This window comes from Rhinolophus ferrumequinum, chromosome 20 (assembly GCF_004115265.2).
Source record: "Rhinolophus ferrumequinum isolate MPI-CBG mRhiFer1 chromosome 20, mRhiFer1_v1.p, whole genome shotgun sequence".
In the NCBI taxonomy this organism is placed as follows: domain Eukaryota; kingdom Metazoa; phylum Chordata; class Mammalia; order Chiroptera; family Rhinolophidae; genus Rhinolophus; species Rhinolophus ferrumequinum.
This window is the reverse complement of record NC_046303.1, coordinates 17,373,526-17,495,229: the sequence shown is the minus strand read 5'-3', so window position 1 is coordinate 17,495,229 and position 121,704 is coordinate 17,373,526. Positions and strand designations below refer to the sequence as shown.

The 121,704-nt window shown below is 39.5% G+C and overlaps 2 protein-coding genes across 4 annotated transcripts; both read left to right on the top strand.

Moving 5' to 3' along the window:
• Nucleotides 1-43,402: 43,402 nt before the first annotated feature.
• On the top strand, nucleotides 43,403-101,775 carry KLHL7 (kelch like family member 7). Of its 2 annotated transcripts, none has more exons than XM_033088462.1 (11): nucleotides 43,403-43,719; nucleotides 67,566-67,668; nucleotides 68,592-68,685; nucleotides 68,966-69,090; nucleotides 72,749-72,924; nucleotides 75,228-75,402; nucleotides 79,101-79,243; nucleotides 94,279-94,519; nucleotides 95,583-95,784; nucleotides 99,241-99,338; nucleotides 100,345-101,775. In XM_033088462.1, exons 1-11 carry the CDS (start codon nucleotides 43,600-43,602, stop codon nucleotides 100,626-100,628), a joined length of 1,761 nt encoding a protein of 586 aa, XP_032944353.1. In that variant the 5' UTR covers nucleotides 43,403-43,599; the 3' UTR covers nucleotides 100,629-101,775. The 2 variants fall into 2 exon arrangements, with proteins under 2 accessions (XP_032944353.1, XP_032944354.1); XM_033088463.1 differs by lacking the exon at nucleotides 43,403-43,719 and adding an exon at nucleotides 43,837-44,375.
• Nucleotides 101,776-107,551: 5,776 nt separating this feature from the next.
• On the top strand, nucleotides 107,552-121,427 carry NUP42 (nucleoporin 42). 2 transcript variants are annotated; one of them, XM_033087995.1, is made up of 7 exons: nucleotides 107,552-107,618; nucleotides 110,316-110,547; nucleotides 111,882-111,982; nucleotides 116,505-116,581; nucleotides 117,339-117,425; nucleotides 119,734-119,818; nucleotides 120,454-121,426. In XM_033087995.1, exons 3-7 carry the CDS (start codon nucleotides 111,901-111,903, stop codon nucleotides 121,023-121,025), a joined length of 903 nt encoding a protein of 300 aa, XP_032943886.1. In that variant the 5' UTR covers nucleotides 107,552-107,618; nucleotides 110,316-110,547; nucleotides 111,882-111,900; the 3' UTR covers nucleotides 121,026-121,426. The 2 variants fall into 2 exon arrangements, with proteins under 2 accessions (XP_032943886.1, XP_032943885.1); XM_033087994.1 differs by having other exon boundaries at nucleotides 107,558-107,748; nucleotides 120,454-121,427.
• The last annotated feature ends 277 nt before the right edge of the window (nucleotides 121,428-121,704 follow it).

Below are 121,704 nucleotides of genomic sequence, written 5' to 3'. Positions count from 1 at the left end.
ATGTCATCAAAAGCTTGGGCTCTGTCCCTCTTTCTACTCTGCCATCTACAGAACTGGCTTATTACTGAGGCTGGTTCCCTTCTCAGGACAGTAAGATGGCTGCCAGCAGCCAGTTACAGTTCATTATTCATCTATAACAGGAGAGAGTCCTCCAACCAAGGAATGTGAATCCTTGCCTTTTGTCCCCTTGGGCCAATTTTCTACACTTGCCCATCCCCCAAACAGAGCAGTGACATTGATTGTTCTAAACCAGTGGTTCTCAAAGTACAGTCCTGAGATCAGCAGCTTAAGCTTCTGAGAACCAGGAAATCCGTTAGAAAAGCAAATTCTCGGTCCTCACTCAGCTCTAATGAATCAGAAATGCTAGGGGTAGGAGTGGGTCCAGCAGTCTGAATGTTAACAAGACTTCCATGTATTTTAAGTTTGAGGGCCTCTGCTTTAGACTAAACAGAGTCCCAACTTAGAGATGGGGAAAAGGTTTCACCCCGACCAGATCCGGGTTATGTTAGGTGAGAGGAAGAGAAAGTTATGCCTCTTGAGATATTAACAGCATCCACATCCTGGATTTTTCAAGAACAGTACTGGTTTCAAATATTTCCTTCCATGGGGTTTGCAACACATGGTCATCACTGAGATTACTATCTCGGAAGCTCTCTTGAAATCCTCTTGTGAATGTGCTGTCTTGGAAAGACAGTGAGACTTTATCAGGACTCAAAAGATCTAAATTCCAACTCTATTCTGTCACTGATTAACTCTCCATCCTTGAGAAATTCACTTAGACTCTCTGAATCCCAGCTTTCCTTTCTGTAAGGGTGTTGGGAACAGAGTCTTTAAATCCCTGAAAATGAAAACAATTGTAGTCAGCATTTATCGAGCACTCACTAGGGGTCATGTACTGCCAAGATTTTTATTTAGTGCAGTATCATTTAATACCTAGAATAGCCCCTATGGAGTACGTAACTTGTCCAAACTTAGTAAGCTGCTGAGTGAAGAATCTGGGATTCAGGTCTACCTGACCCCAAAGTCTATTTGCTAAGCCGTCACTACCTCCGTACTGGCCCACTCTCTCTCACCCCCATCAAACTAACTCTTTGTGATGCTGTAATTTATTTGGTTTCCTATGGTTTAGCTCATTATTCTTTTTAGGAAAGACACAGTTTGATATAATGAAAAGAATGCGGACTTTGAATTCAAGCAATCATTTGAATCTTGGCTTCACCACTCTCCTGATCTATGACTGGGAAAGTTCCTTAGCTTCTCTGAAATTTTAATTTTTGATCAGTAAAATAACATTTGGCACGGCATTTGTAAGGATTAAAGGAGATCAAAGCACCTAGGACCGTGCCTGGACTATAATAGGCACTCAAATGTTCATTTCCTCCCTTGCCGATCGCCTCATGGGAAATTTTATTTGCTGAAGGAGGGAGAAAAGTTTTAGAATATTGATTGATTGATTGATTTCCCCAAATATTTCCATTCATGAGTGGCCTTATTAAGTAGTACTAGGAATGAAAAGATTCTACCTGCAACTGTTTGGCTAAAATTTTTCTAGACGTAAGAATCCAGACAGAGAACCTTGTCTAGGAGAAGAACAACCCTAGACTTTCTGTCATTCCCTCCACCCCCCAACTCCCCCATCCAGCCAATCCCAACAATCTCTTCCCAGAGATTTTTCAAGTGAGCCATGCAGGTCAACATTTGAATTTGGAGACCATTTCCAAATTTCAGAAGCAGTCCTCTTAACCTGTGTTAATTTCAAAATAAAACAGTCCCTATGGGGTAAAGGTTCCACTCTTTCCTTAGGGCCCCCTACAATGGAAGGGAATAGCACCCACAGACAGAGGTTCTGAGAACAAAGGCCATGGCTCCCAAGGAAAGAATGCTTCTTTTGAAAGAGCAAGATGAAGAAGGGAAGAATTTTATCCTTTGAGCTCAGAAGGTTGTGTGTTACAAATATTTCATGATTCCTTCTCATGGGATTTAAAGGATTGTTTAGGACAAATTGTTTTTAATCATCACATCGTTTTTAGTGGTGAAAAGTAATAGAATTAAGAAACACAACCCTTTCAAATACTTGAAAAATAAGAAGCTCCTATATTTGCTTTAAATTTTAATATTATAGTTGGTTTGGGGCTGTTTAATTTTGTCATCTTGAAGAATAACAGAAACTTTTGAAGTAAATTTACAATGGCTTCTGAAGTTATTTAATGCTTATATTTTCTTGCCACATTATTCAAGCAGAGTGGACATTTATGGCCGTGTTTTCCAAGGCCATGACCAATACCCTTTATAGTCATATTTTGAAACAAGTGCTTGACATCAGATAATTCATTCAGAGAATAACTCTCTAAAATGTCCTTTATTATAGCCAGGAAGCAGTAATAGATCATGAAAATGAATGTATGTTATTATCCCTCTGGTTGATAAAATGATAAAAGCTTGTTTTATGGTCTCTCTGTATCTATTAAAGCCTATGGCCATCTATCTTGTGTCTTCATGAGCAGAGGAGAATATATAGTTAGGAAAATATCCAAAAATGTCATTATTGGTAGATATTCTTAATAATTCAACTCTGTAATTGTGCCAGTTTCCCTATAAAATATTTATACATAATACATATTGATTTTACATATACATATATACGTATATATAACAGTACGTCTAATGTTATAATATAGATTAATGTTTTTAATTACTAGCCACTAGAGTTGGGTTAATAAGCAAGGATCTTGAGACTCTGTGGGGTGAAAGCCAGGCACCACTATTTTGTGAAATATCCCCAGGTGATAACAGTGGTGTGCAAGCCGACTTGAGAACCATTCACCCAAAAGGTTCTACCAACCACATGTGAACATCAACAGATATATTTTCTTAACCTCACTGGAAACACCTACTACTATTAATAACGTCTCAGTACAGACAAGTGCAAGGGCTTTGCTACTTGCTCTTTGCCTGCTCCCTCTCCCCATTATCCCTCTTTAATTTCCCCTGAGCAGAATATCCAAGACAGTAATTTGTTAGAGAGAGAGAGAGAGAGAGAGAGAGAGAGAGAGAGAGAGGCTGTATTTAGTAAACTCTGTTTTTTTTCCAAATGACATTTCCTTCAGACTCAAAAAATGAAACTGAACAAAACAGAACTTACAGAACAAAAATGGAGTGCCTCAGGGTGGCCGGTTGGCTCAGTTGGTTAGAGCGCGGTGCTCTTAACAAAAAGGTTGCGGGTTCAATCCCCACATGGGTCACTGTGAGCTGTGCCCTCCACAACTAGATTGAAACAACTACTTGACTTGGAGCTGATGGGTCCTGGAAAAACACACTTAAATAAATAAAAGTTAAAAGAAAAAAAAGTGGAGTGCCTCAATCTCCTTCTGCTCTCCTTCCTTCTTCTACATCATCATCGAAACCTCAGGGCTTCCCAGAGCACCATTTGAAAACCCCTCAATCAGACACGAGAGGACTTGGTTGTCTCACATAGCAGCTGCTTGTTTCCAATGTGAGAGGAAGGGCCCAGAACGAACTGTCGCACCGTCTAACAAGCAACTCCAGGTAATCCTGGATCGGCCTCTGCTTGCCCATAGCCATGCTATGAAACACCAGTAACTGTGGGTATTTAGACTGTTCTCCAATTCCTGGGATGAATAGTTCTAAGCAAGGCCTTCACTAATGGATCGTGGAATGAAGCAAACCATACCATGTGCTCCCCTCTCGGTTGTCCCCTTGCCTCCAAGTCAGGTCTCAGGGGATACCCCAAGGGACCAGAAAAGGAACTGCTAGTCATGAAAGGGCAAAATATGGCCTGAAAGGGGTATGTGGAATAAGGGAGGGCAGTTTTGCCTACTTTGCTTTGATGATTTGAGGAAGTGGTTGTGGGCAGGCGGCCTATGAGTCTTGGTCTTTGTTAAAAAACAAAACAAAGAAAGGCTGGTTGATATCATGTCCTCCCTTTGGCCACCTCTGAGTCTCTGCCACTAGTCTTTGTACCCATTGAGCCCCGCTTCAGGGCTTGAGACCTGCACTAGTCATTTCGATTCATTGTACAAAAGAGAGCTTGGGAGAAGGTGCAACTTGAAAATCATAGGGTGCAAAATGTTTTGTGCTTGCCAACAACTCAATGGTTCATCTCAAAACCAATGTTTAGAGAAGTTACCCAATTTGGCCAAGGTCACAGTGTGGAGATGGAATTTCACTCCATACCTGTCTGACTCCAAAGCCTAGAGGCTTTCCACTGCATTTTCTTGTCCTTGGGCAAGAATGTGATGAGAGGATGAGATAAAGGATGGGTGGATTTAGAGTCAGATCAGGCCTACGTGAGTTCTTTAGAAGGGGTCTCCAGGAAGACGAAGGGAAACATGGACCCCAGCCACAGGAAGCTGGGGGAGAAGAACAAGGAGGGAGAGCACTAGAGAGAAAAAAACAAAATTACCTCAAAAATTTGAAGACTATGAAACAGATCCTGATCCGTAGGCATTACTAGATGTTGTATAGAAACTATATGCAGCTTTTACATTTTTTATTTTGTGACATTTTAATATGATGGAAGATCTACATTCAAATTCTGAACTCACTTAATTCCTCATCTTGTTTGAGAAGCAGTTAGCAAAGGAAGATAGTCTGATCTGTCGTAGGTGGTCAACCATCGTGAAAGTTTGCTTATTGGGTAAGGTGCCAAACTGGTGATTTATTTCACAGGTATCACCAATAGGGTTGACTTCTGGCCGTGTCGTTCCTGGTCTATATCAGAAATAGGTAAAGGGAGTCAAAATGTACAAACTTTCAGTCATGAAATAAATAAGTCCTAGGGGTGTAAGGTACAGTATGGTGACTATAGTTAATAATATTGTTCTGTATATTTGAAAGTTGCTAAGAGATCTTAAAAGTTCTCATCACAAGAAAATAAATGTAATTATATATGGTGATAGATGTTACCTAGACTTATTGTGGTGGTCATTTCACAATATATACAAATATCGAATCATTATGTTGTCTACCTGCCTGAAACTAATATGATGTTATATGTCATTTATATCTCAATTAAAAAAAAAAAAAGAAATAGAGACCCACAGGTCACTCACTGATTCAGCAGCTCATTACAATTTGTCATTGAGTTCCTCCTAGTAGCTCCTATGTATGTGGATGTGATAGACCAAAGAGTGAAGGTGTGTTAACTAATTTAAACAATGTACCTCAAGTGAAAAATTAGCTTCAATCATCCTAATTCAAACAACCAACTGTTAAAAAGAATGTACAAGGCAATCAGGGAAATGTGAACACTGACTATATATTTGATGATGTTAAGGAACTTATTGCTTACTTCTTTTGGCGTAATAATGATATTGTGGTTAGTTTTTCTTTAAGAACATTTATCTTTTAAAGCTACATATGAAAATATTTACAGATGAGATGATATGATGTCTGGAATTTGCTACAAAATAATTCAGTGGTAGAGGGAGGGAGTGGAGAAAAAGTAGGTAGGTAAAGATGAAACAAGATGGCTATGGGTTAACAATTGGAGAACGTGGGTGAAGGGTACGTGAAGGTTCATTATATTCTCCCCTCTCCTTTTGTTTACGCTTAAAATTTTTTTATTAAAAAGCTTTGTTTTTCTTTATATAGATTTTTTTTATTAGTTTCAGGTGTACAAAACAATTTATCATTTATCAGGTGTACAAAACACTTATCATTTATACCCTTCAAAAAGTGATGCAAAGGAAACCATCCATAAAACAAAAAGGGAGAAGATATTTGTCAATGACATAGCGGATAAGGGGTTAATATCCAAAATTTATAAAAAGACTCATTCAACTCAACACCAAAAAAACAAACAACCCAATTAAAAAATGGGCAGAGGACATGAAGAGACATTTTTCTAAAGAGGACATACACATGGCAAACAGACATATGAAAAAACGCTCAACCTCACTCATCATTAGAGAAATGCAAATAAAAACCACAATACTACCTCTTTATATAGATGTAATCAGTATGACATAATGAAAATTTCAAGGACTTTGGAGTCAGGTAGATCTAAGTATAGGTACTGGTTCTTTTCACTAATCAGTTAGGGAGACTGGAGCAAGATTCTTAAACTCCTGGAGCTACTTCTTCACCTTTAAAATGAAGAGACAAACTTGGACCTTATAGGTATATTGAGAATTAAAGAAATTATATCTCTAAAGCACATAGCATAGAGCCTGATACAAGTAGACTCTCAGTAAATGTGGTTATAATTGTACCAGATAATTGAAGAAGCGGGCATTTCAAAGAAACTAAGAACAACATGTTTTGAGATTTCAGTGGAAATAAATCTCAAAGCAGAATAAAGTGAACTAACAAAGAGGAAGAGGTGGTACACTTTCACAAAGAGCCTGAGGTTAGAACTTATCTTCCTAGGCAACAAGACAATTATTTGGATCACAAAAGGGAACAACTTTCTATTTATCGCATTTCTAAGGTAACCATTGTATCACTCATGAAACAGCTCAGGCATAAATTGGACCTGGTTTGAAAGGACTCAGATACCACTCTGTATTTGAATGAGAAGGAGCAAATAAATATATTCTTGGCTGGGGAAGAGGGAAATAGGATCCAGAATTTTTTTTTTTTTTTTACATCTTTCTCTAACTTAAATTTGTAGTGTTTTTAGCTCTCCTATGCCAAAAAAGAAAAAAAAGATATCTTATTAGACAATTGTGTTTAGAATTTGGCCTTTCTTCTATAATAACCAATTAATGGATTCACCATCCAGCAAATCAAATCAGAACTCTGGTAGATACCCTCACTTCCTTTCCCCCCTCCCCGACCTCTCCTCTCCCGTACACACTTTCAGTTGATTCCCAAGTCCATCAGTTTCATCTCTCAGATATCCTTTGAAAGTGTTCCTTAATCTATACTTTCATTGTCACTGCGTTAGGCCAGGTCCTCAGTATCCCACAATTAAATTTCTGCAGCAATCATCAGACTGGTTTCCCTATCTCTAGTTTCTTCTTTCTTCAAATCAGATTCCAGAATGCTAGCAAAATGGCATTTTAACATTCAAATCTGATCATGTCAGTACTCTGGGTAGAATATTTCAGTAGCTCCCAACTGTCTACAGGAAAAGTCCAAATTCTTTAGCATGACATACAGAGGCCTTTGTCCACTTTTCTGCCCAGACCTCCTCTTGGTCTATGCATTCAAATGCACCTGTCTCTTGCTCTCTAGACACACCAAGTGACTTGTCATTTTCTCCAAGTGCCATGTTCTCTTCTGCCGTTATATGTTTTTGCATATGCTAATTCCCCTTGCCTTGCAAGACATTAGTCCCCTGTCTATTTGACAAACCTTGGTCATACTTCAAAACACAACATGAATGTCTTTTTTTTGGTCAAGTTTACCCTTTCAGTACTACTTGCTCACAGCCACCATGATAAGTTAGACCCTCTACTTTCTGAGCAACTTGCATAGGCATGCAATACTCCTATTTTAAAATCTTTCAACAGCAATTTCCAATCCCTGTTTCTCTCTCTCTCTCTCTCTCTCTCTCTCTCTCTCTCTCTCTCTCTCTCTCTCTCTCTTTCTTTCTCTTTCTCTCTTTCTCCCATTTCCTCCTCTCCCTCTCCCCCCAGTCTATGAGCTCTTGGAGACAAAAATCATAGCTTATTTATCTTTATTTCCTTAAGCCTTACCCAGTACCTGGCCCAAGGAAGGTGCTCAGGAATATGTGGAATAAATTAAGGGAACAAGCATAAGAAAAGTTAATAAATACAATACAATGAATAACTGTGCTTGAATGTTTCAAAAATCTTTATCTTTCCTAGAATGTACCTTGGTTACTTCGGTCTAGAATGCCTTTCTCTTCAATTTTATCCTTGGTTCATCCTTTAAGAAGCTACTCAAGAGGTAACATCGTTACCTGTGTTAGGCTTGGACTGAGCCTCTAGTCAGTTACCTGCCTTCTCCCTTAGATGCCCAAGGGTCTCTTACGTGAAAAATTGACTCTTATTAGACCCTTGCACTTTACAGTATATGCTTCAGAGCCTAGATAGTCCTAAGGCATACATCCTGAGACCTCATCGATCCTAAAGTTTGAACGTGCAGATGTTTTTATGGGCTTCTGGGTTTCCTGTAAGTTAAGTTTCTAGCTTGAATCCTGGGTTTCCTCTCAGCACAAATTAGCCAGCTTTTTCACTTTTACTCAAAATCTTTTTCTTACTTGACGGCCATTTTAAAAAGTCAGGTTTTCTGGGATATAATTTACATAGCATAAGACTCACCTGTTTTAGATGTATACATTTTATGAATTCTGACAATACCTCCAGTGATATAACCACCACCACAATTAAGATATAAAATGTGTCTACTACCCCAAAAAGTTTCCACGTGCCCACTTTGTGGTCAAAGCCCAGCTTATGTCTGTCGTTTCAGTCTTCACTTTTCCAGCATGTCATATAAATTGAAACATATAACACATTGACGAACATTGGGTTGTTTGCAATTTTGTTATGAATAAAGCTGCTATAATCATTTATGTACAAGTCTTTGTGTGAACATAGGTTTTTATTTCTTTTGGGTAAAAACCTAGAAGATGAGTTGAGTCATAGTCAGTATATGTTTAACTTTATAAGAAACTGTCACACTGCTTCGTCAGAGTGGCTGCACCCCTTTCCATCCCACCCACAATGTACGATGAGTCTAGTGGCACAGCGACCTCAACCAGCGCTAAGAGGTTTGTGGTGATATCTCGTATCGTGGTTTTCACTTACATTTCCTTAATGACTAATGGCCTCTTCGGTGTTTACTTGCTATCTCTATTTTTTGTTTTGTGAAATGTCTGTTCGAGTATTTTGTCAATTTTTTTTAATGGGATGGTCTGTTTTCTTATTGAATTATCAGAGTTCCTTCCTTATTAAGGAACTCAGTCTTTTACTAGATAGTGTTGTTAAATATTTTTTTCCAGTCTGTGGCTTCTCTTTCGTTTTCTGAACAGTGCCTTGAAGAGTAGATGGTTTTTTATTTTGATCAAGTCCAGTTTTTCAACTTTTTTTTTTTCTGGTTTGTACTTTGGGGATGCTATTTAAGAAATGTTTCCCGAACCCAAGTTATAAAGATTGTCACCTGTTTTCTTCTAGAACTTCTGTGGTTTGGGTTTTACACTTAGGTTTCTGATCCATTTTGAGTTAAGTTTGAAATACGATGTGAGGTATAGGTCAAGGTTCATATTTTTGCACATACCAGTATATGTCCAATTGTTCCTGCATCATGTATTTCTTTTTCTTTCTTTTACTTTTATTTATTTATTTATTTATTTTTTAATTCAAGTTTATTGGGGTGACAACTGTTAGTAAAGTTACATAGATTTCAGGTGTACAATTCTGTATTACATCATCTATAAATCCCATTGTGTGTTCACCATCCAGAGTCAGTTCTCTTTCCATCACCATATATTTGATCCCCCTTACCCTCATCTCCCACCCCCAACCCCCTTTACCCTCTGGTAACCACTAAACTATTGTCTGTGTCTATGAGTTTTTGTTTCTCATTTGTTTGTCTTGTTCTTTTGTTGTTTTTGGTTTATATACCACATATCAGTGAAATCATATGGTTCTCTGCTTTTTCTGTCTGACTTATTTCGCTTAGCATTATAATCTCAAGATCCATCCACATTGTCACAAATGGTCTTATTTCATTTTTTCTTACCGCCCAATAGTATTCCATTGTATATATATATATAACACAACTTCTTTATCCATTCATCTATCAAAGGACATTTTGGTTGTTTCCATGTCTTGGCCACCGTAAATAAAGCTGCAATGAACATTGGAGCACACTTGTCTTTACGTATAAATGTTTTCAGATTTTTGGGGTAGATACCCAGGAGAGGGATTGTTGGGTCATAAGGTAATTCTATTTGTAATTTTTTGAGGAACCTCCACACTGCCTTCCATAGCGGCTGCACCAGTCTGCATTGCCCCCAACAGTGTATGAGGGTTCCTTTTTCTCTACAGCCTCTCCAACACTTGTTACTATTTGTCTTGTTGATGATAGCCATTCTGACTGGGGTGAGGTGATATCTCATTGTGGTTTTTATTTGCATTTCTCTGATGATTAGTGATGTTGAGCATGTTTTCATATGTCTATTTGCCATTTGTATGTCCTCTCTGGAGAAATGTCTCTTCAGGTCCTCTGCCCATTTTTCAATTGGGTTGTTTGTTTTTTTGTTGTTGAGTTGCATGAGTTCCTTGTATATTTTGGATATTAGCCCCTTATCGGAGGCACTGTTTGCAAAAATCTTGTCCCATTCAGTTGGTTGCCTCCTTATTTTGTCAATGGTTTCTTTTGTTGTGCAGAAGCTTTTAAGTTTGATATAGTCCCATTCATTTCTTTTAGCTTTTACTTCCCTTGCCTTTGGAGTCAAATCTCTCTTTTATTTTTTCAATGAGTTAATTTGAGCCAAACTGATGACTTATGCAGGGGAGCAAGATCTCAAATGCCCCAGAGAATAATAATTTTGCAGCTTATTTTAAGCAGCATGTATTTCAAGTTTATCCTTTCTCCATTACATTACCACAGCATGTTTGTCAAAAATCAATTGACCATACATAAGTTGTCCTGCCTGGATTCTATCACCAGCTTTGTGCTGTAAAGGACAGATAAGAAAGATTTTAGTCTCTGCAAGACATACTGTCTCTGTTGTAACTACTTAACTCTGTAATTGCAGCACAATAGCGGCCTTCGTAGAAAAATGAGCCTGGATCTACTTCAATAAAACTTTATTTACAAAGTGACAGCAGGTCAAATTAGGCCTTCAGGCTATAGTTTGACAATTCTTGCTGTAGTCTGTTTTATTGATGTGTGTCTATCCTTTTGCCAGTACCACATTGTCTAGATTACTGTGGCTTGTAAGTTTTCAAATCAGGTAGGAATATATTCTTCCAACATTTTTCTTCTTTTTCAGAATTATGTTGACCATTCATTTGTTTTAGTCATTCTGTTGCAGAATTGTTTTGGCTATCCTTTGCTTTTCCATATAAGTTTAGGATATACTTGGTTTCTATAAAAGAAAAATGTCTGCTGGAATTTTTATAAGGATTGCACTGCATCTGTAATTAATTTGGGAATAATTGACATCTTAACAATATCAAGTCTTTCGATCTCTGAACACAGATACTTCTTTCTTTAGAAATTTTAATTCTATCATCAACGTTTTCTACTTTTCAGCATACAAACTTTACACATATTTTGTCAGATTTTATACATAAGTATTTAATGATTTTAGTGCTATTGTGAAATGAAATTTTTAATTTCAATTTCCAATTGTTCATTGCTAATATAGAGAACTACAACTGATTTTTGTGTATGTATCCGGCAACCTTGCTAAATTCACTTAGTATTTCCGGTAGCTATTTTGTAGCTTCTTTGGGATCTCTTATGTAAACAATCATGTCATCTGTAAATAGGGAAAGTTTTCTCTCTTTTCGATCTCACTGCATTTTTTTCTCTTTCCTTATTGCACTGTTAGGACTTCCAGGAAGGTGTTGAATAGCAGTGGTGAGAGTGTACAATCCTCCCTGTTTCCAACCTTAGGGGAAAGCATTCCATTTTTCACCATTAATTATGATGTTAGCTGTATGTTTTTCATAGATGTTCTTCATTAAGTTGAGGAAGTTCCTCTCTATTTCTAGTCCACTTAAGAGTTTTTATCATGAATGAATATTGAATTTTTGAGTGCTTTTTCTGCATCTATTGATCATGCAGTTTTTCTTCTTTCGTCTATTGATATAGTGAATTACATTGATTTGGTTTTAGTATTAAGCTACTTTGCCTTCCTGAGATGCTCCTCCCTTGATCAGGATGCAGTATCCTTTTTATAGTTCGCAGGATTTGTTTTGCTAATACTTTGTTGGGAATTTTGGGGTCTATGTTAATGCAGGATACTGGTCAGTAGTTTTCTTACAAAGGTTTTGTCTGATTTCAGTATCAGGATAATGCTGGCCTCCTACAATGAGTTTCCTACATCAACCCTCCCAGGACAAATTAGACAGCTTTTCAATTTTTACCCATTTACTTGATGAATATATTTTAAAGCAAAAGAACCTCTTCAAAGAGGTTCTCTATACCAGCATACCTCATTTTATTGAATTTGGTTTCAATATAAAAAGAGCGTGCATTGACAAAGGCTCTTAAGGATATGGATGACAAGCAGTAAGCTAGACATACTCATTAGTGCAGTAACTGGATCCAAACGCCACCCCCTCAATGTTAAGATAAAGTTCTAAGCCCCAGTGAAATTGTATACTAGGGTACCTCATTGGTCTCTTATTTTGGCACTAGCCAAAAAACACATGTTAATTCCAATTGAGCCTGGGTCTATGTAATTGCTACTCTAATTTTTGTTTCTATAAGAAAAACAAAAAGAGAGTTTTCCCACACTAGAATATAATCTCCTATAGATGGGGCATATAGCATATTTATCTTTTATTCACAACACTCAGGAAATCTTGGGTGTTAACATAATTTAATGAATGGATGAGCTCTTTAAAAATTAAAACAAGCCTTTTTTTCTTGTACAAAATTCTTCTTATACCAGAATAGAATAGTCTCTGAAACAACATATATGTCATAAAGGCTAAAATTTAAATCTTTCACTGTCTACTAAAAGTATTCAATGCATCTTCGGGTTTTATAGGAGAAAATTAGATGTTATTAAATATTAAGTAATTATTGTTGGTTTTTTTCTTTACCTGAAGGCTTTTATAACCCTCAAAGCATGTGGAAAGTTCAATAGTCTCAAGTTTCCCACTACGTTATATATCAGGAGTTATAATATTGTTGGTTACACACATTCGTTTTGTAGAAATGTTTTTTAGTTGGGCTTCAAAATCTCCCTTAACTTTCAAAATAACCCCAATTTTATACTGATTGTAGCTCTCCGTCTATGTCAGTAAGAGAAAAAAATTCTACACTTTTTGATGCCTTTTGAATAGGTATGTACAACATGCATCAAGACAAAATAAGAGAAAAACTCGGACATAGATTCTGAATCCCAGGCCTCAGGCTAGCTGATCCGTTAGCTGGGCTGTACCACAGTGACATCTACTGGCACACCCAGGATGGAGCACCCAGAAGTAATCCAAAAACGACAGAGCAGTCTTTGGGTCTTCCTCTGTGATTACTGGCTGATAACGTCAGTTACATAAGTCTGACTTTCCTAAGAACAGAGATCACATGTTTCTGACCTCCACCTCCAGGGCCTAATATCGTGCTTATTACATTACAGATAGATGCTCCAAAAATGTGTTGGGTGATCATGAATGTAACTGCCTGTATGCAGTGTAACCTTTTAAAAAGTATGTATCTGAACAATACTGTAGAGTGATTTAAATTTAAAAGAATAATAACAAAAAATGCTCTAAAAGAGAGGCTCTTCACTTTTGTGGTTGATAAACCTTTTACATTCTAATAATAAAAATGCCCCATGTTTCAGAAAGATCACACACAGTTTTACATACAATTTCATGAATGTCCTACATGCTGTCTCTCAACTCCGGGTGAAGAACCCCAGAGAAGGAGTCAGCAATACATTTTAGACACTTCTTTAAAATGCATGTGGAAAAATTAAAACAACAATCAGATACCACTATATACCTATTAGAATGACTAAAATCCAAAACATTGACAACACCAAATACTAGCAAGTATGTGAAGCAATAGGAACTCTCATTCATTGTGGGAATGTAAAATGTTGCAGCCACTTTGGAAGACAGTTAGGCAGTTCCTCACAAAACTAAACGTATCTTGCATATTACAGAGCAATCGTGCTTCTTGTTATTCACCCAAATGAGTTGAAAACTTATGTCCACACAAAACCCTGCATACAAATGTTTATAGCAGCTTATTCAAGATTGTCAAAACTTGGAAGCAACCAAGATGTCCTTTAGCAGGTGAATAGACAAACAAACTGTTGTTGTCCCTACAATGAAGTATTACTCAGCAATGAAAAGAAACTATCAAGTCACAAAAAGACCTGGATGAAGCTTAAATGCATATAGCTAAGTGAAAGAAGCCAGTCTGAAAAGGCTACATGCTATATGATTCCAACTACATGACATTCTGGAAAAAGTAAAACTGACAACAGAAAAAGTGCAGTGGTTGTTAGAGATTAGTGGGGAGGGAGGGATGAACAGGTGGAGAACAGGGATCTTTAGGATAGCAAAGATATTCTGTATGATACTTTAATGGTGGATACATGTCATTATATATCTGTTCAAACCCATGGAATATACAACACAAAGAGTGAACTCTAATGTAAACTATGGACTTTAGTTAATAATAATGTATCAATATTGACTCATTGATTGTAACAAATATATCACACTAATTAATGTTAATATAAGACAAACTGTGAGGAGAGTGGGTATATAGAAACTCTCTGTATTTTCTGCTCAATTTGTCTGTGAACCTAAAACTGCTCTTAAAATAGCCTATTAACTTTTTAAAGAAAAAGAAGTCAACTTCTATCATATTAAGACATATTATAGGGTCATTTGTTACAGAAAAAAAATGCACAGTCCCCTAAGAAATTACTCGAACAGGTTTACACTCCAATGTTTCTCTATGCTACATTTTAAATGACATATAATGTATGCCAGAAGTTTATTTTATAAGTGCTCATGTAATCAAGTCTCCCTAACAGAAGGTTATTTTGCTATTATAAGCCCAAAGGAGAAAAAGACTTTTTACTTAATCCTTGAGTTGATGAAATTAAACACTTCATTTGGTGTGCTTTTCATTTTGATGTCCCTTAGGACTAAGAATTGCCTTTCTCACAAAGTACTATAAATTGACTGTGAATTGCTGGAGTGATAGAGGGAAGAAGGATGATTCTATTACAGCTTCTGCCGAGAGCTCTCAGGCACATCTAGCAAGGCACTGCCAAGAAATGTTTAATAGTGTGGTTGGGAGTTCTACTCCCTGGATCCTTGTGAAAAAACAAAAATTGCTTTTGGTCTGTCAGTTCTGTTATAAAAAGTCTTAGGCTTTACAAATTGATTGCCATTTTATCCCAGAAAGCAAAATGGCAGCACGGCAAATCATCGTTCCTATAAATCCTCATCTGAACGCCTAATATTTATATCGGGAGGGAGAAAATTCCCACCCTCAATTCTTTCTTAAATTCTTGTGGCTGGACTAATAATAAAATAATAAATTTGACACAGTATGAGATTAACAGGAGAAAAACCACTGTAATATGTGCACACGGGAGAATCACAATATAATGCTCACAGCATAAAATGAGGCTCAAATAAATGATCAAACTAGGCAGTTCTAAAATACCTTTTAGGCAAAGAAACAAGAAATTTATGAGACATTGACAGGACAAAGAAAGTTAGTGCTCATTAGACAGGAGTCTAAGCAAGGGTTGGGCTTGGGTAGTAAGTGTTACAGGGTTTGTTTAATACATACTGTTTCGACTCTGAATTTTATAACTCTTGTGATTAAGTTCTCTGTCTCTCAGCCCTCAGGAGTGGGGAGTGCACCTATTGTGGAGATTTATTTCCTGCTTTTAGAGAGACAGAGAAAGGTTACAGAGCCCCTCCCGTTCCTCCTGTTTCTCAAGTGATTCTAATTCGAAATAACCAATACGCTATTGAGGGCTATCTTAGGGTGGGCTCCCCAGGCCCCAACACTTACCAAAGTAGTGTCATCTCCATAAAGCTCAAAGGCAAGTGGACATTTGGGCAATGGCTGTACAATGAATGGCAGGGCAGCAATTTGTATTTTGGCTTGTGTTATTTGGAGCTTGGGTCTGTTATAATAAAAATTTCACAAAATATTACAACAACTTTCTGCCTTCACTGCTGAGAGGGCCTAACCTTAGCTAACAGGAAAAAAAAAATCTTGTAAGATCACAGCCATAACTGTTCACATTATTCAGGTTAAAAGATATCATTTTGGTCTGTTGCTATTAAACGTGCTCAGTTCGTGTCTAAGGAAATGACCCTGCCCCAAATGAAGACAGAAAACCAAAGGAGGTGAATCTCTGCAACCCCCCTTGGAGTCCTACCTTGCCTTTAGCTTGCTCAGGGTGTAACTTGATACAGATACTAAAGTCTGGTCCACCAGGACCTCCAGGACCTTTCTGGTGGAGAGAGGAGACCACTGGAGATGTGAGGAGCCTTAGGGAGTCTCGTACTCTAAACTCTTGTTAGAAATGCATTTCTCTGTCTTTGTAAATTGCAGTTCTTTCTGGTCACTCCCTATAAATTGCAGTTATAGGGGCCCTACCACTCTTGGGTGAATTCATTTGTCAGATTTCCCTCTTCTGTAGCATCTGGCCAAAAACAGGGCCCCAAAGAAATTCTATAATGTTATATGCCTATTGAGGTGGAATAATTTCCGAAGAAGAAAGACTCGGGACACTGGGTGGGGGAGGGGAGGGGTGCCCCAATGCACCATTGCGGCACTTCTGCTTCAAGGCACTGGTTACAGGCAGCAGCAGCAACTACTCATCCAACACTGCCTCTGACTCAGTCTCCAGATTCCTTTGTTGAGAAATTCACAGGATAAAATACCTACTGGATAACTGTTAACACCTTTCCTAACATTTCCCTCTTTCAGTACTAAGTGTTTTCACATGCCTGTGGTACTTCTTTGGCCAGACGAGATGCTACTGAGATTTAGTTATCTTGAAGGGGGAGGAGCCTGACTTGCTATACTCAAAGCAGCATCAACCTGATGTTGTTAATAAATCACTTGATATCAATCAGACCTATCAACATAGGAAATTATGATTATAGGGAAGGGATAATGCTATAGACATAATACTAAAACAGGACATATTCTTAAAACCCATTTATTAACACAGCCATATATTAGGCAAAGGGAGTCTAGCATTTTGGCCAAGGTCACACAGATGTTAAACACCAGAGTTAGAATTCAAACCCAAGCCCATCTGATTCGAAGCCCACAGTGGTTCCACATCCTCTCAACGACCCATTAAGGGTCAGCCACTATCTTAAGTGCTTTATACCGTGTTTCCCTGAAAATAAGACCTAGCCGGACCATCAGCTCTTATGCATCTTTTGGAACAAAAATTAATATAAGACAAGGTCTTATGTTAATATAATATAAGACCCGGTCTTATCTAACATAATATCAGACCGGGTCTTATATTAATTTTTGCTCCAAAAGACGCATGAGAGCTGATGGTCCGGCTCGGTCTTATTTTCGCGGAAACAGGATATTCATTAACTCGTTTAATCTTCCTCGCAGTTCTTTGAAGTAGGTACAACCATGTTTCTCCAAAAATAAGACCGCGTCTTATATTAATTCTTGCTCCAAAAAACACATTAGGGCTTATGTTCAGGGGATGTCATCCTGAAAAATTATGCTAGGGCTTATTTTCCAGTTAGGTCGTATTTTTTGGGAAACACGGTATTATTATCCCAATTTATACATGGAAACACTGAGGCAGAGACGGGTGAAATAATTTGCCCAAGGTCATGCAGCCACTAAGTGGTAAAGCTTGGATTTGACCCCAGGTAACCCTGACAATATAATGATGATTCTCTAAAACCATATTATGCTAAATGAAATGAGTCACACAGAAAAAGTCGAGAACCATATGATTTCACTGATATGTGGGATATAAAACTGAAAGCAACAAAGGAACAAGGCAAACAAATAAACAAAAAGCTCACAGACACAGACAATAGTGGTTACCAGAGGCCAAGGGGGCTGGTGGGAGGGTGGGTAAAGATGAGGGTAAGGGGGTCAAATATATGGTGACAGAAGGAGAGCTGACTCTGGGTAGTGAACACACAATATGATATACAGATGATGTATTATAGAACTGTACACTTGAAACCTATGTAACTTTACTAACCACTGTCACCCCAATAAACTTGAATTAAAAAAAAAAAATCTGTCTTCTTACAAATGCATTTTGAATTCCTCCCCCATGGTGATCAGTTTCAGCCATTAGAAAGCATCTCTCTTCCCACTCACTTTCCCCACCCCGGCTCTTCACCTGCAGCAGGTGAGGTCATGAGCTTCCTGAGAGCAGAACGGCACAGTCATTCAGCCGGCTTGCTCTGCGTCAGTTGACAGGATTCAAAGCCTAGCTCCCAGCTATGTAAAATTGGGCAAGTCCGTCCTAGAACCTCTCTCTTATGCCTCTCATCTGTAAAATGGGAACATTCAACCCTATCTCATGAAATTGTTATCAGGATTAAAAACGTATGTGTGTATAAATATTTTCAGCCCAGTGGCTAGCATCATTCAATAAATGGTAGCTGTTGTTATCATCACGATTGTAATTTTACTGTATCATCATCATCACCATTGTAATTTTACTGTTACTATTATATTACACCGGGAACACAAACATGATAATGAGAATGCTTGCCGTTCTCAGTTATATATTTGTGTGCTATTTCCAAAGGAAGGAACTCACATTTCCAATCCTGTGAGAGATGACTCATTGTTCTTTCTTCAAAAACATTTGAAGCAAAGTAAGACTTTGGAACAATAATCTGCTTTATGTTAAAACACCATGTACCCGAGAGTGGCAGTTATTTCTCACAAGCACAAAGTCAGATACTTGAACCCAACTATTTGCATGAAGCCCTGGGGCAAGGATGACAGAGCGGTGTTAGCTATTAAGGAGGTTGTCTTCCAACTCTCAGGCAGCACAGCAGCACTGCCCATGCAGGTCTACTGTCACCCGCCTTAGCACAGAATCCCGTAGCAGACACTGTGGACCCTACTGCCTCTCTTCCCTTCTCCATTGCTACTAGAATACCACCTTCATTCAAGAATCAGGCAACAATACTCAGGGAAAGTTGATTCTGCTTCTGGGAATGAACTGTAATTCGCCTCAGCCAGTCAGGGTAGTATTCTCACTTCCCGTTACTTCCGTGGGTTGAAAGATGAGCGTGTGACACAATGAGGGCCAATTAACTATAAGGGGAAATCAGCTGAGGGTTATTGAAAAGGTTTTCTTCCCCAATAAGAGAGAGAGTCATGTGAGAGGAAAACCGTTCCCTTTTGTTAGTATTGTCAGAGGAAGGTGTAAAGTTTACAGTGGTGGCAGCTGTCTTGTAACCATGAGGAGAAACACAAGAGACGTGGAACCTAGCTGACCAAGAGCTCAAGCATCATTAAATCTTCTGGAACCTCTAGACTTCTTTTTATGTAAGATAATAGGCCCCTATTGTTTAGCCATGTTTCGTCAGATATTCTGTTACTTGCAACCAAAGCTTCCTGATTAATTCGAACCATAATCTATTCGGTTCTAAACTAAAATCATTGATGTGTGAATTTAGGAGAGTTCCTAAAACTCTCTGTGCAGGAATATGTTATGAGAAATAAGCGGCCCACAGTTTAAGTAGGCTCATAATAACATTATGTTGTCATATACCCCCAAATTCCCTCATACATTAGGATGAAAAAAAAGCATGAAAAGATGAGTTTTAGGATAAGACAGGTATGGACTTGGATCTTGGTTCTGCCACTTAACCAGCAGTGTGACCTTAAGCAAATGATTTAACATCTCTGAGCCTCATTTTTGAAATGCTACTTACCTGGTAGCGTTTGTGGTAAGGATCATCTAGAAATACATAGAAAGCATTCTCATACTTAATCTCTCTTTCAACTCTGCAGACCCTGGCACAGCGGAGGGCCTTAACTGAACGACTGTATGATCTGTTGTTTAAACTGGGACTGATGGAGGCAACCAAGACATACTGTCATCCTAGGTTGATAAATGTGCTCCCTTCCCTGCCCCCAACACTCTCCCCACCCCCCCACCCCAATTTAGAGATAATCTTATTTAAATCCCTCATTTTAACATGCACCGTCAATGCCAATTAGGGCTGGAGGCATTCCCACACTCTTAAATCTCCTGCCACTTCCCTGGCAGAGGGGCGTGAGAAGGATTTCGGTGAATTATCCCCTGGGGCCTCTCCGTGCCCGTCTCCAGTGTCCTCTCAAGACGCTCCAGCCCCACATCTCATTACCTCTCATGTCAAACTTAGGAGAAACTTCTTCCCTTTCCACAAATCCAAACCAAAATCACTTACACCTAACATTCCAGAATAAAGTCGATTCTGCTGAAGATTCCGGGGGAGACAGGGAGTGTTTACACACAGGTGACAGAGGCATTGTCATTCTCAAAAGACGCTTTGGTCGGGCTACTATCATGGACTTTCACCGGCTTTGCCTAATTCTGGCCGGTATCTTGCTGGCTCCTTTCTCCACTTACGTTTCTTTCTCTCTCCTTCCCTTGTCTTATCCTCGTATGATACAGCCTCCCCCCTGCCCCTAAATCTTGACCATAGGCCTCACCCAAGCCCTCAGCAGGACTTACCTTCTCTCCCCGTGGCAGACAGTGTCTGGGATGCCCCCCAAGATTCCACTCCATAGTGTTGACATCTTTTATAACGCCCTCCTGTTGATTGTGGACAAGACCTGTGACTTCCTGCTAAGCAACAGAATGAGGCCGAGGTGATGAGATAGCCTTCCGTGGTCATGTGCATTATGTTAGACCCTGTCTTGCTGGCACACTCCCTCTCAAGAGGCTCCTCATGGGCTTGATGAAGGAAGCAGCCATGTCGGGGCTTCCGAGGGGCAGGAAACTGCGGGCAGCGTCCGGGAGCTGTCCAGTCTCTCAGAGTTGAGGACAGCCGCTATTTGCAGCAAGAAGCTGGGGCCCTCAGTCCTACCACCGCAAGGAAATGGATTCTGCCACCAATCTTAGTAAGCTAGGAAGTAGTTCTTCCCCCGTCAAGCCTCCCAATCTTGAGACCACATCTTGATTGCAGTTGGGCGAGGCCCTAATCAGAGGACCCGGCTAAACTGTGCCTAGTCTCCTAACCTGCAGGATTGTGAGATAATAAATGTGTATTATTTTGAGCTGCTAAGTTTGTAGTGATTTGCTACACAGCAAGAGAGAACTAATATACCAACTATTTAGCAAGGGGTTTTTCTAAGGGAAGAGGGTTCTCTCCTCAAGAGGAATTCTGCTTAAAAGGTGTTATAATATTAAAGTAATAACAATTTCCCTACATTATGATATGCAAATTGGGAAACAGGCTCAGAAAGATTTACTGACTACATTAAGAGGGGTAATTAAGGACAATTTAATAAAGGGTCTGTTTATAATAAAGCTGTAGCCAGGGCTTAGGAAAAGCAACAGAGCCAGTATTACCATCCAGGATGGTAAAACCAGGAAAGTTTTACCATCCCAGGTCTGAACAAGAGAGAAAAGGGAGCAGTTACTAAAGCCAGAGCGGCTGATGGGAAGGGCTGCCCGATGGGGAGACCCAGCCAGCCTATGGTCACTTGGGAGGGAAGAAGCTAGAAGAATAAATACCCTGACCTCACTGTCCTCCTTCCTCTCCCCAGCCAGTGCCCTGCTTTTGCTGAATTCAACCAAAGCCAGAGGGAAAGGGGCCCACTGAGGCAGTTCATCCAGGCTAGGAGCCTCCCAGGGCAAGAAGCAAGGTGGAAGGGAGTAGAAAGTAAACCTATAGGAGGAATTCAAACAAATCCAGCACAGCAGCTGACCCCAGATCTCACAGGGAGTTGGTGACAGAAATGAGACTAGGACCTATGCCTCTGACCTCCAGCCTCAACTTCTGTGGCCAAAAGTAAGTCAGAGACAATGGGGATGGTGGCGGGGGAAGAAAAACTTACTAATTGCAGAAAGGAAAAGGTTATCCTTTTCCTAAGTGGTATCTGGTATGCAGTGAATGCTCAACACAATTCAACCAAGCGAAGAAAGTAAGTGAAGAATGAAAGAAGTCTGACCCGCTCACCCTCTACAGGGTTCAGCCAGGCATTCTCACAAGCCCCATGGCCCTCCCCAGGCATGAACTTCCCTAACACCATCCCCCGCACCCTGAGCAGGCCAAGCAGCCTTGGGTGAAGCCAGGACACTAAGTCCCAGCCTACTTCAGTTCTCGCTTCTCCTTGCAGGAGTGCATAGAAGTTGTGTATTCAGACATTGTGAGCAGGAAGAATACTGCACTAGAAGTAGGCTGAGCAGGACCCCAGTGCTTTCTCTGTCCCTATGGTATACATTCGTTTAGTCAGTCAACAAACTTCTATTGAGAACCTCTCCTGTATCAATCAGGCCCTGTGCCATGTGCTGGGATTACAATAATTTTTAAGACCGTATTATCTAACTTCAAGGAGTTTATACTAACTAGCTGGTGGATCCTGAGCAGCTCACTCAACGCTAGCTTTCTCATCTGAAACATATGGATATAACACCCATTCCACTTCTCTTTCTTTTACATAGCACCAGTTTATAATTGGATTTCCCATGGTTGTTATGGAGCAAAATAAAATTACTTATAGGAAAGTATTCTAAGAAGATAAACTCCTATGCGAATACACACTTCCATGAAAGAGTGTGTTTCTGTCATTTCAAGAGTGCATTCTGTTTGTGTGTTTTAAACATATGATACCCCTATTGTAGAAAGTAATTTGGGAAATAAATACAATTATTATATAGTGGTATTATATATTCTTTCTACAAGGAGAGTGTTTAGTGACTCTCAATATCACATCTCCCTTTAATAAACATAAGTATCTCAACCCTTTCTGTAGTTTGTTTTAGAAAAACAATATAAAATTTTCCAAATATAAAATCAGAACTGGTTTATGGAACACTTCAGATTTCACAGGGGGCAAGCACAAAACAACATAATTTTCTCTCCTTGCTGCCCTTGTCTGATTATTCTTTTCTGTCCCTTGGATAAAACCTTGGCAGAGCTCATTGCTTTTCTTGCCATTTTCAGGTAACAAAGGAATGTTCTCCATTATATTCAGGTCTTGAATAATCCAACTCTGTGAAATATCAAAACTGTAAACTCTCATCCCGTGGAAAACGTCTCTCCTCCCTCCTTTCTGCTTGGGTAGAGTTAGACTTGAGACCTGCAGGGACGCTGTGCCACCTTCCTCTCTGTCTCAGTTTATCCTTTCCCCTACCTGCTGGCTGTGGTGTAGGATCCCCGCAGCTTTGGAGCAGGGGTGAAGGAGAAGCCTAAGGGACAGGAATGGTCCCACCTCATCGGTACATCAGGGCAATTGTGATCTGGGTGTGCTAGTTTCCAAATGCATATTCTTTCTCTTTGGGACACCATTTTGGGTTCTTCAGTGAAGTCTCACCCCGTTTTCCCTCTGCACCCTCCCTCCACTGGGATCAATCTTCTCCATTTCTTTCAAAGTAATTGATACCTCCTCAAGCTGCCCTGCCTCTGCTTCTGTATCTAAAGGCTCATTGGCAGCTTCTTCTGGCTGTGGTTGTCTTCCTCTTGTCAGGAGGTCCTCTTAGGCACAGCCCATTTCAAGACCACAACCCATGCCCAGGTTTCATCTGCAGGATCTCCTGCTGGCTCTTGCCCTGCTGAAGCGCGTTCCACCCTGTCAGACCCAGGCTCAGCCTTTCAACTTTCCAGGTGTGAATTTAATGTCAATCTTCATGTCCCTCCAACTCCAGAGACATAAGCCAAGTTCTCCATTGAGTGGCTCCATTGAAGCCTACTTCACCTGGTTTCAGATGAAGATGAAGTCTCTCCCTTTTGTATCCTCACTTCTTGGAGGCAGGAAGAAGAAATGCATAGCACCCTGCCCTCTTTCCAAATCTCTTCAAACTTGAATGCTTCCCATCCTCTCAGATAGTCTGGGAGTGGGTCGTGGGCTGATGGCAACAGAATGGAGCTATCCTGAGGTAGGATGTAAGAGTGCTTGGTACCTATTGTATTATTTTTGGCCTTTGAAGCTTCTGCCGAAATTTTGAGAGAACAGGAAAAGTTCATTTAATATCTAGGTCCCAGAGTATATCATAATGTCAAATACATTTTAAAAATTAATATCTTCTCTCAGAGATCTTAAATACCCCTTCCATGGGCAGTGCCCACCCCAGTCTAGTTGGGAAAAATCACTGTTTTATGCATAGAAAATATTAAATCTTCTTGGGGCCCCCAGGAATCTTTGAATCTACCCAAATTTGGTGCCTGGGATCAAGGATCAGTAGGGACCTTTTCCAGGGGTAAAAAAATATATCTCCAACTTTGTGAGCTGTAAAAGATGGTTGAATTTTACAAGGTCTACAGCAAAAACTGAAAATGCTGAGACTCAGGCCACAGTTAGGGTCCCCTAGGCTCACAGGACTGAAAAGTCTCTGTCTAAGGGATCAGTAGGACCTGAGCTTTGAGCCATCATTCCAGTCACTTGTTGGCTTTCCTTATGAACCAGGAGTAGCTTGGGGTTGGTAGGTTCACACACAGCCACACATCAGACTCCAGACCACGGTACTCTGGCGGTCTGAGCACACAACTCTACCCTCAATGGCCTCACGCTCACGCCAACTGAGCTTGTATTGCAGAGAGTACTACAGTAGCAGCCCTCAGGAGAGCTGTTTCTCCCTTTGCCCAGAACGGTTTGAAAATATTTGCAACTCTCTTGACTGGATAATCAATCTGACAGTCTAGATTTTCTCTATCAAGTTTATATCACTATGACTCTGAGTCGTAAAAAGATTTTAAAGGCCCAAGGAGATATATATAATATTTTCCGTTGAGGAAGTGGTAACTCTCAGAGTATTGTTCCACAGAGCATGATGCTATCATGTTTTGTTATCAAGGTATCTCTGCAAGCCCTGGGTGCCAGCACAGTGACAGAATTGAAGCAGTAGGTGTGGTGTTTCCCTCTCATTGGAGAAATCAGTTCATCACCCAGCTCTTAGCAAGTCCTGATAGAGTTAGGAAATGGTTTGAAATGTCCTCTAGGAAATTCTACAAAACTCTACTCTGGATAGGATTCAATAAGCTGAACAGTATGTATGAGGTTTCTTTGAAGACCTGAAGAGCAGGAACACCATTAACTCTGTGAGTCATGGCTCCAGCTGGAATCGTGCTCCTAATTTTCCCAGGTGGCTGTCAATCAGGAGAAGAGGTAACATCTCCTTCTGAGGTGCTGAACCCCACAGGGCAGCAGCTTATATCCTGAAGTTGGATATCCCAGAGTCTGGCCACAGAGAGAAGGCATGGAGAATTATGACAACGCAAATGAGATTTCTTTTGATAAGAGGTTAAGGCGATAAACCTCTTTGGCGTGATAAACACGCCAAAGATTCCTATTGCCTAGCCTGTAATGATAGGTAATGTGGAGATGACTAATTTATTTTTCTTTCCTATTTTTAGATCATTCTCATCACCCCTGGCTGCCCTAACTCCCAAAATGCACACAGACATGAAGTAAATGGCTGTTTACCAGTGACTGTCAATCTTCATGATATATATGTCCTAGATTGCTCTCCACCACGTTGCCTAAGAAGATAATAGACCTAAAAGTGGAAACAAATCTGCTTTTCTGAAATATTACTCAACTTGAGCCCTGCTGTCCGTGTAACAGCAGCAGAACTTTGAAAAATCCACATGCTTTTCTCTTTTGCTTTTCCTAGCCGTGACCTTCTGTTTAAAGACCTAAACGCATCCATCTGCGTGCCTGTTGTGGGGAGGGTGGTAATTAGGAATGAAAGAAGTAACAGTCAGCTTCTGACATGTAAACTAGGATTTTGTAATGAGTAACTGTCAAGGTGAAAGAGATTTTCTACATCATCCAGCTCCCACTTCACATGTTAGAAGCTAGACTTGACAAACCAAAGCAGTGAACCTTTCCTCTTCGCCTGTAGCACTATGCCGAGAAACTTTCTATTCTGTGGTGGAAAGAGGATGTGATAAAAGAAAAGTAAATTTTCCTCTTGTGGTCTAGGGGGTGGTGAGAAGGGAAAGAAGGCTCAGAGGAAGAGGAAGGTGGACAGTGAGAAAGTCATGCTCCAAGGTGGCCATCTTGCCCCTGTGGGATTCTGGGAGAGCTAGGCTGAGTGGCTTCATCTCAGAACGAGATGTCCCAGCATGATTAGGAGACTGGAGTGCTGAGGTTCCTTTCAGAGAGAGAGAGAGAGAGAGAGAGAGAGAGAGAGAGAGAGAAGCTAATTTGCACTCCAAAGCCCCCCTTGGTAACATAGACACAGAGGTGAGAACCAGCAGCCTACCACGCTACCTGTGATGGCAATGGGTGAGAGGATCCCACAGGATAAACAGCCTGGCCAGGGGCTGGATAGCGGCATCTTCTTAAGCGTCTGCAGCCAAAGAAAGATGAAGGGGAACTAAGACAACAAGGAAGGGTAACTGGGCCCAACTGAACCAGAAAAAAATAGATAACTTTAGCAGCTACTGAAATCTGTAGCCAAAATTTGAATGTACTAACAAGTACACAGTCAAGAACCAGGACAAGTCCACAGGGGTCCCTCTCCCCACCCCATATCATGAGAATACACTAAGCTATACTCCTTCTTCATGTACTTTCAGATAAGAGGTCAGTGAGAAGTGAAAATGTGGAAAATCCGAGAACCTGAGAATGACCTAATGAGGTGGTTTAAATTACTGTATCAGGATACTTTGTAAACCAGATTAAACTGCGTTTGTTTTGTTTTCTTTTTTTCTTTCCTGTTACCTACGAGGTCACAAGACCAAATCAGCTATAGACAAAACAAAGAAACTAAACCTCTCCTAAATTTCTATATCGTAATTTTGCAATCCTGCTACAAAAACACGAAGATCAAATAATGTTAAGTTCTCATCATATTGCATTTCATCTCACAAAAACAGTCTTTCATTACGCAGACCTTTGCTATAGAAAGTCTTTTTGTTTATGAGAGGTTTTGGGGTATGGAAAATGATCACTACTATTTGTGCTTTGGTTAATATCCAATATTTTGATCTCATGAATGTATTGAGTGTGGTAGATTACATTACTTGCTCACAATTCTTCCTTCCCTCTGCTTTTTGTCACGGTTCACTGCAGGCAGAGCATTCTTCCCTACTTCTTTGATCTGGCTTTGGCCATGTGACTTGCTTTCGATAATGGAATGTGAATGGAAAAGAGAGCCTGTCAGTTTTGAGCCAAGGAATTAAGGTAGTCACACGTTTCCACCCTTCTTTCCTGCACTTCTGCCATCTGCCTTGAAAAGAGCCCTGAGTAGCCACTGGTGCCACGACAGAAATACGTGGAGCATACCTAAACTCAACTCGCAGCCTGAAGGACAGCCTCCCCAGCCCACCTACAGGCCATAACTACAAAATAAGTGATTTGGGGGTTGCATTTTTATACATCAATAATGCAGAAGAGGGTGGCCGGGTGGCTCAGTTGGTTAGAGGGCGAGCTCTCAACAACAAGGTTGCCAATTCCCGCATGGAATGGTGGGCTGCATCCCCTGCAACTAAAGATTGAAAACGGTGACTGGACTTGGAGCTGAGCTGCGCCCTCCACAACTAGATTGAGGGACAATGACTTGGAGCTGATGGGCCCTAGAGAAACACACTGTTCCCCAATATTCCCCAATAAAATTTAAAAAAAAAAATGACATAAAGTATATATATTTTTAAATAATGCAGAAGAAACCTGACTGATGCATTCAACAATTAGCATATCTTTAAATAATAAACAATCAACATTATCCTAAACATTCATACAACTGATAAACCAAATCACTGAAAATTTCCCAGCTATTCATTGATTATTAACATATTTAATTATATGTTCTAAATAATTACTTAAAATCACAAATTTAACACGTCAGGTCCTTATAAATATTTTAAACAACTTATAATAGAGACAAACACAACACACAATATTATGCTGATTGCCAGCTCTGCAGGGTTTGGGTAGTCAAATGGTTGCTGCTCAATTGGATTTGGAATCTGATCACATTCCAAAATGATTCTACCCCAAACCACTAGGTGTTAAATTAAACCTTTATTATAGTTAAAACTCACTTTTACTTTTAATTAATTGCCCTTCCTATAGATTTTAATTTTTTATACATGGTTTCTCTCTACAATGATAAATTCTTTCACGTATTGTAGGTCTGGCAGTATCGAACCAATAGTCTTTCCACCATGATACAATAGTCTGGCCTGAAGGTGTGATAAGAGACTTCTGTGTCATGAGCATCTCACTATAATTAGTAGACTATCTAGATCAGGGTTTTGCAAACTTTCAAGTGCATGTGACTCACCTGTGAATCTTGTTAAAATACAGACTTTGGTATAGCAGGACCTGAGATTCTGCCTTTCTAACAAGCTCCCAAGTGACAGCAACGCAAGGACGTAGAGAGATCTTCTCCTGGGTAGTGAGGGATTGGGTCTGTGTAGTTAATTCTCTTCTTTGGGAGATCTGTCTTTTATTTTCTTGGAGCATATTATCTTCCTGCATGGCTGTTGAGTGTACTGAATAATTGTCAAACTTCCATTCTCCTGGTTATTTCATGTGGTTGCTGGTGTTGGTCAGTTTTTCTCTTTCTTGGAACAATATCTACTTCTGATGTTCTCTGTGTACATTTTTTCCTTTATACAGATATAGAAATAAGGACATTTATATACTTTATAAGTACATCATCAGGAAAAATTGTGAAATGCTTTGAAGTAGGCATGTGTGTGTGTGTGTGTGTGTGTATTCCAGGTTTCATTGTCTTTGAACTTGATGGACTAACCCAAAATATGGCACCTTGGCATACAGAATATTTTAAGCTGGAGGAATTCGAGAAACAGCATGTGCAGAAAGGACTTTCTGACCTTCCCGCAAAGCAGGTCAAAAAACCCTCCTGTGAGAGGTGCCCTCCCTATTCCTGGAGGAAAGGAGCGTCCTTATCTCCAAGACTGTGATGGGAATCTGAACAGGCCTTACTGTTTACCCCAGTTTATGATACTCAACTTATACCCTTTTTTTTTTTTTGTCTTATCACGTTTTTCTACCACTTTCCACTCTTCATCAAACCTAGCATTAAAACACTCAGGTACAGCCACTTCTTCAGATCTCCATTTCCTTGTGAAGTCTCCTGTGTCATGTAGAACTTATACAAATTGTTATGCTTCTCTCTTGTGAATCTGTCTTTAGTTACAGGGGTCCCAGCCAAGAACTCAGAAAGGGAGAAAAAAATATTTTCACTTCACTACAAACTATTTTTACAACTCTCTAAATTGCAGTGAACTTATAATAGTACAAAGAATGCTTGTCCATAGAAATGCAAATTAAGAGTTGAATGCAATTTATTATTGCCTGTGGAGAGACCTGTTTTGCATCTATTTGTAAATTCATTTCAGCATTCCTTATTGCCTATATATATGTGGTTCTTAGAGTTCTCCTTTGACCAAGTGGTAACATAGGGCTGACTCCCTCATTAACTAATGAGTTAAATAAAATCTTTCACATGGATTCATTGTATATTAAAGAAGAGACAACAGGTCTATAATGGAGTCACTTGTGCTAAGCCTTACTTCAGCAAACCAAGACTTAATAATTGAGACTAAAACAATTGCATTTTCAGCCTCTCCCAGGAATATAACCTTTAACCAGTCAATCTGGTATTACCTGGTCAGCACTAGTGAGGTAATTAATCTCCCTGATCGACCCAGTCCATCCCCCAAAGGAAGGTGACTTTGCCTGAAACAATTCACTCTTTGCTAGAACAACCTCCTTGCCCCACCTTCTTCTGCCTGTAAAAGTTTTCCATTTTGTATCGCTCCGTGGAGCTCTTTTCTATCTGCTACATGAAATGCTGCCTGATTCATGAATATTGAATAGAGCCAATTAGATCTTTAAATTTACTCGGTTGAATTTTGTTTTTAAATAATATCTACATAACAAAATACTATAGATATAATGTCCTTTTTAAAAATGTAGCAAAACATATAAATTGAAAAGAAAAAACTGTCTTATTATTTCATTAATAAGTAAAAATTGAATAAATCTATTCATCTTCATCATCATTCTTTTGTCTTTATCCACCTTTCTTCTTACACTTTAAGTTTTTTCTTTTGAGTATCATTATGAACTTAAAATAATAAAAATAATCTTTTGATTCTCAATTTTTCAAAATTTAGCCAATGGGAACACATTTAATTTGCTCCTTTTCCATTCCAGCACTGACCTGAATGTATTTTTAAGGAATCCTTGTTTTCTAGCAACAGAAGGATATTTCCTGACCCATTAACATTTTTTTTTTTTTTCCTATTTCTAATCTTGGAAACTGCTGCAGTCCAAGGAGCCCAGGCTCCTTCTAGTGGAGAAAAGTATCAAAACCCCAAATCTGAGCATTATAAGGACATGAGTTGGTGGTGAGTGCTACTGCTTGCTGGTGCATTTGAGAAGTCACAGAGCTGGAAAGTGTATGTTTTTAAAGTTTTGAGTTTATACGGATTTTTCAAAGCATATTAAGTTATGTCCTACTTTTCTTAAAGGCTGGGTTTCATTGACCTCGGAGACTTTCTACCATGTTTCTTCTAAGGAAAAGAGGCTAGATCTGCAGAAAAACAGACAGGTTTTCAGATGCAAAGAAGAGTTTAGGAGAGGGCTGCAAAACAAAAGTTTTTATTTTAATTCTAATGTATTTCCTTGCTCTAATCTTGTATGGGTATTTATTTACATATAACCAGAGAAGGGAAAATGGTGGGAAACCACAAGGATTTGGGAAAATCACTTTAGAGATGGAATGAGGACAAGATATGAACCGTGAGCAAGAAATCAAATATTCTGTCTCGAACAATCTCCGTTCCTCTTGAGTTTAAACTGGGTTCTCAAACTTGAAGAAAATATTCATTTTAACATCCCACTTGGCAGTGACAGCCAAGCCTGTCACCAAGGACACTGTAACTGTGGCCTGTGATCCCCTGGAGCTCCCTCTACAGCAGGAAATACTATCTTTTCCATGGTGGGGTTTTTGCTTTGCCCATGAAAATCAGGTATCACTTGATTCTAAAGTGTTCCTCTTACTGGCTAATATACCACTGAGTTTCCTCCCCTTATTTGTAGTTTTCATCAGAGCAAATTGTATCTTGCCCCACCCAGAGGACCAGAACCATGACTAATGTCCAATTCTTGCATCTCAGCATTAAATTCAGCCACATCTGAATTAGAGGGCTCAGGCCCCCTCCCAGTCCCCTTGTAAGGCAGACAGAGGGCAGAGTGAGAGGATGGCCCCTGTTCCATGGATTGGTTGTGCCTTAGCTCTGAGTTCATGTGACCTGGGCCCCACCTCTCTCTAAAAATCTAGATTGTTTCCAAATAAAAACGATCAAATCAAACATTTAAACACCATCCTGTCTTCTCTCTCCTCTCTCTCTCTCTCTCTCTCTCTCTCTCTCTCTCTCTGTCATAGATTACCAGGTAAACAATATACTTGAATGATTTTGTTCCATTTTGTGTGAATACTATAGGGTCTGTCAGCAGATATTGTCACATTTCAGTCTTGAAAACAGCTTCTTCCCTGCTTGTCTGAAGCAAGGAGTAATTAATGATAAGTGAGTTATGAAGCAACAAGTGCTACATTCATTCCTGATCCCTGAGAAGTAAATATCCTCCCCCCCATAAGAGAAGTTGACCTTAAAAAAATCACAAATTAACCAAATTTGGGAATACATTTAAGTTATCTCTTTTATAAGAGAAAAAAATTGGAGGTACTTAGCCTCACAAATGCAGGATGATGAAGGCTTGTATGAAGAATTTTATAATCAAAGGCATGAGTGTGAGGTTAACAGAAGACCTGATTGCCCTATTTTCTGAACAGATACTGAAATTTGAACAGACAATTCACAAACTCCATATGCCAGTTTCATCCCATTTCAGTACTAGGTTAAGTTCATGGACAAGAAGTATTCAGTCTAGTTAAGATTATATACGCTTACTTCATTTACTGGCTGTGCCAGGTCCTATGTTAGGACTAAGGATACACAGATAAGAAGGAAGAATAAATCGCTGCCATCCAAAAAATTTCTCTTGGTCCGATTTTACAAACAGTTCTCTGACTTTTGTATTTAAGACAAGTAGCATTGGTTGTGAAGGCCGCTTGAGAGGGAGCAATCATTTTCCCTAAATAGAACCCAGTGGGGAGTTAGCTGGTAAGGAAAAGCGGTTTCTGAGCAGCCAAAACTGATTTCACACATTCCAAATACTGGGAGTCATGGGTTGAATCCCTAGACATGCCTCCAGGAGCCTATTTATTCCTGCTTTATACACCATTTAAGCAATGGTGGCATAGGAAAATACCGGCTCCCTTACAAAGACAAATGTTGAGAACTTCCAGAGTTAATACTAGAAGGAGACTCTCCAGCGGAAAGGCTGAGTGAAACCATGCAGTCTTGGTTTACCCTCACCTGAGTCTAGCAGGCATGGTAACTTTGTTTTCAAAGTATATTTGACTAACAATTCACAACTGAAAAAAGGGCACATGGTGATTCAGCCCTGTAAAGTTGGAGGTTACCCTGAAGGATTTGCTAACATGTTATACTTTATAGTCTTTAGAGAAATCAACCCCAAAGATGTTCTAGTTTTATTGCCCTGTAGAATGTTAACCAGTTTTGTATCTCAATTAACAATGTTTTCTTGTGTGTGCGTGTGTGTGCATGTGTGTAAGCATTTAAGGAAACCAACTCTGGTTGTCTAATTATCTAATTCCTGTTTCCTTCAATGATTTGAATAAAAAATTGATGCATTCTAACAAATAACTTTGTTCAAGAATTTTGCTTTTAAAGCTCTGTATTGTTCCACACATTATCTAAGATGCCTATCTGCCCTTCAGAGACTGACCGAAGTTCACAGGTACTTGACCTATGTCACTTCCTTCTTAGCTCCTACCCGGCCACAGAAGAAAGGAGTCATCCCAACATCCACCCCAGAGGATGGCTTTTTTCATAGTTTTCATAGTTTCTCTTGGCTGTGACCAAGAGAGATTCTTTTGCTCACGGCTCTCCTTCCCAGCTTCTCCTCAGCTAACTGTCACAATGAAGGAATTGACCTGCAACTTTTAGATACATCAGGATAACCATTTTACTACAGTAAAATATCAAAGTTTTTCTATAATAAAATACTGAAGCTCTGTGCCGAGAGAAATGGGCCCAGGGGCCTTTTCTGAAAGAACTTTGCAATATTGTAATTTCCCTATATTTGCTATTTCCGTGAGTCCTTTGCGTCCTTTAAATGAGTGGTAAAACTTAAAATAAGAAGAGCCTATGTAGAGGGGTTATGAGAATCATTTTTTTTCCTTTTTCATTTCTGCTCAAATCTCTCTCATCCCCTGTAGATAAGCACTGTTAGCAATTTGGTTTATAATTTGGTTTCCAGACTGTTTTTCTATATATTTGCAGTATATTCTGCTATCTTTCCATGTCAAAAGATTGTCTTTTTGAACCATTTCCTCATAATTACGAAAGACTTTCTCAACATATTTTGAATGCTGGTACAGCAATGGAATACTTGGGGATTGTGTTCAACCTATTTTGGGGATTTAGAAATTTCTTGTGTGTTTTGTCTATTGTTGAAAATGCATATGGAATGTGGGGAAAAGTATGTGGACATGTGGAGGGGAATAGTATAGAAAATAAGTCTAGAGAAGCTGGAAAGAGTTACCTAGAAAGTCTGGTCTGCAAGCCCCCAGTGAGAAGGGAGTGGGAAAGCATAATTCCCACAGACTTCACAGGGTCTCTCTGATGTGTTTGTTTGTGGAATAGAGGGGAGGGCAATGAGAAAAGAAAAAAGACAATTATAACCATAGGACAACACAACTGTCCTTAAAATGGCTTGAAAGAGACAGCAGATAGATATTCAAGTAAACTGGATGAAGATGTTGAAGTGCAGTGGGAAGGAATTCAGAAAAGGCATATGCTTCCTCCAACCCACTTGACCTAAGTTCTGAGGCAGAATTAAATGCCTCGGGCTGAAATCCTTTCATAGATGGATTCATTGTCATGTTGTGTTCTTAACTAACAGGGCATTTTAATTACAAGCTATGGTTACAGTAAATTAGTGTATGACCCACAGGCAAAACAGTCAACTAAGCAATTATAAAAAATGTTCCAATTTGCTTGGGTTTCCTCTGTGTTCCAAATAATTCCTTGAGGGTCTTTGAGATATTGTCTTTCATTCCCCCATCTTTTTCACTAGTGCATCTATGCATATAATTCACATCTTTTAAACTGAAGATGTAACTGAATTATACTCTTTTTTCCCCCCGACATAAGACTCACATGAGTTTGGAAGACTGAGTACGTTGGCACTTTAATTTAAAACAAAAGAATCATTACATTCCTGGGGATGGCCACTTGACTTGGTATGTTGGCATCTGGGCTGAAGACCACCACTTTGTCACTTTCCCATCACATTTAAAAAATGTTATACATTTGTTACCAGGCTAAGGTCTGGCTGTCTGTTGCATTGAGAGCCAATAACCTAGAAACAAGGTTGGTGGAAAGAAAAGCAGGTTTATTCAAAATGTCAGCTTTCAGGGAAGGCGGTGGACTCTTGTCCAAAAAGAAACCACCTTCCCTGTTTCTAGCATGGCCAAAAGGATTTATAGACACGTAAGAAGAAGCTGAACAAAGGAAAGGGGGAAGTGGTCCAGCAATTCCTAGGTGATGAGGTTTGAAAAAAAAGGGAAAAAAAATGCTTTCCAGAGTCTGGTTTGTTTCAGAGATAAGATTATCTCAAAAGGAGGGAATCTCTGGTGGTTAACGAAGCAGATCTGAGTGCTACACCTTCAGTGTCCTGAACAATAAACAGATTTACAGGTATGCCTGCATCCTTAAGAGAACAGGGCTATTAAGTTCTGTTGTTCTACAAATTAGCGAGGTATGTATGTGGCATTGAGTAAGCACAGTCATTAAAATCAGCAGGAGGAGAGAGAAGAAAAGAAAACTTAAATAGTCCCAAACTAAATTACATTGTTAAATTGAACTAAACTTATTTAAAAGTAGTGTCACCCTTGCACTGTCAGTATCAGATTTTCACCTTTGAGATTTAGAACTGTGGATGGAAAAGGGGCCACATGTTAAACCTGACAAGCTCAGGAGCCTGAAAATAACCACATAGGATGGCGTGAACATAAAAATTTGTAACTAAATTGGGCCATGGTGGTAAATCACATCCTTGGCCTGTAGCTTCCTTGACAAAGGTCCATCTTTACCTTCAGTGAGCCTGTTGTCTTTTTGCATCTAAGATAACATACCCTTGGGATGTCAGGGTAATCCCTTTTTCCGGACTCCCCAGGGGGCACAACCCACCACACCAGAGCAGGAAACTACAAAATCCCTCATTGTTATCTTGCTCCCCAAATGCCATCTCTATGTGCTGTAAAATGCTATTAACTATCTTGTACCCACCAATGTAAAAGAAGTGTGTCTCTCCATTTCGCTTTTTATCTAATCCCAGAGATTTTCCCGCTTTGCTTTCTCCCACCCCCTTAATCTATAATCAATGGATTTCATATAATCTTCCACCTTTGATTCTAATGTATAAAATAAGTTGCAAAATGGCAATTTTCCGGAGCAATTTCTCGATCTGTTGAGACTTTGCTTCCTGGCAATTGTCCTCAGTTTGGCTCAAACAAACTCTTATAAACTTTCTCTTAGGCTGGATTTTTTTAAATTGACAGAACAAAAGTGAATTGTTTTGAAAGACATTTTCTAGCCTTTTTGCCTAGCTATGAATTGTTTTGGTAATATAATATTGGGAAAGTCAAGGCAATCTAGTTACCCAGAAGACCTCACATTTGAGACATAAAAGAAAAATAAATGCTTGGCCATTGAATTAGTCAATTAAGAGTTAAGAGAAGAGCTCCATTCTTCTGGCTTCTTTCACGTTCAAGATTCTTTGATCAGGTCTAGGTACCATAAGAAGTGAGAATAAAAACATACGTAGGAAAAACGGAGAATAAGTTTCCACTCTTCCAAGAAAGTTCTTTTTGCAGTTAACAAAGGATTAATAATAATAATGGCAATAACACAGTGCTTTTGATTACCACCTACTATGTGCCAAACACCATACTAGGTGCTCTAATTACCACAACAATCCTGCAACATGTACATTATCATCTCCATTTTATAGCTGAAGAACCTCAGGTTCCGAGAGGTTAAGTAACACACCTAGCATCACACAGCTAGTACCACGTTTCCCCGAAAATAAGACCTAGCTGGACAATCAGCTCTAATGCATCTTTTGGAGCAAAAATTAATATAAGACCTGGTCTTATTTTACTATAAGACCGGGTCAACATAATATAATATAATATATAATAAAATATAATAAATATAATATAATGTAATATAATATAATACCAGGCCTTATATTAATTTTTACTCCAAAAGACGCATTAGAGTTGATTGTCCGGCTAGGTCTTATTTTTGGGGAAACACAGTAAGAAGTGGAATCAGAGATGAAGTCAGGTTGGCTTTATTCTATTGTGATACTTTGCCTCTTAAAACTTAAAATGACAAAAAACTTTTCACAAAGTTTTGCCTGAGATCAGGAATGAATCCAGGTTTCGTGGAGCCCAAAGTTTACATAACTGGGGGGAGAGAACTTCTTTTAGAAAAAGAATATAAAAACATCTTACTTCTGCAAACTTTACAAAAATACCTAAGCATGTAACTACAGGCCCTCCCGGTCATTTGAAAGGGGCCAGGGCTAGCGACACTTAAGCTTCATTAACCTCATAGACAGCCCACCTCTGATAGGGGTTCAACATTTCAGGGTAACTTTGCTTGCACAAGAGAGAGACAGAAGGTGTTGTTGTGACGCTACAGGACATTTTGAAAGCACCATCCCCCACCCCCACCCCCCACCGCCACCCCCAACACATCCATTGCTGTTGAAAACTTAGACGCTCCTGCGAATGACAGTGTGTTGGTCGGAGCTCTCAACACATGACGGTACTCTTGGGAGGCATGGAAATGAGAACTTGTCTCTTTCCCTCTCAAGTTCAAACGAATCACAATTGTTCGATGGAGTTGCGTGGGCCACCTAAATTAGGCAACAGGAAACACGCTCCCCGAGAGATAATTTACTGTGAGGATGGGAAAAGGTAAGTGAAGCGATCAGCCGGGAAAAGTGCCTCCTGGTCTGGATTCATTAGCGGCTATGCTCCCCACACAGCCATCCGGAGGCAGGCCTGGGCCCCAGGGAAGTGCCGGCGTGAGTCAGAGGAGATGGAAGCGGGTAAGGCTAGGTCATACTTGGTGTAGATCCCATTTGTCTCCTCTGCACAAGGAGGAGCAAGCACAGCCTGGGCCAGGATCTGCAATATCCATTACAGCATCATTACAGCCACTGCTGTTTGGCTTGGCCGGGGTCAGCAGATGACAATCCTGCCTGAGGTTCAGCTTCAGCAACGATATGGTGGTGCAGATGGTCATTGGGCAACAAGAGCATGGCCTGGTCGTGACATGTCTGCACAAGGTCAGGTTTCAGAAGGCAGTGCACCGGGCGTCTCAGTCAACAATGCATCCCATCCTGGAGCTACAGTTCAGGATGGCTCCGTGGAATCCTCTGGCCTCGAGGGTGCACACTGAGTTTTGGGTTTGCTTAGAAAAAATAATAGCTTAGAAGGACATACGTTTGGTCATGAATCACCACCCCTGGGCCTTCTTGGATATACTCAGAGAATAAGACACAAACAAGACTGGGCTTCCTGCAGGCAAGCATGCCACACTAAATTGTGTAGTAAAAGGAACTGTGACTGGTAAGGATCATATGAGGACACGTTTTTCTAGGTCACTCTGAATACTTCTTCTCTGCCTCTGCTGGATCCTTTTCTCCTTGAGCTATGAATCAGTAATCTGCGTTTTCTCATTGGTATTCTTTTCTCGGAGACCTCATCCTGCATTTTCAATGACTTACTGGACATTTTACACATACATTATCTCAAACTCAATTTGCCTAAAACCCACCTAGACAAAGAATGCTTACAAATCAATATGCAAAAAATAAATTCAAAAGAAAAATGGACAAAGGACATAAACAGGCAATTCACAAAAGAAGAAACACCAATGGCCAATAAACATATGAAAAGATGTTTAATTGCATTAGGAATTTTTAAAATAACAGTGAAAAATCATGTTTTGCCTGTCACATTCAGAAAGGTTCTCAACACCTAGGGTTCCACTGTGATAATCCAGATCTAAAGCTCTTTTGTAAAAATGATCCCAGTGTCTACGAGGTTGTTTCCAACTTCTTTGTCCACTAGGGCCATTCATTTAGGTGAATGATCTCAGTAACCTTCACAAAAGGAACAAATGGAAGTCTGACATTTACAAAAGCTAAGAAAACAGTATGGGTCCAACAAAATCAATCGATTTCTTCGAAGTGTTCCTTCAGTCACCTGCTCCTGAGAGCAGCAGAGGATGGGGATAGAGCGAAAGACATAGTGTCACAAACCACTTATCTGACTATTTTCACTTGCTACTTTGATGCCTTTGATGCTTTCAAATGTCTTGTAAATCCTAATTAGAATCTAAGTTTTTGGGGCGAAGTGGAGGAAGCCAGGAACCATATTATATATTTCTTTGACTTTCCCTACAGTATTTCTCACATAGAAAATGCAAGATAAATGTTCATTTCTTGATTACCTTCCACACAGTATAAAATTTCAATAATAAATATAATTCAGAAAGGCATATACCACAGCTGTTAAGCACCTGAGCCCTAGAGTTGGGCAAATTTTTTTTAAATGTTATAAATTTATAACATAAATCTTTCTCAGGATTTCTTTGGATACTCAAGCTCTTTTATGGTTCCATAAAAAATAAAAATTTTAAGATTGTTTTTCTATTTTTGTGAAAAATGCCACTGGAATCTTGACAAGGGATTGCTTTGCAAATATTTTCTCCCATTCTATAGCTTGCCATTTCATTCTTTTAACAGTGCCTTTTTATGCAAAGAAGTTTTTAAATTTTGTGAAGTCCAAATTATCAGTGCCTAGCTCAGAGGGCCATGTAGATGAAGGGAGACAATATAGAGAAAATACGTAACACAGTGATGTCGCGTCCAGCGCAACACAGGCAGTGAGGGAATGAGAAGGGGCGGCGTTAGGTTAAGTTTTTAAGAAAGAAACAGAGACTTAATGCAGTTAAATCATAGAGGGACAAGGGTCTCACAGTCATGAAAGACTGGAGCGCAGAATCAGGCCGACTGGTGGCTTTTATTGATCATACAAGGAAGTAACATTGTTTTTTCCACGGTCTGTGAGTCTCATACATCATACAAGAAAAATGATTTAAACCAATCACCCCTGCCTGCAAACAGCCGGAACACAAAGTCCCATGATGTCTTAACAATGATGGTATGCGCCTCCTTAGGGACAGGTTTCTTGATTATAGGGTAAAGAACGAGAGCTGATGTTATTGTCTCATTGACTCACTTCCCTAGCAGGTTATGGGAAGGAATGTAGCCACATAGGCAGAAGCTCTCCTTAACCGGGGGAAGGTAGGGGCTGTGCCCTCCTCTATCGACCCTGTGAATTCTCTTGGTGGTCCCCACACGGTTCCGCCTGGCTTGAGTTGTCCCCCTTGTGGGGAATCTTACTCGTCATTGGCTGACAAACCGTCTTTCGGGGGCCAAACAGAGAGGCATGAAGCATAAGCACAAAGGTGAAGCAAGGTCCCAGAAAGGCACAGTCTCACAGACTCTTCTTTCTTTAAGAAAAGGCGCGGGGGGGAGGGGGGGGCGGGGGGGGAACCGTTGGCTAGGCTGTTGCGTGACAACACAGTGACTGGCACATAATAAATGCTCAGTAAATGTTAATTTTTGTTGATTTTATTTAAGGGAAAAATGGCTTAAATAATTAAGACTAGTTGTCAGCTTAACTCTCTCAGTTCTTCACCATTTACGATTATGAGCCTCGTGGACAAGAATTGAGAACCTGAATTTGTTGAGAACTTATCCATTGCTGGCAAGAATATACTTTGGTACAACCACTTTGGAAAGCAATTTGATAAAATCTAGTAAAGTTGAGAATGCACATTTCCTAAATAACTCCACATGTAGACCATGGAGTCTCACACATATACACAAATACATACATATATATACATATATATATATATATATACACACACACGTATATACACACACATGTATACACACACACACACACACACACACACACACACACACACACACACCGGGGGTGCCAAAAAAGCATATACACATGACTTGTATTCATCTTTTGTTATTGGTATATATTGAGTATTATAATTTTAACAGTTTTTTCCTTTCTTAAAATGTGTATACATTTTTTGGGCACTCTCTCTCTATCTATCTATATGAATAGCATGTTCATAGCGATTTTTTGGTTATAGAAAAAAGTCTACACAACCTAAATGTCTACTAATAGGGAAATGGATAAAGAATGGGTATTGATATAATAAAAAATTATATTGCAGTTAAAAATGAATGAATTAGAGCTATCAGTATCGATATACATGGGCTTCATAAACATAATATTGAGGAAAGAAAGCAAGATACAGAAAAATACTCCTTGGATTGTTGCAAGCCTTTAGTTACCAATGTTCTGAAAAAGTTGGCTTTGACAATTTCCCAGTGTTCTTGTTGCTTTTATGGAGGAGTGAACTTTCAGAAGTCCTTACTCTGTCATTCTGGAAGTTGAGGTCACACATAATTTATATGCTGTATTATAAAATATATGCATGACAAGTATATTCCATCCCTTTTCGAGGAGAATTCAATGCATACTAAATCTTTTGCTTCCAATTTTACATATCTGAAGATTGAAAGAATTCTTTACAGACCATCTCTGGCTTTATACATTTCAACCTTGTTTCTCTTCCACTCCTTGCATACTGCCAGTGCTTGGCACTGTAAGACATACATACTGTGCTAAGATCTCGGGCTCTGCATCTTTGCATTATATCACAGAGTTGGCACAGCGGGTATAGGGACTATTCCTGGAAGCCGTACCTATATCAGAAAGGCTAAAAATAACTATATGGAAGTAACTATGATCCACAAAAATATGTCCTACTCAACCCCAAAGAAATGTATCCCCAACTCAATTTGTCCTTAGTCAGTTCCCCAAAATATCCATGTCCACTCCAACACTGCCTGATAGTAAAAGAAATATGATAGAGGCAAAATTAGAGTATAATGAAACAACAGACTCAACCTATTGTAGATAAAATACTTCTGCAAATTTTACAAAACCAAATGACCATCTGAACACACTGCTAGAACCCCAGCCTTCTTGAAAGAAGGCTGTGAAAATTAGAGATCCTGAACTTTAAGCTTAGTTAACCTTACTGTATTCTCCCCCTGACCCCCAGCCCCCACCCTCACCATTGGGTCTCTCTCCTGACTTCTCTGTATGTTTCTGGTTCTTTCTCTCTCTCTCTCTCTCTCTCTCTCTCTCTCTCTCTCTCTCTCTCCCCTTCTCCCTCTCCCTCCCCCTCTATCTCTCCCTCCCTCTCTCCGAAGTCTCTGCAGACTGCCTCTCTCTACTTATCTATGCACATAGTCCAAAGATGGCTACCTGAGCCCCTTGTACATATTCCCGGTAGAACTGCCACATGCCATCTTACCAACATCCATCTGTCCAGTCTCCAGACAGAATATGATGCTTTTCATCCCAGTTTATTAATTGGCTTTCTTTGGTTCAGGTGTTCAACCTTGATCCCAATCAGCTGATACCAAGTATAAGTAAAGTCCCATAGAACAAGTGCAGCTTTAGGGCCCCATCCTGTAAGTGGGCAGGAGATTGAATAATTCATGGAAAATGGGAGTGGGCTGACTTGGCACCTCAAAAGGCTTGGCACCACAGCAAAGCTGGTTAGGTTCAAGCAATAGGTACAGCAAGTCTTCTCCAAACACTTAATATCAAATGTATGTGGGATTTTCTCCAAGAGGACATATTACTTACTTCCCAAAGTTGTATTCCCAGGGATCCTATTCTGGGGGGGTGCTGGGGGGTGGCTCATAGCACTAGTATTCTGAGGAACACATTTTGAGAAATGTTGGATTAAATAATAATAGTTAATATTATTAACTCAGAAAATATAAAATAATGCTGTTTGTCTCCTGCTGGCACCAACTGAAGCATTTTTTAAATCCTTATACCAGTTCCATGTGGTAGGTTCTATTTTTACAGATAAGGAGGCTGAGGCACAAGAGAAGTTAAGCAATTTGGACAAAATTGAACAACTAGAGAGTGGGGGTGCCAGGCAAAACCTCCTGTTTAACCTCTGTACTATATAACCTCCATGATCTCTTTAAGCTCTGAATCCTATGACTTTTTATGTATATGTTCTGCAACATGTGAAAAGACTGTTCCAACATCAAGTAGGAAGGATGCTTTTTCTTATTTATTTTGCCTTGTTACAGAACAGTACTTGACCTCATCACCTTCATTTCTGCCTTTGAATCATAAATCCTTAGTATTAGAAGACAAGGCCTTAGAGTTAGAAGACAGGTTTCCACTTCCTTTCAATTCAAAACTGTTTACGTATGCTCGCATTCTTCAGTGTCTTGGGTCATTTAGTAAAGTGAACAAACTTTCCTTGTTTCTAATTTCAGTAGGAATAAATGGTTTCTATTGTCAGCGACTGCTCTAAAACCTCAGAGTATTGACTAGTTAAAAATAGAACAGCTGAGAACCTCTAGAATAAAAGAAAAAAGACAAAGTGCAGAGGCCTAAGTGTTTTGTTCTTTGTAAAAACGGAGGCTGATATGCCACCTGCTCTTTCATTTGAGTTATACTATATCGTTTGTCCTCATCAGGAGAAAGCATAATGCTTCCATAGTGTCAATTATTTTACATAAAACATATCTCTGTATGTTCCTATATAGACCTAGGTAGAAAACTAGCGGGACTTGTAGAAAGTTTTCAGAACGTAAAATAACGTCAAGTTTCAAATTATCCTGTATATCACCATACACTAGGAAGAATGAATTATTATAGTTTAAAAAAAAAAAGGCATTTTCACAGTTCCTGTGACTGAGTTTTCTGTCGCCTTAGAACACTTAGGGAAGCCTAAGGAGCATTTCTGGAGCTGACACCTGATCTTAGTTTCAAAGACAGAGGAGTAAACCAGCAGGCAGGCTTTCGGCATCAAGGAGACACCAATGGGGCTGTGGTTTTGGTTTATGAATGCCCAGCAAATGTATCTTGCGCTCCGTGTAATAAGCCTTCAAGTTGCCGTATGTGGTCTTTACTGAGCGTCTACTATATGCCAACCTCTGCTACTGCAACGAAGAAAACACCAACCTAGTTCCCGCGGAGTTTACACGAATGGGAGACACTTTAATGTGTTCTCCCGCCCAAGTATCCACAAAAGGTAATCGCGCCACGTAATCTAAATGTGTAAACTCTGTCTTGGGCAAAGGGAAGGGCACAGCGCAACCTCACACAGGCTCGACTGCGACCCTCAGCCCGTTCCAGGCGGGGACAGCAGCAGCGGGGGCGACCCCGCGGCGCGTCACTCCGAGCGGCGCAAGGCTGTGACGCTAGGCCCCGCCCCCTGCGCCCTTCATAGCGGCCCCGCCCCCTGCGCCCTTCATAGCGGCCCCGCCCCTCGAGCGCAGTGCGCAGGCTCCTCCGGCCGGCTCCTGTTCTGCCCAGGACGCGGCTCAGCCAGCGACGCTGCCTCCCGGCTCGGGAGCCGAGCTCAGCCGCCGCCGTCCGGGCCGCTGTGGCAGGTAAACAGGATCCTCAACGTGCAACCCCCTCGCCCAGCCAGGCGAGCCTCGGGGCGTGAACCCAGCTGACGGAGGATGGCAGCCTCCGGGGTGGAGAAGTGCAGCAAGAAGAAGACCGAGAAGAAACTTGCTGCTCGAGAAGAAGCTAAATTGTTGGCGGGCTTCATGGGCGTCATGAATAACATGCGGAAACAGGTACCGCCGGTTTGGGAGTGACGGACGGCAGAGGGGAGCGGGTCCGGGACTCGGGCCCCTGGTTCCCTAGGCTGAGATTCGCGCCCCGTGGATCGCGACCCTCTTCTTCCTCTGCCCTCTCCCTTCCATTGTCGCACGCAAGCAAAGCTGCTGCTTAGGAGAGGGTCGCCATAAACCATTGTCGAACCCAAGTGCCTCCTCGTCTGCCGATGCTGTGACTCCCAACTCAGACTCCTGGGAGACTCCTCGGGCTGGCGTTCGGCGCCCGGTCTCCGTTGTATAACAGCCCTGCCCTAGTTATCTGTTTGGGAGGCCGGGATCCCTCCACTGGCGAGCCGTTTTGTAGGTGTCGTGAGATCTTGTGCGGAGAAGCCCATTGGCACAGCCCAGCCCGAAGCCCCAAAGAAGGGAGAAGCATTGCATGGCCTGAAATCAGCTCCTCTTAAATAAGGATCCCCGCCCCCTTCTGTGGTACCCGGCTGGCGCTAGTTGAAGACAGATCCTCCTGTGCGTGTTAATTTAGAGCAGAAACAGTCATCGATACATACCGTGCGGTCTTTTAAGGGCACTGCGCGCCTCTGTTTATTAGGAGGAGCTCTTTGTTCTGTCTTGGGTGTGTGGCGCATGAATGCAAGTCCTCCGCGAGCCGGCGAAAGGTGGGTCGTGAAAAGAAGGGCTTTTAACGCCAGCAAACGTAGACTAGAGAGAGGTTTCATTTATTTATTTTTAAATGCTCTAACAACTTATGCCAAGACAGCATAGAGAAATCACTTGGTTACTTTTTAACTTTGTTGGCTTTCTTTATAGAAAAGACACATCTAAGGAGGTTTGTGGGAATGTTTCGGTTTGGGGACAGTGGTCCTGTTTTTTTAAATAAGAGGACAAAAGCAGGTTGTGAGTATGAGTAACTGCAAAACCTAGTTTGCTTATCTAGTGGTTTGGGTGGGACTGTGGACAGCAGTAGAACATTTAAGATCTTCCCGAAGATGTTAACTTTGGTTTTCTTTAAGCGAATTCTGACTGCTGGGATCTTGTCTTTGTCCATCCGGTCCTGGCCCGGTTTATGAATGCAGTAGACATCGGTGGGAATGCCTTTAAATCTTTCCTGGCCTTTGTGCTGAAGTAGCTGGGAATGTCTAGATTCAATATTTTATGTAACTTTCATGTATCTATTTTTCATGTATACATTCATGTTACTTTCACGTAAAGCTTTTTATATTTACTACACCACTGACTTCAAATTACTGATGCATTTAACTAGTATCTGCCTGTAAACAGTAGGTGAACACAGTTCACCAGTGCTCAAATTTGTTTGCTCTCACTCCCCCAAATATGTGTTTTCTTCCGAGGACGCTAGCACTGTAAAGCATTACCTCATTTCTTACTTAGACAGGGTGCAACTGGGTTGTAGCATCAAATGTTCACTTGATGAGCAGAGGATTGTCTGAGACTGCACATTGAGCTCTTTGGGGTTAAAAAATTATTCATATCCATTTCTGAGACTTAGCTTTATATTAACATATGATTATGTTAACATATGTCTATTAACTGTCCAAATTGAAACACAGTTACTGAAAAATCAGGATTCTGTTACTGAGTATGAAGGGAAAATGGATACTGGGTGGCAACCAGGGATCTCTTCCACAATGGTTAACTGACCTGAATCTGACAGATTCTCCTTTTGTCAGTGGCTTTTCATGTTAGTCAAACATTTCTCTATAATAGCACTTTTACCAACTTCATGGAATCCTGCGTCTTTTGCAAGATGCGCAGGCTCGCTTTGCAGTTGATTTACATTGTATTTGTATTGTTCTGTTTACCATTGTAACACAGGAGAGACTCACCAAGAATGACTGACAGGGGCAGTTGATGGGAATTGGCAGAAATAGAAGCCGATTTGAGCCAGAGGAGGAATGTTTGAGTGAGGACTAGTTTTATAAGTGTTCTTGTTCTTTCGTGAAAATTTTTGTGTTATACCTATTTTTGCTTCCCCTTATGACCTCATTACTTTGGGGGTCAAAGTAATGAGGTGCCTGGATGAAAACGATACCTCAGTATATACCCAGAAATATTCCTACAAGAATTTGAGAACCCTGTGAAATTAGAAAACCTGAATTCCAATCCCTGCTCTACCATTAATTAGTTTTATAATTTTAGGTAATATGATTTAGGTCATTTCATCTCTGTGTAGTGTCGCAGCCAATCCTACATAGTGGTGAAAGAGGGTTCTGCAGAACCAGCAGCCTCAGCTTCTTGTGGACACTTTTCCTCCATCATCCTTTCAATCAGTTCTATCTAGCCTTTTGTTTTTAAGTAACCTTTCCAATGAGGTAGAGGGTTCACAAGTAAAAGGATACAAATCATAAACATGCAGCTCAATGAGTTATTACAAAGTGACCACACCACCTACAAGCAATAGAACTGTTACTGATATACCAGAAGTCCCTCCTTATGCCCTTCTCAGTGACTACCCCTCAAAGGTAACCACTCTTCTAACTTCTATCACCATAGATTTATTTTTCCTTCTTTTGAACTTACATAAATGGCATCATACAGTATATATTCATGTGTCTCAGTTTCTTAAAGCCAACATTATGTTTGTGAGATTTATCTAGGTTGTTGTGTATAGCTCTAGTTCATCCTCATTACATTTAGTATTCCATTTTATGAATACACCACAATTTACCCATTCTATCATTTTGGACATTTGGGTTATTTCTATTCTGAACATTTTTGCACATTTTGCATGTCTTTTGATGTGCATATATATGCATTTTTTAAAAAAATATTTTATTGGGAGGGGGAACAGGATTTTATTGGGGAACAGTGTGTATTTCCAGGACTTTTTCCAAGTCAAGTTGTTGTCCTTTCAATCATAGTTATGGAGGACGCAGTTCAGCTCCAAGTCCAGTTGGCGTTGTTAGTTGCAGGGGGCGCAGCCCACCATCCCTTGCAGGAGTCGAACAGGCAACCTTGTGGTTGAGAGCCCACTTGTCCATGTGGAAATCCAACCGCAACCTTTGGCGTTAGGAGCACGGAGCTCCAACCGCCTGAGCCATCAGGCTGGCCCTGCATTTCTTTTTTAAATCCATTTTTTATGTAGTTCAGTATTTTGTTGTTGTTTTTATCCCCCCTTCTCCTGCCCCCCCCCCAACTGCTGAGGCAGTTGGTCATGGGTGGTCGGTTCACCGCTCACAGCAGCTCATGGTAGCTTTCGCCAGCCACCGGCCACTCACACTGGCCACCGGCCACTCATGGCAGCACACGGTAGCCCACGGAAACACACAGCAGCCCACGGCCACTCACGCTGGCTGCTAGCCACCGACTGCTCCTGGCAGTGCACGGTAGCCCACAGCAGCTCACTCCAACCTCCGGCTGCTCATGGCAGCCCAGCTCCAGGGAGAGCTGTTGTTCACAATCTTAGCTGTAGAGGGCGCAGCTCACTGGTCCATGTGGGAATCAAACCCGTGTCCTTGGCGCTCCAACCACCTGAGCCACCAGGCCGGCCCACAGTATGCATTTCTGTTGGCAAATACCTAAGAGTGGAGTTGTTGAGTCATAGGTTATGCTACATAAAGCTTTGATAGGTACTGTCATACAGTTTCCAAAGTTTGCCAGTTTAGATTTCTGCCAGTTGTGTGTTGAGAGAGGCTTTTGCTCTACATCCTTTTCAGTACTTGGTATTGTCAATCTTTATAATGTTAGTCATTCTGGTGGGTGTGTAGTGGCTCTTATTTAATTAGGTTGCGCACCTTGTCATTTATTTTCTTTTTGTTTACATTGATTTTATTACCTGATGCACTAAAGAGGGTCTCTACAAAGCAGAGTTGGGTCACAGTCACTACTGCTCACATGCAGTTGTTGCTGTTGTGTTAATGAAGTCCAGAAGACTCTTAACATTTGAGGGATATGTTTTGAGACCTTCCTGAGTACTTATGTAGTTTACAGTTTCCTCACATTAAATGAATTAAAGCATAAATGGAATTGAAAAGCCTGTATTAAAGCCTTATTGAGAGTTATCTGAGAGAACCACACAGGCTGACACGAGGATTGGATGCGATGCAGTCAACTGGGCTCACTTACTAACTAAAATATCTCAGCTTCTCCAAGACTGCAAATTACTACATGTCATTCATCTTTAGGGTCTCTTGTGAAACACTTCTGGAGCACTTATTCTCTATCAGCCATCCAGCAAAATGTTTTACACGCTTCATCTCCTTTTATTCTCGTACCAACTCCATTGACAACCCCCACCATCCAGACAGACCTTCCTATTCTTAACTCTCTGTCTTACCTTTTTTCCAGTTTAGGAGATAATCATCTCTCTCTTCACTTTCTTTCCAATGCCTCAAGCTTTCTTAACCCTCTGTTCTTTTTGCACATCCATCTGGCAGAAAGCATTAATGATTATTTACCTTCATTGTGTAAGGCCTCCAAGCTGGAGAATGTTCCATGACTGGGCAGTCCTCTGCCAGGTAAGTCCTTACTTCAGCTGGGCTGTCAGTACTGGGGTGAGCAATCCTACTTTCCATTTATTTTACTATGTTCCTCTAACTTGAGTCCTGTCTCTGTATCCTTGTTTTCAGTAGATCATCTTTCTTTTGACATCACAAATAAATAGAAGTCATTAGCCTGGAAGGATCTAACATTTAACTTTCCATCATCAAATCTAGAAACTTATTTTGACACTCTCCTTTTCCTCTTTTGATTCTGCTGCAGTTGAGAAGCTGCGTCTTTTCCATCGGAGCCCAGTACTTCGACCTGCGCTTTGACTCCCTCACCCCTACTAGCCTGATCAGAAAAGTTACACCAGTGCTTATTCCATCTGTTGAGCATCTTTAATTTCCTCTCTGCTGCATTCTAGCCATCAGCAATTTAGGCATGTTTTAACCTCTCTAGCTTTTAAGCCAATCAACAAACCAATCCACCCATTCTTAGTCTCAACATTCCCTGTAAATAATAACTGTTTCACCATGTTAAAACCAAAAGGGGGGTAAATTCACTGCCTCTTTTGGCTCACTGTTTATTATCCCATCTCAGTTTGGCTTTCTGACTCATCCATTCAGATGAATAGTTATTGAGAACCCACTGTGTGCTAGACATTTTGCTAGGTTTTTAGGGTTAAAATGGTGAGCAAAACCTGACAGTTCCTGTCCTCATGCAGTTTATAGTCTAGTAGGAAAATAAAATATGAGGTGTAATCAAAACATACGGTGAGTGTTTAAATTAAAAAATTCATTACAGTAAAAGACACATTGCCATTAACCCCACTCAAAATGCTCCCCCTTGCTTCGAACACACTTATCCCATCGTTCTTGACACTTTCTGAAGCACTTCTGGAAGTCTTCTTTCGTGAGTGTCTTTAGTTGTGTTGTCGTGGCTGCCTTGATTCAAAACGTTTACCTTTCATGGTCATTTTGACTTTGGGGAAGAGCCAGATGTCGCACGGTGCCAGACCCAGTGAATAAGGTGGATGAAGACACACCGTAATGCTTTTATTTGACAGAAATTGCCGTACCAGAAGTGATGTGTGACACGGAGCCTTTCCATTGTGATCAAAATATACAGTGAATGCTGCTGCCGAGTGCCATCCAACAGAAAGGCAGGGATCATCTATATGGGAAGTAGCACGTCGAACCTTAGTAAACAGTGTGTGACAAGTTTCAACTTGTTCAGTGCAGTCAGTTGAGTGTGAGCTACAGTTGAAAGGTGTGTTTTAAAGTGTGCCGTCAATCATCCTCCATCATGGCAACACTGTCACACATCACTTCTGGTACATGGCAGTTTCAGTCAAATAAAAATCTTACGGTGTGTCCTCATCCGCCTTATTCACTGGATCTGGCACCGTGCGACTTCTGGCTCTTCCCCAAAGTCAAAATGATTCAGGACATTGAGGCAGCCACGACAATGCAAATAAAGACACTCACAAAAGAGGACTTCCAGAAGTGCTTCAGAAAGGGGCAAGAACGATCAGATAAGTGTGTTCGAAGCGAAGGGGAGTATTTTGAGAGGGATTAATGGCAATGTGTCTTCTACTGTAATATATTTTTTTAATTTATACATTCACCGTATTGTTTTATCACATCTCATATTAGTCAAGCAGTCACACAAAAATGTAAAATTGCAACAGTGGTAGGTATTATTAAGGAGAAGTACAATGTACAATGAGACATATGGATCGATGATTTGACCATCAGGAAGATTTCCCTAAGGAAGTGGTAACTGAACTGAGAGCTGAAATAACAGTAGGTGTTAACTAGGCACCCTAAGGAAGAGCCTTTTAGGTAGAGAGAACAACCTATGCAGAAGCCCTGAGTTGGAGAACTACTTACCATAGAATGGCAAGTACAAGAGACTAATTAAAGCCAGTGTGACAAACACAGAATATAGGGGAAGGATGGTGCAAGATGAAACTGGAGAAGTGACTAGAGATCTGCCCATGCTTAGTCTCATAAGTCAAGTTGGGGGTTTTGCCTTTATTCTAAAACTCTTTCAAATGTGTGTACAGGTGAAGAGGAAGCAGTGGGTATTATCTGTTTTTCTTTAGAAAAAAGGTAACTGTTCTGTGGTGAATGAATTAGAGAGCTCTCAGAGTGTGCTTGCAGACTAAACAGAAAGTTGTTGCAGTAGCCCAGTGAGATGGGCCTTTGGACTAAGGTGCTAGCTGCAACAGCATTATCAAGGAATAAAGGATGCTGTGTTCAAAGAGTTAGGGGGTAAAATCAACAGGATTTGGTGATGATGACTGTCGTGTGGTTGTGATGACTAAATTAGCTAACCAAATTAAGATAACTTAAAACACAACCTGATAATGAGTACGTTCTCAATAAATGTTGGCTATTTTTATTGCTGTTGTGATAGTGGTGGTTGATTGAGTACTGAGGGATTCAATACAAAGTGTCACGATGACATCTAGGATTTAGAATACATCACTAGATAGATGACACTATTCACTGAGAGAGGCGATACTGGAAAGATCACGGCTTTGAGGAAGGGGTGATAATTTGAGTTTTAGATATGTTTAGTTTGTGATGCCCATGAGACAGTGAGGTATTTGATTAGTTGACAGGTCCAGAGAGTTGTAGGTTGGAAGTGTAAATTTGTGAATTATCTGGAGATAGAAGAAGCTGTGGAGAGTCAAGAGTGTAGGATAAAAGCTAGGCAGTGAGCTTATAAAGGAGACAAAAGGAATGGCCATAAGGAGGAAAATGAGAGTTCTGAGAATCAGAGAAAAAATTGTTTCAGAAGGAGAATGGCAAATTTTGAAGCCTATGAGAAGTCAGAGTAAGGTTAGAACTAACAATGTTCATAAGACATAGCTACTCAGAGGAGTTTGACTGTAGAGAGAGTTGTTTTGCTGGGGAGACAGAGATGGAAGTCAGATTAGCATGAGTAGGAGTGAGTAGGACATGAGAAAATTAATACAGATTTTTTGAGAAATTTGGTCCTGATGGGAGTGAGGGAGGCAAATGAAGGTTGTTTGGTTTTATGTGATTAAATGGGAAATATATAAGTGTGTTTAAAAAGTATGGGAAGAATTCATTTGCAATGTAGAGGTTGAATACGTATGAGACAGGACGGGTAGATGATTCCCGAGGTGAGAGCCAAAGTACAGGTGGTGACTCGCATGGAGGAGGGCAGTTCCTGTGCCCTGAGAGTGGGAAGGAGGAGAGGGTTGGCGGAGAGGTCGCTAGTTGGGTGGGTGTGTTTGGAATCAGGAGAGTGAAGGAGTTCTGTCTGGAGGTGATTGTTTTCTCTGAAAAATAGGAGATAAGATCATCTGCTGAAAAGGAGAAAGAAGATAAAGCTGGAGGTTGAGGAAAGTTTTTGTGAAGAGTGGAACTAGTATGATGGTAGGCAGGTTTTTTGAAGGTTTGTTTTTTTGTTTGTTTGTTTGTTTTTCAGGTTAATTATCCTGAATTTATAGTGAATATTTATCCTCAACTTGGACTTCAAAGCCCTGTCTGATCTGATCCCAACCTACTTGTCCAGTCAGATTTCACATCACTTTTCTCTTAGCCATTTCACTCCGGGCACCTGTCTTCCTTTCAGAGGCTAAAATGTTGCTCCAGTGCCTGTATCTCTCCTGCCCTCCTACTCATGGTTCAGTTCTTACCTTAAATGCCACTTCCTCCCTGAAGGCCCTGGATGATGTCAGGCCCTCTATTATATATACTCTTCCAACACTCATCGCTATAAAGGCAGTGCACACTTCTTAGTTTAATGTGTGTGTTTGCCAATGGGCAGCTTACTCAGTGCTCTATTCAACATCTACCACAAGAGTCCTCAAATATTTGTTAATAGGTATGGTCGATAACACCTAAAGGATGAGGGCACAGTAGGAAGACAAGTGGACAGATGCCGAAACCCTGGGAAGCAAGGAAGAAGAGTGCATTGGCGACTAAGGAGCAGAAGGAAGAAAGATAGCAGGGAATACTGTCATTGAAACCGAGGTACAAGTTACAAGGGAGACACAGGAGTATCAAATGTTATAGGGCAACCGAAAAAGATAAAATGTCCACTATTTGAAAATTGGTTGTTTTAGCAAGTAAAGTTTTAATGGAATGTGGGGGGAAACAGAACAAAGGGAAGGACAGAGTAGTGAGTACATGGTGAAGGACCTGCCTCCGGTTTGGCCCAGGCTTTTCCAGGATGGGATTACAGTTCTTCCTCTAAAGTCCAGTAGCATCTAACGCACACAGCAGTCATGACACTTACCACAGGTATGTTGAATGGATGAGTACAGAAGCACACCTTAACGGAGACATGATTGTATTCAGATTCCCTTCTGAGAAGACAGATAACCAAGATTTGGGCGATGCCGGAACCAGGGCAGCCCTAAAGGCCTCTAGCCTTTCTCTAGGACACTGCCTTCGTCACACCTCCGTTCTGACTACTCCCGGTCTGTTTCTCTTTCAGAGTTTCAAATCCTAGAGAGAGAGGATCTGATAGACCTAGTTTTAGTTAAATGTTAGTCCTTTGGGAAAATTACCTATGCTGAGGAGAACTGGGTTACGTAGCACAAACATGCTCATGAAGGACCCATTTTATGTGTTGAGGCCATTTCCTGAGAAGAGGAAATATTAAGTCAGGTAGGTACTTCAGTGGGCGTCCACTACAAGGATTCATATCAGTGAAAAGCTGGTGTGTTATATAGTTTAGTACGTCATACAGCATATAATGTAGTTATGCTCTGTTGAGCTGTCAAAAATGTTGTTGCTTAATTAATGTTTAAGAGAGACATTCTTGAGAATATGCCATCTATGCTGTCATACAGTCTGTACTTAACAGGTTTACTGGAAAATGGTGTGCCAAGATGAAGTTTCTTTTTCTTAGACCTTCTCTTTGAATTAAATTCAATTGAATCACAATTCAATATTATACTATAAGTTTTTATTATGAACAATCATTTTAAAATAGTTTTGTGTCTTCTATAAAATTTTTTTAGTAATATTGTCTTGACTCGCTCGTTGCTCTGGGAAACAGCATGCTGTGGTGGAAATAATACGGACTTTGGAATCACCGATCTGGGTTTGAATCCTAGCTCCGTCTTCTTACTAATTGCGGGTCAGTGGGCAAGTCCCAACTTCTACCTTGTATGTTCTTATCTGTACAACCGTGATCATAACATTACGCTGTGCTACCTTGCTGATGTTGGGAATAGTGAGAGAAGTAATGTGAAAACTCTTGATAAACTGTTCAGTGTTGCACAAATATTGTTTGTATTGTTATTATCACAGTGCATCTGCTGGGATTCCTGGTTCCCAGCAACTGAAACCTCTTCTGTGTTAAGTAAAAATAATTGATTGCAAGGATGTCAGGCGCTTACAGCATTGACCACAGGCTGGAAGATGAGCAGGCGTGGCAAACACGCAGCCACCAGGGTCTGGTAGCTGGGCTGCAAATGCCCTGGACTCGAGGTTACAATGTAGGAACAGTCTTGACCACTTGCGGCTGCTGCCAGAAAGATGATTTTCCCTCCATCTGTCATTCACTCAAGATTCAAAACCCTGGAAGTAGATGTCTAATTGGCTGGCTTTATATCATTTGCCAGATTTGGGCTCTGCTAAAGAGTGAATAGAAGAAATATCTGACTTTCAGCTTCGATAATGAGAGGTAAGCTCTGAGAATTGCCCTCTTTCCAAGATAGTTCATAATGAGGAATTTTTCCAGAAATGGGAGCTTGGGATTCTAACAGGCAGGGGAAATTGGATGCTGGATTGCCAAAATCCACAAATGTCCACTATGTTCTACACCTTAGGCTGTCCAATACAAACATGCGTGTTCTTATTCTCATTCCTATAATTTAAAAAAGTCACCAATCAAGTTTTTTTTCCACTTACCATATAGAAAGAACTCCAAGTTCAAGATCGCTTAGTGATACTCATTCCTTCTGTAATCATTTCAAGATCCTGTGGGCTAAGTAGTAATAGATTCTTTATATGATTATGGATGGAAAAGAAGAAAGGAAACTAGTTACACCTTATGTAAATATAAGAACAAGGATGAAAAAAGTAGAAACCACATTCATTGTTTGTTTATTATTCATTAATAGTTTTATTACTTATTATTGTATTTATGACTTCTTTCACTGCCTGTTTCTATTCTTTGTCTTTAGCCAACGCTTCAAGGTTCTTTATCTGATGGGGTGACCCAATTCTTTAGTTCTAGGTATCTTGAGCCTTTGGTCTTGCCTGTATAGAGTTACTTTAGTTTTTCACTAACATTTACCACTAGATTTGGCAGTGCCAGTGTTGGGTGTGGGATTCGATTTTATGCTACTTAAAAGCTGATTAGTTTGCCAGTTGCTGTTTAGTGGATGTTGGCAGAAAGAAGACATGAGGCTCCTAGATCAGAGACAGCAGACTTGATTACTCAAAGCACAGCATCATGAGCATTGGCATATGTGTCTCAGTTCCCTTTGTCCCACAGGTACTGTGAGGGCGACACAGTAGGGCCCAGAGGGATGTACACACAATGGGTTTGTGTCGCAGCTAAGGAATAAACACGAAGCTTAAGGAACCTGCCATTTTTATAGCAAACAATAAGCAAGCCTCCTCTTCATCCTGGAGGGGAGACGTTACCTCATCCCTTATAGTCACTCGCTGCCAAAACATCCCTGAGAAATGGTGGCCCAGGGAAAAAGTGGCAGGGCCTTGCATTCTTGGCACGTCCGGGAACATATGTAGGAACTCATAGAATGCTGTCTCTTCCAACACCCAGAAGGTACTCTACGGGAGCCCCTAGTTGCAGCCGTCTTCTGTCCCATGGATGGTCGGGTCAGGCACTTAGCCAAATATAATAACTTTTGTTCTTTCTACCCAGTGGGCGTGAGGAGGTGAAAATGACCATGTCATAGTTGTAACTTCAAATTCTGTGGAAACATTGTTATATCACTCGGTTGAACTATTCTTTCTTGGATGCCCAGATCTCTAAACTAGCAGAACCCACCTCCAGAAAGACTAATTGCTAAAATCAGAGACACATTTTTTGTAAGTGAGTCATTAAGCATAATAGTGAGGGGACCTTCCTCCATCCCTTGGGTGCCAGGCTAGTTCTGGCTACAGAGAAACCATTCTCTCTGTATAAATTATATGAAATCTGATCACTTGAAAATGGATTCTGCTGCTTAAAGAAAAAAAAGGAAAACCACCGATATAAAGCTTTTCTATGAAAGGAGAATGTACTGTGTGTGTGTGTGTGTGTGTGTGTTGGGTACAGAGGGCCAAGGGAGTAAGCGTTGGAAGGGGAGAACATTTCTGACCTTCACCTTACCCAAAGGAAAGGAAATGAAATCTCTTGAGCTCAGATCTCCATTTTGCCTGAGAGAGAGAGAGAGAGAGACAGAGAAAGAGACAAGTTAATCTAATTAAGTTAGAATTTACGATATTGCCAGTTCGTTAATGGTGAGGTTGGTTACTGTTGAAACTCACATACTTCTACTTAAGGTCTTGATCTGCTAAGCAGGACAGGGAAGGTGTGTCTTATGGTGGATTCTATGGTGGATTGGGGCCCAGCCATCTTTTTCTTTTTTTTCTTGCAGGATATGTAAATATGTAGATTCCAAAATTGAGATTATTGGGGTATGCAGAGGTGAGTAGAAAGGCCTATATTGGCTTCTCAAGCAAAGCCTCATTTTCCAACTTGATTTTACTAGAGAAGCACTGCATGTGGGGGCTTACCAAGTTCTTGCCTGTCTGTCAACAGTATGTTCTATTATGTCTCCCTTGGATATGGATCCTTATATAAACTCCCTGAGTTGAGAATCTCAGAGGTCTGCTGGGGGTGACAACGCCCCTCCCTGAGAGGCCCAGGGTCCTGCCCTGGGCTCTGGCCTGCTGGCACGGTGACCGGGAAAGCCCTTCCCTACTGGACCAAATAGCCGGAAGTTCTTATTTCCAAGTTTGCTTTGTCTTTTAGGTTCTCTGTTTTCTTACAGGCACAGAGAGTGCTTTGTTTAATCTTAAACGCTGATGAGTCCTCCTCTACCAATAAGTGTTACTTTGCGTATTCTCTGAAGACCATTTTAGGAGATTATTTAAGTTTTTACTCCAGAAAGTTTTGAAATGGATAGATATCTGTTAAGTTAACTCCAGACCCGAAGGTCACTTCCATGTCCCATCTCAAATTTTTCTCAACCAAGATGTCATTCGTAGTGTTCCAGAAGATCTCTAGTGAACTACACGACAGCCTAAAGCACTTCATCTAATTCCATACTATTATAGCAACATAAAATCCCCCCAAATTTGACTCTTACGAACTCGCTTATTATTAGATTCCCACAACTGTGGTCTCCCTGTAAATTAACATGAAAGCAATTGAATTGCAAATGTCTGTTCTCCCTGGTTTCTTACACTGCCCAGTCTCACAGTAAGGCATTTGCTACAGTGTTTGGGTGGAGTCAGGATGGCTTCTTCAGCAGCTGCAGCGTGGGCCGTCTTCCATTGGAACAGGTTTAGTTTAGCACCTCGAAAGCTGAATCTCTCCAATTTCAGGGTAATTGGTGCCACATGTTTTCAGTATGTCAAAGGGATCCCAGGACTCCTAAGGTTAGTACAGCGTCGTCCCCACCTCCCCAAACCTGAAAAGATACAGGCAAGGCTCCCATCTCTATAGTAAATAGTGCAGGTGTTGATGCATTATTGTACAGTCCTAAGCCACATTGTTGTGCCCAGTCAAAAGCAGAACAGGAACTTTGGTTACTGGGGGAACAGAGGGTTTTCAAAGAAAACATAAGAAAAGAAAATCTCGGCTTTTGGTTTTCACAGGTTGCCAGTCTGCGTCGGCTGTCTGTAATTGACAGACTCTAAGACTAAACTCAACTGGGAGGAATCACTTATGAAGAGGCGGATAGGGACACTGAGCTTACCACACAGGGCAGGAACTTCATCCATGCACAGTAATGCTTCGCTGACATAGGACATACTGTGTCCAATCTCACATTTCTTGGACAAAATGTTAGACATTTGCCAGAGAGATTTACTCAGCTGCCGGGTCTCGAGAGTTTCCCTTTTTACCCTGTTGTCCTTCCTGCACATTTAAAGATGAATTTTTTTTCCAGCTTTATTGAGATATAATTGGCATATAACACTGGATAAGGTTAAAGTGTACAACGTAATGATTTCATGTAGGTATATACTGTGACACAATTGCCACAATAAGTTTAGTTAGCATATCCATCACCTCACGTAGTTATAAATTTGTGTATGTGCTGAGAAACTTGAAGATCAACTCTCTTAGCAACTTTCAAATATACAATACAATATTAACTATCTTCCCCATGCCATACATTACATCCCCAGGACTTACTTATCTTATAACTGCGGGTTTGCACCTTTTGACCACCTTCACCCATTTCTCCCACTCTCCGCCCCTGGCAACTGCCAGCCTGCTCTCTGTTTAAAGGTGAACTTTTATTTCTTCTTTGTACCCTGTGTTCCTGGCTACCCAGTGCTGAAATGACTGCAGACTGTCTAGTGACAGTCTTTCTTCCCTTTCCAGAGAAGAGTGATCTACATTTTTTTTTTTTTTATTTCAAGATACTTTCTTTTTCAAACAGGTCACAACACTAAGCTCCTGACTCATTCTGCCAATGTACAAGCTCAGCAGCTGAGGGGGCACTCTTTAATAGCATGTTTGAAAAGTGAATAAAAATCCACATAAAACAAATATTCAAATAGTTTCCATGGGAATACAATAAGTGTGACCCCATCTCCTAGTCTTCCCAGTTGTTCCATCTGTGCCAACCCTACTTACAAAGACATTTCAAAACTAGCAGTAATGAAGTGAAATGGTCCCCCTAAATCCCTTAATTCAAGCTACACTTGCAGTAAGAGCTACAAGAATGGCATCTACACATTAATACGAGCTGAAGCACAGGCTGCTGGGTGGTGTTGCATCCCACTCTCCCAGGCACGAGACACACATAGAGTGCTGACACTTGCTCCTCCACTTCAGGTGGGAAATCACAGTTCTGGATTTGCTGCATCCATTGCCATGTCGGCCCTGACATTACATAGTAGATAGCTGGCCTCTGGAATCCACTGAAAGTAGAAGTGGTAGCAACAATGTAAGCACCCATGTGTTCAAAGAGCATCCAGTCTCCCACATGCATCTGGGGCAAGCCACAGTGCTCAACAATGTGCGGGAGAAGAAGCCATCACACGTCAGTCCCCGTGTGCTGGATGAGTACACTTCTCATCTGGTTTGGGCCTCTTCTGCAGAAGGGGTTTCGTGTGGGCGTGATCATAGAGGATGCATTTAAATGTAGGGTTTCCAGGCGGGATTTCCTTCCCACCTGTTCTCGGGATTTTTTTTCCGCTTTCCAGTTCACGAATCCCGAGAAAAGTTGGTCGGGAAATCGGGAAAATCGGCTCCTTGAACCCAGTAATACCCACCATGGGAAATAAACTTACAATGTATCTCTTAGACATTTTTCCTGTTTATGGCTATCTAAAGTTACATTATGTTACAATGTTACATGCTACCAGACAGGCATGCTCAACACCAGAATCAGATATCACATGACCAGCTAATTTTGGCTCTTGTAAATCAAGCACATTTGATCATGGAGAACAGAAAACAGTTTGTATTTACACAGAGTAATATTTATTTTTCACAATTCATTTTTCAGCATTTGACTACAAAGTCATCTTCAGGTGAATCAACTAAGGAAATCTAAGGTAGTTTACCTTAATATGACATTGTAGTCAAATCCTGGGTTGTGAAAATAAATATTTCTCTGTGTAAATACAAACTGTTTTCTGTTCTCCACAATGAATCGTTTCCACAAAGTGACGGCCGATACTACCAACTACATTCGATCAGTTTGTTTGTGGCTGACTATTGTGATGTATGTGAGTGTTCTTGGCTCTCTCAGCTGCGGTGGGTAAGTCAGTCTATTTAAAAACAACTTGCACTGCTAATATTTTATTCCAATATTACAATACTTTCCAATCTCATATAATGTTTGGTGGCACTTTTTAGCTATAAGTATTTGCTGCACAATATAGGTCTTTCTTAATTTTTTCTTAATGCTTTTAAAGGAAATAAAATTTGAATTGGTTAAACGTAGAAATAGAGATCATGTGTCTCTCACAAAGTACTTGAGCAGCGTTAGTTGTCTATGTGAGATGGATGAGGATGAATTTTTTGCCTTGTCAAGTAAGAATGAAATTGCACGATTGGTGAAGTCATTAATGGAAAGACTTTTTAAAAGAACATTTACAGCAGAAGAAGTTCCAAGAGAAGAAATAAAGGATGTCTTATAGAGAGTTCTAACATTAAATCAGAATCTGATCTGAAGTGTGAATTGACTAAAGCAATATCAATTTTGACATCAATGCCTAGCCCCCTAGGCATGCAGATGAAATATTTGCTTCTCTAAGGAAGGAAATGAGCTTATATGACGCAACGCATTCTCTCACTCCCAACTTGGAGGTGGTTTTAGACGCACTCATAACAATTCGACCGTCTACAGAAAAGGAAAGAAATTTTTCCACATCAAGTATATTTGTTACAAAGCGAAGATCACGATTGTCCGATCGGGCAATTAATGCTCTATGTTTCTTAAAGTTTCATTTTAAAAATGACAAAAACTATTTGAAGTATGTTTTAAATTTTCAAACGAATAATGTTTGCATTTGTTATTTATTAATGTTTAATTTAATAAATAAAATATTTAAATAAGATTGGGAATGTTAATACATTGTGTGATGCATGTAAAAACTCACTGTATACTATAAGGTTTGGTTAAATAAAGTTTGCATTAATTACATTGTTTATATTTTGAGAAAACCTGAAATATAACAGAAACCTAGCCAAAATGATACTGTAGTGACCCCTGTTTAGCGCTTAAGGCAAGAGATGCACTAGTCATGAAAGTCTGGTCGACCTCCATTTAGGAAATTTTATTTACTCAAGTTTTGTGTCGACCATTTACACATAGGAATGTCTCGAAACCTCTGAAAGACTGTGCCCGGGGCCACAAACCCCGGTTGCCCCACTTCTCTATGGCTTTTCTGTTTATTCACATTTACTGTTACAGCCATTATTACAGATGATCAATGAAAATTAAATAAAAAAGATTATTTTGGGAATTCTCGAGAATTCTTGGGAAATTCTTGGGATTTCCTGTTCTCAATTCCTGAAGGTTCCAAAATGTCAGGAATCTGGAAACCCTAATTAAATGATCCCGTATACTAACTACATCATTTGTGTAATACATATAGATTTTTTTCACTTGACTCATCTTCATCATCAGAGCCTGTTTGTTCTTTAATATGAGTTTCTGGCAATGATATTGACTCCAAACATGAAAGTTGATGCAATATCGTATCTGCCAGGCTCAGCTATGAGTGTTACTCCTGAGTCTGATGGAATATACTTGTTCAGTACTTGGTTGGTTACACTGGCAATCACTCCCAACTTAAGCTTCACACCCTCAGATTCAGGAAAGCCAGCACTAATATCAAGCAGACACTGAAACCAACCTCAGCTCCCATGCCAAAGACACAGCTGGCATCAGAGATGGCCTGTACGGAGGTCTCAGGATCAGTACAACCACTTCCCACGTGGAAACTGACACCAGTGACATCAATATTTAGCTCTTTCACCCATTCCAAAAGCAGTCTGCTATTGAGTGTGGCACCAAACGTAACACTGAGGCGACAGGTGGCTTTGGAATCGTCAGTGGCGATCCACAAAACCAGCTTTGCCTTTGGATTTGCCTTGGCAACTTTCATCAACTCGATTTCACTACCGTGTTTCCCCTAAAATAAGACCTACCCCGAAAATAAGCCCCAGTCAAGATCGTCAGCCAGAGGGACGCACTTAGTACGTTATGATGATGTTCCAGAAGAAGATGACATGACTATTTGACTAAATGTAGGGTGATGTACATGAAAAAATAAGACATCCCCTGAAAATATGCCCTAATGTGTCTTTTGGAGCAAAAATTAATATAAGACTCAGTCTTATTTTCGGGGAAATAACATGTAAGATCCAGTCTTATTTTCCGGGAAACACAGTATCAAAAGTCATCATCTGGACTCTGTTATTGGCAGTGTATTTAATCTGAGACACTTGTTTGCCAGGATTTGCATAGATCATCCTTTTCTGGAGACACCTCCCAAGACTCTGCACCAGTTGTATTTCAGCCTTTCTGGCACAGTCACGTCCTGTCCCAGTGGCAGCTGGGGTCTTCACTCTGGTTCTGCTACCCTTGCATTTGACTGCATAAAAGGGGGTGACCCGAGGCAGAGCTTTTAAACCATTTCAGATGTTTCTTTAGCATGTCTCCCAGGCCCACAACGTAGAAGCCATCCTTATCATTGGAAGAAAAAACTTCATTACTTTTTTGGTCCAGAATGTCTTTAGCAGTAAAGCCTTCCTCGAGGAAATGGCAAAGTCTTCTTTCTTAAGCTGTTCATGTGACTGTTCTGAAACACAACAAAAAAGAAAACCAAGAGATGGAGTTTAAAGCAGTTATTGCCAGCTTTTCACAAAGGCAGTTCTCGAGGAATTCTGGGTCCCACTGAAGATGGGTGTACCCTCAAGGCAGAAATATCCATGGAGGGCAGCGGCGCCTCATGCCGACCCCATGGAGCGTGCAGGACCGCGGGTGTCCCTCTCTCCCTCCCTCCCTTCTGGAGGACCACTGCCAGAGGTGGCGCCTGGTCCGTGCTGGCAGGGGTAGGGCTGAGGCTGAGGGTGCGGACCAAGGGTGAGCCAGCTTTGTAGCAGGAACGGAACAGAGTTTGTGGCTTTGCATTGTCTCTCGTTCTAACCCTTCCGGTGGTTCTGCTCCTTTGTGTCCCATTTTGGTCGTATCTTGCTGTTAAGTTCCTTACATCAGTTAATCCTTTCTCTTTTCTCCTCTATTTGTCTCACCTGGAGAATGACCTTTAACAGATTCCTCTGAGGCCCATAGGGACCCATATGGCCTATACAGTGTGCTCCTCAAAACCTTGCCTTTTCTCATTATTTGGTTTTTGCAGGCCTTGGAAACTTGATGGTAGCAAACGCATTCCTTTCCGTTACCTATTTGTGTCAAAATGGGCTGTGTCCCTTTGTTCCTTCCAGGCAGCCCCAGTGGAGTTGTTAGCCTGCTTAGGTTGAATGCTTTCCTTTCTATATTGTGTAGCGCTAAGGTTGTTTAGATCAGAATTGCTCCCTTCCTTTTCCTTTCCGTTTCCCTTTGGGCCCAGATATCTGTTTTGCTAACATACTTCTTCCTCTAGTGCCTTTCTTTTATAGACTTTGCTCTAGTGGAAAATGAGAGTTGCATGTGTTCAGCATTATTCAGTCACTGCCATTCCTCACCACCCTCAGTGAGGTAATTCCAATGATGGGGACGTCCAGCATCTATTATAACTTAGGCCTGATCTATGTCTGAGTTACTTGGCTTCCCTTGAATGTGACCTAGTTCTCTCCCTTCGGGTCTTATTTCCACAAACTTCAGATATGTCCCACTCTAGCCTGTACCCTTCCTGTCTTGCCACCCATCTGACCTTGCAAATTACTTACTATAGTAAACTCATGAAATACTCTTGCTGGTTTGTTTTCCTTTTACCTTTTGAAATCTATCTGAACTTACTGTAATCACTTCTTATAACTCTCTTTGTCGTTAAGGACAGTCCTCTAATTATGCTTTTGATTTCTTACCTTTAGCTTTAAGAGGAATCTTACAAAAATGTCCTAGATCCAGGCGCTTTCTGAGAGAACCATTTTAATATCCTGAATTCTTACTTCTCTCCCTCCATTATATCGTTTTGATCCATATCACGTTCCTTGAATAAATAACAACTCTTTGGTAGTCTTATCTATCTTTCAAGAGCAATTACACCAAAGTGTATCTCCTTTCCCTTTCAAAGCTGTTTGGCCTCACTTGTCACATGTTTCCCTTAAGGAAGGAAATCCCGTTTTTTTTCTCTATTAATATAAATGTCTTCCTTTGTTTTCCTTTCACTTTCCCACTTGCCTTTTTGTGGTTATATGTATGTTTAATTAAGTCCAATGCTGTTTATCTTGCTTTTCTGAACAAACATGGTTCCTAAAGAGGCCTTTTTAATTTTTCTCCTAGCCTTTGGGTTTATTATGGTTTTGGGGAGGCTTTTTCTAGTATCTCAATCCAAAAAGATGATTTACCCCCAGATAATAAGGGCTCCATTTTCCTTTATCTTCTCAGCGATGTAAACCCACCACTCAACTGTAGTTGAATCTACTGTCTGCTCAGGTATTTATACCCAGGGCCAGCTTGCAGTCACGCTGGGAGGGACTGATTGCAGAACCTTGTTGACAAGCTACATAAATCCAAAGGTTAGTCAGCCATTCCTCAGTCCTCTCCTTGGGATGCAATGAAGAGTGGAATTTGGGACAGCTGATTGCACGCCTCACACTAATGCCACCACATACTGTTAAAAGCTAGAACCTCATGTGGTGCTGTGAAACCTGACTGCCCGTTGGCCTCCCTTAGAGCAGAAAGGGCATTCCACCAACACGTGCCTAACATGCTTGCCTGTTTTGAGGTGAGTCTTTCCTAACCAAAGGACTCTTCCCTCGAAAGCCCCTAATGCCTGAAGGCGCTAAAGCGGCACCAAAGTTTCTGTCTCCCTCTGGGGTGCTTTGCATATCTATGCATATGGATTTGAGGGGTCCTCTTCCACTGCTGGCTTTAAACATTTGAGAAGTAGACACAGGAGACAGATAAACTAATGGTGACGACAGACTGGAGAACATGGCTTTAACCTGAGCCTTAAAACTGGGCTTCCTCTTTTTTCTCCTCTGAACTCAATTTCCCCACCCATCTGAGGCGGAGCAGCTGAGGAACCCGAACACTTCTCTCCTGCTCCAGGGGCAAGCCTCTCCCCAAGGAGGGAAGGTCCACTTTGGGGGCAGATTTATGGGAGAAGAATGAATGGACCCGGAGGCGTCGTTCTGTGTGACTGTTACCGTACTCTTGCTCTTCCACCAGTGATGGATGGAGAAAAGGACTAAAACTTCCAGTGCTTACCTTCCCCAGAGGAAGTGGGAGTACATTACGAGCCAGAAATCAAATGTTTCCCCTAAAGGGTAACAGTTATCCCAATACCATTTTTTTTTCAATTATCTGTCTCCAGTTTTTAAATGAATCCTTTATTTTTCAGAGCAGTTTTAGGTTTATAGAAAAATTGAGCAGAAAGTGCAGTTTCCATTTATCCCTTACCCCACCCCCACAGTTTCCCCTGTTAACATCTTACATTAGTGTGGTACACTTGTTACAATTGATAAGCCAATGTTGTTACATGATTTTTAACCGTAGTTTACATTAGGATTCTGTTGTGCATTCTATGAGTGTTGACAAAAGTATAATGACACATATCTGCTGTTACAGTATCATACAGAATAATTTCACTGCCCGAAACATCATCTATACTTCACCTTCTCACCACATTTTTGAAATGTTATCTTTATCAAATTCCCACTTAATGTAGATCCTTCACATTTCTCAGGTTTATTTCTCGACGTTTTATTATTTTGTTGCTGTTGTCACGTTTTATTATTTTGTTGCTGTTGTCACTTGGGTTTTTTTAATTTGTATTTCTTAATGGCTTATTACTCACATATAGATTAGCTCATTGCTTTTCCGTATTTCTTGTGTCTAGCCATTTACTGACTTTTCATATAGTTCTACAAATGTTGAGTTGATATGTCTTCTTTCTTCTTGATTTGGCTAAAATTTCCAGAACAATGCTGAATAATAATAGAGATAGGATATGTATATCTTGTTTCAAGTTTGAATGAGAATGCCTCTCCTGTTTCACCATTAAATGTGATGTTTGCTATTGATTTCTGATGAATGGCCTTCAGTATACAGAGATACCATTTTCTTTATTGAAGAGTCTCAGGAAATGAATTTCTAATTTTATCAAACATCCTTTTGCCATCTATTGAAGTGTTTCTACATGAAGTTTTTTCTCTTTTAACCTGTCAGTATGGTGAATTACATTAATAGAATTATTTTTCTTGAATGCTCCTTGTATTCCTCAAACAATATTTGACTAATATCCAGTTGAATTCAATTTGCAAATATTTGAAAGATCTATAAGTAAGTCCCAAAGGAAGAAAAAGTGCAAAGGAAAGATGACCAAAATAGCAATTGGCAGTTAAAGAAAAAAGAAGACAAGGAAGCATAATAAATAGCATAAAAGAAGATGGCATATGTAAGATGAAACATAAGTTATCAGTAATAAATATGAAGGCTTAAACTAAAGCCAACTAAAAATAGCCTTAGATGATGAGAACTTCAGACTCAGTCACACAAATATCTATGCTGTTTATAAGTGACTAAAGATTCAAAAGCTGAACATAATAAATACAAAGGTATGACTAATCTGGGGGGACATAGAGAAATTGCAAGAGTTATTTTTCTTGTTTTATCCAGTCAACATGTATCGTTCAAAAGATAGTTTTTTTATTTTCAAAGTTTCTCTTCAATCCACCGAGGACTTGCTGCCTCTGGTAATGCCTGGCCCTCTGTTTCTGCCCATTTTCTCTCTATGGATCCGTCTCTTCCCCAGACGATCGCCAGCAGGAGGGACCTCTCGCTTTCGGTCACTCCCTTCTCTGCTTGAAACCTGCTGATCTATTGCAGTACAGTCAAATAAATGTGCCATTTGGATATGAAAGATTTCTCCCGTGCCACCCCCTGCACACGCACAGTCAGCTGGAGATTAATCGTAGACCAATACTCGATTGCTATACAAAGACCTCCCTGATTTCTCTAACTTCCTTCAGTGCCTATAAATTCATTCCCCTAAAACTCACTGCTGCTGCGTTTGCCTTGGAAAGGGCTTTTGCTAATTTCAGTTCAGCCAAAAAAACTCTACATTTTCTGGAACTTCCCATCAGCAGCCATAGATCCCTGCCCTGTCTGATTTGCTTGGTATCCGGTCAGTATTCTTCTTTTCCTCCTTTCTCCCTTTTTCTTTTCTTCCTTTCTCTTAAGCAACTTGATTAGCTTGTTTTGGGTGGTAACCAAATAGTTGACTTAGTTTTGCGACCTGGTAGGTGTTTTTTGGTGTGGTATCTGGCAAGATCACCCGAGAGTTATGCTTACTCTGAACCCCCTCCCCAAATAAAAGGAAGTAAAAATTTTAAAATTCAAGATTGGGATAACAATAGCTTTAACTATAAGTAATCTGCATATAATTTCTAGGCAATACTCTGTAGACTTTATTTTACATATCTTCCAATAAGCTGTAAAAGTGAAATTTTGTTCATTCTTTAGTCCATTATTTGGGGCCCATTTCCTTTCTCATTGTAGCCATTTCCATCTTGCTTGAATTTTTATTCATGGAGTAATAAAGTAAGAAATAATGGTGACTTATCTATCAGAAACTATATTAGTAGTTTCAGCAAAATATTTAAAATTTGCAAAATGCTATATATCCTTTGAGCTACTAAACCATTGTTTACATATGTGAGTAATAAGTTTTTTTTACTCTGAATATATTTGTGTCATACTCCCCATACCTAAAAGAATGCTTAACAGTAGGCTCTAAGTTTTCTCTGAGCCTTACCTGCACATTATATCTTGAACTTCATTCAGAAATTGAAATTCTGTATGACAAAAAGCTCATTTTTAACTTGAAAATTATCTCTAAGTGTTCCAGTAAACCTTAAATGTTTTTCTTTACTATTCTGTTTTCCCTTAAAATACTTAAATTTTAAGTATTTAATCTAGATCTGCCTTCTTTCAGATCTAGAGCGACACAATGTTGGCCTTGGTAAGACATCATAATTTAAAGGTGGCTGCTCTCCAGCTCCTGTCAGAACTGCATTTGAGAGAAGTGTTATTTAAGGAAAGTGCTGAATGGATGTTCGGTTCATCTGTATTCTGGGTTGTTTCTGTTTCAAGTTAGATCTATGAAGCCTACTTTCTTGGGAAATGCCAGGAGCACTCTGAACTTTATCAAGGATGGACAATTAGAAAAGAAATCGGTTGTTGTGTTTGAAGAACCATCAAGGACATTGCCCTTATGTCGTTTAATGTCCCCATAAAAATGAGAAATACCGTAGAATCTGCGTCAGAAAAAAAAAATGGCTTCCTTGAAGTATTAGTCGACTACTTCTTTGCTGATTATAAAGGTTTTCCTGACTATTGGGAAGCTTCATACCAAATTTTGATACAACTAACTCATGACAGCAATTCTGTAAGTCCTTCCTAAACGGGTCTTACGTGCTGGAAAAAAGACTGGATTTAAACTGAAAATAGAGATGAAGCATTTGACAAGCATGTGGTTTATATGTTTGCTGAGCCAGGCCCAACCATCCCCTTTTAAATTTATTTCTTCTCTCTTGATTAGAAAACGCTGTGTGATGTAATCCTTATGGTCCAGGAAAGAAAGATACCTGCTCACCGTGTTGTTCTTGCTGCAGCCAGTCATTTTTTTAACTTAATGTTCACAAGTAAGTATCTTAAGGTCAAACATAGTATTCGTTCTATGAGAAAGAGGTGGGTCTCAATGAAAATCTGCCAGTTTTTCCTAATTTTTAAATGACTTAAATTATGAAGCCCAGGAAACAGTGAAGAGATTGAGCAATGGTCATGGTGATAATTAATCAAAGGAAACGTGACTTTTCATTAGTCCTAAAGGCCCAAGGTTTTTATTGATGAAAATAAACTAGCTTCTACTTGAATGCCTGGAGTTTTCTTATCAACCTCAGGTTGAAAGGCAATGGATCAGTGAAATCTTATGATACTTTATCTGGCAAGTTAAAGTAAATAAAAAGGAAAAATGCATATAGCAGATCCTACTAGAAAGAACCCTAGACTGGGAGTTGGGAACTGGGTCTGAGTGTTGGTTCCTCTACTTGGTGTCGTTTTATGAGCTTTATCAGGTTATATAATGTATCTGCCTCAGGTTTTCTCTTTGGTGCTCTGGCTCCCTGCCAGGGTTTTGGGGAAGGATGAGAGCTCTGCTAGCTGGAGCTAACTATATATATATATATATATATACATACTTGTCATTGTTCTCATAGGTTTCTTCTAGCGACTTCAAGGTATTTTGCTCGGCACAATTTAAAGGAGTGCTACTGAATTATTTTAGGAGTTGGGAAAATACTAAATCTAGTTTTATGGCTCGCTGTTCTCTTGGGCTTTTTTAAAAGAAGTACACTAAGTCACTGATTGCTTAGATTATTTTAATTTAAGGCACAGCTCAAGTGTGGAGAATTAATTTGCTTTTATTATAGGAATGTTGAGCTTTCCAGGGTATTTTCTTCCAGAGAGATCTCTGTCCTATTCTTCTGCATATTTAACATGTTCCTGGAATGACCTGGTTCCTCAGTGGTAGTGCTCATGCCATTTGTGCTTCTTCCCTTCATTTTAGCGAACATGCTGGAATCAAAGTCCTTTGAAGTAGAACTCAAAGATGCTGAGCCTGACATTATTGAACAGCTTGTGGAATTTGCTTACACGGCTCGGTAAGTTAGGGAGGGTCGTTTCTGTTCTGGAGGAATGAGGTCGGGATCTACCCTGGCAAAGCAGTGTAAAAAATGGATACGTTCCAGAGTCTTTAGAATGAAAAACTGCAGGGACGGGGTGGAAGGAGGATTGAGGATCCTGTGCCATACCCATTCAAGGACCGAGCAGTTTAATTTTTTGCTTAATTTCAGAGGCTAGCAGGATACATTCTACAGGAACATTATTTAAATAATAAAAAAAGTTGTAGGGAAATTCATATTCACTTTAACTTATTTGCAGAATTTCTGTGAATAGCAACAACGTTCAGTCTTTATTAGATGCGGCAAACCAGTACCAGATCGAACCCGTGAAGAAAATGTGTGTTGATTTTTTGAAAGAACAAGTTGATGCTTCAAACTGTCTTGGTAAGAAATCGTATTTATATGAAAACTCAATCAAATCTTTAATGTATAATTTAATAAAGAAAAAAAAGCATGGTTATCAGTATCTTCATTTAACCTTAAAGACATTACCCACTAAAAGTTTTTCTAGTAATACATTCTAAGAAGAACTTAGGAAGGTGCATATTAGCCTGGGCAGCAACAAGGTCTTTAAATACTGTATCAATATTTTCCAAAACATAAAATAGCTTTAATAATGAGCTTTTGTTTATCTAGGACAGGAGCCAGGCTTGCCTGTGGTGGCGGTGTGATATATGATAACATAAGCATGAATGTTTGCCTTTGTCGAAGCACTGTGGTTACCGGGGTCTGTCCCAGATAAGGAAAGTGAGGTTATGTCACCTGCTGAGGTGACAAAGCGCGGATGCAGAGCTGAGTTGGTATGCAGGTGATCTTAGACACACCACACCGTGCTGCTCTCCACATCGTCAGATGAGCTGACTGTTGTACGCTAGAACACATAAACTCCCAGGTCATATTCCATTTTAGAGCCACTACTAAAGTGCTTTGTATCTGACGTCAGGAGAAGCAGAGAAAGTTGATCAGAGTTTTCCAGTGTGGTGTGGTATGCTTTCCACTGTAAGACCAGCCTTAGGGGCACATGAGTGAACATTCAGATCTTTGTAATTTCCTTTTCCTACTCTTGCTGTGATTCAGAGGGGAAGAGGATCAGGGTAGGAGTGCTGGAAAGCAGAGAGGAAGGAAAGTGGAATCAAGGACGGTAGAGAGAGAGGTGTGGGAATCGCGTCGATGCTAAGATTTCTGAGCCACAGGAGAAGGTGAGGGGTGCTGGTGACAAGAAGCCAGAGGCTGGGGCAAAGGGCTCCTAGAGATGCATGAGAAGGTTTGCAGGCCTCCTGTGCCCCCTCTTTTCTAGGCTCCCCTCCAAACAGTTTCATTACTCCATCTGGCATTGTGAAAAACCTCCACTGTGAGTATAGAGAAAAAGATCTTAGAAGGCAGGTAGAAAGGAAACAGAATAAATCTTAGGGAGGGATAAAAGCCAGTCAAAGAGGTTGGGAATGAGATTGTGTCTGGTATCCAGAAAAGGAACTGAACCAGATGGAGCAGGAGAGGAAATAGCTATGTAGGTGAATAAACTGATGGAACTAAAAAAAAAAAAAAAAAAAGAAAAATAGCCATCGGTCTACATAGTGAAAAGATTCCTGTATTAGGAAATAAAAGACCAGCCTCTACTCCCATCTATGCAGTAGAGACACTGGGAGGAGTCCCTCTATCTCTCTGGTCCCTAGTTTGAGGCTCTGTTCATCAATAAGATTATATTGCTGAGATTTAAGTTTATTTTCCCTTATATAAGTAAATATTCTCACAAAATTCATTATGTAAAGGGATTTTGAGAAGTTTTTGAAAGATGATGGCTTAAGTATGTTTCCTTAACTCACTAACAGTCTAAATTTCCTACTGGGGTGATTCAACTGGAAACAAAAGCAGCTCAAGTAGGGAATGGATGTGTCGGTAGAAAGGATCGCGTGGAACAGGGAGCAAGTTTGTGCTAACCACATCGTAGGCTGCGGGGCTTCTGAGACCATTTAGGAGTTTTACCTCTGGATGCCTTCTGTCATCACTGATGACAAAGCTGGGAGGAAGGACAGCCTAGCAGCTAAAAGGGAACCTGATTCTCTGGCTAAGCCTGGGGCAAAGACAGTGACCCAGGCAACTGAGCCAAGTGCCACTACTGGGTAGGTACCGCGGGGAACTGCTGCAGCCCCGAGGCACCTACCCCGGACGTGGCTCTCCCTGACAGCTGATTGAAGAATTCCTGTTTTATTTTCATCATTTGGCATTTCCCTGCTGCCCAGAAGATCCCAATAATCTGACTTCCATGAGTGCTGAAGGAATCCATGGCAGCTGATGGCATTAGGTAAAGATCAGATGTACAAAGTTAAAGGAAACACAGTAGTTTGAGGGACCAAAAAAAAAAAAAAAAATCAAGCTAAACAGCAAAATGAATGGTTCCTATAGCCAAATTTAGTGTAAGAAATAGAAGAGAACTTAAAATGGAAAGGATGCATTTGAAGGGGGAAAACAACCATGATTTTCCATGAAATTCAATTGAATTGAAAAATAGAATGGATATACCTAAAAATCAAACTAAAGACCAAACAGGAAACTGCCTCATGATACAAAACAGAAATGCAAAGAACTGGAAATGATTAGTTAAAAGATAAAAGACATGGAAGGAAGTTACAGAGACACTAACGTGAAGTAGGAATGTCAGAAGAAACAGGTGGAGGAAAAGTGAAAAGCAGTAACTGAGAGAGTCTGACTACAAAATCCCTCTAGAACTTCGCAGTATTTTCCCGGATCTTAACCGTTGTCTTGGTCGTCCTTAATTTGAACTTTGTTTAAGTCTGAACTTTGTTCAGTCTTAAACCTTAAGATTAGTTTTCATAGCAACAACTACTTTCTTTTCACATTCATATTTTATTGATCTGCATGATATTTAATTGTCTTGCATAATGGTAACAAATTCAACTGCCAGAATCTAGTCCGCAACCAAATACTGGTTCTTGGTGAAAACAGCATCCCCCTGCTGGGAGCATACGTGGTCAGATGTAGCAGGCTCTCGCCCTCAGCACCTTCCATGCTGTGGACTGCTCGGTGCATTTGGAAAACGACAAGTTCATGAGCAGCCATCAGTTACAAGAACCTTTATGGTATAAATATGAAAGAGTCAAAATTCATTATCTGAAGACAACATGATGTTGAAACATGGACAATCAAAGATAATGAACTGAAAAAAATTCATCTCATGACTTTGAAGGGAGGTCACATACAGTGATCAATAGTTTTATTAGAAAGGTTGGCACACTTTTTCTGTAAAAGGTGAGATAGTAAATATTTTCGGCTTTGTGACACATGTGTCACATGTGGTCCTTAGTGCTCCTCCTTCTCCTCTTCCTTCTTCTCCCCCCTTCCCCTCTCTTCTTCCTTTCGTCCTCCTCCTTCCCCTGCCCCCCCCCTTTTTTTTTTACCGCCCTTTAAAAGTCAGAAACATGTTCTTAGTTGCAACTCTGCAGCTGGATGTGGGCTGGATTTGCAGTCTCCTCATATAGAACATTAATAACCAGTTAATAACCTCTCTCCCAAACAAAAAATAAAATAGCTAGGAAAGGACTGAATGGGAAATCTATACGGTTTCTATGAAGAGAATTGTAATTATATTGACAATCATTAAAAAAAAAATCTAAGCAGAGATACATGTCATGTTTCTAAGTAGAGCTCCCCCAGATTGCAGAGCAGTCAGCTGTCCACAAAGTAATCCAAAAATTAAGTGCAGTCCTAATTAAAATCATATCAGGGTTTGTTTTATTTTTTTTTAAGTAGAATGTGATAAGCTTACTTGAAAATTAATTTGCAAGAGAAAATGTTTAACAGTAGCTAAGAAAAGTTGGAAAAAACATGGAAGTGGATTTGTCTTACAAACTGTCAAAATCAGTCCCATATAAGATGGCATAAGAATAGACAAATCAGTGGAACAGATGAGAATCCAGATTAATGAAATTCACACAGGCTCATTTTCCTGGGGTCGTACTTTATCTTCAGTGTATGTTTGGTTTTTTTAGAAGTGATTTTCTATTCGTTTTCTTTCTGTGTTTAGGCATAAGTGTGCTTGCAGAGTGTCTGGACTGCCCTGAATTGAAAGCGACTGCAGATGACTTTATTCATCAGCATTTTACTGAAGTTTACAAAACCGATGAGTTTCTACAACTTGATGTCAAGCGAGTTACACATCTCCTCAACCAGGACACTCTGACTGTGAGAGCAGAGGATCAGGTGACTAAATTCCCTTCTCCCATTTTTTTTGTTGTTGCTAAAATGTCGTGATTGATTTCTTACACTTCATGTTTGGATACATGACAAGGAAAAGAAACATATTAGAAGTGAATGTGTTTTTTTGCATTAAACAGAGTATTCCAAAGTCTGTTTCTTAAGAAACGTAAGTCTTGGGTGCTGGTAAGCACTGGCTGCATGAGAGAGAGGTCACTTGGTAGAGGTAAAGCGATTGGGTACCATGGTGGGCAGAGCAGTGCCAACCCCAAAAATGTACGTATCGTAATCCCCAGAACCTATGAACACGTTACCTTACATGACACGTAGGACTTTGCAGATGTGCTTAAGTTAAGGATCTTGAGATGAGATTATCTGGGTGGGCCCAAGGTAATCACAGGGATCCTTAAGTGTGGGAGAAGGAGGCAGAAGAGTCAGTGTGAGAGTGATGCGAGGTGAGAATGACTTAGCTGGCTGTGAGGATGGAGGAAGGGGCTGCCACTTGCTGGGAAGGGCGGGGGAAATGGTTTCTCGAGAGCCTTCAGGCATCCCTGCTGACACTGATTGTAGCCCAGTAAGACCCATTTTGGACTCTGACCTCCACAACTGTCAGATCAACTGTCAGATGTAAGCTGGGTGCAGGCGGTCTGGGCGTGAGGAGAGGTAGCACTTTGATATGCAGACATTCACTTAATCCCTGTTTTCAGTCTCACATCCTTTTCTATTTTAAGGCAGGAAGTTTTGTTGCAGCGCCAATGGGAAACTAATAGAGGTACTGGAAGATCACAGGCTTTGAGTTACTTTTGTTCTAAAGATAAAAGGTGTACACGGAGCCATGTTCATGTTCTTTCGTCCAGTTTTCTTCGTGGCCCAGAGTGTTAGTTTGCAAGTTCACAGGGTGGACCTGGAGGACCTGACTAGGCAAAAAGAAAAAACTCAGTTCTGTGATCAAAATGAACTGACTTATATGCAGTATGGAAAGGCAAGAACAAGCAACTTTAGACTGAAGAACCCTGACAGACATTACCTAGGGGTTCACATCATCAGTGATGAGTCATGTCGATCCAGACATCCTCGATAGAATGTAATGACATCAGCATGTCACCTCTGTGGGCCTTCCCCGCAAAAATCTATAACATCAGACAAACCCAAACTGAGGGGAATTCTATAAAATACCTGACCAGAACTCAGAACTGTCAAAGTCATCAAAAATAAGGAAAGTCTGAGAAACTGTCTTAGTCTAAAAGAAGCTAAGGGGACATAACTAAATGGAATGTGGTATCCTTCATGGAATTGGGACAGAAAATAGAACATCAGATAAAAACTAAAGAAATTGTTTAAAGTGTAGACTTTAGTTAATAATAATGTATCAATATTGGTTCATTAGTTGTGACAAGAGTATCGTACTAATGTAACATTTTAACAACTGGGTGCAGGGTATTTAGGAACTCTGCACTGTCTTTGCAACCTTTCTGTAAATCTAAAACTAATCCAAAAGAAAAAGTTTGTTTAAAAAAATAACTCAGGGAGATCAGAACTTAGGCCTTATTAATACCAACCCAAAATTAACTAATTTAACATTCATGTGGTAGATGTATATGTATATGAAATAATACGTTTGTTTTCAGTGTGTTTGAACCAGTGGTTTGTTAATCAAATTATGTTAATAACTTAGACTTGTTTGGTACAGTTAAATGAATGCTGCAGTATTGTTTTGAAAAACAATTCTTATATAAATACTTTGTAATTTATTTTTTATATATAGATTTTATATATTATAAAGTTTCTGGAAAGCAGATAAGTCTATCAATTCATAAGTCAGGAATATTAGATAGAATTAAATAATAGGTGACCTTCATATCTTTTGGGATGGAAGGCCTCTTAGGAAGTTAACCTGTTTTCCTGTTACCAAATGAATGTTGAAACTATCTGTTGAACAAATCTGTTGAAACGATCATTGACCAACAGATTTTTTTTTCAGTAGAATGTAAGATATGTACATCATATCTCCTTCCAAAAATGAAGTGAGAGTTTGTTTTAAAAAAATCATAAATTTAATACCTTCCCTGTCATTACATTATGTAGTAGTAATTAGTTCTAAAAAACATATTACCTACAAGGGTCACTAGAGCAGTGTGTCAGCTGTTCTGAAATTATGGGCTAGTATTTGGGGATGAAAGCAAGTATCTGAATAAAATATTGGGAATAGGTGGTTATGAGAGTTTCCCCCTTCACTGTGAGAGTAAATATAGGTAACTGGAAATGTTCCTGCCATCAAAGAACTTTACTATGCTGTTTTTCCCCCTTAGGTGTATGATGCTGCAGTCAGGTGGTTGAAATATGATGAACCGAATCGCCAGCCATTTATGGTTGATATCCTTGCTAAAGTCAGGTTTCCTCTTATATCAAAGAATTTCTTAAGTAAAACGGTACAAGCTGAACCACTTATTCAAGACAATCCTGAATGCCTTAAGATGGTGATAAGTAAGTTGCTTTAATATCCATTTATAACCAGAACATGTAGCCAGTTTCTCTGGGTCTTAAAACCCTTTAGAATGGATCAGACTCAGTAGCCAGGGAAAAACATTCAAGACTTTGCTCTTCCAGATAATTAACCTATTGGGGTTCTCAGCTGTTTGTCTGGAAGGGACTTAGCCCAGCCCTTATGTTATGGGAACATGGGTGATAGAAGGTAAAAAAAGAAAATTACTTATGTTTTGTCTCCTTTTGTGTATAATACCTTTCATGCACTTTGTTCCTAGTGTTTCCTTTATTTTATTTAGCCAAACAGTATGTTGTGATCACATTCTCTATCTTAAACAGCTTTTCTTTTTTAGGGGGGTGGGAGGACTGTGGGTGGTGGCTAGACTTGATAATTGCCACATTTTTTTCATTTACTTAGTTTTTCTTAACTTGCAGGCTAAGTCCCAACACATCTGTAAAATGCCAATTAATAAAATACAATTAAACAATCTGTTGTTTTTATTGTATTTCTTGGAAATATCCTTCATAGAGCCTTTCTTCTACTTATTTCAATAGAGATTGTTTGCTCTCTAGGCCTAAGGCACATTGTCCTGGGGCTTTCCTTCCCTGCCGTCCTGGGATGTCCTTTCATCCTCTCCTGTGTTAGATACACTGCCTTCCTGGACACTAGGTCTTCCCCTTTCTATTAATAATTCTCTCTATTTGATGGAATGTATCCCCAAATTTTCCTGAGAAAGAGTGTGTGTGTGTGTGTGTGTGTGTGTGTGTGTGTGTATATATATATATAGTCAGTAAATAGTCAGACACTTGACCAATCTCATGTCTTTATTTTACCATGACATTGATAGTTAAACTGGGTATAGAATTATGTTGAAAATCGTGTTCAGTTAGCGTTTTGAGAGCATTGCTCCATTATGTATTTACGAGCTTCTACTGTGACTTTTGAGAAATGTGGTGCCGGTGTGATCTTTTTATTTATTTTTTTATTCCTCTTTGTAAACATTTAAAATCTTTTCTTGTTTTTTATCCTTGATGTTTTGAAATTTCATGATAATGTACCTTGGTGTACATTTCTTTTTTTTAAAGTTATCATGTTGGGTATTCTCTCTCTTTTCAGCCGCAGATTTCTCAGTCCTCTATTATTGGTAGTATGATTATTCAGCAATTGAGTCTCTAATCTTTTCTTGTCTTTCTTGTTATCCCTCTTTGCCTCTTTGTTCTATCTTCTGGGAAATGACCCTAATTTTTCTTTCAATAGTTTTATTTCAGCTATTTTTAATCTCTGTGAGCTTTTTACTTATTCTTTAATTTCTTATTTCATGTCTGTCATATCTTATTCTAAAGTAGCATTACAAGTATAGTGTGTTTGACGTTTTCTTGTCTGTATTTTCTGTATTACCCTTGAATTTTTTTAATTTTCTGTTTCTGTTGTTCTTGAAAGGTTTTCTTAAATGTTTGGTTTCATCTGTGAATCAAATTCATAAGAGTGAGTTATAAAAATTACAGGACCAGGCTGTATATATATACTAGTGGGCTTCTCAGTCCTCGGGCTGCACTGCAGGGAAATCGGTGCAGGACGACTAGGGGACCCTTTACGGGAGTCCGCGGGGCCCTGACCTAGAGCGGGCACTGGAGCCCTGGCGCTGAGGCTGCAGATGGCCTCATGCCCAGGGCTGCTACTCAAACTCTGACATGGAAGGAAATGCTAAATATCGATGATGATTTTCATCCACTCCCAAGCTCATCTCTAAACCTGCCTTCTCCCTCTTATAAAGGCCCAACACAACCTCAGGAACAGAAATGTTTTGCATGTGTTGAGAATTGTTCCTTTTTGGCCTAGCAGTACTACACGTCATGTACAATTCAAAAGGTATAAAAAGGTATATAGTGAAAAGTAAGTCTCCCTGACACCTTTGTTCCCTACTCCCTCATCTCCTTATTCTAGAGGTTACCATTAGTACCTTGTGTATGCTTCCAAAGGTAGTCTTGAGTCTGTGCATACACAGACTTCCTTGTACACATGCTGATGTAAATTACATATATAAATATGTGCATATATGCATAAAAATAGACATTTTAAATATATAAATAATATCACAATGTATACTCTTTTATGTTTTGCTCTTTTGCTTTACATATTATTTCTTGGAGATCATTCTATGTGTTCATACTTACCCTTCCTCATTATTCTTCTGAACAGCCACATAGAATATTGCCTTGTCTGGGTTTACCATAATTTTTTTCACCATTTCCCTGACAGTGAACTTTAGGTTGATAAACTCCTAAAAGGGGACTTACTGGCTAAAGGGTGTGCACATTTGTAATTTTTGTGGCTTACATGTATCGCCCTCCAGAGAGTGTGTACCCACCCGTATCCCCACCATCAGTGTAGGAGGGGTGCTGCTCCCCCACACGTTTATCATACTCTGTGTTCCAGACAGTTTGATGTTGGCCAATCTGATAAGTGGAAAACTATGCTTTTAATTCATATTTCTCTAACTTGAGTACTTGAGCATCTTTTCATATGTGTAAGAGTTGTTTGTAGTTAGTTATTTTTCTGTAAACTGTGTTCAGATACTAATTTTCTGTTAGTTACTCGTCTTAATCTTATTAATTAATAGGATATCTTTTATATTTGTCTTTTGTATGATTTATAAATATTTTTCTAACTTGTCATTGTCTTGATTTGTTTTGTTGTTTTTTTTTTTGCCATGTTGTAATCTAACTTAAATTTTTATGCAGTTAAATCTGAATATTTTTTTCATAGCTTCTGTGTTTTTTGTCTTAGGCTTCCCCATTCTAGGTCTGTTATTTTAAAGCCATCCTATATTTTTTTTAGTATGTTTATGAGATTTTTTTGCATATTCAAATATCCTATTAACATGGAATTTAGTGTAAAATATGAAGTAGGGGGTACAATTTTTTTCTCCATATCATTGTCTACCATCATTTATTGAACAAGCTACCTTTCCAACACTGACTTGAAATGACATCTTAGAAGTTTTTAATTGTTAAGTGGCCCGTTGGAATAAATCAGGGAATTGCTAAAGGATTGTATTAGATCACAATAGTTCTGAATCCTCACTGTATTTTAGACACATCTAAGACAGTGCTTCTGAAAGTTTTTTATGTGCATCTGAATTACCTTGAGATTTTGTTAAACATGCAGATTCAGTAGGTTTGGGGTTGATTCTGGAATTCAGTATTTCTAACAAACTCCCAGATGTTGAAGCTGCTGGTCTCTGAACCACGTTTTAAGTGAGAACACCAGTGACACCAGAGATTGCAATGTAATTGGGCTGTGGTAGGGCCCAAGAGTAGGTAGTTTCAAAGATTTCCTAGGTGATTCTAATGCACACTTAAGATTGAGAACCACTGGGTTAGGAGATCTGAATTTCAGTAATTATTTTGACAGGTATTGCTTAAAGAGCCAGATAATTCACTGGTATGTAGTAAGTGGGTGGAGCGATCATCATGGTGATTACTGAGAATAATAGATTGATTAGGACTTTGAGACCCTTATCCATTTCTCCTGCCTCTTCCCCCTCACTGTTTCCTTTAATGCTGTGGAGAGATGATAGGAAAACAGTTACAGGAATAAAAGCACAGTTATATTTGGTGGTAGCTTTTTTTTGTTTTTTTTCCAAAGCACTAAAGTGCCTGAAGTCCTTGAAGAGTCACCATGTATTTTTCTACAGGTGGAATGAGGTATCATCTCCTGTCTCCAGAGGATCGAGAGGAACTGGTCGAAGGCACGAGGCCCAGGAGAAAGAAACATGATTACCGAATAGCCCTGTTTGGAGGCTCCCAACCACAGTCGTGTAGATATTTTAATCCAAAGGTAACGCATTTTTACTCTCATTTTTGTTTTTGAAAGCTTTGAGCACACAGACATGCACCTACCACCAGCATGATACCTCGTGCCTGTAGAGATGTCACAGTTGAGGGTGTTCCTTTACATACTTGATGAGATACATAGTTATCGTCTGCATTTTACAAATAGGAAATGAAGGCTTGGTCAGATTTCAGATGTTTCCATAATGGCTCTGGAGAGCTATGTAGTAACCACTGTCCAAGAAAATGGAAAACTGGTTCTCCTCTGTCTTACCTCATTTTGTTAACAACTAGCATTCATTACAACTCCTTGCTTTCCTTATGTGCCATTTTCAATGAAAAGCTGCTTCTGTAGCTACATGGGGTTTTTTCTTTTCTTTTTTTTTTGTTTAGTAATTGTATTTTAATATAAAATAATATTCTAGAAAATTTGGAAAAACCTATAAAATCACAAAGACAAAAATAAAATGATCTTACATCCAGCCATCTAGAAATGATCACCAATTTCAATGTGTTTTCTAATACATGTTATGCCAGGTAGGCCAGCAGAGCCGGAGTCTTAGGAACACAATTTTAAAAATAGATTATTAATGATAACCTTAACACATTTCTACCCCTTGTTTCTTAGACCTGTTTTTTGGCTGTAGGGGAGATAACACCATATTCTGCTGATGCCACATATGTTGCTGGACAGAGCAAATCCCACAGTCCTAACAGATAGCACCCTGACCTTGCAAGTCCGTAACTGGTGTTGAACCTAAGGGTCTCTCTCATCACTTTGCAGGCCCCTTTCTGGTTGATGATAGATGCATGACGGGTCCAGAGCATCCTGTTGACATTGGGACACTTGTCTGATACCTTTTTCTCTGGGAAGTGGGTCCTTGGAGGCACCATGCATGACACTGTAGTGGTGATGTGCAAGTGGTTAAAACACAGAGGGTGGTTGTGTCAAAGCCAACCCAGATCCAGAATATGTATCAATTCCAGCAAGGGCATGGCATTGTGCCTTCAATAAAGGAAGGGTCCCAGGGTAGTTGGCCTGGTAGAGATAACTAACTGGTTCCTTCAGGGTGTGATAGCAAAGCAAAGGCTTAGGATTGGTCCGTGGTGCTGACAAAGTGGGTGCTGGCCAGTAGTGGATACCCACGTTGGCCTTAGGGAGGGGGAGTTCATTAGCTTCTATGGGCGCTGGTTTGTGCAAGCCTCTGTCACTGCCACTGTGGTCACTCAGAAGCCCGTGGAGCCAGCATCACATTGGGAGGGAAGACACACGTGCAATCCTGTGCATGATTGTTAAGTACTTGGCTGCCGTGGTGGGCGCTCTGGTGGGAATTCCTATGGGACTCAAATGTGTGTCCTTTCTGGAGAGCCATCTGCTTTACCCTCCCTCAACTCTCCTGGCAGCAGTCTTCCATTCTGGCTTATTTCACGTCTACATCTCATCTGCGTAAACCATTAGCCACGGTCCAAAATTGAGAAAAACTCACTATAGTATTTCCCTTCTGAATAAATAGATAGTGGACAACAAAAGGAAGTGCTTGAAATTTTGCCAAATCAGAACATGTTTCTTCTGTATTATCCTTCAGGACCATCTCTGAAGGGCCCGTTAATACTTTAGCAGTCCACTTTGGGCTATACTGTCACAAATGAACCAAGCTCAGGTCTCTCAAATTTTTATCAGCTGATTTATAGGGACTGCCGCCATCAAGACATAACCCTGCTTGAGGGAGAAAGCCTACTGGGTAAGGGCTGTAATTAGCCAGTTTGAGTATAATGTGCCTTTGGGACCTCCATAAGCCCAGTCTTATGTTTACTTGCCAGGTTATTGGTTAAAAGCATGTTGTTTGTGACTTGGTAGACCAGGTAAAGCTTCAAAAAGAATTAATGCCATGGTTGCATGGATTCCCTCGGTGTCAGACATTTGCTGTCTGTTCGTACCTAGCGGCCAACCAGGAGCTATATACTGAGAATACGGTACCTGCTCCAGAATCCCAGGGGCATGCTCTGCCGTGACATTGGGACATGCCTCAAGCTATATGTGGCATCCTGGTCGGCATCCTGATGCCCCAGGTCACAGGATAGCCTGAGGGGCTGAGCCATACACTCTAGCCCGTCCCACCTAGAAAGCTTCCTCCTGCTCTAAGTTTTACTTGGCAACTGCAGCTTTATGGTTTACTCAGTAAAAGTATAAAAATAGGACACTCGAATACAGGGTATGTGCCATCTGTAATATGTAGGAGCTACTTGGGGCGGCAAACTGTCCTTCATTTCCCAGGGGTTCTACCAACACACTATAGATCAGGGTTTGTCAAACTTTGTCTATGAAGGATCAGGTAATAAATATATTTGGCTTTGTAAACTAAACAGTCTCTGCCATAACTGCTCAACTCTGAGGCGGTAGTCGTTTCCTACTACAGCCATAAACAGTACATAAACAAATGGGCATGGCTGTATTCCAATAAAACTTTATTTACAAAAACAGACAGCAGGCTGGATTTGTCAGACAGGCTGTGCTGTAGACCTCTGGACATCTAGGGACTTTGAGGTGACCGACGCTGTAGTCTGAGATAATTTTTCTCCTGTCCTGTCAAGCACTTGTCCTACCAAGACATACAAGATCCTTTCCACTTCCTGTTCTCCAGAACTGATCAGTATTGTGACCATCCATCTAGGAGACCAGCATGTGCCAACCTTTGGGAAGGGGAGCTAGACCAGGGCTGCTGCTGCTGAGATTATGGCATAGAGCTAGAGAGTCAAGAGGTCCTTGAGGTCAGACCATGAAGTCGTTTGATTCTCCTTGCCAATTGGAAAGACATTCCATCTAATGGCCTGGGCAGACAGTAACAGAAATAATCGTTAGCTATATGCCAAGTTTTAGTGATTGTTTCAGTCTGGTCCAGTAAAACCACATCTGGCCCTGCAGAGTCACCAGTCTCAGGAGTTAGTTCCTCCTGTATTTTTGTAGAGAAGACCTGCAACAGCTTCTCCTTCTTTCTATAATGCTCAACGCATAGAATAAATATGCTGCCAGATAGCAAAAAGACCTCTTCAAGGAAGGCGAATCAGGTTAGATTGGTTAAATGTCATCATATTTGGGCTGTCCTTATTGGGCTACTCCCAGCTCATCCATCAATCTCTGGTCCATTCCTCCATCTCCAAAATATGGGCTGATTTTTCACTAAAGACATCTGGCTTCCCTTCTCAGTAGACGACTAGTTACCAGCAGGTACCATGAGGCTTCACGGTCTGTGCAATACTATCCAATAAGCAAAATGTCAGTGTACTTAAGAGGGTGATACACCTGCACGTCTATTTTACATCAGGTAATATTAACACTATCGACATTTCAGTGGCTGTTTAATTTCAGTGTTTTTAAATTTTTCAGGATCCTTTTGAGTCAAGAGCAGGAAATTTATAAATAATGCTCTTTTTTCCCCAACAAAAACTGAAATCACAGAAGGATAAATGATAATTCTACGAACTACAGCTTTCTGCTGTTGATAATAGTTATATCCTTCTTGCTTCCCAAAGCCTAACTGTGATGTTGATTTTGACAGTTTAAAAGAATTAAACCACGTTTTGGTAGAAATATTTATCTTAAAGTAGATGGCTATTTTGATATATAAAGGGACAAGGAGAGTTCTGATTTCATTTAGGAGACAGTGACTATTGTTTCTAGAGTAAGGCATATGTGGAATGACTCTTCACACTTTGGTTTTTGGTCTGTAGTTCTAACATTTTCTTTGATTTTTTTTTTTTTTTTATTGAACAGTTGAAAAGAGATGCAGATTCTGCACGAGCCTGGAGGTGATACTGTAACTTCAGAATTCTCATTTGATGTCTTACCTTGATTTTATAAATGGTCCATGCTTGGTGCTATTTTGTATACTCAACCACACATTTTTAGACTTCTAGAGGAAAAATTCAAAAAATTGAGGACATAACTGTCAATGAAAACATCTCATTCCATTAATTATCTCTATTCCCTGAAGCTAGCACCATTGGAATCTGATTACATTATTTATTAAATGTTTCTATTAGAAACATTTTGCTATAAAACTTCATCTTGAAAATCTTGCACCATTTATTATTTGTATATAATATTTTAATATGAGTTCATTAGTCTTTATTATTTCTAATATTATCACAATTGGGAAGGCTGATTTCATCATAAATCATTATTTACCTTGAATCTCCCAAAGTGAACATTATTTCAATATTCAATTCAAGTGGGCCGCTTAATAAGTACTATATAGGAATTGTTCTACTTTAAAATTCATGAACTTAATATTTTCACAAAGGTTAAAATGTTTTTAACTATCATTAAATGGGACCTATTTTTGTGTGTCCTGTACCAGCCCCAAATGATCATTTTCATTGAATTGATCTTCAAAGGGGACAATTTAAGCAGTATTACTTAATTGAATTATCTAGAATTAAGCCAATATATCCATAAACTGTTATCTTTAGATATCACTGGTGAGAGGAGGCAAATGTTTGTATTAATTGATGACTGAAAAATGATAAGAAAGAAATCCTTAGTATTTTTTTTTTCTGAGAATTGACAGAAAAGGAAGTTTGGGTTGCTGTATTGAATTGAAATGATATTGTTTCTCTCATGGTCCTTTTATAAAGCCTGCTGAGTTTTCCCTTCCACTGCCATACCTGTTTTTAAAGTTTTCGAGTGCTTAGAGATCACTGAAAGAGTTTTATCTGTATCCAGTACTCTATTCTCGTAATATTGGTGTTCTCATGTGGTAGGAGGCGAATGTCTTACAATGTCTAAATAAAAGTTGACGTAATTGACCAGTTTTTATTTAGACTCTTCTTGACAGTGAAATGATAACCTGTGAGGGCTTAGAATTTTATAAGTGTCTTGGCTCACCACTTTCACATGGGGGAAAAATAGGAGACTATCCCTAGAGAAAAGGGAATTCTGCATATTCCCTGCCAAACACAAACAAAAAAGGAGTAAGACCAGAGGGTGAAGGCTAGAGCGTGCAAATTATAAACCAGAAATCCATATGATGCCGTGTTACATGGAACCATCAGGTCCAGAAGGTCCTGAGTACATTTTCTTACTCAGAACTCTGAAGTAGACTCATCACTGAGACTCATGTCTGGCCCAGTGTAGGTCCAGGCACACCTTGTGTTATTGTCCTTCACTGTATGGTGCTTCACAGATGTTGCTTTTTTTTAGCAATTGAAGACAAGACCCTCCACCAGCAAAAAGATTATGACTCATTTTATTACGATACTCTCTTTATTGCAGTGGTCTGGAGCCAAGCGTGCAGTTATCTCCAAGATATATGCCTGTACTCAAGTTTGTCAGGGTGACTGAACCAGTATTACTTTATATGGCATTTCATAGGCCGTTTTGTCAGTCTGTTTTATAGGACTGCATTCAAATATAGTTTGGCCCTATATCAAAAGAATTGAAGTTACCTTCGACTCAGGATCATTTTCCTATTGGAAATAATTGTTTATTAAAGGTGTCACTGTGCCTTTTCTCACAGTATCATAGCCACCTTCCCTCTTAAACCGGCCTTCATTGAGGAGACAGCCCCACTCTGTGATCAGGGTGGAAATCAGCAGTTATAGATTGCGTGGGACTTTAAAAGACATGTGCAAAAAAGAAGTTTAAACCTTAAAGAAATGGTGTTACATTAAAAAGCTAACAAGTCGTTGGTAAATCAGTAGAGTTTGCCACCAGCAAGACTCTTGTCGACGCAATGCACTAAGGTAAGAGGGTGAGCACTGCTACAATGATCAAACTCAAAGGAACCTACAGGAACAAAATGTCCAAACTGGCAGCAGTCATCTCAGGCGGATTGGACCTATAACTGTGAGCCCCAGGGGCTGGCATTGCTGGAATGCAAGTGTGGGTCATGCTGGGTATTTCTTAAGCCTCCTTAGTCATCAGTATAATAGGCACCCAGTGGTAAAAATCAATGTTCTTTGCAGCTTGCACGCAGTATGTATTCCTCATGCCTGATTGTGAGCAGTTTGGTTAGACAGGTGGTCCTCACATTCATTTAGAAGAGATTGGAAGATATTCTGAGATAAATTCTGCCTTCCTAGAATACCTTCCAAAATAGGAATATTGAGAGCCTCAATATTTTTCTTTGCAAGCATCTTCATATATGCTGTTTGTCGTTTTGTTCTAAAAATCAACCTCATAGCCCCTTGCCCCCCACTTAGGTGCAGTGTCTGAGGCTCCCACCTTCAGGGATCTGTTTCCTTTTGTGTTTAGTCACTGCATCTGCAAGACACCCCAATGAAAATATGACTGACCGTGGGACGGATGATATCAAACTCATTCTCTGTAAGCCACGGCCAACCATGATTATCAGTAAATTAACAGAACAGTCTCCTAAAACGGGGAGAGAACAGAAGCAGAGCTGTAGATATTTCACTGAGGGCTGTAAGTGGGAAGTGATGAAACTGGCAATGGCATCTCTGTGGTGGTGTTTTCAGGGACTCTAGCCGTCCTGGAATTGCCTGGAGGGTAGTAGGCATGTGAATGCAGGGCTAGAGGGGAGAAGAGTCAGGCTGAGGGCGTTAGATAAATTCTCACTGTTTACCATGTCACTTGACAATGACTGTTGGCTGCCTTTAGTTGTTCATCTGATGACCCAGAGGTACAGTCCTCCTGTCATCCTAGAAGTATTAAATCATGCTCAGGTAGGTTTGGTGTGATCAGGTAGAAGGGCACCTTCTACTCAACTGTTACAAACAGCAGAACGTGTTATGTGACAGCATGTTGTACGATTAGCTGGTTGGGAAAGCATAGCTTGAACAAATAATATTTTGGCATATTACCAGTATCATGGTTCGTCTAGAATTTGACATTTGTGGGGTGAGTAGCAGGAGCTATGAGAGACTCATATCACGGTCCTGACCGCGAACTCGGAGTGCCTGAATCGTACACAGAAGCATGAAGCAGTGAGCACAGACGCTGGTGTCAGTGAGGTGGCCGCTGAACATGGTCGGTGCCAAATCCGGAGATGGGGGTCTGGGCCAGATGGTGACAGCCTGAGGGGTGTGACAGGAAGAGATCCCCCGGGGTTGGAGTTTTCCATGGAAGCTTCCTGGGGGTTTTCTTGAGGGAAATATATTGGTAGAATTTGGATAGGCAGAAAGAGCAAAGACAAGAATGTATTGAATCCTAAGTATGAATGCATCTTTTTGACCTGGTAAGTATGATTATTGAAAGTTTTCATAAAAGCTTCCAAAGTATTATTCAGTTGAATGGAATCTAACTTAACTCTGTGCTTTAAAACAAGAAATGAGACATAGAGGAGAGAATTGAAGAACTAGGCCGTTGGTCCTTTTTCTTTTGTGAGGCCTTTCTTTGTCCTTTTTCTTGTCTTTTAAGGAAAGCAGTTGTTCTGTAGAAAGAGCATTTCAGGTCGAGGTATATGAGCTTAGGCAAGTCAGTTAGCCTTTCTAAATTTGTTTTCTGGTCTATTAACAAAAAGTTTAAATCTTCTCAGCATTTGTGTGAATATACACTGTGTTCATTTGATGCTCCTCTTTTTCTTTTCTTTGATCTGTATTCACTCAGTTTCTCCTTGCCATCCTTAGGTTTTCTAATTTTTCCCTATTTAAATGTGAAAAGCCTTGCCATCTTCTCCATTTTGTTTTTCTCTTCACCTTTCTCACTCCTCCAAACCTCTTGGCCATCTGCAGTATCTCCTGTACTCTGCACACCTGAAGTAAGAGTAGATGTTTGTCCCATGGGTGAGAATAGTTTATTAAATGAGTATGTTGCTGCATTTTTGGATTGGAGATTGTCCTTTAAAGTGTAATATGCCTTCCTGTGCCAAGATTCAAAATTCCATGTCAAAGTTCATCTGAAGACACACCTTGTGCTGAGGTAACTGGCAGAGTGCTAACACTGGGCCACTTCCCTACTTTTCCTTTATTTTCTCCTCAAAGAACAGGGGCTGTTACTGAGCACAATATTCAGTCAGTTTTCACATTTGGATTGAGTTTCATTTCATACTTAAACTTCTGAGTCGTTCAGGTTTGAGTTTTGTTTCTGTTGGTGGTATGGGTTTAGTTTGAGAGTAGAAGGGAAGAACATTTTGTGACTTTATAAAGAGCAGTAATTCCCTTTGAGCTAGTCTCTGGTCTCACTTCAGACTCCTTGGTAATTTTTAATTTTCACTGATCGTTAACAGCTGAGAATGCCCATTTATATATGTTCATTGTTCCTAATTTTATCTAACAGCTCACAACAGCAAAATGATTCCCTACCCACCCCCAGCTGTGGAAGCCGTTTTTTACCAGCTACGATGCTACATTTCTTAAATAATTTAAATTACAAGAGTATTTTATCTTAATGGCTGATTATTAAATTCCTTTCTGGACTTTGGGAGGTGAATATGTTTCCAACACTATTTGTGTGACTCTGTTGAAAATGAGTGCATTTCAAAAATGGGTACAGCCTGTGACATGACTTGGCACGATCAAGTGTTCACTTCTGAAAAGCTCGTGTGCTGTTTGGATAGAAAGCAGAGACTGTTTCTGATCTATCCTGTAGCTGAAATTCAGCCTCATAGTATGACTCTCTGTTTTTCCATTTTTTTAAAGACTTAAATTAGTTGTAAATGTCACGTTTCTGTTAAAACATTTATCAGTGTGATAAGCGTCTACTGCGAGACGTTGTTTTCCTTGCACCATACTTTTGGTTCCATTTGTCTTGTTTTGTTTACTTTTTCTGTTTTTTTTTTAAAAAAAATACTACATGCTCATTGTAGAAAATTCAAATATAGCAAGATCTAAAGGAGAAAGCCAAAGTGCTCCCAGCATCAGAGACAGACACCAGTCCTCAGTAAGCGTCATTCCGGTCCTCTCGTGTCATGTATGTGCTATCGTGCCATACTCATACAGGCTACTCCACAAAAACTTCTCTTACTCTCCCAGCTTTTATGTTATGGAGGTATCCTTTTGAAGGGCTACAGAGTCATCCTTCATAAGGATGTACCATAACTTATTTAATGCTAAGGGCATACCATAATTTGTTTAATGCCTGTTTTCTTCATGTACATTTGGCCTATTTTCCATTTTTCCCTCCTAAAATAACACCTGCAGTGAAACATCTTTGTAAATGCCAACTTTGCACACTGTCCATTTTTTTCTTTAGGGTAAATTCCTGAGAGAAGAATTGCTCTAGCAAAGGATAAAAATGGAAACTATTTAGATTTACCCAAAAACGTAGAGGAAGCCGGGTCCTTAACCCTAGTTACTACTTGTTGGTGGGTCACAGGTCTCCCCGTTCCCCAGTGGTGCAGATACCACAGGACCAGGAGCTGTAGTGACAAGATACACAGCGGAATCTGCAATTTAAGGACCACAGGGAGGGGCTGGTCCACACTAGTAGCCAAGTGCAGTCTCTACAGCCTTTGACCTTTAGAAGGTCAAAAGTGAAGGTGGCTCAGCTGGATGAGATAGATACCTTTTTCTACAAATGTGGCTTGTCACCCAATAAAAACATTCCCTTCAACATCGTAATAAGCCCTGGACCAAACACCACACAAAGACATGGGGACTATCCTTGTTTTCAGAGAAGCTGTGGATTTAGTGGTTGAGTCTGGTGTTGATAAGTGGTAAGAGGTGGAAGCTGTACAGGACCTCAGCGGCCATCCTGCCTGCATTCTGCTTTGATAGATGAAGCTGGTGAGGTTTCTCAGTGTCAAGTCAAGTGTCACTCAGCTATAAACCCAACAGGAACAAGAACCCAGATTAATTTCTTCCCAATCCAATATTCTTTCTAGGAGGCCACGTAAAAAGATTTTGAGAGAAGCAGGGCAGGGTAGGAATTAAGAGCACAGCTTTGGAGTTTGGTGGATTTAGACTTAGGTCTTGGATTTGCCACTTTCTGACTGTCACCTTTGACAAGATGTTTAACATCTCTAAGATTCAGTTTTCTCCGCTGTAAAATGAACAGGTTGCCTCATAGGGTTATTGAGGAAACTAAATAAGAGACTGTTGCAAGGTATTGCAACATAGTTCCTGGAAAGGGAAGAGCTCGATAACGAATTAATTAATAGTCTAAATCATTTGGACTGGAAGATCATTGGAGTTTAGGGCTGAAAGCGAGAGCCCGAAGATCATCTAGTTCAGTCTTCCTGTTTTACAGATAAAGAGCCTAATCTGGAGAGGTTAAGTGATTCGTACGAGACCCAGAGCTCCTCCCTCCAGAGCCTAGCTCAGTGCCCAGGTGTCCCAGCTCCGCGGAGCTATATTCTTTGTGACCTTCTGAAATAAACGAAGCCAAAAGTGGTGGTGTATTTTTCATGAAACTACTTCTAAAAATGTTCTGGCATAAACTTGCTTTCAGTATAGATTGTCGCCGTGGTTCGGTGATTTTATATATATATAAATATATATAATTATTTAATTTATTAATTTAATTAATTAATTTATTTATTAAAATAAATAAATTATTTTATATATATATATTTTTTTAACAGCCCTTAGAAACTAAGATGAGTTGGATAATGGCTTAAGAGAGTGTTACAATTTGGTCATCTTAAACTCAGAGTAGATTGACTCCTCAAGGTTTCTGCAAGAAATCTTAAGGTTTTACCATTTTGTTAATTTTCCTTTTTTCTAAGGCCCTGTCTTCCCTAATTTTGCTTGGCTTCCTCTCAGGATGATCCAAAATAAAGTTTTTAAGTCTTAAAAATAAAAAGTATTTATTTCATTTTGGATTTTGGTTGTCTTGATTATTAAAATCTATATCTATAGTGTTTCTCTTACTTGAGGATTCACATGTGTTCAAAATACAGATTATATAAAATCAGTTCCTACTCTCAAGGAAAATAGTAGGGTATGTGTGCCTTGAGGTATTGAGAGAAAATGTTTCAGCCCCTCATCTCAAGAAGCGTTTTGCTCTCCTGTAGCGTGGCACTACAGCTGGGAAATCACACAGGATGAGATGTGATGGAGTTCTCAGTCATCAAGTCCAGACTTCGGTGGTGTGGTGGGGATGCAGAGAAAGGAAACAAGAGAAGCCTACAGAGGAAAGGCATCTTGAACTAAAAAAAAAAAATGCCTAGAATGTGGTATAACAGCAGAAGCAAGAAAGGCTGTGCCCAGGGAAATCAGGACTTGATACATTGCAGTGTCTGCATGTGTGGACACATATGCATGATGTGTGAAAACTTAAGAAATCCTTCTACTTGTATCTACTTGTGTGCATGATGCGTGAAAACAGGCTTTCCAGTTTTCCCATTTTCATATCGTCTCAGCAACCAAATACAGATACCTTGCGTGGAATAGATAAACTCAAACTTAATAGAACTCAACTGACTTAAATTATATTTTTAGTATATCAGTTCCCTGCCTGCACACATCTACGCTGTAACTGGTGCTATTCATCCATCTTGTTGCTAACAAGAAAGCAACATGTCCCTCCAGATGCCCTGTAGCCGGAGTACAGGGAACTATAAGTAACCCTTCCTCCACCTGCAGGCCCCCATGGGAAGGGGTCCCATCACTAGGATAAGACCTGACATGCACACCCACTAGGCTGACAAGCCTGACTTCCCATCTATTTTTTTTCTCCCTCTATACTTACTTCCTCCACTATACACATCTCCTAGGCAGTATACAGAGTTACTAAAGGGCAAATATCAAATCACTTTCTCGGTACTTTATTTCAGAGGAAGGGTATTAGGTAGATTGGGGAATTAGGTAGACTTCCCAGAGAGGTCTACCCATGCATACCTGGGGGGAAAAAAAGATCAGAAGCTCCCCTCCCCCCATACATACATACATACAACCAAAGCCAGGTATTGTATTTAACACTTTTAAATGTATTTAAATACATTATTTAAATATACTGACAGGTATATTTAATGAGCCCAAATGTAAAACATTAAGTTTTAGCTGAAATAAAGTCCACCTTGTATACTATGTAGAAATTCTTGCAAAAATCATTTCCCTTACCTGCCTAGAAGATGAACTATTAGGCAGGACATTATATATAGTTAGTATTTACCAAGCTTAGTGTCTAACATGTACAGTGACCAATGACAGTATTTGGAAAATTGGAAAAGATTTTAAAACTTGAGGATTTCTAGAGAGATCGTAGCGTAACTTGCAAGTAGATTGTACCTATTGCCAGTTAGCATGTACCTATTGCTAGAAGCATATATGTGGGGACAGAGCCCCAAAAAGCAGTTTCCAGGCTCTCAGCCTCACGTAGAAAGGTGCTGGCTCAGGTAGTAAATGGCCATCGACTGTGATCAAATGGCCATCAGCTGTGGCTAGTTGGCCGTCAGCTGTAACCAGTGAGCCGTTGGCCACTAACATAACTGCCGTGGCTACGCTAGCAGTAAGTGGGGGCTAGCAAGAAGATGGTGGCTGAGCCTGCAAGCGGCGCAGTGAGGGTTGAGAATTGTGTGGCTCCTGTTTCCTGTTTCTCCAACCCAGCTGCCAGTGAGAATATAGTGGTGTGACTCCCCTACCTATGACTCCGTGGGTGTTCCTTTTTGGCCTCACCATGTCCTGCGTTTTTATGTGGGGAGCTGGCGCAGAGACCCCGCCGGACGCCCTGCATGACACATGGCGAAGTCAGCAGGATCCCCTGCACGACAATGTACCTATTCCTGTGTTTCACACACACGTACTGCACACACAAAGGTTTATCACTTTTCCATTGGGCATATAGTTCCAACAGAGCAATTTATTTTAACCAAGCCCTCTATGGCAGGTACCTGTGAGCACCCATTGTATTCCCTACTCAAATCCCTGAGTAGTATTAGAAAGAACTATTCTGTTACCAAACTCTTTGGAAGTCATTCTTTGGAACCTTATTTCCTAGTGTCTAGCTCATCTAGCTAAAAGAAAAAGTATTTTTTTTTTTTGTTTTTTAATCCCAGCTTCTACATGGGCAGTTATTTTTAATTTGAAGAGTAGCAGGTGTTGGAGATCATTTAACAGACTATTACCAAGTTTCTCAGCCTGAAATTAGTTAAGAAAGAACGTGGAAACATAACGTTGAGGATATCCTCAGAAGTTAGAGAAAAGTCCCCACAGTGCTTTCCAATAATGAATATCAATACGTTGGGTGTAAGAGTGCAAGACTTGCAATTCACTGAATCAGCAGTGTGTCTTATTAATGAAATTGTATTTCTCAGCTAAGGAACTCGGCGAGGTAGGAATTAGGAGTAGATTTGCAGAATATGTAAAAGAATCGTTAGTTTACTTTTGAGGGATTGCTTTTTGTAAAATATGGTCATTATGATTTCATTCTGTGATATGCAGTTTCTCTAAGACAGAAAAATTTTTAAAAAATATTTCCCCCCAGTTTTTCAGTGTCCATTAAGTAAAGCTGAAGCTTCGAGAAAATGTTATATTTATCCTATAGTTTTGTGTGCCTACCAACAGGCATACTGCAGAGTAAGCCTGAGGGACACATAGATCCTAATTTGAGAATAAAAAATGGATTAAGGCTGTTTCTCTGGTCACCTAAAAAGTGGAATAGTTATCATGACTAGGAGTCAAGGTATTCTACATCAGGGGCTCTTCTTTTTCCTGAGACCATTCCTTATTTTCTGCGATACTTGGACCTAATCTGAGGAATGCCGGAAACATGGGACACTAGCATGAGAGGTACCAGTTAATATATTTTCCCAAAGGGAACTCAGTGTTAATAATCACACACTGCTTTGCTCTGTGAGATTGGGAATTGTCTGGATTTCTGTCCGACCTTAATCATTTTCAGCCATATTCAGAAAGCAGCAGGAACACTAGCTTCCTTGCTTTCAACGGGGAATACCAAGACGCTGTAACTTGGGTGCATTCCCCCCATATATTTACGTGGAAAAAGAGCACAGGTGTCCTCGGATGTCATCAAACATAGTGAGGACACAGTGGTGCTGTGAACAGCCCTTATTGTGAAGGTGCTCATTTCTAATTGGGGGGACAAAAAGGAGTTTCCAGACTACTCAGCACAGATTACAGTAGAACCCCTTATTTGCGGTTTCACTTTCTGCAGTTTCAGTTACTCACAGTCAACCACAGTCCAAAATGATGACATGGAAAAATCCAGAAATAATTCATACGTCCTGGCTCAGTGATTCTCCTTTTAACGTATCGTCAGAAGGGCAGTAGTAGCCGAACACTACATCACAATGCCCATGTTATTCACACTTCGTCTCAGCACGTAAACATTGTATCTCACAGCATCACAAGAAGAAGGGTGAGTACAGGACAATGCGATACTTTGAGAGACCACATTCACATAACTTTTATGATAGCATATTGTTATAATTATTCTATTTTATTGTTAGTGATTGTTGTTAATCTCCAACTGTGCCTAATTTATAAATTAAACTTTATCATAGATATGTATGTATAAGAAAAAACATAGCGTATATAGGGTTCAGTACTATCCATGGTTTCAGACATCCCCTTGGGGGTCTTGGAAGGGATCTACCATGGATAAGGGGGGACAACTGTACTCAAGTATTTCATAATAAATATCACAGCTTGAAGAGTCCGGCTAACTACACTGGCTCAATGGAATATTTACAGAAAATTAATATGTCACAAAAGTCCACAAATTACCATCTAGCTTTAGACTTCCATAGGATAATACAGGTTAAGCGTCATATTATCCATTGATTATAACACTATGCACCTGGCAGGGAAGAGGAGGGTATTTATTTACATTTGAAAAAAAGCTTTTTCAAAATACCCAAACTACTTATTTTGTACTTTAGAGTTTTCTTGTGTTACCCTCAGTAACAGAAGGAACAGAACACCGGGTGATGGTGAAATATCCAAATGTATTAAAGTTTACTGTAGAGTCAGAAAAGACCCAAAGCAGCCATCTGTACCACCTAACCAACGTTCCGAAGAAATCACACGGGTTACATAATAGTCTCAAGCCAAACATTTTTATATGTACCCTAGTGTAAATTAACATATTCTTTTCTATTTTTTCCACTAAATCTTTGCTTCACCCTTTTCAGTTATATTTGATTCCATTATTGACAAGCTTCCTGTCCTTTTCTGTTATAGGATTACAGCTGGACAGACATCCGCTGCCCCTTTGAAAAACGAAGAGACGCAGCATGCGTGTTTTGGGACAATGTAGTATACATTTTGGGTGGCTCTCAGCTTTTCCCCATTAAACGAATGGACTGCTATAATGTTGTGAAGGACAGCTGGTATTCCAAACTGGGCCCTCCAACTCCTAGAGACAGCCTTGCTGCTTGTGCTGCAGAAGGCAAGATTTACACATCGGGAGGTTCCGAAGTCGGTAAGGCCGGTGTTCCTGTTCGGGGGCTGAGCCGTCTGGGTTTCATATTTAAATAAACAATTGGTGCTATTTGTCCAGATAGCACATAAATTATGTTTTGACATAATTAAAATACGTATGTTACAGCTGAGAACTCATTTCCCTGAACGTTTACCTTACTCCTTTATAAATCATTAATTCACAAGAACTTCAACCTCCTAGATTATGTTCACTGTCCATTTTTTTGTCATGTCAAAGTTTAAAAGGTTAAAAATAATTGCAAAAACCACAATTACTTTTGCACCAACCTAATAACTTTTATCTTGGGAAGGAAAAAAAGCATTTGATCTTTAAACGTACCATTTCTAAAATTCTCTATTGAGTTCCTATAATGTGCAGAAGTTGCAAAACAGAATGAATATACTCGTATGTTTTGCTGTGAAAACGTATAATCAGAGTACACCAGAAACGTACAACGATGTCTTGAGAGTATACTCAAGAATGGACCAGCATGGCTTCAGGTGCTCCCGCACATAGCCGCCAAGAGGAGTCAGGAAGAGTAGTTTCATTAATGGTGCAGTGGCTGTTACAGAGTATTAAGTGATAAGCCTCAGAATATGATCAGATAGTAGTTTTCGTATTTTAAGGTATGGATTTACCATCTGTAAATAGCTATGCTTTTCCCCTTTATATAAACATTTTAAGTTTGAATAATTCCCATCATGCACAACTGGGCTTGAAGACCTACATAAAGCCTCTTATTTTTCTTTTGAAATCAAACCCCTTTTCCAAAGTTTAACTAACCAATAAATAACTAAGTCTTTCCAACCAATCCTTTTTTGAATATTCTCTTGCATCTATACAAACAGGGTCAGCTTTTCCTTAAACTATCCCTGCATTTTGCTGTTGTTGGTTGAGTACAGAAAAGACTCGACAACCCTAAATTCTTCCCGGCAGCGACTGACTCAGCTCTATGGTCAGCTCCTCCAAGTCCCCTTCCCGCCCTTCCCCCGCACCCCCACACACACACCCCCCGCCGCACCACGCACCGCATTAAGCGTGATGGAACGCTCTTCTTTTACAGGAAACTCGGCCCTGTATTTATTCGAATGCTATGACACAAGAACAGAAAGCTGGCACACAAAGCCCAGCATGCTGACCCAGCGCTGCAGCCACGGGATGGTGGAAGCCAACGGCTTGATCTATGTTTGTGGTGGGAGTTTAGGGAACAATGTTTCTGGGAGAGTGTTGAATTCCTGTGAAGTTTATGATCCTGCCACAGAAACGTATGTATCAGTATAAAGCTCTTATTTCACAGTTAATTGTATTCTGTAAGCTCAGTGGAAGAAGACTTCAAAAGGCAGAAGGAACCCAACAGAAGAATTTAGTTCTTATATTAAGAACGTACAGACACTTTGTAAAAATTTTGTTTTATTCTTCAATTACACTGACATTCAATATTATATTAGTTGCAGGTATACAATACATCCACTTTTGAATGTGTTAGGGCAGGGGCGTGTTTACAGCCTGGACCCTTCCTGTACACCTTAAGAAATGGCTTTAGTTTATACCCATGCAGTCCCTCTCTTTCTGTTTCGGCTTGTGCGATACATACCTATGAATGAGACAAGTGTGTCTCAAACACATAAAGTGTGAGTCGTCAAACTCATAAAATATTTTTGTTTGAGAGGCCAAGGAATGTAGGGGAGGAGGAGGAAGAAATTTATGATGAGTAGTAAATTTGCGTTTAATTAAAAATATTATATATCGGTTCATGGCATTAATCAATCATAACTCTAGGAATAATGTCTTTTTTTTGAGTTTGTGCCTCCTGAGAGTATGTTTGGATTTATACTTATTAAACAAAATTATTCTTAAATCAACTGGAAGGTGAATAATTGCCTTTTTAAAGGCAAAATGCTAAAGAAATAATGGTTAACCTGTTTTTCTGACCTTGTAATTAATGATGGAATCCATTTCACGTAGCCAAAGAAAATGTGCTAATCATTAAGTGCATAGTGGGGACAGAGGTAAGTACGGTGACATTCAACTAATGAGGAAATGAACACAAGTGATATTCTAGTCAGACGTTTTGTTGATAAGCATCCAAAGAACATAACTAAGAAAGGTCACTTGCTTTTTGAAAGGACTTTTCTTCCTTTACCAGAACAAGTTATTGGGTAAATATGTTCAAATTAAATGTAATGCCAAAGAGCTACCCCAAAATTCGTATGCTCAAATTTTATATTTAAGAAATATTGCCAGACTATAAAACATGAAAGTCTTCTACTCCAGCTACTGCTTTTTTAAAATTAAGAGTAACAATTTAATTATAAAATATGATCAGTCGTGTACATTTATTTATGCTTCCCACCTATTTTTCAAGGATTTAAGGAAGCATAATCAGGAAGTCTTTTCCCAGACAAAAATGCAATTACAATGGTTCTTTTCTCACATTTTGCTCAACTGGTTATCAGTGTTAGGAAAGAATTGAAAGCAACTTATCTTGCAATTTGTTTTTTATGAAAGTGTTGAGGGTAGGAACTCTCTTGAAATCATCAAATGTACTACTCCTTTCAAAATGTACCTTTGTACTTGACAGGGCACCTTGGGGGTGCCCCGTTTCCTCATCAGTTCAGCTATTTTTCTACCCCATCTTGTCCCATAGCACAGGAGGTGGGTACATACCAACTGTCCTCCCTCCTATGTGTCTCCACCTCCTGTAAACGCAAAACTCAAAAAGGATTACAGAATACTAGTTGGAAAACTGTAGTCTCAATCATCCGGCTGCCTAATTCTTTTTTCATTTCTAAAAAAATCTCTTAAAGTAGAAACCATACCATATAAACTCCAGGCTTGCAATTTTTGAGATCTTTGTTCAGGCACCATCAATGTAAATCAATATATTAATTGTTCATAGTAGCAGAGAAAAAGTATTAAAGGAATTCTTCAACCTCAATATTTTTTTTAAAAGTAGGTGACTAAATCGTTTGGAGAATATTTTAAAACATACACGATTTAACATTTCTTTAGTTTTGTATATATTGCGCTTATGTGTTAAATTTGAATTCTCTATATTCTCTTCAATGCCCTTAAATTTTCCTGAGTGAGAAAAGCTAATATGAATATAATTATCCAAATCACAAAATGAAAAATAAGTTACAATTACTGTGATTTCCTTTCTAATATGTGATTTATCCATCCAAGTTTATGAGAATGTTTCTTCCCAGTTTTGACCATTTTACGTGTTTTGTAAGTAGAATGTATTTAATTGGAAGCTAAGAAATGAAGCTTGTGCAGTCAGAATTTTAAGTAAAGCTTTTAAACACTAAACTTCAGGTTGGGGAGAACAAGACCTACTACACAGTCTACATGTGAATTACAAAAAAGAAGTATGGTTTGCAAAATTTCCGTCATTCTGAGCCTTCAGGAGATTTATATATACATAAAACATGCTCTGTTGTATCCTGGACATATTTGGAGAAGAAAGAGCTAGGTATATTAATTTTTTCCAAGTCAAATACTATGTTGAATGCACTTGGACAGCTGAGTTTAAAGCTCGTGCATGGAGAGGCAATGGAGTCCTCGTACGTCGCTGTCCCACTCCCCGCTGTGCGCTGGTCTTGTCACCTGGACCAGCATGTGTGTTCATCCTGAAAAGCAGGAGCAGTGTTGCCCACCTCACCTTACAGAGTGTTCTGGAAGTGAGAATGGCGACTGTCAAACCATTTTTAAAAAAAAACATGAATATAAGGCAATACAAGAGTTGTTAATATTTCACAGTTAATCATTCTGTCCTAATTCCTCATTATGTTTTTGGAAACTTAGATTTATTAAATTGTTTCAAAGAAGAGGTAGAAATAACCATATGGGAGAGTTACGCTTATGCCCCATTCTCCTTTTGTTATTGTTTGGAGTATTTTGGTTTGTATTAGCTGTGAAGAGCACCAGCCTGTGTGCCAGTTCCACCTTCACAATCACAAATGGCAGTTGTGTGTACGGGAGTGTGTGCAAAAGAAGGAACTGAACCTCATAGAAAAAAACAGCGAAACACGGTTATGTGATGCTGTCCCCCGTAAAGGAGTGTCCTCCAGCACGTGTGTCCTCATTTATACTCAGTCTCAGCATTTGTAGTGGTGGCTGTGAACACAGCGACATGCTAATAAGCTAAGAAACTTGACAGAATGATAGTCCTTTTGTTACTAGAGCTGCTAAAGTTCTAAGTGTAGGTTTGAAGATAAACGTGAATAGTAATGGATATTACTAATTTGCTGATTGCTAGAGGCCCATGGTAAATTTGTGTTTTACTGACTCAAGCGTAAATATTAATTAAAATCACATGTGACAGTATTAGTGCTTTATATTCTCTTATATATCTTTCCCTTCTTTTTTGTTACCATTTCAACAAGTTACTGTAGACTGCAAGAAATGGGTTTCTTCCAAAGATGTGTTAATAGTCTCCAGATATCCTCTATATCTCATATCCTATTGGAGTTGAAGGGAATAAAATCTGTATTTACCCCACCTACAAATAAATGACTCAAAACTACAGTTAAGGTTTTATTTTCTAGCCTTCCAGATGTGTGTGTGTGTGTGTGTGTGTGTGTGTGTGTGTGTGTATGTACATATATGCCAGTGGTAAGTGGGCACTTAATTAGGAAACACACCTTTCTTATAAATTAGTATGAGTCCTTTCACCACCTGTGAACAAGTACACCAAAAACTCTCTTTTATTTTTTCAGGTGGACTGAACTGTGTCCAATGATTGAGGCCAGGAAGAATCACGGACTGGTGTTTGTAAAAGACAAGATATTTGCTGTGGGTGGTCAGAATGGCTTAGGTATCTGATCTTAATTCACTGTTCAACGTTCCTAATGAGTGTGCTCATATTTCCTTGTCTTAAATTATTGAAACGTTTCTTAAAATCTGATACAAGCATTTATCACATACATCATTATACTTATTTTTATAGTTTCCGGAATCTAAAAATCTATGTATTTTATGAAACATTGGAGTATGTGTAACATCCCTGTCCGTGAAATGTGGGTAGTGGCCATCAGTCCTGTAACAATCTCAGACGGCTTCCACACATTTCAAAATACCTCCTGGGGACAGGTAGCTTAAGAACTATTAAGTGACAGAAACATTTGAACTTTAAAAAAACTTCTAAAACTTTAAATACTGGCTTTAGGACTTGTATCCAGGGTCTAAATGGAAGTTTCCTAAACATTTTTAAACATTGCATGAAAATATCAATATTACTATTTTTAAATGAATAAATTTGACCTTTTTATTTTCTTAATAATGTACTAAAATCTTAAGAAATTGCTTTAAATAATGGAGAATCGGGACTGAATCCCTAGATAGAGCACAAACCTCATTTTAGTCAGTACCTGTAAGCATTACTTAAGTATAACAAAGAAACAGTTTCTTTCCTTTCTCCTGTCTCTACTCATTGTTGTTACCTATAAACTGCTGAAAGATAAAGAGCAGAAGGACATGTGAATAATTACAATTAAAGTTTGTCAGAAGGAAAATCCACAGATTGGTTTATTTTTTTTATTTTTTCCAGCACAGACAGAAACTATTTTGTAGAATGCAAATATTTATGATTCTAAAATGACAAATAAAAATTAAATTTCTGTTGTGTTGAGGTGACAGTAAGAATTTAAATATGTGGGCATATTTAAATATGTGGGTAGATATGTGGGCATTCGTTGAACATGTCCTACAGCTTTTCTGCATGCTTGAAAAGTTTCATAGTAAAATGTTGGAAAAATGCAAAGAATGATGAGGAGGTCTTAGAATGTTCATCTAGTTGTTCGTGTTGTTTTATTCCTTTGAAGGTGGTCTGGATAATGTGGAATACTATGATATTAAGTTAAACGAATGGAAGATGGTGTCACCTATGCCGTGGAAGGGCGTGACCGTGAAGTGTGCAGCAGTTGGCTCTATAGTTTATGTCTTGGCTGGTTTTCAAGGTGTGGGTCGATTAGGACACATCCTTGAATATAATACTGAAACAGACAAATGGGTTGCCAACTCCAAAGTCCGAGCTTTTCCAGTAACAAGTTGTTTAATTTGTGTTGTCGATACTTGTGGAGCAAATGAAGAAACCCTTGAAACATGAAAAATGAGTGGACTTCGAGAGTCATCGGAGACTCAAAAATATGGCCACTAAGGCTTTGTTCCAAGAGTTTTGTTACAAAGTTTTAGTGTGGCAATTTGCTTTGTTGAAGGAAGTTTTAAGTAAAGAAAGATCCCTATAAAATAGGTGTTTTTTTTTAAAATATGGATTTCCTTACTTAATTCAAAGACCATATTTTAGCTGGCTGCATCACCAAGAACATATCTAGCAAGAAAACTTGAAAAATTATAAGCATTTGGTGAAAATATGAATTCTTAAGTGAATGTCACGCTTATAACTATGATTATGACAGAGTGGGGGATTGGCGCATCAGTGAAGCAGTCTCGTCTTAGCTCTAGATTCTATTTTCATATCACAGAAGTGCTATGGTATTAGGTCTGGTTGTTTCGGTTCAGTCAAGAACTAAGAAATAGTATGAATTATAAGTCAAGGTACGCAACTCCGATGGAGCAGCTTCGTCTCACGTAATTTTGCTTGTCTTCATGTGTCCCATTTAGTGCCAAACATATTCCATTTCAAAAACAAGGCAGAGTGAGTCAAGGCATATGCACACTCACAAAACTTCGTAAACATTTTGGTACTTAAAAATGTACCAAACTCCTCATGAAATAGATTCAGTCCAATTAACTATATTCCACCTTTTAAACACAAAATACCAAGTTAGCACACATCATTAATTTATATCACTGTTTTACCCAGTGCTTAAAAAATTATTAGGGCTCTTCAGTTCTCAATGTTACATAAAATCCAATCGTAAGAGTGATTGACTAGTAAAAAATAAAGCTATTTATAGCAAATTTATAGGTCACTAGAATAGCACTGATAGTTATCCAATATCAGTGTTGCCTTTGAACTTCTTATGAATTAAAATGGTATGATTCCTTTTTCTTAGCAAGACACATCAAAGGTATTTGACCCCATTATATTTAAAAATTTTGTAATAATTTGAATGAAATATTTGTCACCTTGTATTAATTGCTTTTGTGCGGTCAATAAATCTTTTATAAACCCATCTGCTCATTTCTTTCCTAGTCATGTTTTGCCCTTTTACATGATGGAGTGTGGAGTGAGCCATATAAAGCTGTCACCATCAATGTTTTTATCTGGTGATATTAAATATTTTTAAACTAAAAATAGACTGCTAAGTTTTATTCATTCTTTGTTTTAAATGTGTTAGGTAATGATTGTTTTGAAAATTTATGAAGCAGTGTTTCTATTTTAATTTTCATTGTTTTCTTTATATGGAAGTGTATAATCTCAATCCCTAAAAATGTTTACATGAAAAAGGAATTATAAAAAGCATAATGATATACTTCTATTTATGTAGGGTTTTTTATGTACATAACAGCTATATTGAGATATAATTTGCATATCAAACAATTCACCATTTAAAGTGTACCGTTCAATGGTCTTTAATATATTCAGAGTTGTACAACTGTCACCACAATTTTGGAACATTTTCGTCACAAAAAGAAATGCCATACTTATCAGCAGTCACCCCATTTTCCCCATATATTAGTTCCCTATGGCTCCTGTAACAAATTACCACAAACCTGGTGGCTTAAACCGTGCAGGAGACCAGAAATCCTACATCAAGATGTTAGCAGGGTGGGTTCCTTCTGGAGGCTCTGAGGCAGACACTGCCGATGCCTTTCCCCACGTTCTGGTCCTTGCTGATAATCACGGCCTTCCTTGGCTTGTAACAAACTGCCTCACTTCAGTCACTGCCTCTGTCTTCACATGGCCTTCTCCCCTGGGTGTCTCTGGGGCTTTCTGTGGTGTTACAAGGAAAACTGTCACTGGATTTAGCCCACCCTCCCCCAATTCAGTATGACCTCATCTTAACTAATGACATCTGTAAGCACCCTATTTGCAAATAAGATCACATTCTGAAGTTCTAGTGAATTGGGGGTAGGTAGTTCTAGGTGAATTAGATCCCCCAAACACCCTCGCCCTAGGCAACCATTAATTTTTCTGCCTCTAGATTTGCCTATTCTGAATATTTTTATGTTTGGTTTTGAATTTTTCACTCCATTGAAAAAAAGTGTGTCCAGTTTGATTTTTTTAAGAGCAGAATATCCATTTATCATACTACAATTTGGTTATATTTAATACAATAATCTACCATATCGAATATGCAGCATTGTTTTAAGATATTTGAAATAGACTAGACTTTTCTTAAGGGTGTATCAACTCACTAGAACACAACTATAAAAAGTATGTAGACATGTTTGATGTAGGTTATAATGAAGTGGGTTTTTTTTCTTAGTAATCTTAGTAATTCCTAATTGGTGTCTGTTTTCTGCCTTGAAAATATTTTACAAAATTGTTGATGCCAGGATAATAAGTATGATATATTGGCAAGTACATTTTGTATTACTCCCCCCACAAAAAAATTCCCTATCCCATAAAGTATTGTGTTATTTTTAGTAGGTATATGTTGTTATATTCTTTGCAGTGACACTATTTTGAAGACAGCAATTTATACTTTTGAAACTCACAACTTGAACATGAGAGTTTAATGTCTTGAAAAAAGTTGTTGCTATAAAAAACAGCAATTAATTACTTTATTGCAGTTGTGACCTAGCTTGCCAAAACCTGACACATAGTCTCATGGAAAATTCTGAGTCATGAAAATGAACCATTTAATAAACAATTATTCAAGCAAGTAGTCTATATTCCTTTGGCCTTACATACTGTTAACAGCAAAAGGTTTGGATTTGCTCCATAGGCCGGGTAGATATTTTAAAGAAATTTTGATTTTTACAGGTGGTACTGTTAACATACCAGCAGCCTCTGAAAATTCAGTTCACTCCAACATAGCACCAAACCAGCTCTCACCAAGTCCCAATAATTTGGTAATTAATGGGACATTTTACAGGTTGTATCATTCAACACAATAAATCCATCCTTTAAATATCCCCTTCTCTTCACAATTGCTTCAAAAGACTTAAAAGCTTGGGTCGACTTTCCTCTTCCTAACTTTCCTCCTTCCCAAAGTGATTCAAACTGTTTGGGGAGAAATAAAAATAAAAATTCTGTGCTGGGAAATTGTCTGAAATTTTATTCTTACTAACTAGAAAGCTCTGCTTTCTAGAGCTTTAAACGTCCTCTCATAACAAAGCTGTAAAACGGAGTTTAAGACCTGGTTTATTCAATTCTTGTAGGGGATTTCTCTGACTTCTTTACCTTCTAACCCGCTATTGAATTTGTTTCCACTATTCATGTTTCATTTCCAAGAGCATTTTTTTAATGATTGTTCGTTTATATAGCATGTTTGTGTTTCATGTTATGCTCTCAAGATATTTTAGTTTCTTTTAACATTTTGTATACTCAGTGTGTTTCTGTTTCCTCTAACTTTCATGTTTGCTTTGCTCTTTACTGTTAGAGTCTTTCCTCAAATATCTGATCCGTGGCTGTGTTACTTATATTTAAAATGAGACATTAAAAAGTTGATGGGGGCTGGGAGGAGGCAAAGTGAGTAAAGGGAGTCAAATATATGGTGACGGAAGGCAACTAGACTGTGTGGTAAGCACACAATAGAATATACAGATGTTGAATTATAATGTATACCTGAACATTATATAATTGTATTAACCAATGTTACCCCAATACATTTTTTAAAAGTTGATAATTTTTGTGTACAAAGGTGGGCTTAATTATTAGTGAACTTCATCACATGATGAGGGAATGGCCACCTACTTTTGTTGGGGATCAGATATTTTGGGGGGGAATATTAGATTCTCCAGAAAATAATCTTACAAACTCCTATCCCTTGGATGGGGTGAGCAAGTTGGAAAGAGAGGGACTAAGCTTGGCTGCAGGATTTCTGGAGCTCAGGCAAAGGGGACTCTTAACTCACATCCAATAAGAATCGCTTTGTCCCTCGTATCAGGACCACAATTTGCCCCTCTGTACTTGCTATCCTGGGCGCAGAAGGTTTTCATTCCCTTTTCCAAGAAAAAACCTGTCTCAATCAGGTAGGGATAGTCCCCTCACTGGGTGGATTTATGAAGCTAGGTTCTAATTGCAATTTACACAGATGTTCAAACAATCCACACTTTTGTGGTAACTGTTGGCTCTTAATTCCTGAGACTTCTCAGCCTGCTCTGTGGACATCAGTGTCCACCTTAAAGGAATTTCACTTTCTTCCTCTTTTCTAAGTAATTTACTATTTAGTCTTCTTCCATATGCATTCAGCCTTCAAAAATTGTGAGATGACGGTTATCTCCTAGTATAATCGAAGATGATGTTTTTGCTTGTTTTGCCTCTTATTTTGAGATGATTTTCAAGAGGAAAGGGAGGCAGAAGTATTTTTACTCTACTGTCTTGAAACTGGAACTTTCCTTCGTGGGACCTACTCCTGATTTTCACCTACCCCTCCCCTAACGGATCACTACCGAGCTCTGCATGCCTCAGCATCGTCTCATACAGCACTCCACCTGGATGATCTCAATCAGGATTCTGGCCTTGCCCACCTCTCCACTTGCACCACGCACCCTGCTCACACTCATTTAAACTTCTGCCACCACTGGTATTGTAGGTCTGTGATCCCAGCAAAGTCCTTACACATGCTGGCATTTGCATGGACAAGAAGTTAATGGCCACAATGAGAGATTGGTTCACACCAGAGGATTGCTCAAAATAAACATGTTAAGAACAATGGGAGCCAAGTATCTCACTATCAAAGAAGGAAGTTTGAAATATAGGAGAAAAATAAAATGAATCCTGTGACTTTAGGTTGGAATCGAAGGTTATCAGTGTGAACTCATAGTTTTAAATATAAATAGATACAGAATTATGTATTGATGTAACCGTGTGCCTGTCTAGTATATTTTCCCTAACAATGCCCATGAAAGGGCTTGGGAGCAAAGACATCACAATAGCAATGAGCGAACTTGGAGCTCAGCTCTTTGGTGGTACCAAGATCTTTCTTGGTACCACCAAGATCTTTCTTGGTACCACCAAAAAAACCCAGAGCTCCTTGGAGGAAGGGCTGACCCCAGAACTGCAGCAGGAAAAGTGCGAAATGAGCCTGGAGCATGTTTGGGGCCAGCAAGTGAAGAACTGCTCAAAGAATCACGGGATATGTCAAAAGAACAAAGGAGCTTAAAGTGACTCCCACTGGCCAAATTTGGGATGATTTGTGCATCAAAATAAATGATAGAAACAGAATATCACCCACTGAATAAAACTGAAAACCATGAATCCATACTGATAGGAATAAATAAATGAATGAACAAAAAGTTTGGTGAGGAATGAGATTTTTATATACTTTTAAATGATCTCCCCACAAAAATCCTTATTAATAACATGAGAGGTAATGGGACAAATTGTGCACAACCTGATAAGTGCAAAGTGAACACTACAGCATCATTTCTGTGATAATCCTGCCAAAGATGCATAATCTGAATCCAATCATGAGAAAACAGATAACTCTGCATTGAGGAACTTCTACAAAATAACTTGCTGTAACCTTTAATAGTGTCAGCGTCAAAGAAAGACGGACGAAATGTTCCAGAATGAAGAAGACTAAAGAACTGTAAAGAAGCAGGAGTAAATCAATAATGATTCTGAACTGGATCATTTTCCTTTAAAGGACATTATTGGGACATTTGGCAAAACATGGATTTCCGGAACCTGAGAATTGGATGACAGCAATGCATCACTATTAATGTCCTGATTTTGGCGACTGTATTGTGCTTGTGTAGAATGCCCTTTTCTGTAGGAAATACAGTTAGTATTTGGGTGATGGGGCATCGGGTCTGTGATATGGTCTCAAATGGCTCAGGAATTTTTTCTTTGTACTCTATTTGTAACTCTTCCATAAATTTGTGTCAAAACAAATGAATTAAATGGATTTTTAAAAATAAACTAAGTTGCACTAGTTATTCCCAGTGTTCCTGTAGATTCCACTGTCCTCAAAATCCAAAATAGGTGACCAAAACAATAGCCAATCATCCTAAACTACCAGGGACAAACCCGTAATCCAACAAAGTCAGATTTGATTCGCTGCGACCAAGAAGACTGCACACCATTGGAACTGCCGGGTGTCTCACCATACAAAGAAAAAGAGTTAGTGTAGGATTTGTGAGGAAGGTGGATTTCAGGTAAAATTTTAAAACAGTATTGATAGGCTCAAAGCAAAGCAGAGCGATGTGTAAAGGCATGAACATCAGATCTGGACTAAGAAGTGGATGTAAGGTCGTGTTTCCTTGGAAACTAGGAAGTTAAGAAAATATGGAATGTTCTTTTTCAGGAATCCCTAATGTGAACTCTGCTCTTGGGTAGAAATCAAGACTGCTTCCCCTTTCCAGTATCTAGTTAGATCCTCTAGCCAAGAATAGGATGTTTCATTCCTACTGATATAATTTCCAATGGCAACGTTTATGTGAAAGAAGGTTTCTTAGTGTGTAAGAACGTAGCACTCATCCAAAGATGGGGATTGTTACACTTTTCGGTTGTAGTCTGTCCCTAAAAGAAACATTGTTTTCCTGTTAACCTTGCAACTGGCTTTAACTGACACTGTTACCCATCCTGAGGAACGGCTGGGCAGACTTACTTTCTCAGCAGTTACAAACGAAAATACTACTCGGTCTCTCAAACCAAAGCTAATCCTCTCGGGGCCTTGCTGAAGTCCTGGGTTTGCTTGACTCGCCTTCTCCTCATTTCGATCTCGAGCCTCCTTTGCACCCAGAGGAACTGCACTAGTGCCAAGCGCGCTTCTTCACAGAATGGCTCAAACCTTCCGCCTTCCTAGGCCACAGGCTCAGTAGGTGACGTGAGGGGGCGGGGCGGGACCCGCTCTTCTCAACTCCTACTGGGTAAAATTCACGCCTCTCATCGCACTGGAGGCGGGACAAGAGAGAAAGGGCCTTTCCTAGGCGCGATAAGATGACGTCACAGTAGCGGGGCCGGAACCTTCAGTTGCCTTGGGTCCTAGGTCCAAGAGTACGGGTTGAAGACCTCCAGGTGGGAGACACCGTCGTAATGACCATCTGTCAGTTCTTCCTTCAAGGCCGGTGCCGCTTTGGAGAGCGGTGTTGGAACGAACATCCTGGTGCCGGGGGTGCGGGCGGGGGACGGCAGCAACAGCCCTCAGGTGACGTTCTCCTCAGTCCTCCGCCGCCGCTAACCGAGCTAGGGAGGGCTTGGCGTGGGGTCCGGCCGGCAGGGAACGGGCGTCCCGCGTGGGGCTCGGCACAGCACCGCGGCGCACGGGTCAGGTGACGTGGATGTGCCCGCGTCGTCCCCCTCGCCGTCCCTGCCCACCCGGCCGGGCACACAGTTTCTTCCCGACCTTCTCATTCGGTCGATTTTTGTCGAGCGGATGAAAGCAGGGGCTCGGTTCTGGATGCTAATGCCAAACAATGTGTTTTAAGTCGGATGTACGTGTAAAAACTACCCTCTCGGTGGGTGGCAGTGGTGCGGAGAATTGGCATGGGGCGACCCAGGCGCCGCCTTGCTTGACTACCTTTCTGGATCCTTTGTTTTTCCCGTGACTCCTTGAATACAATTTTTACCCAAACTTTTTTTCCGAGGGAGAGGCTGGCAACTGGGGTCATTTCAAGACCTTAACTTTGGGGGAGTCGTGAACTCCTTTGGAAATCTAGTAAAAGCTATAAAGCCATTTCTCAGACAAATGCGCGTGCTCAACATTTGGGGTAACGTTGGGAGGATGGGACGCCCAATTAAGAGCTCTGGGCTGTGAGGGAACGGAGTGGGGGGCGGGGGGACACGTTGTTCTGCTTCCTGGGCCTAAGTCATCGCGGAAGCTTTTGGAATGTTTAATTCAACCAGTTGTGGGTGATGCAAAAGGGCTGTCTTCAAGGAGAGGAGGGATCAGACGTGAAACCATAATACAACACGAGTTTTTAAAGGTCAGATGCAGAGGTTTTATTTTCTTACGATGGAAACAGTCTAAGGTATCACAAAATGCTGACCCCTACGCACAATCTCCTCTCCCTTTCCTCCTTCAGGGGTGGTCATCTGACCCTTAAAACTGGTGTTACATTGTGGTCTCACACCTGACCGCTCATCTTGAAGACAGTCTTTGCATCACCCACAATTGGTCTAGTGAAATATTCCAAACCAAAAATTAGGACTCGGGATCTAATAAATGTGAGTGTATTTCCAGGAACAACAGAATATCATAGATGACATTCTGTAGAAACTCACACATACAGCAATTAGAAAATGAATGTTGAGTGGATAGATTGGTGAAAAAAGTGTAACTAAAATTCATCAAGTAAACGGTATTTAGCTACCAGAAACGAATGCATACTAAGGGGATTATTAATGAGTATGACGGCCAAAAGCTATATACAAAAGATGGATTGAATTCCTTCATTTGTGTCATCCCCCAAAGATTTGGAACTTTAGAAAAATAAAACACCATTAACCCCCTACTTGAGGGATCTGTCCCAGCAAATCTCTGGTTTTAATAAGTACTTTTAGGGTTGGGAATTGAATTGTCATAAAGGAATGTATGTCCTATCCCTCCAGTTTTTAATATATTTAATGGAATATCTCCTAATTCAGTCAGAAACAAAATGAATTATCTTGGCCCCAAGTAGGAAGTGATGAGTAAATGAGATAGTTGAAGTCATAAGATTTTTTTTAAAAAAAATGTATATAGAGAGGATAGAGTTCTGTTAGCTCATTTAGATAATTATGAAATATTAGAAATCTCACAATAGAAGAACTCTGCACTTATTCATATGTAAATTTCCTTTGTAATTTTCCTATGAAAGATAGATGCGTATGTGTTATTTTCTCAGAGGAAAGACTGAGTCAAAAAATTTTAAGCATCTATTCGAGCGCAGAGGGAAGAATCTAATTTTTTTTAAAAACAGTGCAGTTTATTTAAACCTTTTTTCCTTTTTTAAGCAGAGCGCAACTTACAGTGGCCCATGCGGGTATCAAACCAGCAATCTTGGTGTTATTAGCACCACGCTCTAACCAACTGAGCTAATTTGCCACCCCTGAATCTAATCTTTTATATTCAGTAAGCTTTAATACATTCCCCACTTTTCAGACTTTATCACTGTAAGGGCCCAGTGGGGTGGCAAAGAATGATAAAGACACAGCTTTTTATCCTGAAGGAGCTTATAATTTAGGATTGTCCCTCTGTCCATTCCACTATCAAGCAATTGTTTACTTAATAAGCTTATGTCAGCTGAAATTAGTAATATACAGAAGATGCCAAAAAAAATACACATTTAGAGAAAACTATTAAAATTGTAATAGTATATGCCAATAACAAAAGATGAATACAAGTCACGTTTGACTTTAGCAATTACAAGAGGTGCTCAAAGTGGTTACCATCAGTGTCCAGACACCGCTGATTACGATGAACTACTGCTTGAGCAACATTGACCAAAGTGTCCACTTGTATACATTTTTTTGGCACCCCTGGTATCATTTTTCTATGGATTTACAGTCCTCTCTGTCTTGTTAAACAAAAATGCAATTAGACCATTGTGTTATTTGTTGATGTTACGCTTAACTATGTAAGTCAAAAATGAAGAGTTTTTGTGATTTAAAGTGAGTGAAAATGTTGAATCTTTGCATAATGTCTGCATGTAGTAAGACAAAAATATAATGCAATTATTAGAGATTTAAAGAGGAGTTGCTGGTAAAATTGTTTTATTTTATTGTTTATTTCAGGTAGTAACAGACGTGGATGGAATTCCACCAGCCAGCGATACTCCAGTGTTATCCAGCCGCCCAGTTTCTCCAAATCCACACCATGGGGGGGCAGCAGAGATCAAGAAACACCATCTTTTCGTTCTTTTGATTCTGGAGCTTCAACAAGCAGGAATAGGGGATTTGGATTGTCTCAGAACTCATTTGCGTCTTCATGTAGCTCTGATGGGCAGAAAGATGAACAGAAGCTTTTGTAAGTGAAAGCCTTCAGAAAAATTGCTAACCATTTGCTTATTTTTTTCAAAATACCTACAATATATTTTTGAAAAAAGAAGTAATACATTATTTTAAAAATCAGAATAAGCAACAAGAAGAAAAATCTCCCACACTTCTATCACTCAGAGATAACCACTATTTTCCATATATCTTACTAGACTTCATTTCACTTAAAAATGTGTCATCTTTCCATAGCAAGTACAGTGCCTTTTTAGGACTAATTATGCTTTTCCCACTTTTTTATTAATACCACTGTATTGTGAATATCTTTCTAAAATAGACCTGCTTAAGTTTGTTATAAATTATGAGACCTTTACAAAGTATGAAGTAATTTAAAGCAACTTGTGATCTTGGAGGTCACGTACAGCATCTCGTATTTTTCTTTCTAAAATTTTTACTTCAGTTACCCCATTCAAACTGGTTTCATTTGATTCCCGTCATTATTGTGAAGTAGATTCCTTATCATTTCTTGGGAACATTGGTGGTAGAATTTATGGCTGGTGCCAAAACAGCACCTGGCTGTCTGTAACTGTTCCCTCAGCTCCCGGCTCCCAGGACAGAACTTAAATATACTTGTGGGTCTTTTACTTCCCATGATGAAATTAGAACCAGTGGTAAACATTTTGAGCCATGTACCATATAAAACTGATTTTTTTTTTTTAAAAATGAAGCCTCCCCCCTTCTAATATTTGATAGTATTATAAAAATCCAAAACTTTATATAGATTCTCTGTGGTATCTATCATTTTATTAATTGTAGCATTCTGGACTGGGGAGGGGGTGATAATTTAGAGCTGAATCTATCCACACCTTTGCCAACAAATTAATTGTATGGATGTAGGTCTGTTTCCCATTTTGCAAAATATGAGAATTAGAAAAAATGATCTCCCAAAGTCCCACCCTCTTTAAAAATGTTATGGTTCTATATTACTTTCTGTCTTTCCCAGTTAAATGATCATTCATGTTTATGATAATGAACAAAGAAAGATTAAAGTTAGTATATTTTGTTATATTTCATTTTTTAAAAATATGTATGGTATAATAATTCTCAATTAAATGTATTGGTTAATTGTTCAGTTTACTGGAAAATCAAGTAAAAAGTTTGAACTTTGATATTATAATATCTGTAATCGTGAAATATAGTTTATATTTATATAAGCTTCTGCTTTAAAGAACACTTCAGAAAATATAATTGAAAAAATCTAAAATTATACTGTAATTAATATTTTAGTCATTGAAAATTGTAAATAATAAATTTTGATAAGCAGATGAAAAAGGTTTTTATGTTTTTTTGTTTGTTTTTTTTTGAAAGGGAAGGAATCATAAAAGATATGGAGATCTGGGAATCATCAGGGCAGTGGATGTTTTCTGTTTATTCACCAGTGAATAAAGAGAAGAAATCTAATATTTCAGGTAACTGAGAAATTGTGTTTTTAAAATATATTTTATAATTATTATTTTATAAAACTAAGACCATGCCAAATTACAGAAATTAACCACAAACGTAGGCTACAGTTAGGCAAGTTTGTATACCGTTTAAAGTATCTGAGTATTCTAGCAGAACTTTGTAATTCAGAGATTGAGCTTGGAAGGTATGGTTCTTTTAAGATATGTAGTTCTCATGAGAAAATAGTAAAATCAGGACCCACCACAATTCCAATTCTATAGGCCTAGGAAGAGGCTCTGCTTTCTTGGTTCCCTGTAGGTACAACTTCAGAATCTCTTGACTGCCTGCAGTGAATAGAAGGGTCACATCCAGCCTGCCATTAAGGCCTTAGCTGCCTGATTCTGTTTTCTCTTTTTTCCCTATCTTTCCTTCTAAGAATAGTTGTTTTTCATAAAGCATGTTGAGACCTATCCTGGAGATAATGTTTGAAAATAAGGAGCATTAGCTGGGCTACAGGGATAGCATTTCTTTAGAATACCCCTTTCTTTCCCATTTTCTCTTGTCCATCATCCCTAAGCCATTTCTGGGCTGAAACCTAGACCACCGCACTTCTCTCAGCCCAATTCTGGGGGGTCCTGGGCCTCTGCCCTATGAGTAAACAGCAGGTACCTAGCAGATGAGATCCCTTGCAATCCCTCGGAACTCTGGGATCTCTTCTCTGCCTACTTGTTCTCTGTAAGCATTTGTGTCACACCACTCCTTAGTTATTTACTCAATCATCCCTCATATTCGTGTTGAATTTCTTTTGTGCCTATTCTAATGCTAGGCATGTAGTGATGAGCAAGACAGACAAGATCCCTCCTTTGTGAAGTAGTTGAGGGCGGGAGACGATAAGTCTTAACAAATAGAGAATTTCAGATACTGATTTTTCTATAGAGAAAATAAAGAAGTGTTACGCCTTTTTTAATCAGTTCAGAATTGAACCTAATGCATAAACCCTAAAGCAGAGGTTCTCAAAATGTGGAATATAGATCCCTAAGTAGGGTTGTCAGATAAAATATGGGATACCCAGTTAAATTTAAATTTCAGATAAACAAAGAATATTTTTAGCATATGAATATCCCATGTAATATTTGGGACATACTTATACTAAAAAAGTATTTGTTGTATGTCTGAATTTCAAATTTAACTGGGCATCCTGTATTATCATTTGCTAAATTTGGCAACACTATTCCTGAGACCCTTGTAGGAGCTATACAAGTTCAAAAATATTTTCATAATAATGCTAAGACATTAATTGCCATTTTCACTGTGTTGACATTTGCACTGTTGGTGCAAAATCATTGATGAGTAAAACTCCTTGTGTCTTAGTATGAGTCAAAACAGAGACAGCAAACTGTACTAGCAGACTACAGTATTCAATTTAAAAACTTTTAATACCATTTTTACTTCAGAGTGTCCTTGATGAAATGGTAAAAATTATTAATTTTATTAAATCTTGACCTTTGAGCGCAAACCTTTTTAATATTCTGTCTGACAAAATGGGAAGCACACGTACTCAAGAATGATGGTTATCTTGAGGGAAAGTTTCAGCCACATATTCAAGTATGATGGTTATCTTGAGGGAAAGTGCTAGTGTTGATTGTCTTGTAAGCTGAGCTAGCTACTTGATCACGGACAAGTTTTACCTGAAAGATTGACTGAGAACTATGGTTATTTAGACTTAAGTATATGGTGACATTTTCTTAAAAAAATAAATGAAGTGGGCTTGTGACTTCAAAGAAAACAACTGACAGTGTTTATTGCCAATGACAAAATTCAAGCTTTCAGGTGAAAATTAGAATTACGGAAAACTGTTTTCTGCCACTGTGAATTTGCTGACTTCTTATTACTTGCAGTCTCTTCTGATGAGATGGATAGTGACATTCACAAACATGAATTTTTTGATATGGTAAAATGACGTGCCAACATTTGGAAGGTCTGGATAACTCAGTGAACCAATATTTTCCAAATGACAAATCTATGATGTTATAAAATTATACATGGCTGAAAAATCCTTTTTCAGTGCAAGATAAACCAGTGGATTTAGTATAACTGTACAAAAAGTTCATTAATATGATTTGAGTCCATATTATAGCTAACCTTTTAGAAACTGCCACCTGTCAAGTTTTGGTGTAATATCAAAGAAGAATATTCACAATTATCTGAAAAGGCATCCTTTTCCAACTACATACACTGCAACTTAGCAATATATTGCAACAGATTGAATGCAGAAGCAGGTATAATAACCCAACAGTCTTCTATTAAGCCAAACCTTAAAGAAATGTACAAACATAAAACAATGCCACTCATCTCACTAGATTTTTGTTTTTTGTTTTGGAAAACAGTTTTTTCATTTATGTTGATAGGGAATGAGTTTTTTATTTGAAATAAAATTAAATATTTCCTACATTTCTCAGTTTTCGTTTCAAATATGGCAAATATTGGTATATGTAAGCCATGTAAGCAAAAGCTGGTTGGGATCCTTAATGATTTTTAAGAACGTAAATGGGTCCTGAGACCAAATGAGTCAGAGAACCTCTGTCCTTAGGCATCCATTACAATGAATTAACCTTTCTTGTGCAGCTAGAATAAATATGACTTTTGTATCGCTCTTGAGAGAATTGGGAACGTAGTCAACCAGATCATTTCTGTGTTCAGTGGTTCACATGAGGAACAGCTGGAAGGGAGAGGAGTAACTAGAGGGACCCTGTTCCTTTCGATGGAGTGGTCATCCATGCTTAGGAGCTGCGTCTGAATGAAGGGAACATATCACCCGTAGGAAGATTTGTGGAAATCGTTCCTGCCAATAGGAACAGCTAGTGTGAAGGTGCTACTGGGAACATGTTGGCATGTTTGAGGATGAGTGAGGCCTGAATCGCTGGAGGAGAATAAATCAGGGAAAGAGTAACATGACATAAGGCCAGAGTCAGCCATCATGGTGGGCCTAACTGTGCTGGGCAACCATGAAGAGTTTTCAGCAGGAGAGGGAAATGACCTGATTAGATAAAGCTCACTCAGACTGTTGTGGGAAAAGAAATGGTCTATTGGAGGCAGGGGTAGGGACAAAATAGAGGCAGGGAGATGAGTTAGGAGACAGTTACTGATGATTGGGTTGGAGTTACTGGCAGTGGAGACAGAATTGGTCTAATTCGAGTTTGGTTTGGAGCTAGAACTGGCAGGATGCTGGTTAATTAGATATGGGGAAAGAGAGAAATGCAAGGTAATTGCTAGGTTTTTAGGCCTGATAAAGATCAACTGCTCAGGCTAAAAAACCTAGGAATTAACAAGTTGTTAGAGGGAATCCAGGGTTCTGATTTGAATGTTTAGTCTTTTCTTTATTCTTGGAGTAAGGTTCCTTGGAATTAATGATACCTGAGTTACAAGTAATTCTCTGTAGAAAATATCCTGAACATTTTTTTTTCTTTCTTAAAAAGTTTTTCTAATTATGAAAGTTACATCTATTGCCCGTAGAAAACTTGAAAAATACAGGAATATATAAATAAAATAAGGATCACATGATCTCACAGAGAGAACAACTATAACATTTTAGTATATTTCTTTCAAAATATGCACACACAAACTTATTTCTTACATATATATATATACATATATATATATGTATATATATATATATAAAATTAGGATCATAATCTAGTTTTGTATTCTACTTTGTTTTTTTCAGTTTATCTCTATTACTAAAAATACTAGGATGAACATCTTTATACATTAACACCCTTTGTTTACGCATCTAATTATTTCATGAGGTTTAATCCTAGAAATTTTATTAAGGTCAGAAGGTGTGAACATTTGTGAGGCAATTTTCTTCCCAAAAAAGTACCTTTTTAATTCCATTAATGGCGATTCAGGAGACTATTCACTTCACCACATCCTGAGCAACAATAAAGAACGTTCATTTTTAAATTTTGCCAGTCCGATAAGTAAAGCATTTTATCTCTATTTTAAGTTATTTTTAAATTGACCGTTTTTATTTAATTTATTTGCTGGCTATTTGAAATTTTTTTGTGAATTGCCTGTTTATTATCTTGCTCATATTAACTTATTTTTCTTACAGATTTGTAAGAGCTATTTATACATTGGCATTAGCTCTTCTCCTGTCATGTTGCAATTATGGTTTTCCCAGCTTATCATTTGCCTTTTAATTTTGCTTACTGTAGTTTCTGACATACAGAATATTTTTTTAGACTGAAGTTTGATTGTATACGTAGTCAACTTTCTTTTTCTTCTCTTTATTATTCCTTCCACTCCATTTATCTTTAGAAAATTTTCCCCCTTCAAAGATCAAACAGCCAACTATCTTTTACTGTGATTTAATACTTTGCTAAACATTAATGAGAGTGCACACTTTGAATTTTTTCCCTCATAACTATGAAAATTTTCTAATGATCACAACATTAGCATATGTTCTTGTCTAGCACCTGTAGCTTTACTATACTATCAAAAGTATTGGCATTTATTTTAAAGATTCCAATTGATTCCTCACTTCAGGTTTCACAGACATTTCACCAGAGGAGTTGAGGCTTGAATACCATAACTTCTTAACAAGCAATAACTTACAGAGTTATGTAAGTTTATTTCCTTTTCATCTACCTCGATAACAGATTAGCTGTTAATTACTGTTTTCTCTATTCGTAGTGACTTGCTTGTGTTGGCAAAGTGGCAAAGATCTCAATCTATAATATTTTTCAGGACAAGGCTATTTTTATTTTATAAATTACTTTCTTTGAAATTGGTTGGTTATCTAAAATGGTGGTAATCTGTTTTGACTGTCGTACCTAGCAGTGTCATTATTTTATTACAAATTACCCAGCAATCAGTCCCAGAAGTCAAACCCTTTCATCGTTTGACAAACATTTATGGACCATCTCTTAGGTGCAGACACTGTGGTGAATGCTAGAAAACAAAGTTAAACGCAGCAGTCTGTCCCACAGATTAGCATTCTCACCATCAAACATCAAAAAGTAAACACAGCTGGGCTTGGAAACGTTGGGCACCTAAAGGAAATGACATACGCTGTATTTTTCAGTTGTCTGAGTCATGATCATGCATTTTCACCAGCACACTTGTTCACCTCCCATCCAAGTATCAGTCTGTGCTGCCAGGTGCTTGTGCTTCTTAACCAGGTGGTATAGGAATTGAGGAGCGGGGAGAGGGGACTACAGCTGGCACGTCTTTGGCATATAGGGGCAGGTCAATGCAAATTTTACAAGCTATGGCTCATAAAAATGTCTTATAAACTTTTTGGGATTTTGGCAAACGTGAAGTGGTCTGAGAGATAAACACTCAGAATTCACTCGTTAGTTTTCTATCTTTTCTCTTCAGCTAAATTCCATCCAGCAGTTAATAAATCAGTGGAGGAACAGGGTGAATGAACTGAAAAGTCTAAATGCATCAACTCAGACAGCGTTGGTGAGTATAAAAGAGTTTGCTTTACAGAGAAGTGTCTTCACTATTGCTTTTTTGCAGCAAAATTAACTTTCAATTTGAAAAGCAGAGCTAAAATTTTCTATCAAGAATTTGTGATACACACATTCTCAAGAACTATGTCAGCATTTAGAGGCCAGGTCCAGGAATTGCTTTCTCTCTGTTCCTCAGTCAGAAAAGCACAGATAGGGGGCCGGCCCGGTGGCTTAGGTGTTTGGAGCTCCGTGCTCCTAACTCCGAAGGCTGCTGGTTTGATTCCCACATGGGCCAGTGGACTCTCAACCACAAGGTAGCCGGTTCGACACCTTGAGTCCTGCAAGGGATGGTGGTCTGTGCCCCCTGCAACTAGAAAACGGCAACTGGACCTGGAGCTGAACTGCGCCCTCCACAACTAAGATTGAAAGGACAACAACTTGACTTGGAAAAAAGTCCTGGAAGTACACACTGTTCCCCAATAAAGTCCTGTTCTCCTTCCCCAATAAAATCTTTAAAAAAAAAAAGAAAGAAAAGTACAGATAATAATGCTTTTTTAAAGCTATTTTTAGGGTGAAGTTTTAAACTTTGGAAGTACTAATTTTGAAAATTGGAAAATACAACTTCAAGTATTCTAGGTTATGAGTGTTTAAAAAGAAATTGCTTTGAAAAATGTTACAAATGCACATTTAGACTAATGTGTACTTTTGTGGTTGAAGGATACTTCCTCACCACATGATTCTTGTCTTACACAGAAGTGCCTTTAGGAGATACATAACCCCCTGTCTCCAAAGATACATGATCCTGACTGTAGCATATTCATTACCTCTGTGAATAAAGTTAGGATTTTTCTACTCCCATAGAAAGTTCTTAAGAACCTTATTTTAAAATAAGATATTTACATTTAGAATTTAATATTTCCAATTTTCCTTTCTGAAAACGGTTATGAGAGTAGTCGCCGCCTAAACTTGGGAACAATTATACAACAGTCCCAACCCCCATCCCTTCTTACATATGTGCGTCCTGAATAACTAGACCCCTGTACAAGTTCATTTCTTCCATCTTTCAGTTGTTATAATGCCATTTGTATTTAGTAGGACTTCTGGGAAGTATTCCAGCGAGAGGTGGCCCATCACCATTGCTGAGAGCTGATGTAGAAGGCATAACTAAGGCATAACTGAGTCTAGAGAACTGCAGACCCGCCCTCAGGGCTGGAGTTCCCTGCTCTGTGCCAGCTTCCTAGGGGCCCCTCCATAGGTGAGCATCCTGGAGAGCCCACCTACAGCTGCTTAGCATGTAGCAATAGTTCACTCTGACGCTGAATAAGTCATTCACTATTCTTTTAATCCATTGTGTGAATATAATACAATTTGTTTATCCATTTACATATTAATGTATATTACACTGAGGCAGAGAAGCTAGACTGAAAAAAGAGTACATACTAATGAATCCATTTATATGGAACTCTAGAAAAGACAAACCTCTTCTATAGTGATACAAAGCAGAAGAGTGGTTCCCTAGTGTTGGGAGAGGGTTGACTTTGGAAAAGGAACACAAGGGAACTTTCAGGGATGACAGAAATGTTCTAAATCTTGATAGGTGTGTGTGTGTGTATGTGTGGTATATAAAATGGATGTATTTTATTGTATGTAAACTATACCTCATAAAGTTTATTTTTAAAATAAGCTGTTGGGGCTTCCGAATGAGAGAAATCATACCTGCTTGGGTTGATTAGGAAAGGAAAGGCTTCTGGGAGGTAAGGAGTAAGTGAAAAGTTCCTTGAAAGGGAGATTAAGATTTCAGTAAGCAGAGATGAAAGATATTTCCAGACCAGGAAATAGCAAGATCATGAAGTATTTGTAGGGAATAGGAAATATTTTGATAGACTTCAGTGGTAAGTTTTTATAATATAATTGCAAATCAACTTCAGTTCAAGCATTAGAGTAAGTAGATTGGGTAGCCTCTAAATGTCCCTTAACTAATGTCTAGGTTTCTTGGTAAATGTAGATCAGCCTGTAGATACTGAAATGTATTATTAAACAGATTTTTCTGATTTTAATGTGTTCATTGAAGAAAGTTAGAAAATATTTAAAAGCATAAATTGAAATCACGCATAATTCATCAGCCAATTACTTTATACTCATTGAGGTTGGTCCATTTTTTTCTATGCATATTCATTTTGTGGGCATTTTTCTATGTTAAACATTTAACTTCACAGTTTTAAGTACACATTTTAAACATTGAAATCGGCTCTAAAGCTTATAGAAAACATACTTGAGAATTATTCATCAAGTATTTTATTATTTGCCGTTTTTTATAGCTCTCTGAAGTGAAAGATGGACTAAATCAAGCAGCACCTGCATTTGGACTTGCCAGTAAACCAACAGTAGCATTTGGGTCCCCAGGTAAGTGATAAAGTAATACGGGACTTCACTGATTTAGAAAAAGGATTGTATAGGTTTCAAATCATAAAGCTTGAAGGTCCGTTAAGTGCCATTTTAAATCACCCTTGTAAATTCACCCTCGTAAAGCACCACCTTCCGTAATGGCGCTTCTAAGAATTTGGCTCATCAAGCATTTGTTCCGTGGGGGCCAGAATGGGCACGTCCTTTGAAAGACCCTATGGCTCAGGCTTCAGAAGTGCAGAAGTGTGTTTCAGGAATGGGGTCCAAGAGCTTCAGAGCTCTGGGAGCAGCAGCTGTGAGGACTTTCTTGTCACTGTACAACAGCATAGCATTATCCCCACGTGACAGCTCCGGGGAGAGGGGGAGCGAGCCGAAAGTGAAAGTCCATTCCCTCATCCCTGAGGTTTCTCTCCGCCGCCTCCTCCAGTGAAGGTAAATCACGGTGCCCGTGAGAGCCGTAGGCGGGACAGTGGGATTTAGTGGGTCTGTTCTCGCTTCGCAGTTTCACTTTTCCCTTCTCCCTTCCAATGAGCTTCTCAGCATCCAAACACAGCAAGGATAAGAGGGAAGTGGGTGTGTGGGGGGTTAATATGGGTACATTTTCTGGCTATAATAGTTTGTTTCTTTTTCTGTAGGCTTTCCAGTGAATAACAGCAACAGTGATAATACTCAGAATTTTAGTTTTAAAATAACCTCTGGATTTGCCACTGCTCCATCTGGAAGCCCTTCTGTGTTCGGGAATGTTCCAGCCTTTGACGCTGTACCCTCTGCCAGTTCTGCCATCACTACTTCTACTCCATCTCTTGGATTTGGGAAACCGGAAGTCCCATCTGCTGCTTCATTTTCATTTAAAACCCCTGCAGCGTCTGGTTTTGGATCTCCTGGGGTTTCAGGATTTCCAACGGGTGCAGCAGGCTCCGGTGCACCTCCTGTGGCCCCGGCCTTTGGAAACAGCAGTTCTGTGGCTGGTTTTGGTAGTCCAGGCCACCACTCTCACACTCTTTTTTCCAAGTCATCCAGTGATACCTTTGGAAGTAACAGCATATCCACTTCTCTTCCCATCTCAAACAGCAGCACAACAGGTAATACATTATTCACACCCAAGAATCAACTAACAGCAGGAGAACTGGAGCAATTTCAATCCATCAAATTTACTCTGGGAAAAATCCCATTGAAGCCACCACCTGTGGAACTTCTAAATATTTAAAAGGACAATTTTAAATACAGAAAAGAACAACTTGTAAAATGACTTGTTTTGAGTGGTTCATATGAAAGAACAGATATACACACACATGCACATCTCTGTATATATACATATATATTTATAAGGAATATAGCTTTCTTTTTTCCACCTCCCCCCCGTTCAAGCTGTTGTTTCTCAGTCCAGTTGTATAGGACACAGCTCCCTGGCCCGTGCTGGTATTATGAGCCTTGCGCTTTTCTTGAACCTCACTATTTAAGTAAAATAATACTCAAGATATATTTTTTTTTACTAGAATCATGAATGGAACTGAAAAACTTATCAGTGTACTCTGAATAAAGTACTTTTTTCTTTTTTTATTCTGTGTCATTTTGCTATCTTACCCTTTCAAGTTTTACTTTTAAACTTTTTTTTTTAGGAAGGAGATAATTTTTTTTTTTTTTAAAGATTTTATTGGTGGAGGTGAACAGGACTTTATTGGGGAACAGTGTGTACTTCCAGGATTTTTTCCAAGTCAAGTTGTTGTCCTTTCAGTCTTAGTTGTGGAGGACGCAGCTCAGCTCCAGGTCCAGTTGCCGTTGTTAGTTGCAGGGGGCACAGCCCACCATCCCTTGTGGGAGTCGAACCAGCAACCTTGTGGTTGTGAGCCCACTGGCCCATGTGGGAATCGAACCGGCAGCCTTCG

Bases quoted from the DNA above. Each gene is read 5' to 3' on its own strand.
- KLHL7 (XM_033088462.1), top strand. From the start codon at position 43,600: ATGGCAGCCTCCGGGGTGGAGAAGTGCAGCAAGAAGAAGACCGAGAAG. The intron at 69,091-72,748 runs GTAAGAAATCGT...TTCTGTGTTTAG, and splicing joins TGATGCTTCAAACTGTCTTG to GCATAAGTGTGCTTGCAGAG. The intron at 94,520-95,582 runs GTAAGGCCGGTG...CTTCTTTTACAG, and splicing joins ATCGGGAGGTTCCGAAGTCG to GAAACTCGGCCCTGTATTTA.
- NUP42 (XM_033087994.1), top strand. From the start codon at position 107,637: ATGACCATCTGTCAGTTCTTCCTTCAAGGCCGGTGCCGCTTTGGAGAG. The intron at 111,983-116,504 runs GTAACTGAGAAA...TCCTCACTTCAG, and splicing joins GAAGAAATCTAATATTTCAG to GTTTCACAGACATTTCACCA. The intron at 116,582-117,338 runs GTAAGTTTATTT...TTTTCTCTTCAG, and splicing joins GCAATAACTTACAGAGTTAT to CTAAATTCCATCCAGCAGTT.